Source organism: Felis catus, chromosome X, assembly GCF_018350175.1.
Source record: "Felis catus isolate Fca126 chromosome X, F.catus_Fca126_mat1.0, whole genome shotgun sequence".
Lineage (NCBI taxonomy): Eukaryota > Metazoa > Chordata > Mammalia > Carnivora > Felidae > Felis > Felis catus.
In genome coordinates this window covers 26402748-26544198 of record NC_058386.1, presented here as the reverse complement: position 1 = coordinate 26544198, position 141451 = coordinate 26402748, and the positions used below count along the sequence as shown (strand labels likewise).

Genomic DNA, 141451 nt, shown 5'->3' with positions numbered 1-141451 from the left:
TCAATCCAGTGTTCTGCCTACAGGCCATTTCCAGACTGTGATGCGGATTCCCAAGCATAGCAGGGGGGTGTTGCTAAAGAGACAGATAGTGTTCAGGAAGACGCAGACGGTCATAACTTGTGGGGCAAAGTATCAGGGAAGAGGGGGATGTGTAGAGGAATCGCTCCAAAATCAAACTTCGGGGGGCCATTGAACCTGGCGCTGTAACACTAAGTTACACGTGGATAGGGTGAAAATACTTGATGTTGGGCAAAAGAGAAATTGAAGCTATAATCTGAATAATTCCCAGAGATCACACAGGACTGAGATGTTTAAATGTTGACCAGCTAAAGAAATTTCCCGTGGAATATCCACGGCTTAAGTGCAGAGCTCAGAAGAGCATACTTTAGCAGAGAGAGTAAACTAGCCCTAGAGTAAAGGCTATTCGAAATTCACCCACATAAAACTGCAAATAAGCCTCTTGAGGATCAGAGAGAGAGAATCCCAAGCAGGCTCCACACTCAGTAGGAAGCCCAACGTGGGGCTGAATCCCACGGCTCTGGGCTCATGACCTGAGCAGAAATCAAGAGTCAGATGCTCAACTGACTCAGTTGCCCAGACGCCCCCCCGCCCCACCAACACTTTTATTTGTTTTTATTTTAATTCCAGTTAGTTCTACCCAACAGTTTCTTTAATTTACATCCAAATTAGTTAGCATGTAGTGCAACAATGATTTCAGGAGTAGATTCCTTCATGCCCCTGACCCATTTAGCCCATCCCCCCCCACACCCCCTCCCCGAAACCTCAGTTTGTTCTCTGTATTTAAGAGTCTCTTATGTTTTGTCCCCCTCCCTGTTTTTATACTATTTGTGTTTCCTTTCCCCGGTCTTCATCTGTTCTGTGTCTTAAGGTCTACATCATTGAAGTCATATGATATTTGTCTTTCTCTGACTGACTAATTTCCCTTAGCATAATACCCTCCAGTTCCATCCACGTAATTGCAAATGGCAAGATTTCATTTTTTTTTTGATGGCCAAGTAGTACTCCATTGTATATACATGCCACGTCTTCTTTATCCATTCATCCGTCCATGGACATTTGACACCCAATACTTTTTTAAAGAAAGGCAAGACCTAGCACTCCACAATGTAATAACCACAATGTTCAGCATTCGATCAAAAATGACTACAGATACAAAGAAGCAGGACAATATGATCCATAATCAGGAAAAGAAAGCAGTCGCCAGAAACAGAATCAGAAATGACAGCGATGGGGCGCCTGGGTGGCGCAGTCGGTTAAGCGTCCGACTTCAGCCAGGTCACGATCTCGCGGTCCGGGAGTTCGAGCCCCGCGTCGGGCTCTGGGCTGACAGCTCAGAGCCTGTTTCCGATTCTGTGTCTCCCTCTCTCTCTGCCCCTCCCCCGTTCATGCTCTGCCTCTCTCTGTCTCAAAAATAAATAAACGTTGGAAAAAAAAAAATTAAAAAAAAAAAAAAGTTAAAAAAAAAAAAAAAAAAAAGAAATGACAGCGATGATGGGTTTAGTGGAAAGGACTCTAAAAAGCTAGTATGGGGCACCTGACTGGCTCAACTCAGTTAAGCATGTGACTCTTGATCTCAGAATTGTGAATTCAAGTCCCATGTTGGGCATGGAGACTACTTAAAACAAATAAAAAATAAAAAGATTATAAAAAACCTTAAAAAATTAAAACAAAAGATAAAAGCACAGAAACCTTTAACAAAATAAATAAAACAGCTACTACAACTATGTTCAAGTATTTAAAGGAAAACATGAGGCTAGTGGGGAAAGAAATGAAAGACAAGACAAATAACCAAACAGAACTTCTAGAAATGAAAAGTACACTCTCTGAAAGGAAACATTGTAAGGTACGGAAAAGAAACTCAATAGGACAAAATAAGCTAAACCCATTTTACAAAAGCCCTAGGTCCTTGGAAGAGAGTACTAAGGGATTCTCACAGAATGCAACACTGAGAGACATAAAATGTATCAAAGAGAAATATATAACGATTCCTACAACTCAACAACGACAATAAACAACCCAATTCAAAAATGGGCAAAGGGCTTTATAGACATGTCCCCAAAGATACACAGATGGCCAAAAAATACAGGAAAGGATGGTCAACATCATTAGTCATTAGGAAATCAAAACTACAAGGAGATAGTACTTTACTTTGTTCATTATCAAAACACAAGCAAACAAACGAACCAACCAAACCTTGAAAATAGGTTTTGCTGAGAATGTGGAGAAATTGGAACCCTTGTGTGTTACTGGTAGGAAAGAAAAATAGTAGAGCAGTTCCTCAAAAAGCTAAATGTAGAATGATTTAACCATTCCTCTTCCGGGCGTACACTGTTAAGAAACGAAAACAGGAACTCAGATACTTGAAACTTGAAAACATTTGGCTAAGTGAAATAAGCCAGAACCAGAAAAACAATTATTGTATGATTCGACTTACATGAAGTATCTAGTATGAGGCAAATTCATAGAGACAGAAAGTAGAACGGAAGCGACCAGGAGCTGTGAGGAGGGAGTCATGGGAAGTTGTTATTTAACGGTACAGAGTTTCTGTTTGGGATGATGAAAAAGTTCTGGAAATAGGGAGTGGTGACGGTTACACAACATTAGGAATGCACTTCGTGCCACTGAATTGTACACTGAAAAGTAGTTAAAATAGTAATTTTATATTATGTGTATTTTATCACAATACAAAAGAGCAGGGATAAATAATAAAGAAATAAGAGACATGGAAAATACACTACGAAGTTCCATATATTTCTGAGAGAGAGAAGAGAGAGAAGTAGCAAAAAAAAAAAAGGCAATATTTGAAGAAATAACATTTGAGAATTTTCCTGTATTAAAAAATTGTAGGGGGGATGCCTGGATGGCTCCGTTGGTTAAATGTCTGACTTCAGCTCAGGTCATGATCTCACCATTCGTGAGTTCGAGCCCCGCGTCGGGCTCTGTGCTGACAGCTCAGAGCCTGGAGCCTGCTTCAGATTCTGTGTCTCCCTCTCTCTCTGCTCCTCCCCTGTTCATGCTTTCTCTCTCTCTCAAAAATAAACATTAAAAAAAAAAAATTAAAAAAAAAATTGGAGGGGTTGGGGCACCTGGGTGGCTCAGTCGGTTGAGCGTCTGACTTCAGCTCAGGTCATGACCTCGCACTCCGTGAGTTCGAGCCCCGCGTTAGGCTCTGTGCAGGCAGCTCGGAGCCTGGAGCCTGCTTCAGATTCTGTGTCTCCCTCTCTCTCTCCCCCTCCCCTGCTCATCTCTCTCACTCTCAAAAATGAATAAATGTTAAAAAAAAAAAATTGGAGGGGCATCTGGATGGCTCAGCAGATGGAGCATGTGACTCTTGATCTGGGGGTTGTAGGTTCAAGACCCACACTGGATGTAGAGATTACTTAAAAAACATGAAAAAAATTTTTAAGTTTGTTTATTTTGAGAGAGAGCGCACACGCAAGCAGGGGAGGGGCAGGGAGAGAATTCCAAGCAGGCCCTGTGCTACCAGCACAGAGTCCGACATAGGGCTCGAACTCACAGTGAGATCATGACCGGAGTTAAAATCAAGAGTCAGATGCTTCACCGACTGAAGCATCCAGATGCCCCGTTAAGAGAGGAGATCTTGAATGTTCTCACCACAAAAACAAAATGATAATTACGTGATGGGATGGAGGTGTTAGCTAACCCTATCGTGGTGACCATTTTGCAAAATGCAAGCATATTAAATCAACATGTTGTACACCTTAAATTTATGCAATGTTGTATGTCCATCATGTCTCAATAAAGCTGGGGGTGGGGAAAGGGGGGATAAAAGCTTTCCACATGACCTTCCAAAGATCCAATCTCTCTATTTTCAAGGTCCTTGTGATCTCTGTGACCTTCTACTAGAACTGCTGTATCCAATCAGAAGATAAAGACAGAGCATGTGGATAAGACATACCAACTCTTAACTGCCTCGTATCAGAAGTGACACATCACTCCAAATTATGCTCTCTCTCTCTGTCTCTCTCAAAAATAAATAAACATTAAAATGATTTTAAAGTAAAATAAATAAATATAATTAACAAAAAAGGGGGAAAAAACCAAAATAATTAGTTTCATACAATTCAAATAAATTCCCGGACACCTGGATGGCTCAGTCATTAAGCATCTGACTTCGGCTCAGGTCGTGATCATGAGTTTGACTCCCTCCTCCGGTGAGCACGAGTCCCATATCCCATATCCCTATCCCATATCGGGTGAACTCAAGCCCCGCTTCAGGTAACACGAGCCCCGCTTCAAGTGAGCCCTACTTCTCTCTCCCTCTCTTCCTCTCTCTACCCCCCCACCCCTCCTGGGATTCTCTCCCTCTGCCTCTCTCACTTGTGCCCTCTCTCAAAAAAAAAAAAAAAAAAAATCCCAACATGTTTATTGCTGTTATCACAGGGAGTTTGATTGATTTAGCTTGTGTTTCTCTCATTTGTTTTGCTTTTGCAGAACGTAGAAAGCTTGATTCCAAAATTGTCATGGCAGTACACAGTACCAAAACTTATTAAGCTCATTTATTTTCAGAGAGAGAGAGAGAGAGAGAGAGAGAGAGAGAGAGAGAGAGAGAAAGCGCACATGCGCACAAGCAAGCAGGGGAGGGGCAGAGAGAATCCCAAGCAGGTTCCACACTGTCAGCACAGAGCCCCAGCAGGGCTCAGCCCATGAGCCTGAGGTCATAACGTGAGCTGAAATCAAGAGTTGGACACTCGATCTACTGTGCCACCCAGGTGCCCCCACAGCCATTTTGAAGGAGACCGTCAGGGAAGGGAGATCTCCCTTATGAGATATCCCTCCTCATTATAGTTATATAAACTATGAGATTGGGACACTGGGACGGAAATAGACTCAGCAATTCCACTAATAGGAATATAGTGTAAAGGTAATAATACACAATTGGCTGCAAAGAGATGCTAAAGAATTTTCAGCATAAAAATTGCACTGTTTGTAATCGTATAAAAGCGGAAATAATCTACATGTACATCAATAGTTGAATAAATACTTTGTAGTACATGAAGAAGTAAAATGCTAATATAGTAACTTTTCAAATGACCCAGAGCTACATATATCAATGTGTAACTCTTTTTTTTTTTTTTAAAGTAGGCTCTACACCCAACACAGGTCTTGAAGTCACAAACCCCAGGTCAAGAGTTGCAGCTTGAAAACCCCAGGTCTATCGACTGAGCTGGCCGGATGTCTCAATGTGTGTAACTCTTAAAACCACACTATCAAGGGGCGCCTGGGTGGCGCAGTCGGTTGGGCGTCCGACTTCAGCCAGGTCACGATCTCGCGGTCCGTGAGTTCGAGCCCCGCGTCGGGCTCTGGGCTGATGGCTCGGAGCCTGGAGCCTGTTTCCGATTCTGTGTCTCCCTCTCTCTCTGCCCCTCCCCCGTTCATGCTCTGTCTCTCTCTGTCCCAAAAATAAATAAACGTTGAAAAAAAAAATTTAAAAAAAAAAAAAAAAAACACACTATCAATAGAAAAAAAGTTGTTGCAGCATCCATATAATAACACGTAAAGAGACTTCTTAAGATGCAAACAAAACCACATATTATATTCACATAACATATACTATATATATTATTTATGCAGATACATATGTGGAGTTATAATATTTATATTTTATATACGTATGCAATATATCTTTCTGCTAAAGAGAACATCTCGGCAAATTTGGGATAGTGGTAACCTTACGGAGGGAGAGAGGATTGGCTTTGAGGGGTCAAAACAGAGGGCTTCATCTATTCCTGAAATGTTTCATCACTTAGAATGTATCCGAAGCAAATATAGAAAAATGTTAATGTATCAATCAGGTAGAAAAGTATTTATTTTATTTTACATAACTTTGTATGCTTGCGATACTTCATAATAGAGTATTTCTAGCACCTAGCAATAGTCCGTTAACATTTTCTACCACAAACTCCCAGACATCTTTTATTATGCGTGTGGGGGGGGGGGTGAGTGTGCAAATACTTAAGCTCAGATTTTAAACAATATTGAGGGGTGTCTGGGTGGCTCAGTCAGTTAAGCATCCAACTTTGGCTCAGGTCATGATCTCAGTTTCTGTTCCCCTTGCCCTCTGCCTGCCTCTCTGTCTCTCTGTCTCTCTTTCTCAAAAATAAATAAATAAAATATTAAAGAAATATATATTAAATATTGAGTTTGTGGGCTTCATACTACTTTATTACATGTTACTTTCAGTCAATAGCGTCACGAATATTTTTGTTAATGAATATCTATTTAGAATATCTTGATGGTTTATTATATTTCATTGTACATTTGTATCATGATTTTTAACCAATCTTATATTGTCAAGTCTGATTCCAATATTTCATTTCCAGAACCTAAACTACAATAAATATTTTATTGTCTCTGTTCAATTACATGATTATATTCTTACAAGAAATTCCTTCAAGTGGAGATGATTGGATAAAAGAAATGCACTTTTGAAAGCTCCAAAATATATTGCCAAGTAGCCCTTCCGAAAGCATATCCCTTTATTTATGGATCTTTGGAATGCCTAAACCTCCCAACTGACAGAGGCTTCCAGGATTATTTCTCTATAAGCTGGTTGTCCTAAGAGAGGTGTGTTTGCTTAAATGTAGAGTTTCTCAACAGACTACCTACAATTAAAAATTGCATTTTGCTGAGTCATAGGAAATGTGACAAATCGTGAAAAAATATTGCCTATCCCCCTTGAGGCCAATGCTACCCTTTGTATTATGGGTATTTTGAACTCTGTAAAGTATACAGTTTTCTTTTACTTCAACTGGTGACTTGACTTGTCCTGAAGTCTAATTAGTCTAATTGGATGGGGAGATTAAAAGGTCAAAAAAAGTAACCCAGACCAAGAGGTTTTTTGTTCCATTGGCAATTTCCTGCTGTTTCTTGAAATTGCCCTGCGTGCCTGAGTGACAATTCTCCTTTCGTTTCTAACCACAGACCATTGAAAATTAAAATCATGTTCCAGGTTTTGGTAAATGTGGGCCTCACCCTTCCAGTTTCTGGTTTGACAAGTACTTTAAAGACGCAACAAAACAAAACAAAACCTTAACCAAGTTAATGTGGTGCCAGGTGAAATAAGATACAGAAGAAGTCACCTTGGACGATCTTATTAAAGTTAACCCTTACTACAAACTTATTACCTAAGGAATGGCTTCAGCAAAATACTAAGTTGTAAACTGAAGTAAAAAAACAAAACAAAACAAAAAAAAAACGTGTAAGTAAAGTATGTCCTTGTATGATCACTCTAGGTTAGACCTCTAGAAGCAGTAATGGACATACTTTAGAGGACGCAATGAACCTATGTTAGAACTGGTGAATAAGATTAAAGAAGCATGCTCAGATTTCAGTTGACATGCAGAAAACTTTCTTGACTCGGCTTTAATAATTCAAGGACAGCGTCCTATAATTTTATTAAGGTTTCTTAAATTGCATCCCTGGGTAAGACCTCTTTGTGTAATATCAGATCATTTTTACGGGCAATCTTCTAGTTCCAAACTACAAACCTATTGGTCTGCTTATCGCTCAATTGAAATCCTAGATCTGCTCCTACTTGACAAATTTTATGTATAAGAGTGTTCAGACGCTATGTTACACGGGCATGAATGGCTACTGATATACTCTTTCATAACTTTTGGAATCATCTGTTAAGAATAATAAGTTACGTGTCAGTTTAATTTCATTGACTCCTCCTTGCCTATTGACTGTCAGTTATGAATGGCAACTCTCTCATCTCAGTAGGGATGCCCGATTACTCATACTTACTAGGGCCCCTGCCTCAACACCACTGTAAGAATTAGGGTCTGTTCAAATGGCCTGATAGCTAAGCTGATAATTGAAACCATTTAGCCTTCATTTATTTTTGAGACAGAGTGAGACAGAGCGGGGGGGGGGGGGGGGGGAGGGGCAGAAGAGGGAGACACAGAATCCAAAGCAGGCTCCAGACTCTAGGCATCAGCACAGAGCCCGACGCGGGGCTCGAACCCACGGACCTCTAGATCATGACCTGAGCCGAAGTTGGACCCCTAATCGACTGAGCCACCCGGGGCCCCTAAGTCAATAATTTTAACTGGTGTAATACAAGTCTGCATTCTACTCCCCTCCCCTCACTTTGTATCTTGACCCTTTGTAAAAACCTAGTTTAGATAACCTAGAATCATGCCCTCTCACTTTTTCAGTCCCACTGGAGAATAGAAAGATTTGTTATCTTTGATTGCTGATGTGAGTTTGCAGCAATATCAATAGGCAATTAGTTGTAATCTAGTTATCAGAAATACTTCTTGAGATCAGTTACTCTAAAACACCATCATTTGGGGCAAATGATCCTGTATCACTATTAAGACTGGCTATTAGGGATGGCAAGTCAAAAAACATTAGCTTCACTGCAAATGAAGTTTATTTCTCTCTCATATGCTGAAGTATAGGGTTTACCTCCCACACTCCACAGTGCACACCTTACCTTGGCCTCCACCTAACTAGCCACTTTCTTCCCATCCTTCCCAATCGGCATAATGTCACCGATGCAATGAATCAACGTGATAACTCTGTGGAACCGCGTAGATCTCTTTGAACTCTGTGGTAACAGGGTATGGGGAAGTTAACATAGCCTTGTGGCAAAACGGTAAACGTATATGGGAAAGACAAGAACACATGTGCCAAATCAAGGGCTGTCTATCATGTACCTGAAACCATGTTAACCTGCTCTAATATTGACACCATGTCTGGCATGGCAACTGTGACTGGGCCTATCATGCAACAGTCCACGATCATTTTTCAGGATCCGTCCATTTTCTGCAGGGGCCAGACCACCAAATTAAAGGATTCATGAGCTCTTTCTAGGTCCTTAAGCATAGCAATAATCACCATCCCCTGGGATACTATTTTGTTTTTGAGTTACTACCTTGGCTGCTGGGGTGAGGGGGAGGGAGTATAGGGTAGAGGAGGGATGGTGTTTTATCCATTTGGCCTTCCCTGGGATGATAGCTCTCACACCCGACCAGCACCAATGTGGGGATTAAATCAACTGCAGAAGTACGTCCATCCCGATTATGCATTCAAGGACTAGGAAAATTACTAATGGGTGCATCCATAAAGAAAGTAGAGACATTGTAGAGACATTGTAAGCTAGACTTTGGCCCCCATAGGTCTAACAAGAGGCCTGATGATGTTCTGAGTCTCTCTCTGTATATCAATGTCAACTAGGAGTCTATGTCCAATCATCTTCAAAAGGTCTGCATATTTCCCTTTCCTAACTGAAGGTAGGCAAAAATAATTTTCCCTCTAGTCTTCTAGGTTGTTGGCTTAGACCCCCGCCCTGCAATAAAACACAGTTTCACAGAAGAAAAACAAATAGAAGTTTAGTAATGTGGAGGCCCCTGGCTGGCTCGGTCAGTACAGCATGCAACTCTTGATCTTGTGGGGGTGAGTTTGAGCCCCACATTGGGTGTAGAGATTACTTAACAATAAAAACTTCTTTAAAAAAAAAAAAAAGATGGGAATGTAAGCTGGTGCAGCCACTCTGGAAAACAGTATGGAGGTTCCTCAAAAAACTAAAAATAGAACTACCCTACGACCCAGCAATTGCACTACTAGACATTTATCCACGGGATACAGGGGTGCTGTTTCCAAGGGACACGTGCACCCCCATGTTTATAGCAGCACTATCCACAAGAGCCAAAGTATGGAAAGAGCCCAAATGTCCATTGGTGGATGAATGGATAAAGAAGATGTGGTATATATATACAATGGAGTATTACTCGGCAATGAAAAAGAATGAAATCTTGCCATTTGCAACTACGTGGATGGAACTGGAGGGCATTATGCTAAGTGAAATGAGTCAGTCAGAGAAAGACAACAATCCTATGACTTCACTCATATGAGGACTTTAAGAGACAAAACAGATGAACACAAGGAAAGGGAAACAAAAAGAATATAAAAACAGGGAGGGGGGCAAAACAGAAGCGACTCAAATATGGAGAACAAACTGAGGGTTCCTGGAGGGGTTGTGGGAGGGGGGATGGGCTAAAGGGGTCAGGGGCCAAGAAGGAATCTACTCCTGAAATCATTGTTGCACTAGATGCTAACTAATTTGGATGTAAATTCAAAAAAAATCAAAAATCAAACAAGGTAAAAAAAAAAAAAAAGAATACGTCTACTAACATGTATACGTCTTGTATATACGGGAGATACCGAGGAAAAGTGAGTAACTCTATTAATAGGGCCCAAACCACCACTTTGAATATCATCTTCAGTCAAAGACAAAAGATGTTGTGGGGAAAGGGACAGGTCAGTTATGGGAGGTTACCAGGAAAAGCACAGTAAACAAGGGTGTGGTTGCCATGCAAATTTAAGTCTTTGCCTTCTCCATTGATAAAGAGTTTCTAGAAATTTAGTTATTCTTTCCTTCCGGGTACAGGGAGGGAGACACCCTTCCACATGCCGACTCCCCTTATAAACGTGAATGTCGTCTATCAAAGGGTAACTTCCACGCAGTTTTCAGAGCTTTTCCTGGGTCTGCAGTTTCTTAAAAATAAACAGCCCCAAATAATCCTTAGGCCCAAGACGATATTTTGGGGTGGCAAACGCTGCTCGGCTTCGCAAGGATACGGTTACCTGAGTGAACAACAGCTGGTTCCTTCGGGAAAACACGGGGGGAATCGTAGTTGTATTTGCCTGGTGCTGTGGGTTCCTTCCACCTGGGGACCTCAAGACGCGGCCACCTCTTAATTCAATACATTCCACGACTCTTGGAGCGACCGTCTTAAGCCTTCTACGCCTCCACCTTTGCTTCCTTTGGGTTATACAGTTGCCCCCCCCACCCCCCCACCCCCGTATCCGCGGGTTTGCTTCCCGCAGTTCGTTATCAGCGGTCAACCCGCAGTCTGGAAGCAGGTGACCCCCTCCTCGGAAAGTCAGTAGTAGCCAAACGCTAGGTCACAACGCCTGTATCCCTCATGGCACCTCAGCTCCGCGGGCAGGTACCTCTTACCGTCTCGCATCATCACAAGAAAGGTTAAGTACGATACGGTAAGATATTTTCCACGAGAGGGACGGAGACCATCGTCACCTAACTTTTGTTACCGTACATGGTTACAGTTGTCCCAGTTTACCAGGAGTTGTTGCTGTTAGCCTCTCAGTGCGCCTAATTTATAAATTACATTTGACCACAGATATATGCGTAGAGGGAACGGCAAGGCATATACAGGGTTCAGAACAGTCCACGGTTTCAGGGGGTTTGGAGCAAGCGTATCCTCTGCAGATAAGGGAGGACTATTGTATATATCAAGCAGCATCCTTGCACGCCCATTGGTTTTCCCCTCGGGAGCTACAGTTTAGCCCCCGGGGAGCTGTAGTTTTATAACCATCTTCCCAATTCTCTCCTAGCTAAAGCCCCTTGGCTGCTACCCCATCCTTTCTGGTCATGATAATTGCGCTCCCATAGCTCCTGGTGGTTAAACACCACCATCTGGCCTCCATTGCTTTTGAGCCCCATTTTATCACCTCCCTTACCCATCAACAAGGCAAACTTTGTGACGGTCTCTCTGAATCAACCTTACAGTGGATGCCTCCACTAAATGTCTCACTGAGGCCGATAGCCAGCTCCCTGGCACATTTATGATGGTCTTGGTGAACGCCGTGTCCTCCGGATTTTTCCACGGGGCATGATCCACTGGTGAGTCATCTGGTCTCATATAATATATGCATTCCTGTCCGCCCACCTCCCTCAGGCTCTTGATTCCTTGCTCTATTGTTTTTTGTGACCATTTAGGCATTTCAGCTTTGCTCAGCATGGGCTACCACCCTCTCCAGGCGTCTAGAAACGGCCCTATCAGAGATTTTGGCCCACCTCCAGGGTCCTTGCCAGGGTGTCCCAAGAGAGTGCCAGCAAGTCCGTAACTCTCCCCTGTTCAGTCCTAGTTTTCAGGTCCACTGAGCAATCACCTCGAAACCCAGTCCGCTGTTTCTCCCACAGCTCTTGCTGGCACATGCTGGGCAGGTCTTGTGGTTCCACTGGGGTATGGCCCCTTTCCCCCTTTATCAAGCCCAGCTCTGCCCCAGCTGAGTTATGCTGCTGCATGATTCTAGTTATTGGCCTGACAACAAAGAGATAAAGTTGGGCAGATCCTGGGGGGGGGGGGGGGGGGGGGAGACGCTGCTGTCTCTTCGGGGAGAAGACACTGGAGATGGGGAGCATTCTAGCTCTTAAAAGGGAGGAGTGGGCCGCCTTTGAAGGCTCTCAGGGTTCCAAGGAGCCTCGTGTTGAGGAACAAAATTCAACTGAATAAATTTTAAAGATCTTAATTGGCTTTATTTAGCAATTTGTGAGTTGGGCAGCATTCAGTCTAGCGAAGAGACCAATAGAAGAGGGACAAGGAAGTTATGCTGGGCATTTGCTGATTGGTTGAAGCAGGGTCACTTTCCTCATCTGGAGCAAAGGGAAGTCTTTGGAGCCGGGTCAGCTAAAGTGTGCTGAGCAGCCTAAGTGCTGATTGGTTGACCCAGGCCTTCCTTTTCTGGGAAAGCCAAGCATAGAAATTTAGCATGGTTTTGGTGAGCACTCACGGGGCTTAGCATGAGCGACTGCAACGTGGGCCTAATCTAGTTTCTTTAACACTGGGAAGCCAAAATCTTCAGGGGCATCCGCCTACATGTCCTCATGCCATGTAGCAGAGCCCCAGGTTGCCCCAAAGAGGGCTCTGACCTTGTCATAACAGACCAGTCCCACATTCGATCAGCTTTGAAGGCCAATGAATGTAACTATTTAATCTTGAGTTTTGCCTTCAGCTTCCTTTGGCTCTCCCACTGCAGGAGATAAGAGCCTCTTTGTAAATTACCAACGAGGACTTCTGGCCTTGGCACCTGGTTTTCAATGGTTTATTGACTGCGCTCGGTTTTTCATGATCTCTCTGTAGGGGATTATAGAACTTAGCAGCAACCAGACAATTCCATTGTTCTCCTATGCATTGCCACCTCCGCCCACTCTCCCAGCCTCCACCCCCACACCTCCAGACTCTTCGATTCCGTGCACTAGCCTGAGCATTCCCCGCCAGGAGAACCTTCTCCCAAGTCACCCCCAGTGTACATTTTAGCAATCAGCCACAACGGTCCCCATGTCCTATATGCTACCCAGGATGGGGACTTCGTTGCCAGGTAGGTGGGGAGTGACGGTCACACACCTCCGCCTTCCCTGTGTCCTTACCAGCTGGGTCCGTGCAAATGCTCTGGGCAGCAAACAATGGGACCGAGCAGAGAGTGAAATGAGCGAAGAGTGAAACGTTCGTTGGAGGAGTTCAACCCGTGGGAAAAACGAAGGCAGAGGAAGCAAAATCAAGAGAGACAGGCTTTAAACTGGCTTGCAGGTCTGACCCTTGTGAAAAAAACAGAGGAGAAAGAATCGAGCAGGGACAGCTTCAGACCTTAGTGCAGATCTGATGAAGTCTCCAAAGGAGGTCTGAGCAAAGACTGCCCGTTAGCGAACACCTAGGCTCAGCAGAAATGGCCAGGCCTTTAGACCCGCATTATGCTCGGTCACTGGCTAGGGCTTGGCCCAGAAGAGCGCGACCTCACGGTTCTGTGCAGAGGCAGGTTGTGAGGGCACCGCACTTGGATGCTGTCAGCTAGGGGAAAGTTCCTTCTTGAAGGAAGGGGCGAGGGGTACATCTTGTTTGCCAGAGCAGGCAACAACGACAGAGGACCCTCCTCGTCCCCTCCGGTAATCTGAATACCTTCCATACTAAACAGGAAAGTCATAGAGACTTTTATTCTTGTAGCTTCTCTTGAAAGAGAACCGTCTCGCCTACAACCTCCACTGACAGAAAAGTAGACAAAAAGTCTAATCAGTCCCATTTATCAAGCACCTGCTTTTTTAGCTACTAAACAAGGTGCGTGGCATAAATTATCATTAACCTCTACCTTATTTATTGTCCAAGAGTAACCCTAGTCTCCAAAGATAGGCCATCCCTCGCTATTGGCAAAACTGAATAGAAAAAAGCTGCCACCTTCCCCGACTGAGGTTCAGACTCATTCTTGTCCCCTTTCTCCCACCACTTTCTTTTTTGAATTCCAAACTTGCGTGCGCCTCTGGCTGACACCTGTACCTGGTTTTATCTGTGGGTTTCTTCCACTTGGACTCCCCCCTCTTAGATTTGTTGCCCATTTTCACTCGGTTTCCCTTCCCGGCTTCCATCCCTCAGATACAGTGATCCAGGCTTTGGTCCATTTCCTGACCCATACCCTACCCTGCCACCCTCTGGTTTCTGTCCCAGTCATGCGTATAAAAGGCACTCAACTCCATCATCTGCAGGGTCATCCCTGCTTGGTCTCCATTAGCTGGGGAGGAAGAAAAAAAAATAAGATAATCAGGCAAGATAGATATTTATCATCTCAGTTTTACAGATAAAGAAACTATGAGTCCCAAACTGAATTTGGGTAATTGCTCAAAAGCCAGAATACTGTGCAGTGAGGTGTCTTAACTATTGTTAAGGCATATTATTTAAAACTTAAGAAATAAGGGGTAAAGTTGAGTTGTGTCAGGGAGCAAGAATCCCTAACCCCTTCAAGGGTCCTTCTAGTTGGACTAAGGATCAAACTGACATGAGACAGATTAACAAAAGAAAACCAAATTTAATAGTATATCCGGGGAATCCACACAGACATAGAAATTCCCAAGAAAGGCTGGCAAAATAAGGTATATATGTCATCTTGAACTAAGGAGGAAGGAGGTAGGGGTCTAGGACTTTACAGAAAAGAAATGCAATTCACAGGCCATAAGAAGAGCAAATGTTCGGGAATTAGAGGTCTGCCCTGCCATACAGATGGGTCACTCAGATAGTTTATTTCTGATAATAACCCTTATTCTGGGAAAGATCCCCAATTTGAGAAACAGATCTTTTTTTTTAATTTTTTTTAATGTTTATTTATTTTTGACAGAGAGAGAGACAGAGCATGAGTGGGGGAGAGGCAGAGAGAGAGGGAGACACAGAATCCAAAGCAGGCTCCAGGCTCGGAGCTGTCAGCACAGAGCCCGACGCGGAGCTCGAACCCACGAACCATGAGATCATGACCTGAGCTGAAGTCGGTACACTTAACCGACTGGGCCACCCAGGAACCCCTCAGAATAATCTTCGCGCCACAAAAATGAACTACTGGGACCTCATCAAAATAAAAAGCTTCTGCACAGTGAAGGAAACAATCAGCGAAACTAAAAGGCAACCGACAGAATGGGAGAAGATATTTGCAAGCAACATATCAGATAAAGGGTTAGTATCCAAAATCTGTAAAGAACTTATGAAACTCGACACCCAAAAATCAAATAATCCAGTGAAGAAATGGACAAAAGACACGAGTGGACACTTCTCCAAAGACATTCAGATGGCCAACTGACGCACGAAAAAATGCTCGACATCACTCATCATCAGGGAAATACAAATCAAAACCACATTGAGATACCACCTCACACCTGTCAGAGTGGCTAACATTTAACAACTCAGGCAACAACAGATGTTGGCCAGGATACGGAGAAAGAGAATCTCTTGTGCATTGTTGGTGGGAATGCAAACCGGTGCGGCCACTCCGGAAAACAGCATGGAGGTTCCTCAAAAAATTGAAAATAGAACTACCTTACAACCCAGCAATTGCACTACTAGGTATTTATCCAAGGGATACAGATGTGCTCTCTCGAAGGGGCACACGCACCCCAATGTTTATAGAAGCACTATCAACAACAGCCAAAGTATGGAAAGAGCCCAAATGTCCACCGATGGATGAATGGATAAAGAAGATGTGGTATATATAAACAATGGAGTATTACTTGACAATCAAAAAGAATAAAATCTTGCCATTTGCAACTACGTGGATGGAACTGGAGGGTATTATGCTAAGCAAAATTAGTCAGAGAGAGACAAACATCATATGGCTTCACTCATAGGAGGACTTTAAGATTCAAAACAGATGAACCTAAGGGAAGGGAAGCAAAAATAATATAAATACAAGGAGGAGGACAAAACATAAGAAAATATTGGGAACAACAGAGGGCTACTGGAGGGGCTGTTGGGGGGGGCGCTAAATGGATAAGGGGCATTAAGGAATCTACTTCTGAAATCAATGTGGCACTATATGCTAACTTGGATGTAAATTTTAAAAATTTTAAATTTAAAAAGAAAAAGAATAATCTGCGTGCCAAAGTGGCCTATTATGGGGTCGCCTGACCTTGGCTTCTAAAGTTGCACTTCCTGGGGCGCCTGGGTGGCGCAGTCGGTTAAGCGTCCGACTTCAGCCAGGTCACGATCTCACGGTCTGTGAGTTCGAGCCCCACGTCAGGCTCTGGGCTGATGGCTCAGAGCCTGGAGCCTGTTTCCGATTCTGTGTCTCCCTCTCTCTCTGCCCCTCCCTCGTTCATGCTCTGTCTCTCTCTGTCCCAAAAATAAATAAACGTTGAAAAAAAAAATTTTTTTTTAAGTTGCACTTCTTTTCAAAGCCATCTTGGGATGTTGACAGGGTACCCAAGGATTATTTAATTATCTAGGGGACATATATACGTGTGTAACTGCCACTTACTATTAAGGGCTCAGACTCAGAAGTTATATGGTAATTCTTCTGTCCAATAGAAAATATAGCCCCAAAGTTAGTTTCATTGCCCTTTGGACATTAGTCAGTTTTGTCTCTGACTTAGTCCATTTATTTCAAACTGCCTTTCCTAGTGGACTTTAAATATGCCAGTCCGCAAAATGCTTTTTGAGCCAGCATTACCACCTTACTGATGCCCTCATTAACAAATTGAATACAACCTTTGACATACACCCATTCTATATTTGAATGAGCACCATGTTTTTAACTTTTGAAAATCACTTTTTTTTTAATTTTTTTAATGCTTTCTTATTTATTTTTTGAAGGAGAGAGAGAGAGACAGAGCCTGAGCAGGAGAGGAGCAGAGAGAGAGAGGGAGACAGAAGTCGAAGCAGACTCGAGGCTCGATGCTGTCAGCACAGAGCCCGACGCGGGGCTCGAACCCACCAACCGTGAGATCATGACCTGAGCCGAAGTCGGACACTCAACCGACGGAGCCACCCAGGTGCCCCTGAAAATCACTTTTTGACACTATGGTGTTTGACTTCAAAGTCCTTGGTCTTTCCTGATACTGGATGACCTTTCAAGATGGGCATGCTGATATATATTGGAACAGGAATAAACTTGTGACTCCCTGAGGTTTTTGTCTAGAATTGGGACGGATAGCTTGGGCTAGTTATCTCTCCCCATGTCAAAGTTAGGCCCCCATCTTGGGCCAGGTGTTTGAGAAGAGTTTTCTTCTTGTAGAAACTTGTGGTAAAAGGGATAGCCTGGGAACATTGACCATGAGAGCGCTCTAAAAAAATTGTTTCTGAAATTTGTAAAATCTTGCAACACAGCCTATGTCATTGAAGCAGAGGCTTAAATTCTTCTTTGAGGGTCCTTTTGCATTTGGAAGCCCCGGGGATACCTAAAAGTGAAGCCAAGATCCTATTCCAGAATGGACCTTGAGGAGCTAATCTCATCTGTAAAATGTAAAAAATTGTCTTCGTTGTGGGAAGGACGACATGCTGAGAGTTTACATTGCTTTACATCAAGGTAACTATTGTTGCCCGGTAAGATGCTGTAGCCCCTTCTACTCCTAACAAATAGAAATGCTAGATAAGATATGGAAAAAAAAAATGTTTTTAAACCATAGATGAGGTCGAGAGCAAATCTGCAGGTGTCACAAGAACAAGGAATTTTAGAATCAAAGCAGTGAGAAAGAACTGAAGGCAGGAAGTTGGAGGACTGAGCCTGGAGACACAAGTCAGAGTCTGGACCGAACAGAACACTGGAATCCAGGCTAAAGGAACAAGTCAAAGGAAACCAGACCTGGGCTGTCTAAATAAAGGCGAGCACTAGGAAGGTGTTTCCATGTCCTCAGAGAGCAGACGCAGAGGATATCCACGCCGGGTGCCCGTGTCGGGCCACTGGAGAAAATAGAGCTACCTGCAAAAAACTGGAACCCCAAGCATGATCACCGCTCAGGCTGGTGAAAGTTTGCGCTACTTTAGAGTAGGAGTTTCCTCTGCTGGGAAATTTACTTGAAACTAATCTTGAATCTATGAATTTTACAAGCCCAGGGTAGAGGCAAATGTCAAGCCATCCAACTGAGAGACTTCCTCAACCCAGGGTACAGTGAGGACTCTCTTGGAAGATAATTCCTGCTGAAACTCAGCTCACGGCAAAAAAAACTACAAAGCAGATGAGGACGCTGTCTGCCCTGTATGTCTGCCTTGAGTAATGCTATTAATCAGAGAATCTATTGCAAGGAGCCACAGAGAAATCTAATAGGTATGGAGGAACTATTCTCTCCTTTTCCCTTAGTTTTATTTTTCTTAAGTTCATTCATGGATTTTGAGACAGAGTGAGCTAGCACACCAGCAGGGGAAGGGCAGGGAGAGAGGGAGAAAGAGATGATCCCAAGCAGGCTCTGCACTGTCAGAGCAGAGCCCGACGTGGGGCCAAACTCTCTTTATGCCTCGTATTAATTTTTTCTCCAGAATCTAATTTGATATTAATAAACCACTCCAGCTTTATTTATTTTTTTAAATACTTATTTAGAGAGAGAGAGAGAGCGCGCGCGCGCGAAAGGGAGGGGTGGAGAGAGAGAATCCCAAGCTGAGAGGCAAGGATTCGAGCGCAAATAATTCACTTGAACAGTACAGAAATCCCCTGGGAGGCTAGGGGGTGATGCAAGGAAGGCGAAGCAGGTAAGGTGCCTTTTTAAGCCGACTACTGGAGGGGCCACCTGCAGCTTAACCCAGGAGGCAACTCAGAGAAATGGTATAAAACAGATATCCCCGAAATTGTCCCACCCAAGGCGGGACACAGCTGGGGTATTAATAATGAGACCGAATTTACAACGGGGGATAACAATTGTGAAAATTTTGACTAAGGACTGTTCTCAGAGAGTTGATTCCCTGGCACTTCTGTCCCGCTGTACCAAGCACAATAGTTCCAGGGACGAAAACCCTTTACACACAGAGAGGCAGTTACTGGCCAGTGGGGTCAAAGAGACCATACTGAGACGATTAAGATGGGAGGGCTGTGGATGGGGCACTGAGAGTGTCAGGTCTGAGCAACTTTTGACACGTTTCTGCCTTTTCATTTTCCTTGCCTGGGTAGGTACACATTTCTAAAGTTTTTTTTTTTTTTCTCTCTGCCTCTCCTCTAGTCTAGTCCTGGGAAGCCTTTGTATGGCTTTAGGTTGTTTTGACTGATCTGGTCTTTTCCAGATCTTTCTGTGTCTACCCTGAAGCCTTCAGGGCCTTGGCTTTTGACACCCGAACCACTCAGGGTTTTGTAATCCAAAAACCGTTTCTCTCATGAATATCAGCTCAGAGACTTCAAAAGCCTATTTGGTACCACAAAAATAATTCTCCTTTCGTTCTCCTTTTGTAGGAATGGTGACAAGAGTGACTCCATCTTTGGCCCTCCATCTTGCTCATGTTCAGTCAATGACCTGTCTTGGGGCTATGTGTTCTGGGTCCCTCGGAGATCAGCGTACATAGCTTAAAAATGCCCACCAAGGCTGAGATAGGGGGAGGCTTCTTTCGGCCTCCCCTGAATCTGTTAGAGAGAACATAGTATTTCCCACTCCCAACGCACAGGTGGTGTCACAAGATCTAATTAAAAATTAGTTATCAAGGGACACCTGGGTGGCTCAGTCGGTTAAGTCTCGGACTCCGGCTCAGGTCATGATCTCGCGGTCCAGGAGTTGGAGCCCCGTGTCGGGCTCTGCGCTGTGGAGCCTGATTCTGATTCTCTGTCTCCCTCTCTCTCCGCCCCTCCCCTGCTTGCCCTCTGTCTCTCTCTCAAACGTAAATAAAAACAAAAAAAATTTAAGCCAGCTGTCAATTAGGTGCATGAGAACGCTTTGATCTCATCACAGTGCCTCTTTCTGTGTGTCCCCTTGTTCGATAAAATCTGTGAACTAGTGTCCAAACTTTGTAGACAATCACCATGCAGGTGCCGTAAACCGTCCTCCCCCCAGTGCCCTTTTGGAAAATTCTTGGGAGGGGCAATTGAGTGGCTCATTCGGTTGAATGTCCAAGTCTTGATTTCGGCTCAGGTCGTGATCTTCCGGTCCGTGAGATGGAGCGCCGCGTCAATTAAAAAAAAAAAAAAATTCTTGTGTGATAGGACTGTCTCTTTCACAGTGAGCTCCTTAGACCACCCTGGATAGTTTATGCTAACAAGATGAATCAGGGCAGAGGTAGGTTAAGACTTTAAAGACTTAACCATGTGATAGGAGGTGGGGTGGAGACTGAATTTGACCACAGATCAATCCATCACACCACCATAATTAAATCCCAATAAAAAGTCGGAACAAAGCTCGGGTGAACTTCCCAGATGGACAACAGACATGGAAGAGCGTCAACAATGCCCCGTGCGCGTTGCCGCACGTCTATGTCAGAAGGGTAAAGCATGTTGAGAAAAAGGGAAGTTTTGGATCTGGAGCACTTTGGGCCCCTCCCAGCCTGTGCCCTACGCATCTCTGACTGATTTCATTGTCTCCTTTTTCCGTGATACATGTAACTGTGGGTATAATAGGTTTTAATGGGTTCTGTGCGTCTTTCCAGGGAATTATCCAACCTGAATGTGGTTCCTCAAAATATTCGATCCAGGAATTCCACTTCTGGGTATATATCTAAAAGAAATGGCTAGGGGCGCCTGGGTGGCGCAGTGGGTTAAGCGTCCGACTTCAGCCAGGTCACGATCTCGCGGTCCGGGAGTTCGAGCCCCGCGTCAGGCTCTGGGCTGATGGCTCAGAGCCTGGAGCCTGTTTCCGATTCTGTGTCTCCCTCTCTCTCTGCCCCTCCCCCGTTCATGCTCTGTCTCTCTCTGTCCCAAAAATAAATAAACGTTGAAAAAAAAAAAAAAAAGAAATGGCTGGCTCAGTCGGTAAAGCATTGCAACTCTTGATCTCAGGGTTCTGAGTTCAAGCCCCATGTTGGGCGTGGAGCCTACTTACAAACCATTTTTAATTTAAAAGGAATAAATCACTACGTCAAAGAGCTATCTGTACCCCCATATTCACTGCAGCATTATTTACGACAGCCAAGACAAGTAAACAACCTAAGTGCACATCAGTGGATGGATGGATAAAGAAAATGTGCGCACACACACACACACACACACAATGCCCCAATAAAACTGAAAAAAAGAAAGAAAGAAAGAAAGAAAGAAAGAAAGAAAGAAAGAAAGAAAGAAAGAAAGAAAAAGGAAGGAAGGAAGGAAGGAAGGAAGGAAGGAAGGAAAGGAAGGAAGGAAGGAAGGAAGGAAGGAAGGAAGGAAGGAAGGAAGGAAGGAAAAAGAAAGAAACTCCTTGAAGTAGATGCCGGAAGTCTTGGACAGATGTGGCAGTCTGGAGTGATAAGAAAAAAGGGCTCAGAAAGAAAGGCAGATAAAATTAAACTTCCTCACAACTTGCATCCCACTGACAAATACTTGAGATAGGCAGGGCGTGACATTCCTCAAGGAATTCACAACTGCCTTAAGGTTAATGTTTTCCTAGAGGCAAATCCAGAAGCCTGTAAGTCTCCTTTAACCTATGGAAATCCTTTGGAAACTTCCTGTATCTGTGCCCCTCCCAACTTACAAGTATACAAACAATTGCTCATCACAACCCCAGTGCAACTCTTCCTGCCCCAGGGTTCTCTCCCAGTGCTTTAATAAAACCATTTTTGCACGGAAAACGTCTCAAGAATTCTGCCTTGACCCGTTCACTCCCGACCTCATATCACGTCATGGAGAACTGTACCCTTAAACTTGCAGTTTGACTAACTACATGTAGGCCACTAAACTTCATTTCATTGTACATGGTTGTTCTGTTGTCAAAGGCCGAGTTTCCCTTAAGGTACAGCGATCCCCTGCTTTTGTGCCCTGTGTGGGTCACAGAATTTGCAGAAGTGAGAACCTCCATTATCTAGTGTCTATGTCCACCTTTCACCAACCCTTTTGGGTATTTCTGCACCCCTGCCCCCGCACCGAGATTCTGCCACACCGCTGTCCTCTTTTTCTCCTTGCCATCGAAAGTACGCAGAGTTGACAGTGTTTATAATAGCCCCAGACTGGAAACAATCCAAACGGCCATCACAAGTAGAATGGATAGAGGTGCCTGGGTGGCTCAGTCAGTTCATCGTCTGACTCTTGATCTCTTCTCAGGTAATCTCCCGGTTCATGAGTTCGGTTCATGAGTTCGAGCCCCCCATGAGGCTCTGTGCTGACAGCGCGGAGCCTGCTTGGAATTCTCTCTCCCTCCCTCTCTGCCCCTACCCAACTTGTGCTCTCTCACTCCCAAAATAAATAAATAAACTGAAAAAAATTGTTTAAGCAGAATGGATTGAAAACAAGTAGAATCGTAAGTAAACTGCGGTATAGCCATCCGATGGGCTATCACACAGCGACAAAAGTGAACAAACTAAGTGACACGCCGCATGGATGAATCTCATAAACCTGCTGTTCAGTGAAGGAAACTAGTATCAATTGTAAAAACAGGTAAAACTAATCTAAATTATTTTCAGTAAGGATAATAGTTGAAGAACAGTGGAATATGCCACCCCAAAATATGTCTCTCTGGCACAAGAATTATTTTGAGGTGACGTATTTTCGAGGAAAAAGTAGACACTGGAGAAGCTCTAAAACCCAAGTAGAAGTTATTCTTTTGTGAGAAAAATTTACATTTAGAAAGATAATCTCCGTTTGCAAGGAAAGGTAGGATGACTTTCGATTGCAAGAACCTCATCAGTGGAAAAGGCAAGGCCTTAAATCTGTACCACAATCTGTGTTTTTCTGGGTAGTTTCCTTATCAGGCCTCCTCCAGCCTCCAAAGTCTTTCTTTTGTCTTTAGCTGACCTGGCTATTTAAGGTGGCATCTTCGGCCATTTTCAGGGAGTTTCACTCCCTTTTCTGGGTCGCTCCCATGTATAGAGGAGGCGTCCGTATTGTTAACCTTCTGTTTTTCTCCTGCTAATCTGCCTTTTATTACAGGTGGTCTCAGCCAAGAGCTCAGAAGGAGCTCAGAAGGGTAGAGGGAAAATTATCCCCCCTCTTCCCTTACGTGGTTATACAAGGAGGGAGGTAGTTAGTGAAAGGATGCAGAAGGGGGCTTCTAGGATTCTGGAAACATTCTCTTTCTACATCTGGATACTACTTACGTACTTCCGTGTGGGTGCACACTTGGTGAGATTTTGTAGATCTACGTACCTGGGATTTGTACATTACACGTATGTTGCATTTGAATTAGAAAGTTTACATTAACAGGATAGACGAATTAATATGGGAGAAGAATGGGTGGTACAGGTGGTGGGGATTAAAGAGTGCACCTGTCATGATGAGCCCTGGGTGACCTCTGCAATAGTTTAATCACTGTGTCGTCCGCGTTAAAACTAACAGTGCTTGCTAACTATGCTGGAATCAAAAAATTTTTAACAAGTTTACATTAATAGGTTATTCCGCTCTCCTTTTGCCCTAGGGACACGTCCCTTCAGTGAACTCAGGGTTTAGAAAAAACTCCAGGTTGGGAGGTGTGCCTCGCATAGGACTTCTGCCCAGGGTGACCAACTTATCCCGGTTTGCCTGGGACTTTCCTGGTTTTTGTACTGAGAGTTCTGCATGCCAGGAATTCCCCCTCCCCACATCCTGGGCAAACTGGGACAGCTGGTCACCCTTTCTGCCTATAAATATAATTGGAGGAAGGAATTATCAACTAAACTAACTAAAAAAAATTGACTAACTTTCTGGAATGGGGGGGGAGGGGGGAGAAGACCGTACATTAAAATCTCCAAAAATTATCCTCCCACAATGCTTGTTGTTGACTCTTCACCACAATCGACAAAACCTTTCTAGGTGACGCACTCTGTAACTTTGAAAAGTCACAAGCTACATTAACCTAAAAGCTCAAGTCACACGCACACACACAGAACCATCTGAACCTAGATCCAGAGGGAGCCATTCAGTTGGAAAGTTTACTTTTAAAAAGGTCAAGTTATTCTCCCCGAAGTTCCTGTAGACAAGTGATTTTAGAGATAGAGGCCCCTTGAGATCTAAAGGAAATGCTATTATAATATAAATAAACCTCATGCAACCCAGCTGTGACATTTGATACCAAAGAGAATATGACCGAAAACACACAGCACCACTCTGGCTTTTCTCAAACAGAAAGGGAATTGTCAGAGACAACGATAACTTGCAAGGACAAAACCCAAAACATGTGAGTTTCCATTTAGAGTATGAAGGCTAAAGATAGAGGTGGGGTGGTCGGGGTGGGCTGCAGGATAGCTAGCAAACAAATATTACGTTCAATCTCGACTGAACATGTCCAAAATGGGAAGCCAGAGAAGGAAAGACCTAGTTTAAATGAACTCCTCAGTCAATTCAGTCCCTTAAACAAAATGTTGTTCCTTTAATGTCTTTAATTTTTAATGTTTATTTATTTTAAGAGAGAGTGGGGGGAGGGCAGAGAGAGAGAGAGAGGGAGAGAGAGAATCCCAAGCAGGCTCTGCCCTGTCAGCAGGGAGCCCGATGCAAAGCTCGATCCCACAAACCAGGGGAACCACAGGATTGTGACCCGAGCCAAAACCAAGAATCAAGGTTTAACTGACTGAGCCACCCAGGCGCCTCCCTTTAATATCTTCTATTACATAGTGATTAAATGGGCTCCTACACAGCTCTGATTAAAAACACTTAATGGTTCCCTCCAAAACTGCTTTGGAGAGAGCAAATGAGTTCAAAAGGACTTCCCTACAAGGGCAGAGGGAAATGTGCACCTTCAATCCACAATTTGGAAAATGTCAGGCTTTAGATTACTTTTGGAAGTTTACGGAATAAATTCAAGAACCCTGATACTGAGTGAGGTGATCTTTAAACGGTCCACATACACATTTAGCCTTTAAAACCATCCTTTTGGGGCGCCTGGGTGGCGCAGTCAGTTAAGCGTCCGACTTCAGCCAGGTCACGATCTCGCGGTCCGTGAATTCGAGCCCCGCATCGGGCTCTGGGCTGATGACTCAGAGTCTGGAGCCTGTTTCCGATTCTGTGTCTCCCTCTCTCTCTGCCCCTCCCCCGTTCATGCTCTGTCTCTCTCTGTCCCAAAAATAAATAAATGTTGAAAAAAAAATTAAAAAAAAAATAAAACCATCCTTTTATTTTAAAGGTAATCTGTACACCCAGTGTGGGGCTCAGACCCATGATCCCAAGATCAAGAGTCACGTTCTACCAAGTGAGCCAGCCAGATGACCCTAAAACTATCCTTTTAACATAGGTGATTACCAACGTTCTTCAGGTGAATGTACTTGTTTAGGAAGAGTAAACTCTTTGAATAGCATGTTTTATAAGCATTAGCTTTTATAAAATATCTCCTTTTCAGAGGCAGTAGTTAAACTTTTGCCTTCATGACTTTTGGACAGACTATGTACTTAAACTTTGTACATGCACAGCTTAGTATTCAGCTATAGCCCTCAAAGGGATCCCTATGCAGGTTTTGGGATCTTTTCTATCTAGTCCCCTCACCCTCCAGTACTTTGTGCGGCATACACATCTCTCTTCACTGGACAGTCTTTCTGGACTTCACGGGTGAAGGGGTGCAGGATTTGCCACCCCAAAAGAAGCCTCTTCGGCGTATTGATGATTTGGGGCTGAGTATTTTTGAGAGACTTCAGACACAAGAGAATCCCTAAAAACAGAGACGTTTGCCCTTTCGGGCATTTTTGGTTTGTTTTTAAAGATTTTTAAGCAATCTCTACACCCAACGTGAGGCTCCCGAACTCACAACCCTGAGATCAAGAGTCACACAGTCCACCGACTGAGCCCTCCAGGTGCCCCAGAAGCTGCTCTTTTGTAAAAGACATTTATGTTTATGGGAAATCTGTCCCTGTGTCTCCCTCTCTGTACCAGGAAAAGAATGTCTCTAAATCTCTAGAAATAGATCAATGGAGAAGGCAAAGACTTAAAATCTGTAGAACAACCATAACCTTGTTTATGGTGCTTTCCTGGTAACCTCCCCATAACTGACTCCCCAGCCTAACATCTTTCCTTTTTTAATTAAACTGTACCCCAACCTGGGTCTTGACCTCAGGACTCCAAGATCAAGAGTCACATGCTTTACCAACGAGCCACCCAAGAGCCCCATCTTTTTTCTTTAGCTGGAGATGGTTATTTAAGGGGGTAGCTTGGGCCATTTTGGAGAGTTACTCAGTTTTCCTGGGCCTCTCCCGTCTATACAGGAGATATACATGCCATTGAAATTCTGTTTTTCTTCTGTTAATCTTTTATTATGGTGGGGGGGCAGTCTCAGTCAAGAACGTGGAAGGATAGAGGTAAAATTATTTTTCCTCACCTACATGGGCAATGATGTGCATTGAGACAGTTTGCTTGGCCTTGTGTCCCCTTAGGAAGACTCCTCTCAGCCTTTTCCACATGTGGCTAATTCTTCCCTCCAAATGGGTTCTCTGGCAAAAGCCATAGCTTAACCCAATTGCAGGGAGCACCATTCACATACATGATCCAAGGGGAGCCAGTCAACCGGAGTTGTGTGGTGTCTAAGCCCTGTCCCTCCCTCTGTTCTATTTTTGTTCACATGAAACGAGGATTGGTCATTTGTTTGCATTGCCGTTAAAGCCGTAAAAGTTTCTATGCTTTTTGGATTGTTTGCTTCATCAGTAAAAAGATTTTCAATCACAATCTCCAATATACGTAGACACCTTTATTTATAAAATATTTACATGTGGCAACACACACACACAATTTTCATTCAGTTTCAAACATAAACTACGTATGTATAGAACTTCAGATAATTTTTGAGATTATCACACTGCATGAAAACCAAGATCCAAATATGCTATCTACAGGAAATGCACTTCGATTTTAAAAATGCATATAGGTTAAAAGTCAAAGCATGGGAAACTATATACCATGCTAACATTAATCAAAATAAAGCTGGAGGGGCACCTGGGTGCAAGCATCTGAATCTTGGTTTCAGCTCAGGTCATGATCTCACGGAATTCTCTCTCTCCCCCTCTGCCCCTCTCCCCTGCTCAAACATGTGCACGCACTGTCTCTCAAAATACATATATGTACATACCCCTCTCAATAATTAATAGAACAAGTAAACAGAAAATCAGCAAGTACGTGGAGAGGTGAACTTACCAACTCCTATGACCTCATTAACATTTATAAAATATTCCCTCCACCGAGAGCAGAATATGCAATCTTGTCAAGTATATGTGGAATATTTACCAAGATAAATCACAGTGTGGGCCATGAAGCAAGTCTCAATAAATTAAAGATTCAAATTATGCAAAGTGTTATAGGACCACAATGGAATTAAATTAGAAATCAAACAGAAAGATCTCTGGAAAATTCCCAAATAACACAACTCTGAATAGTCCATAGACAAAGAAGAAATCAAGAAAAATTAGATAAGTGTTCTGAACTGTATGAAAATGGAACAGGACATATTAAAATTTGCTGGATGTACCTTAAACAGTGCTTAGAGGGAAGAAGGTTCTGGCAAAAGAAGAAAAGTCTGAACTCAACGGCCTCAATTTCCATGATTAGCTGGGAAGTTAAAGGACTGTAACAAGCCATTTGTACAGAGATTCATTCTCTGTATATGAATTCTCTTCCCCTGGATTCTTTTTCGAGATTCTTATTTTTGGCCTCTTTTAGTGACCAAAGAGGACAGAGGCCACACCTCTTCTATCACTGCCCTCTTGGCTAGGAAGAAGCCCCTCCACCACTGCTTCCATCCCCTTAGAAGCCTAGATTCAGGCTCTGGAGAAAGAACACACGGAAAAAGCGACGTTCTAGTCCAGGCAAAAACAGTGCTCACTCCGCACTAGTGATATAATCTACATCCCCTGGGCCAAGATGTCCACACAGAGGTTTGGGGACCAAAGCACTGCGGAGTGTATACTAATCTGCTTGGGCTGCCTTAAAAAAACACCAAAGGCTGGGTGATTTAAAAAGCAGAAATATATTTGCTCACAATTTTGGTGGGAAGTCCAAGATCAAGGTACCCGCCAACTCAGTTCCTGGTGAGGTCTCTTCTTGATTGCAGATGGCCAAATTGTATGTCCTCACACAGCCTTTCCTCAGTGCATATGCACAGAGCCCAAAAGAGCTCTTACTTCTCGCCCTGATAAAGCCACCAATTCCATCATGAGGGCCTCCCTCTCATGACCTCACCTAACCCAACATCCTCTCAAAGGTCCTGTCTCCAAAAACCATCACATTAGGGCTTCAATATATGAATGGGAGGGAGGCACAAATCTTCAGCCCCTAATAGAGTTCCTACTAAATAGCTCTCCCAGGAATCCATAATGTGGCAGGTTGCTTGGGGAGAACAATGGAACTTGGGTTCCAATTATCATTATTTTCTTCTAGAAGACCCAGCAAATATTATACATCCTTTCGGACACTTGAAGACGAAACAAGTCCTCTATTAACTCAGGGCACATAATGAAATTACATCAGTACAATATCCTTAACAAAAAGAACGAGAGATATGCTGCAGAAGGGGGTTGAGCGGCCGAGAGAGAACTGCAGAACAGCTGGATGCCAGGAACAAAAGAAGGCCTTCTAACCCACCGTGACCTTGATTGTCAAAGACCTTCGGGTCTTGGCTCTACCAATCATCAGCCCCGGGGACCTTGGACAAGTTACATCTTGGAAGCTCAATTTCCACATTTGTAAAATGAGAACAGTAATAAAAACCACTCTCAACTTTGTTGTGAGACCGGGAGACTCTAGGAAGAACACTTGAAAATCTGTATTTCGCGGGGCACCTGGGTGGCTCAGTCGGTTAAGCGTCCGACTTCGGCTCAGGTCATGATCTCACGGTCTGAGTTCGAGCCCCATGTCGGGCTCTGTGCTGACAGCTCAGAGCCTGGAGCCTGGTTCCGATTCTGTGTCTCCCTCTCTCTCTGACCCTCCCCCGTTCATGCTCTGTCTCTCTGTGTCTCAAAAATAAATATTTTAAAAAATTTTTTCTTAAAAGAAAATATTTATTTCAATACTATGTTGCCAATCATTTGGGTCAATGTCTTCTCGGCCATTATCTTCCACCAGAGGCACATCTGAAACACTGTCGTATCACATAATTGTGTTCCCACACTTTGTGCCCCTCTTCCTCTCTCCTGGTATGAATATTTAGAGACATCAAATTGAGGTTAAATATCTTCTCACCCAGTCTGAATGCTTTCATGAATTTTAATAGTCTGAATTATGTAATGCCACCATGCCTTCTCCTTGTAAGGAATCGCAAAGATCCAGCTCTATTCAACTACTTTGGTTGAAGATTTTCCAGTGTACTTTAGCATTATGAAAAAGGAAAACCCATTAATTTATTAAACCCAATAGCTATTTATTGAGGGCCCACCAAGTGCTGCTCTATGTGCCAGCTGTATCGCAGGGAACAAAATAGATCAACCCCCTTACATTTCACACCAGCATAAACAACTATAATGATACAAACTTCTCAGAGTCTCTTGACTTGGTTCAGAACTTCTGTTTAGAACGGCCACCGTCTCCATTCCCAGATAAAATTGGTATTTAATTTGTATTTTGACAGTGCAAACTAATGAAGCTATCTTTAGTGTTAGAGATGAAGGCATCTAGAGTAGATTTATTAGATGAAATGAACATCCAGAAAATGACATCTAAAGAAAATGAACATGCTGGGAAGAGGAAGAAAAATCTCTTTGTGACAATCATTCATTTTTCATTCTCTTTAAAGGTTTACTTTACATTTTAAGAAGGGAGGAAACATCATGAAGCATTTAGAATATATTACAAGCTACAGATCCGCATGAAATATACCTAAAAGAGAATAAAAGAATTTCAGAAGTATCTTAAGCAATATGACAACCATGTCGAAAAATTAGAACAGTACCTGGGTTTTCTCAACTTTGGTTTTTAAAGTCGCTGTGTAGCTGTTTTACCAGGCTTTCAAAGTCAAGTTTTTGACAGGCCCCAGAAAATCAGCCTCATTGTGAGTTATAACATAATCTTTGAGCGTTTATATCAATCAGACCAAAACTAGCTGCAGCTTTGGGGGGTGAGGGCATGGGGTGAGGCTGTCTGGGTTGGTTTTTTTTTTTTTTTTTTCTTTTTTCCCAGAGTGAGTCCTCTGACACTGTACGATATGGCAATCTGAGGGAGCCAGTTTTCTATTTCACTGGCCCCATGCCTCCTACAAGTTGCTGACTCACTTGATGGAGTGGAATTAAGAACCTGTCTGAATCAATAGGCACTTGTGGCAAAGGGCTAGTTCTCCCCCCAACATCCATGTTCTCTTTCTTCTAAGGAAAAAGAAATTTTAGCTAGGCACAGCAATAACAAAGGTCAGCAAGATCTTGGAAAGCAGCTCACAGGCCTCAGAAGAATAGCATTGGGATAAGTAAGAAACACTTACAAGGTTGAACAGCTTCCGTCCCCTACATCTTGCTACTTGTAGGAAAATCCTACCAGAGGGAAGGGACCCAGTCAGAGCTAGGCAGACCCCGGGGGGGCAAACCGCCACCACTAGCTGCACAGGTGTGGAACTGGGGTGGCTGTGGGAGGGCACCCAGGGGTGCAGGGCATAGGAGAGAGCCTTGGGCAGTTGCGCATCTCGGTCAAGTTCCTGGGGTCTGTGAGCCCTTCAACCCCTGGACCCTGCAGCTTCCTGCCTCCTTCCTCTGGAGGAGTTCGTGGCCAAGACAGACTCTTGCTGCCCTGAGGCTGACCCCCTGGGATGGGTTTTTTCTGGATGTAATTGACAAGCAGCAAATAGACCAGAAGCCTATTAAATGTTAGCGTCTGAAAGCCAAAGAAACCAAGCGCAGGGTCTGCAAATGCCTGTGATGATTAGATCCTGCACAGGAAAGGAAAAATCATTTTCCCTTTATCCTTTTAGGTTCTTGGCCGAGACCCCCCCTCCCCCACTAATAAAATACAGATTAATAGGATAAGAACAAACAGAAGTTTGATGACATACATACCTCCTGTCTACACGGCAGAGACCCAGGAAGATGGATTAACTCCCAGAAATGGCTGCAGCCATCCTTTAAATACCAGTTTCAGCAAAAGACAAACTATGTTGGGGGTGGGGAGTCAGTGATGGGAGGCCAGCAGGCAAAGCACGGTAAACAAGGGCGTAGTTGTTATGCAGATTTAAATCCCTGCCTTTTCCATTGAGGACAGTTTCTAGAGACTTAAGAGTTCACCGCCAGTTCCCGGTAAAAGAGGGAGACACCCTCACACATGCAGATTCCCCTTATACCTGGAACTGTCTCTTACCAAAGGGTAACTTCTACTTCGTTTTCGGAGCTTCTCCTGTGTCTGCAGTGTCTTAAAAATAATCACCCCCAAATAATCCTTATGCCAAAGCGGTATGCTTTGGGGTGGCAAATTCTGCTCACCTTCAAGCAGTGTTCGGACCCCCAAACTGCTCACCAAAGAACAGACAGCGAAAACTGATCAATCCCCAAGAAAGGCCCACTGCAAATGTGGCCATGATAATCAATGGAAATGAACCTTCTGGAGGGCCATAGAGGACAGTGGACAAGGGCTTTCTTTAAGGGAGCAGAGCTAAGGGCGATCAGATGAGCTAACTAAGGAGTTTGACCCAAGGCTAGGACAAGGAGCTTTTGCATTTCCAAGCCAGTCGCACTCAATAACTGCCCTGAACCTGATGTGGGGAACAAAGGCAAGAAGGAAGTGGCAGACAGTTAAATTTCCTTGTAACCTGCAGCCCATCGGCAAATACTTGAGGCAGACAAAGGCAAACGTTTCTCCAGGAACTCCTACCGTCTTAATGTGAATGCTTTGCTAGAGGGAAAAAAAAAAAAAAAAGCTTAGCTTGATAATAGCTAGGCCTCCAGTATCTGGTGAATCTTCTTTAACATAAGAAAATCCCTTTGGAAACTTCCCCTCGACTTCATCTCTCCCAACTCCCAAGAATATAAGTCTCACCTCCTGGTCCCAGGGCAGCCCTTCCAGCCCACAGGTCCCGTCCTGGTGGCTTTAAAAAAGATCAACTTTTTTGCACCAAAGACATCTCAAGAATTCTTTCTTGGCCTGCGGCTTCGAACCCCACCCATCACTCCAAAAATCCCCTCAAATTGATGACTGCTGGGGGTTTCTACCTCTCTCTTTCCAGCATCACTGTTTCTGTTGTTACCTTGCCCCTGATCCACCAGTATGCTGTGGATGGACACACTGCTTGTCTTATTTTTTACAGATCGCAGCATCACAAGAAGATACATTTGAACCTAACACAGGGGATCACACATTCCTCAGAGATCCTGAACATCGAAATGTATGTAGTGTAGGCAAGGAAAAATAATTCTCTCTCTACTCTCCTAGATTCTCGGCTGAGACCCGCCTCCAACCCATCATAAAAGGGAGATTAACAGGAGAAAAACAAACAAGTTTAAAAACATGTGTATCTCCCGTACACCTGGGAGAGACCCAGGAAAACTGAGTGAGTCCCTGAAACGGCCCAAGCCACCCCCTTAAATACCTTCAGATAAAGATAAAAGAAAGGCATTAGGGGAGAAGGGAGCCATTTATGGCAAGTGAGGAGGAAAAACCCAGCAAACAAGGATGAGGTTGTCACAGCTGAAGTCTCAGGTTTCAGTTATCCTCCTCTCCCGGGTACTAGGGAGAGAGGCTTACAGATGGAGATTTCCTTTATAAATGTAAATGTCTCTTACAAAAGAGTAACTTCTACTGGGTTTCAGAGCTTCTCCTGTGTCTGGGGTTTCTTAAAACTAACTAGCTCTCAAGATGGTCCATGTAACGAGGAGGAATATTTTTAGGGTGCCATAGTCTGCCCCCCCTTTAGTAGAAATGGGATTGTACTGGTGAGTCTGCAATGGGCATGTTCTGTGTGTGGGAAGAAGGGTACACAGAGATGTTCGTGTGTCCAGAAAATCAGAATGCCAGAGGCCACCGGTTTCCCCCCAAATCTGTTTGCCCCCTCCTCTGATCGTAATATAATTTTGAGCTGAGTACGTCGCCTCTCAAATACGAACTTCATTTCTCAGTCTTGTTTGTCATTAGATGCGGTCATGAAACTAAGCTCTGGCCAATGAGATGTGAGCAGCGGGTTGTGGGCAACTTCCAGGTGATGCCCTTAAAGGGAGGACACAGGTCCTTCCCTCTTCTGCTTCCCATTAGTTGGAAGATGGAGGCTGTAGAGAGCCATCTGGGGTCAGGAGACTGTGGCAGCACTTTATAGATGGCAGAACAAGATAGAAGGAATCTGGTTTTCTGATATTATAACGTACCGCCCTGGCCTAGACTTGTACAGAAGAGATGTTACTTCTCTGTTATACATAGTCAAACTTATCAAATTACTAATATGCTAATATACTAATATGCTAATATATCATAATCCAGCTCTAGAAACCCAGAATGGAGTCTTTTTCAGCTTTGTGAAACAAGGACAACTTTTGTAGCTTCAAGCAACTTGAAATGTAACATGTGACAAAGAATTCCCAGCTATACCATGTTAAGAAGTCATTCAAAAAAAGTTTTTTGAGAAGTCACGCGAATTTATAAGAAAGACACCTAAACCCCGTAGTTACGAGAATGAACAGTCAACCGAGTCTTGAGGAAATACACACGGGAAAGGAAAGTCACATAGAAAACGTTTATCCTATATAGACATCAAACAAATGAAAATTCAACTAATCTACAGATTTCATGTTGTACCTAGTACTTGTATTAGCTAGGGTTTATTGAGGACTTCTTTCACGCTAGGTACTGTGCTACGTGCGTTAGATCATTTAATCTCCACGACATTTTATATATGAAGAGCTCACACTTGAAGAGTTTAAGCAACTCACCCAAGGTCACATAATTAGGAAATGTTTAGAGCAGGATTTCAAAGCCAGGCATGTCTGACATTAGAGTCAGTACCTCAACCACTAAACTATATTGTCTCCATGCCAAAAGAACATTTATAATGATGACAACGTACAATACCCGGCAAGACTAGCAAAGTAGTTTACTCATTCAATACTGTCCAATTTGCTCTCAGACACCCTACCGCCCTGCTCGTGCTCTGTTCTGTATCATAGGAAACCAAAGTTCCCCGACTCCTTTATTCTCTGACTGCTGGGTCATTTTGCCCGGTGGACAATATCTGCAGAAGACTGGAGAGTGAGAACCAAGACTTCAAAGGACTTTTCCCCCTGTCTCTGCTGCTTGTAGCATTTCTTCCATGAACCCAGCACTGCTAGACCAAACCTCCCTTGAAGGTTCAAGCTACTATTGGACAGTTCTGACCGGACACACCTAGCTGTGGTTCTAGCTCCCCTTCCGCTGGCCCTGGTTTCTGAGCTTTGGCAATACTACTCCATCCACGTGGCCGTCCAGCCCTCGGGGGTGGCTGCATCTTTCTGCTGCTGCCGATCTTTGAGCTCATTTACCATTGACTTTTCAGCTTCTCCATTGCTTGTAAAGTCACTTTCCTATTTTATTTTCCTTCTGTCAAAAGTACTAGAGTGATCTTTGTGGGGTTTTGCTGGAACCTGACCTAATATACAGACAACACACACCTTTCGGGAATAAGAGCAATCTTGATGACGGATCATACATGTTGACCCAGTTTCCTGCCCTTAAAAATGTAGCCCAGGGGCGCCAGGGTGGCTCAGTCGGTTGCGTGTCTGACTTCGGCTCGGGTCACGATCTCACCGTTCGTGGGTTCGAGCCCCGCGTCGGGCTCTGTGCTGACAGCTCAGAGACTGGAGCCTGCTTCGGGTTCTGTGTCTCCCTCTCTCTCTGCCCCTCCCCTGCTCACACTTTGTCTCTCTCTCAAAAATAAATAAAGATTTTTTTTTAAAGTAGCCTAAAGAAATAATTTCATAGAAACAGTAACAAAAATGTGCTCACAGATGTCCATTTCAGCATTATTTATAATGGCAGAACCCTGGAAACCACCTAAATGTTCAATATGAGGAAAATGGACTAAAAAATTGGAATCTGTAACACAATGGAATAATATGCAGCCATTATAATCATTGCATCAGTCAGCTTTTGCCACATTATGCCACAGTAACAGATGATTCCCAGATGTCTAATTTATCGCAGGTTTCTCACTCAGGTACCTACTCTGGGCAGGGTAGCTGCAGCTCTGTTTAACCCCAGGTCCCAGTTGGAAGGACCAGCCTCATGTTGGTCTCCGGGCAGGAGAAAAAAAAGCAAGGACGGGGTAATAGAATAGCTTTTAAAGCATAAGCTCAAATGTGGAACATGGCATTTCTGCTCAAATCCCACTCTCCAAAGCAAGTCATAATGACGAAGCTTAATATCAACGAGGCAGGGACCCTCCAGTTCAGCTCAGGTCACGATCTCACGGTTCATGGGTTCGAGCCCCACGTTGGGCTCCGTGCTGAGAGCTCCAAGCCTGCTTCAGATTCTCCGTCTCCCTGTCTCTCTCTGTCCCTCCCCGCCCTCTCTTTCCCTCGAAAATAAATAAATAAACATTTAAAAAAATACAGCAAGGCAGATACTGCTCCTACATGGAGGCCCGCCAGGAACTGGCTCCGTAGAAAAAGACCCAGAGGGGGCGCCTGGGTGGCGCAGTCGGTTAAGCGTCCGACTTCAGCCAGGTCACGATCTCGCGGTCCGGGAGTTCAAGCCCCACGTCAGGCTCTGGGCTGATGGCTCGGAGCCTGGAGCCTGTTTCCGATTCTGTGTCTCCCTCTCTCTCTGCCCCTCCCCCGTTCATGCTCTGTCTCTCTCTGTCCCAAAAATAAATAAACGTTGAAAAAAAAAAATTTTTTTTTAAAAAAAGAAAAAGACCCAGAGGACGGGGGCAACAAATACGTTTGAACAATAAACTAATCTACGACGATAATGAAGGCTATGAAGAAAAATGGAAAATGTTTAACATAATAAGCAAAATTTACAAAAACGTTTTACATACCCTATTAGGGTACGGTCTGCTAGCTGTCCATCACAATCCATTCTAACCTGTTTTCTGGGCATATGGAGTTGGATGTAATCATATGATTAAGTTTTTTTTTTTTTAATTTTTTAATGTGTCTTTCTTTCTTTCTTTCTTTCTTTCTTGGAGAGAGGGAGAGAGAGTGTGAGCAGGGGAGGGGCAGAGAGAAGAAGACACAGAATCTGAAGCAGGCTCCAGGCTCCGAGCTGTCAGCACAGAGCCCGTTGCGGGGCTCGAACTCAGGAACCGTGAGATCCTCACCTGAGCCGAAGTTGGACGCTCAACCGGGTGAGCCACCCAGGTGCCCCCAGATGACTAAATTCTAATCAACGACACTATCTGCCTGGAAGCGTCATCGGAGTACATAGGTTATGAGTTCTGTCCCGTAGGACTACCCTTCCTGCCTTTAGATACCAATCACAGGTCCACGTTGTCATCTGTGCTTCTGACCAACCAGCTATAGATCAGAGGTTGCTACAACTCCCATCTCCAGTTCAATTAATTTGCTAGAGTCACTCACAGAATTTAGGAAAACAGTTTACTTACTGGATTACCAGGTTGTTATAAAAGGCTCTAACTCAGGAACAGCCAGACGGCAGAGCTGTGTAGGGTCCTCTGTGTCCAGCATCCCGCACAGGCTCCCACCCAACCTGGGTGTTCAGTACATTTCTGCTGAAAAAGGAAAGAGCTCACTTGTCACCTGGTTATTGTCACCCCCATTTTAGAGGTGAGGAGCCCCGGGGGGGGGGTGGGGCCGCTCCCCCCTCAACACCACAGTCGGCCATCATTGAAGACAAGTTCGAGCTTCTCCTGGAATCTCCCCCTGGGTGTGGGGAGGGGCTGGCCGCACCCCCTCGGCACCCCAAACCTGGGTGTGGGGAAGAGGCATGGGTGGAGCTTCTATGCCCTCTCTGGAATGCAACTCATGGGGCACCTCCACAGATTCACCAACCTGGAGGTTCTCTAAGCCTGTCTTTTGGGGTTTTGGGGAGGGTTCATTAAATAGACATGATTGATGACATTATTGGTCACTGGAGGCACCTGGGTGGCTCAGTTGGTTAAGCATCTGTCTTCGGCTCAGGTCATGATCTCACAGTTTGTGAGTTCAAGCCCCACTTTGGGTGTAGCAGAAGCCCCGCCTCAGGGGAGCCCCAGTTCTTTCTCTCTCCCCCTCTCTCCCTTTGCCCCTCTCTCACTTGCTTTCATTCTCTCTCTAAAAAAAAAAAAAAAAAAAAAAAAAAACTTTGGCCATTGATGATTAATTCAACCTCCAGCCCCTCTCTCCTCCCCAGAGTTTTGGGGGTGGGGTTGAAAGTACCCTTTATTTATTTATTTATTTATTTTTTTTTTGAAAGTACCCTTTAATCACGAGGTCGGTTCCCTTGGCAACCAGCTCCTATCCTTAGGGGTTTTCCAAAAGTTACCTTTATACACAGACTCAGGTGTGGTTGAAAGGAGCTTGTTATGAATAACAAAAGGCACTTTTATAGCTCTTATCACTTAGGAATTCCAAGGGTTTTAGATCTTTATGCCAGGAATGGGGACCGAGACCAAATATGTATTTCTTATCATAAATCAAAATATAAGGAGGATCTAGTCACATGCATCCTGATTTATCATCTCCTGGCTGTTACCCCCCACATCTCTAGACTCATGACAGTGGGTCAGAAAATTATAGAATCAGAAGTTTAAAAAGAATTCCTGTGATGTCACTACTCTCTGATTGGGAGGATGAGATTTGAGAATAAACAGGATACCAAAGAGAGAAGTTTTAGAGACTATACATAAATTTTCCCCTGGTAAAATTGAAATAATAATAAACTTTAATTTTGAGTATTTATTTTTTCACTTATGATAACTGAACATATATTTAATCGTTACATTTCTTAAAGTTTATTTATTTATTTTGAGAAAGTGTAAGTGGGGGGAGGAGCAGAGAGAGAGGGAGAGAGGATCCCAAGCAGGCTCCGCGCTATCAGCGCAGAGCCCAACTGTGGGGCTCGAACCCAGGAACTGTGAGATCATGACCTGAGCCAACATCCAGAGTCGGGCGCTTAACCAACTGAGCCACCCAGGTGCCCTGTTTATTCATTTTCATGATGAGTTTACACAAGACCTCCTTGGGAACACTCTCCCCAGACAATCATCTCTTTCCCATAACTTTTCCCACTCCCCACTATGCCAAACACTTCCATTTAACCATGGTTTCTAGAACATCAAATGTATAAATTATAGCTTCATTTGTTTCATTCTATTATGCTCATTTGTTTCTGTGACATTTTTCTCCAATAGACCTTGAAGCCAAGGACTTTGTCTTAGTCATCTCTGTAGCCTCAGAATCTGGCTTGATAAATATATGTGGAACAATGAATAAATTCTTAAGACGTGAGCAAATGACACTTGCTGTTTCTGGTGTTCCTGGCAGAGAGCTTATTGCATTTGGGAAGGAAAGGATCAAAGTCCCATATTGACTGGTCCAGTTACCTATTACCTTAGGCAATTCTCTTAACCTCAATTTTCATTTTCAATTTTCTTTGTACTTCTCCATCTGTGCTACCAAGGGCAGTCTGGCCCAAAATGTGCTACTCTGGCATATTGATTATTTTGAATTGAAGTCAGGGTGCCTGGTTGGCTCAGTTGGTAGAGCATGTGACTCTTGATCTCAGGGTCCTGAGTTTGAGGACCACGTTGGGTACACAGATCACTTTGAAATATTTGGAAAAAAAAATTATGAATTGAAGTTACTTAAGAAGCAACCAATGCATGGGAATGCAAGCTGGTGCACCCACTCTGGAACACAGTATGGAGGTTCCTCAAAAAACTAAAAATAGAACTGCCCTACGACCCAGCAATTACACTACTAGGCATTTATCCATGGGATACACGTGTGCTGTTTCGAAGGGACACGTGCACTCCCATGTTTATAGCAGCACTAGCAACAATCCCAAGTATGGAAAGAACCCAAATGTCCATCGGTGGATGAATGTGGTATATATACACAATGGAGTATTACTCGGCAATCAAAAAGAATGAAATCTTGTCATTTGCAACCACGTGGATGGAACTGGAGGGCATTATGCTCAGTGAAATGAGTCAGTCAGAGAAAGACAACAATCCTATGACTTCACTCATACGAGGACTTTAAGAGTCAAAACAGATGAACACAAGGGAAGGGAAACCCAAATAATATAAAAAGAGGGAGGGGGACACAACAGAAGAGACTCATAAATATGGAGAACAAACGGAGGGTTCCTGGAGGGGGTGTGGGAGGGGGGATGGGCTAAATGGGTCAGGGGCCAAGAAGGAATCTACTCCTGAAATCATTGTTGCACTATATGCTACCTAATTTGGATGTAAATTTTAAAAAATTAAAAATAAAATTAAAAATAAATAAAAAAATAAAAAGAAACAACCAGTGCAAGAACACCCTGACCTTTGCTGCCAGAGAGCAGAAAATAAATTTCCCATGAGAAAGGAACCCTCCCTGTACCAGGAGGTAAAGAGACAACCTTATCACCAGAGATAGGGAATTCACAGCCAAGAAGGCTGTCTAAAGGAACTCTGTTACTTTTTCAAAAAAAAAAAAAAAAAATTTTTTTTAATGTTTATTTATTTTTGAGATGGAAAGAGACAGAGCACAGAGCAGGAGCAGGGGAGGAGCAGAGAGAGAGGGAGACACAGAATCCAAAGCGGGCTCCAGGCTCTGAGCTGTCATCACAGAGACTGATGTGGGGCTCGAACTCACAGACCAGGAGATCATGACCTGAGCCAAAGTCAGATGCTCAACCGACTGAGCCACCCGGGCATCCCAGGAACTGTGTTACTTTTACTCATATTCTACCCCAGCCCAAAATCTGTTTAGAATTCCTTACGAATTGAACCTCACAAACATAAGTTTTCTTTGTCCTGTCAATTTCTCACAAAGTTATTGTTTTCTTGTTTAAAAAGCATAAAACTGGGGCCACCTGGCTGGCTCAGTCTGAAGAGCATGTGACTCTTGATCTCAGGGTCCGGTGTTTGAGCCCCACGTGAGGTGCAAGATTACTTAAATAAATAAAACTTTTTAAAAAAATGTATTAAAAATTGCCTGCCTTGTTCATTCTTTTTAGGTCTCAATTTTATTATTCGTCCTCGATGTACACATCATTAAACATTTTTTTCCCCCGTTAATCCGTCTCATGTATTCTTAAGCCAGCTAGAAGAATTTTGAAGGTTAGAATAAAATGATTCCTCCCCTCCACATGTTTACTATGAAAAGGCAATTCTGTGCTTCAGAAAGACCTCAAGACCATCTGGGGAAAACAGTGACTAAAACAGAAGCCATTTTTTATATGTATTGAGGGGTTGGCTCTAGTCTTCCCAAGAGCAAGGAAGATTCTCAGGTACAATATTTTATAAAGTATATTAATCCAGAAATCATCAACTTTTTTGGTGAGGAGGGGTTTAAATCTTGCCTCTGCCCAAAGTCACTGTGTCGCTTGAGTTCTCCAGGTTTGCTTCCTTTTGTAGAGTTACTTGTAATTTAACAGATGCTCATGGAGCACTTAGTCTTGAGCACTTACATGTTGAGACCCAAAAATACTCGGAAAAGATAGAATTCATTTTATTAACACAGAATATAAGTATTTGCAGTCAACTGGCCTTCCCCATCTCAACGATGGTCTTGCGTGTTCCACCCATTCATTTCTTATGCTCATTCTTTCGTGGTCTATCAGTTTAGAATCTTTTGCTTGCAAACAAGGGAAAGTTGATCTTCAGCGGGCTTACGCAGAAAGGAAAACGTATTGATCCGTCTAACTGAATGGCATAGGGGATAGGGCTGGTTTTAAGTACTGTGTGATACAAGAGTTCAAATTGTATCCCCCAGACCTACTTCCTTTCTGTCTCTCTCTTCACCTCTCAAGTCACTTCTTTTGGGTTGTTACCCTTCCGTAGTTCCGGACAGGAGTTCCGTCCGTAGTCATGAGATGGGCGTTGTAGCTCCCCACCTTCCATCCTCTAGAAGAAGTAGGAAAGTCTTCCCCAGATGCCTCAGCAAAAGCCTCACAGCGGCATCAGGGTTGCTCTGCCTAAGTCATGTGCCACCCCCGAAAGGTGGTGGCCAAAGGATTATGAGGCTCTGATTGGTCAGAAGTGAATCATATGATGACCCTTCGAGCTGGAGGTGGAGGAACTTCATTAGAGGCACACGCACTAATAAAAGGGAGTAGTCTCTTCCATCCCTCACCACGGGAAACCTGGGACAATTATTAGAAGGGTTTGCAAGTGCTTGACAATAAAACCAACTCAGTCAAATACACATGGGTTTACTGTACAGACGGCGTAGATTGGCTTCTCTCGAGAGACGTCTTGAGATGATACCTGAGGGCGGGAGGTTCAGTGAGAAACTCTCTTAGAAAATACACCAGTGAGGAAGGCAAAACAAAAGGGGACGGGGGAGACACTGATCCGCGACGACGATGCAACCAAGACCTCAGCCTACCTCACGTGGAGCTCTGAAGCTGGAATGGTCTTTCAGAGTTGTCCCAAATGAGTGAAAGGTTGCCAGGCCTTTGCATTTCTACATCAGCCAGTCATTGGCCCGTGGGCCACCCACCGGGAAAGCGCGTAACTTTTGCGCCGCAGATCCCTGAAGCAAAGGCAATTCCCGGTGAGCTACACGGATGTCACTTGTCACGGAAGTCACAGCCCCAGAGACTTGGGGATAGGCGCATGGCTCTGAAGAGGGGATCTCAGTGGAGCACTACAGTGTCCACTATAAATGCTGTCTACCATTGCTATGATCTTAGGTCACTCTATATGCACTTTTCCTAATTTCCCTCCTCACTCATTCTCTTCTGCCTGCGTGGCCAAAAATGGTATTTAACGCTCCTGTCTTCTCCTACCACTGTTACCTGCCACCCACCGTATCTGTGCAAATCTACCTTGCTGGCTCGTTAGAGAAGAGATTTAAAAAAAAAAAATTTTTTTTTTAATGTTTATTTATTTTTGAGACAGAGAGAGACAGAGCATGAATGGGGGAGGGTCAGAGAGAGAGGGAGACACAGAATCCAAAGCAGGCTCCAGGCTCCGAGCCACCAGCCCAGAGCCCGACGCGGGGCTCGAACTCACGGACCGCGAGATCGTGACCTGAGCCGAAGTCCGACGCTTACCGGACTGAGCCACCCAGGCGCCCCAGAGAAGAGATTTTTATTTATTTACTTACTTATTTTATTTTATTTCATTTTTTTTTCTTAATGTTTATTTTTGAGAGAGAGAGAGAGAACGAGTGGGGGAGGGACAGAGAGAGAGAGAGAGAGAGAGAGAGAGAGAGAGAGGAGGCTCAGAATCTAAGCAGGTTCCAGGCTCTGAGCTGTCAGCACAGGGCCTGACCTGGGGCTTGAACTCACAAACCGTGAGATCGTGAGTTGAACCAGAGTCAGATGCTCCACCGAATGAGCCACCCAGGCGCCCCTTATTTTAAACTACTTTTTTTTTTTTTAAGTAATCTCTATGGCCAACACAGAGCTGGAACTCACAACCCCAGAGATCAAGAGTTGCATGCTCTACTGACTGAGTCAGCCAGGCCCCCCCACAGAGATTTTTAAAAGAAATCTATCTGTGATTCCCTCAACTTGAGAGTGAAGCAAGGTGGGCAACTGTCAGCCTGTGCGTTAGGATTCTCTCAGAGCATTGTGGAGATTATCTAGCATCAAGGAAAGATAGATTGAGAGTCACAGTGAATTTATTTAGAAGTAAATACCGAGTGTATTTTCTATTTGAAATGGACTCTTTTGGAAAAGGAATTAGAGCTTACTTTGTACTGGTCAAAAGAACTATACCCTTAAATGTTTTTATTCCTAGTGTCATTATTTTTTTGAGGGGAGGCAGACAGAGAGGGAATCTTTTTTTTTCTCACTTTATTGTTTTTAAATGTCCTTTTAAATGTTTCTTCATTTATTTTTGAGAGAGAGAGCGAGATTGAGCGTGAGTGTAGGGGAGGGGCAGAGAGAGAGAGAGGGAGAGAGAGAACCCCTAACAGGTTTTGCGCTGTCACTACAGAGTCCGACGTGGGGCTCCAAACCACCAACTATGAGATCGTGACCTGGGCTGAGATGAAGGGTCAGACGCCTAACCAACCGAGCCATCCAGGTCCCTATTCCTAGTATTAATTAACCTTTGACTTTAAACAAGAAAAGGATGTTGAGCCTATTTGAATTAAGCTACATTAAGACAAGTAGGTTTCCACTCCTGAGATGACAGCCTTGGTAGAGATGAGCCAGCAGGGAGTGGGCCATTGGATGGGGGCATAGGTGGTTAGGAATGGGGACTAGCAAGCAAAGGGATGGATGTGAAAGGGTTGATCCTGGTCAACAGCCGGCATTGCAGAGATGGGTGTATTCTGTCCATCCAGTTCAGGAGATGGCCTGAGACCAATCCTATTTGTCTGGCCTGTTCTAAAAAGAGTTCTAGTGAGTATAGATGAGTCATGTTCCAGAAAGAGCACTAACCCATTATCCATCACCAGATCACAACTCCCAAGTCAGAGAATGCTGAAACATGAGACAATGAGCATGTCCTGCCCTGGAATCAGGGGTGAAAAGGTGCTGGGGCTGAGCAACTGGTAACTTTTCCTTCTCGCTCCTTTGCACTTAATTCCTAACTTCATTTTTCCTCTTCAAATGTCTTGGTATAAGAGGCTGAATTCTATTGTTCCTTGCGGTTCTGACAGGAGCAATTAGAATCGGTTGCCTTTGCTTCTTCCAGCAAGGTCAGGAGGCGCCTCGACACACTCATTATTTATGGTACTGGCCAGTACAGGGCAAGTGCTAGGTGAAGTTTAGGCGGGAAGCAAAATAGGAGATAGAACACAGGGAGCCATTTAGGTTATGAGCAACCTCTTTCCCATTGAGAATCACCAAATCGCAAGGCAAAAACCAATCAGGGGGTCCACACAGGAGTGAAAATTAACATAATCTCGATAGAATATTTTCGTACAAAGAGCACACTTGTCTGAAAGTGATTCTGACAAATTATGATGCTGGTTTGCAGGCAAAAAGCTAACTGGAACCAGAGATCTGCCCTTCTCCCAGAGAGATAGGCTGCACTCAAGCTTAGCTTCCCATGGGACCTCTTCCTCTCACAGGCGACTGAGACATCCCATTGACCTTAAGGTCCCAGAGAATTCCTATAAATAGCAGGTACCCCAAATCCAGATTGCCTGGCACCAAGCTGTCCAAACAGTCCATCACCAACAAGGTTCGTCATAGGCTTGCTCTATGAGAAGGGATCTTGCCGATGGAACCCAGGCTCACCTTTCAGGTCCAACAGGGACTCCCTCTCACTAAGGCTCATTTGGCTGCTACCGGCCCAACCCCCACCTGCAGAAACCAGCACTGAGGCACAGCATGGCAGCATCCTCAAGGAGACCAGACGGCCACTTGGGCACATAATTACTTTGGATCGATTCCACGTGGGGTGTGTGTGACTACGGGGCAGGAATTCATTCTCTTCAGGACTGATTCACACTCCAGTTATGAGTTTGCCTTTCCCATCCGCAGTTCCCCCAGCAGTGCTACCGTTGAAGAGTCCATGAAATGGCCATCCATTGACATGGTATCCCATGCAGTGTTGCTTAAAACCGACGGACCGCGTTACCGCAAAGGAGCTGCGCCTGACCGTGAGAATCCGTGGTCTCGTCATATACTTCACCACTCAGAGGCAGACGGGTTGACGAAATGGCCCATCACAGGCCCAACTCCCTTTTTAGCTCTTCGTACATGTGCTGCCAGAGCGAGCACAAGCAACCTTTTAGCTTTTAGGCTGTACCCTGTGGAGTGGGGCAAGTTGGTGAGAGGCTCTTGTCACCATGAGTTACCCTGGGTGAGACCAGCCTAAGAGCAGCCCAGCTGCGGCCAGTCTAAATTGCTGACCGCTGGGGCGCCTGCCTGGCTCAGACGGTGGAGTGTGTGACTCTTGACGTTGGAGTTGTAAGTTCAGGGTCCAGAGTCCTCACCGTTGCACTATGGAAGTTCAAGCCCTACGTTGGGTGTAGAGATTACCAAAAAAAAAAGAACCAATCCTTGAATTGCTGACCTACTGTATAACGTGCAAATCAAATGGTTATTAGTTTAGACTATTATGTTTTTTGGAAAGGTGTGTTATGTGGCGATAGATTATTAACACAAATGAGGCGAAAAATATCTGCAACGGTACATAGAGGTATCTGACACAGCTGAAGAAAATACCTGCTATAACCCGAACACTTCCTCCAGCTGACATACGAGAAGTCTCGAAGGAAGATTTTCGGTAGTTCTCACCTCTCAGGAATTATTGTCGATTTTCTCTTCCCCTGGAGAAGGCAAAGCCAAAGGGAGGGGGGCCTCTCGGAAGAGCTGAGTCAGGAGGGTCTTAAAGATGTGTCACGCTGCGGCTGCTTGATTGAACGGTAGCTATTTGAGAAATTTAGGGGAGAGGCGGAGACTTTCAGCGAGAGCTGGCCACATGTCCTTGGAGTTTAGACACCAGAGTCACCACAGACACCGCTGCCTGCCTTGGGCCAGAAGAGTTCTAAAGACAGGAAGCTTGCGGGTGCAGCAGTGACGGGGTGGCCTGGCTGTTACTTAGCGTGGCAAGGATATGCACGTTTCCTTTGGATCACGTGATGGTCCCAGAATGCAAAAAAGCTTGAGCCTCCCGCTTGTGCCCTGCCAAAGGCCCTGCTGAGGGGTGAGGGGATCCTGGCAGTGAGACGTCGTGGGTATCCCATAAAGGGAGTTTATATCAAAGAACTAGGCCGTGAGGCGGGTGCTGAAGAATCACACTCACCTCCTAAGAGAGCCAGCATTTGGGTGCCGGCCACACCGAAGACACGGACAACCAAGAGAGGACTTTCAGCAACATCAAAAAGTAAGAGACCAGGGATTGAGGAGAGAGAGGCCTGACAGAGGGAAGAACGCCATATGGGCCCTAGGATGTACTATCAAATCTTCCCAGTGGGAGCCTAAGAAGAACCAAAAGCAATCAAGAGATAGAGTCAATTTGGCCATCTGCTGTGTCCGGAGAGGACAAAAGCATCTTGTGACTGTAACCTGTAAAGCAGGAAATTGGCTGTCTCCGTTCCCGCCATCTTCACGCTTGGAGGAGAAGAAACTCCTAGTTAGAAAAATGGGGAAGGAGAAGTAGAAGCCTAAGGAACAGAAAGAGGATTATACTCGCTTCTTTGACTTTAAGCCCCTCACTGGGGGCAGGACCCAACTGGGAGAGAGGACAAGACATAACTTTAAATTTTTTTTTTTTAACGTTAATTTATTTTTGAGACAGAGAGAGACAGAGCATGAACGGGGGAGGGGCAGAGAGAGAGGGAGACACAGAATCGGAAGCAGGCTCCAGGCTCTGAGCCATCAGCCCAGAGCCCGACGCGGGGCTCGAACCCACGGACCGCGAGATTGTGACCTGGCTGAAGTCGGACGCTCAACCGACTGCGCCACCCAGGCGCCCCAATAACTTTAGATCAAGTTCTGAGATTTGACTATTTTAGGGGGCCGCTCGTTCCCCACTGTCCCCCCCCCTCCCTCCGGCAACCCACCAACCTTTTTTCTAGAGGCATGGCATTTTTAGCTCAGGTATAAGACTGCTTAAAATAAGAACACACTTCTCGGTCTCCCTTGCGGGTAAATACATTAATGTGAATAAGTTCGGGCTGACAGGCTGTGACCATAAATGATGTTACCAACTTCTGGGTTGTACCCTTCAAGGAAATGGGTAGATCTTCCCCTTCCCGATGACTGGAATGTGATGCGGTGCTGAGCCACTCTGGACCAAACATGCTAGGTCAGCACCATAGGGATGGTGGAGCAAGAAGACAAAAGAAAAAGAAGAAGAAGAAGAAGAAGAAGAAGAAGAAGAAGAAGAAGAAGAAGAAAAGAAACTTCCGCTCACTCTGCGGAACAGAGCTGCTGTTAGTACTCTGCTTCTGCCGTGTAATAAGCAAAAGTCTCAGCGGCATACCACACTGCACATTTATTTCTCACTCATGGCTTTGTGAGCGGGCTCCCAAGGGCAGCTTTGTTCGGTACGAAACCCTGAACTCAAAGCAAGTTTTCTATCCGTGTTTGAACACGAGGGTGCCCACTACGTGGGGAGGGAGACAGGAGCGAACGGCTCCCTTTTGGGCCACATCCAGCTTCTAAAATGACTCTCAACACCAGAGTTGCTCTGCTGCTGGCTGTGGGTCAAGTCCAGCTCCACTCTAGTGTCTTTTTCAGATCCAGGTCAGAGGGAAAGATTGGGACTCTTAGGACACCGGCAGTTCCTTCCCATAGCAGCGGTTGGATCCAGTTTGCAGTTTTCCCCACAAGGGCAGACACAGCATCTTGAGCCCCCATCAGAGACACCAGCACCGGTAGGTGCGCTTCCCTCCTCAGTGGTCTGAATTTCAGCTCCACGCAGCCCCTTCTCTAAATATTTAAATTGTAATAATCCCAACGTCTCCCCTTGGTTGGTCCCCCTGGCTCTCAGCAGAGTGGCTGTTAGGCCACTGTAGCACAGTTGCTATCTCCGTCGTGTATTAAGCTCTCCTCTTGCATTTTCAGTTACCTAATTATCACTTTTTTATATTAAATTCTGTTAAAATAATCGGGTGGCTTGTTCCCTGACATTACCCTGATCCAATGGACTAAATCCCACGCCTGTTAAGACTGCCCTCAAAGAATTTTCTCTTTTGATGCATGTCATGATACCCTGCTCCCAGGACCTGTCACTCCTCTCGGTACCTATTTTTGTTACAGAATTCACTGTGCTGAACTGTCATCATTGTTTTTTTCTCATCCATCGCTATCCCAGGCCAATAGCTCCCTGAGGTCAGAGCACGTCTCCGTGTCTTCAGTCCCTGGCACGCAGGAAACTCTGAACATACGTTTGAATCAACGAATAAATGAATGAGAGAGAAAAAATAAAACAGGAGCAGAAGCAGTTAAGTGTATGCCATTTGGAAGGCTCACGTAGCGCCAAAATGAAAGAGAAAGTTATTTGGTAATGTGAGAAACTGGACGGCTGTGGCTTCCAGCAGCGAACGCTGCTCCGAGCACACAGCGAGCTCTCAAAACAAGAAAAAGAAAAAAGAAAAAAGAAAAAAAAAACACCACAACGGGAATCGGACAACAGGATGAAAGGGCAGCTGAGACTTTCCAAAGAATACTTGGTGACTGGGAGAGAAGGGAGAAGGAAAGGGTTGGGACTCGTGGGGACGCCAAATTGGCCGTTCAGGCTCTGGAGGGAGGACCCGGTCTTAAGGGACACCTCCCACTTCCCAATCAGTCCTGCCCAACCCTTTCCCGGGTTTCATTTCTGGTTCCTCCGCCCACCCTTTCTCCGCCCCTTGCCTCTGGGAGGAAACAGGTAAAACACGGAGAACTGGGTCTTACTTCAGGAGCCGTTCTGAGCATGCGTCTCTCCCCGTTCCGCGCAGCCGCAATAACTTCCGCTGTAACCGGTACCGCCCATTTTCGCTTTGGAGGAGCGTTTGCTCTGAGGGCAGCTGAGGCTGCCCTAATTGACCACCTTTCCTGTGGGCCCCCGCTCTCCAGGCACTGTAGGAGAAGTCTCGCGAGATCGCCTTCGGCAGTCCCCGGCGGCGCCATCTTTGTGCCTGGCGAGCGACGGCACCCGACGAGAGTCCTGAAGCCGGCGGTTCGCTTGCCAAGCTCTCGCTGAGGCCGGATCCAGGAAATACGAGGCGGGCCTCGGTGGGAGGGACGCACGGAGGGAGGAGGGAGGGAAGGAAAGGGGGCGGCGGCGGCGGCGGCGGCGGCTCTCACCAGACCGGGCCCCGCACGGCGCGCACCCGAGGGGGGTCGGGCGGGGAGGCGGCGCCAGCCCGGACCCCCCCGCGGGAGCAGGCGGCGGGCGAGAAGGCGAGGCAGCGGCAGCAGCAGACAGGGAGCAGCGGCTGCCGGGTGAGTGTCCCCAAGAAGGGCCCGGCACCTGTCCCAGTCGGGGCGTCGGGGGTGGCCCCTGGGTCGTCTCGGTGACCCAGCGCCCGGGCGCTAGGTGTGCGCTCGAATGCGGGCGTCCCGGGGGCTCGGCTCGGCCTGGGGTTGCGGCGGACACCGGGAATTGCGGGGCTGCTGGAGGTCTGCGCAGGGCCTGGCGCGCCCGCCCCAGACGCCCTGGGAGGCCGAGGAGAGAGGGAGTGGCCGGGGGCCTTGCTTGGCCTTCGCCCCCCAAGCAGAGGGGATGATGTCCTTCCTCGCCGCACCCTGGACATTGCGGAGAGTGAACGTCGGTGGACGGGCTTCAAGCCCCAGCAAGGCGTTTGCCGAGGAGGACTAATCAGCATCAAGGTTGAGTCTCTTGAGGCTATTGAGAGATGTGGGGGAAGGTTAGTAGTAATAGTAATTGTTCTAAACGGGGGGTTGCAATTGGTGGCAGGTGTGGAGTAAGGCGAAAACCTGGTGTCCGTTTTTTGTTTTGTTTTGTTTTAAAAAACAAAGATCGCACCAACAGTCCTCTGAGGTCCGACAACAGATTAGTTATTCCCGGTTGGAGTTGTGTAGTTTAGTCTTGTGTGCCAGCTCATTAAAAAGGGCGTAAGAAACAGGAATTGGGACGTTGGGATGAGGGATAAGGTGGGTTATCAAGTAGGCTGCATATAAAGTCAAAAGTTCATAAGTGTTGATAAAAAGCATTTTTGTCTTTACGGAAATTTAATTTATTTAAATTGCTTAAGAATACTTGTCACCTTTGGTCCAGACGGGTTGTCAGTTCCATGTGTTCTTCAGTGACGTTTGTCAATCCGACAATAATTTTGGCATGCGATCTATTTAGTTCTGGTTTGTGAAAGAACAAGAATGAATGAGAAAGAAGAACAATTTGACAAAGTTAGCTTCTTCTCCTCACTTTCTCATTTTAGAAGAATAAAGGGATTTATTGTTTTCTTTGCCTTCTAAACGTTTTGCAGTCGTACACCAGAACGTTTGTGGGAAGAAACAAACGTGTCAATCAAGAAAAGGCTTTTGAGATGAGAGGTTAGCTTTTAACAGTATTATTAAAGGCATCGTCACCCATGGTAAATTTTGTGATGATGTGAAGAATGCAAGCAAATCCACGTACACATTTTCAAGCAGTGTCACATAGGAAGTTTTTCAACTTTAGTCCCCTAGCCCCATTTGCTTACCACTGGCTTAATCAAAGGAAAAGACTTCCGTGAAGATAAATATTAAATATATGAGTTTCATCTTTATATTGGACAGAACAGAATAATTTATGTTCTGTCACTCTGAATTTTCTTTCACGTGTTGATTTGACACAGCCTTCTCAGTTACGTATATTTTTCATTGGCATATTCTGTGCAGCGTGTGTTGCAGCTAAGGAAGCTGGTATTTTGTATATTCAGGCACTGGGTTTGGTGGGTTACCTATAGCTCTCCTGTGCAGGTAACATTATGCCTGTTGTACATATAACCGCACTAACCTCCCGTATTCTTCAGTAATTTTCCTCAGGAGGTTATATAGCTGGAAAATTGCAGACCTAGAGCCCACATTCATGTGTGTCTGATTTTAGAATGTGGGCTTTTTCTACTATACCCTGCAGAAGTGTGTGTGCTAAGTGATAAAAATTTCATGAAATGGAAATTTTTGTTACAAAGAAACCTTTCAGTTCTGTCGGTAATCTTGAAAGATTTCAGTGCTCTTGGTTGAAGATAATCTCAAGGTTTTGGGTTTTTTTTTTTCCCTTCTTTTCAGACGTGTTCATTTTCTAGCCAGAGGTAACATTTTAACAGAAGTCTGCTGATTAGTAAGGATTCCCAGTAGCCGGTAGTGACCTATGTGAAATTCAGATGTTTTCAGTAACTTTGCCTCTAGTTTCAGCATGCCAGAATACTTCAAAGATCAAATATTTCGTTTATTCTGGTCCTGCATAGTTTTTCAAATTACATTACTAAAATAAAATACCAACTATTTCTAGGGTTTGAATTTGCTTTATCATAGCTTGGAGGTATATACACACACGCACCCACCCACCTACCTTCTCCAACAAGTGGAGTATCTGATAACAGGCGCTGTTTTTCTTCTCTTTAATTTAGTCCAGAGGTTTTGGGGGTTTTTTTGTTTGTTTTTTAAAAAAATTTTTTAATGTTTATTTTTGAGACGGAGAGAGACACAGCATGAACGGGGGAGGGGCAGAGAGAGAGGGAGACACAGAATCTGAAGCAGGCTCCAGACTCTGAGCCATCAGCCCAGAGCCCGACGCGGGGCTCGAACTCACGGACCGCGAGATCCTGACCTGAGCCGAAGTCGGACGCTTAACCGACTGAGCCACCCAGGCGCCCCAGTCCAGAGGTTTTGGATCCACTTTGTCGTTTGCAGAAAATGTGGCAGCTATTCTGGGATCCAGTATGATCTTCTGTGGGGCTAAGGGGTGAAAAACCTTCCCGGTTCCCAAGCAGTATCTGAGATGTCGGTGAAACAGCAGGAACATCTTGCCAGTGCATGGCCGATGGTCATTTTTGTCCTCTGATGGTCTCTGTTCTTGCATCTTTGATGTGCTGCTGAGTTTGCCTCCTGGCCATTATCTCTGCTCAGGAGAGATTTCAACTGGAAGGGGAGCAGCTAAAATAACACGGGGGAAGGAGGATGCGAAGTGTCTGGCACTCATCCTCCAGCAGGTCATTTCGTTAGGTTTACCTCTTAATTATCCCTGGTGGGGAGTCGTGGGAATTTGATTATGGAGTTTGGGATTTACGGGGCCGTCCTTTAAGAAGTAACTTGTTTGGGGGGACCTGCGGTTAAGTAGCCTTGTCTGATGGAAACGTGGGCATTAGAGGCTGGTGGTAGAGTCTGAAGTCCTGTGCTCCTCAGGATGCATCTGTGTGTATGGGTTTGGAGCTTTGCTTGAAATAGTAACTTTCAGTCCTGCCAGGCAGTGTTTGGTCTGAATGAGCAAGTTTTTCATTATAGTTATACTCCCAAGAAAGAGTTAACTATCCTTCCTTATTTGTGAAGGTAATTACTCATGATATTTGGGCTATTGGGGTGAAAAAATTGACAAATGATAAAGTAACTGAATGCTCACTCAGTAAACAAAAAAGCTTTTTCTGAAATGATTTATAGTGCCACTGTACAAAAAAAAAAAGCACCAGGAAATTATCTCATATGTATTTCGAAGTATATTTTCATATCTTCCACATAATAAACCTCAATCTATTACTATGGCCACAAATACTTGTTTATTTAAAAGTGAAATGGACCTGATGAAATACTGGAAACTGTCAAAATGAATTAATCCTAAATATTTGAGAACGGTGATTATAGTTTAATTCGTTGGCAATTCTATTGACTTATTTGGCCCTCCTCCACCATCCCACTTCCTGTGCCAAATTTCCCTAGGTTCCTTCCTCTCTTTTTACTACTAGTTGTTCCTGCTGGTACCTGGGAGCCCTTAGCCCCCTTGGTTCTAATTGTCCCTGAAGTCGTTGGCAGAGTGCATGCTGACAAGGAGGAAAACAAAACTCCCCTAGGTCCACTCCCCTTCTCCGAATCCCTGTGCTCTATGGGATCAAGAAGGACCTGGACAAGACCCCTTAGCGAACCTCCTCCATCCTTTATTGAAAAGGAGAGTGAGAGTAGCCAGAGTGAGAGGGGCAGTGTCAAGATCTTTGCCACCGTTTCTCTTTTTCTTTTCCTTCCCTCTCTTAAGCATGAAGAAGGAAGGTTTGTGAAAGCTCATCTGCTCCAGGAGTGGGCCCTGCTCTCTTGTCCTCTTCTGTCACCCACCCTGACCCTCACACTTTTCTCTTGCCCCTTTTTGCTGCCATCCCGCCCTTCATCCTGCTCTCCCGAGTAGGTCCTCCCTTCCATATCCCAGGATCTCCTCCCGCCGCAGCTCTGCCTTTTTGTCCTAACTCGGAAGCCTCGTGCACTGCCAACTGCCATCTTCCCTGCCTTTTCTCCTGCTCTGCCTTGATTGTGGAAGCCTGGGCCTGTGGTCCTGGGGCGGGGGGGTGAAGAATTGGTTGCTACTGGAGGGCTGAGTGGGGCAGGAGTAGTTGGTTTTATTCTAAAGGCGATTGCAAAATGAGTTTTCCCAGAGAAGCGTTGCCCGTGCAGGTTTGGTATTTTATTATACTTCGGTAACCTTATGGGTGTTTTAGTTTTTGTGGACTGGTTTGGAATCCTGCCACAAAGACCTTTGTTTGCTGGGAAGTCAAGTTCTGAGATTCAAGTAGATGATTTAGGAAATCCGTGTGTGCTCTAGAAGTTGTTGGGGGTTGCGTGCTTTTTGTTAATTACTCAGTGGGATGGTATGGAGCACACCTTTTCGCTGTCCACATTAGATGTGTTGTGCAGATCAGGTGGCTCTTCTGGGAGATAAACAGATAGCCTTTTTAGATGTTCAATGAAGCAGTTTTGAATTCAAGCACATGTTTTGAAATACAGTTGTTCAGTCTATCCCAGGTTAATATTTGTTCTCAAAGCAGATGTTACAGTGTTGTGGAAAGAACAGAGTTTTGCTTTGTCATAAAAGCCGTATCTTGTTCCCACTATCTCTTGTTGCTGTTTTGAAACTTTTCAAGGGTATTTGAACTGTAGCAGTTATTTTAGACCCGTTTACTTAATGGTAAACCGGGACTGTGTTTGTTTTACCTGAAGGTTTTAAAATAAAGTTTTATTAGTCTGTTGTTGGAGTTCCATGCCGTTACCACTGTTTGCAGTGTTCGGACAAGTGAGGGATTTCGAAGTGTTAAAAGCAAAGCAGAATACATTTTAAATTTGTTCTGTATAAATGTGTTCAGTCTTGGCTTGGTTGAAAGATGTATTTCTACTGAAAGGCAAGATAGGTCTCTTTCTCTCTCTCTCTCTTTTTTTTAAATCTCCAAATCACTCTTGTTTTAAAAATGGAGTAAGCACCCTTTATTTCAGAGTTTGCCAGATTATTTAATTATACCCAGAGCGCAGTGGTTAAAAACATCTCTGGGGTAAAATGCTCGAATGTTCAAATCTTACTTTTGACACTAGCTCTGTGATCTTAGGCAAGTTGCTTAATCACTGACCTGTTTCCTCATTTTTGAAATTGGGGTAGTGTAATATTTACCTCACAGGGTTTTTGTGAGGATGAAATGAGCCAGACAGAGGATGTATCGTGCATATTTACAACATAACTAGCAATGGTAAAGACTCAAGAAGAGTCAGTTTTTCGTAGTACACGGTCATCCTCATTGTCGCTACTGCTATTACTAACTTCTGAGGTGAGACCCCTTCTGTGCTGGATGTGTGTGTCTGTGTGTGTGTGTGAGTGAGGGAGAGGGAGAGAGAGAGAAAGAAAACATTTGTGTATTTGGTAGTAATTTTTAAAAATTATTTATAAAGTTAAAAAAATTTTTTTTAATGTTCATTTATTTTTGAGAGAGAGAGACAGTGTGAGCAGGGGAGGGGCAGAGAGAGAGGGAGACGGAATCGGAAGCGGGCTCCGGGCTCGGAGCTGTCAGCACGGAGCTGACGCGGGGCTCGAACTCACAAACCATGAGATCATGACCTGAGCCAAGGCCGGACGCCCAACAGACTGAGCCACCCAGGCGCCCTTTATTTGTTTCTTTTAGTGGGAGAGAGAGCGCGTGAGTATGGGAGAAGGGCAGAGGCAGAGAGAGAGAGAATCTTAAGCAGGCTCCATGCTCAGTGTGCAGCCTGACGCAGCTCTGGATCCCCTGTCCCTGGGGTCCCATGAGACTTGAGCTGAAGTCAAGAGTCGGATGCTCAACCAACTGAGCCACCCAGGCGCCCCTGGGTAGTCCTTTTTAGCGCAAAGCTGATGGAGGGGGGCGGGGAGAGCAGCATATTAACTGCTGGATACATCCAAAATTGGCTGTAGTGTAGGAAATGCGTAAAATATTGAGCTAATTTCTTTCAGTAACACCATTCCTATTATGTTAAGTATAAGAAACTGTGCCGCCTTGATATATGAGCAAAACTGGATTGTGTGAGTAACTGCAGTGTCTTTTATTAAAATTCATTTAATTATCTCGGCATCTATAAGGCCAAATTCTGTGTGGAGGGAGCCTGTTTCTAAATGGTCCATTTATAGGACTATTTTTTTGCAATTCATCACCATTTTCTCACAGAGATAATGTCACGTAAGGCCTTCAGATTCCCAGGCCAGTCCCACATATCTGAATTTGAAGACTGATAGTGGTATACAAACTAACTTCTTTGTATAACAGTGTCTCAACAAGAGTCTGCATCGAGTGCAGGAGGTATTGTAAGATTATGAATACAATCTTGAAGATGGGATGGGGGAGTCACATTCCTTCAGGATCCTAGCAAGGACTCCCAAGTCGTGGGCAGAGGGCTTGCTTCTCTAGTGGATGCAGAGGACGGGGTGAGTAGTGGGACCTAGTCTCTAGAAGGCCGAACTTTTTTCCTGGTGTGGGTCTTCAAAAGGCTGCTTAGTATAGCGGTTGCCCTCAAACCTCTGTTCCTTCACTTACAGAACTTCTCTCATCTGTAGATTGTACTTATTAGTACTGTACTGCCTACCTTATAGGTTCTTGGGAGGGTTCGGCGTGGTAATATATATAAAGCACTTAAAATACCAGCTAGCCCATAGGCCAGTGCACAAGTAATGTTACACGTATATTTATTATTAAGTGTTACTGTGTTACAGCCTCTAAAATACCCCTCTCTGCTTGGCTGTCCACTGCCTCTGTCTTCTATACTTAAATAGTATTGTTCCCCCTTTCCACCGAGAAATGGTTTCATAGCTTTTCATTTTCATACCTGCCTAACGTAAGCATCTTTTTTTTTCTTTGAAGCTTTTCCAGGCTTTATCTAGTAATATTGGAAAAATAGGTAACACTTTTTTAAAAAGTCTTTTTTCATAAATGTGCCCATCTCACCTGTTTAGGCCTTGTGAAGATACTGACTGGACATTTTGATTGTTTTAGAATTGATGTAAAATGTCTCAACTTTTAGTAGTTTTTGCTGTCAAAATTTTCTTTTTCAGTAAGCTTTTTATTTTGAAATAACTTTAGATTTGCGGAAAAGTTGCAAAGACGGTACAGAGTTTCCATATACCCTTCACCCAGGTATACGGAATCATGGTATATTTGTCAAAACTAAAGACATTAACATTGGTACATTTCTATCAACTAAACTGCAATTTTATTTGATTTCATTAGCTTTTCCAGTAATGTCCTTCTTCTGTGCCAGGATCCAATCCAGGATACCATGTTGCATTAGTTGTTAAGTCATTAGAAATTTTTTTTTTTTAATGTTTATTTTTGAGAGAGAGAACCCACGAACTGCGAGATACGACCTGAACCGAAGCCGGAAGCTCAACCGACTGAGCCACCCAGGCTCCCCAATTGTTAAGTGATTTTTTTTTTCTTTTTCTTTTTTTTTTTTTTTTTTTACATTTATTTATTTTTCAAGAGACATAGAGAGACAGAGCCACCCAGGCACCCCTGTTAAGTCACTTTTAATGTTTGTATTTATATCATTAAGACCTCCCATTTCTTCAGTGAATAAGTGTCTGTGGCCCTAAAACCAGGTTGTGTATTAAGTTTTCTGCAGATCTTCGGAAGGCCAGGCGTTTCCCTGGGGATTGCAAGTGTAGGGATACATCTTGGTGCTGAACTTTATAGTTTGAAATAAAAAGAGAGTGTCCTATGATAGTGAAAAGAATGCTATGGAGATAGAGTGGAGACCAAAGCATGTATAGAATTTAAAAATATGTTTTTACAGGACTAAATGGGTTGTTGTATGCATACACTTTTGATGGAGTTAGCTTCACAATGACAAGCCATTCTTTTCCAGCTGATAAAGTTGGGGTGCCTCGGTGGTTCATTTGGTTCAGCGTCCAACTCTTGAATTTGGCTCATCATCCCAAGGTGGTAGGATCGAACCCCATGTCAGGATCCTGGTTGAAATTCTCTCTCTCTCTCTCTCTCTCTCTCTCTCTCTCTTTCTCTTTCTCTTTCTCTTTCTCTCTCTCTTTCTTTCTCTATTTCTCTGCCCCTCCCTGCTCATGTTCTCTCTCTCTCTGTAAAATAAAAAAAATTTAAAAATGTTAAAGTTACATAGAAAGCATACTTTCTTCATATTGGATATAGAAGGTAACTGGAATGAATTGTAGAAGTTAATTTTTTAAAACTGATTTAATAAGAAAATTAATATTAAGTTAGTACAAAAATTTATTGTCACAGATTTAGCACTTTTTTTTTTTTTTTCCACTGTGTACGGATTTCAGGTTATGATCATTATTGGTTCTTTTGGTCTTTTTCAGGGACACTTTATGCTATAGGTGCCATTGTCATTCTAAATGACGACGCATGCCACACAGAGTTATTTCGTGTAAACAGAAAGTTATCGGTTGGTTGCACATCGTGAACTTTACTTTTAAAAAGTCTTATCTTTTCTGCTCCAGAAATAGCTTTTGGCTATAAGTCTTGGATGGCACAGAAATTAATTTTGAGTTGGTAACACTTGGCTGAAAATGTTTAAATTGAATATAGCCTTATTGAGGGACACTGCCAGTAAACAAATTCTCTTGCTGGGTGGCAGTCCTCTAGAACTTAAATTGGGAGAGTGATGAACTTAATTAAATAACTTTGTTTTTACTTAGGGAGAGCTGTTTCTGACCTTGGACAAATCGCCCGACTCAAAGGAGTTTGTTTTCTTCATTTATAAAATTAGATTTGACTATAGGTGTGAGTCTGTTAGTTGATTTCTAACATTTCAAAGACCTTCTTACTTAATAAAAATATCAAGTGGCTTGTCTTAGATCTGTATGAACCAATACTACTCACTAAGTCTAGATACAAATCAATTTACCTTTTTGGATTGGAGTAGTATCAAACCAATTTTACTGTAAGTTTGAGAGTTCCTAGCTGGTTTGGCACCTCTGTGAATACTTTTTGCTAGTTAGCATGTTGTCTGATACCTGCTTTTGAAGTTCTTGTTAGTTATTTGATTTCTTTGCCCTGAAGCAGTGAACTTCAGACTTTTTTACTCCCCCATCCTTTAACAGATTTTGAAAAATAAGTACTCCTTCATACTTAAAAAAGAACTTATTAAAAGTTCACTAAATGTGCAGAAAGCATATGTCAGTGGTAAACAGCTCAGTGAATTTTTACCAAGCACACTTTTGTCCCAGATCAAGAAAGTGAACATTATCAGTCATGTAGAAGCTCCTCTGTGTGCCTGTCTGATCACTTACTACCCCACACCCCCAGTCATTTCCCTGACCTTTTTTTTTTTTTTTTAAATAACCGGAAGTTTGTACCTTTTACTTTCCTTCACCATTTTCCTGACATTTAACATCATATAGTTTTGCCTACTTTTGTGCTTCATATAAATGGAATCCTAGTATACTCTTGGGCAACATTATGAATGTGGGACTTATTTATATATTGTGTATAGTTGTGTACTGTATCAGAGAGTGTGATAAGATTGGTTTTATTTCTTCTTTAAACTTATGATAGAACTGAGTCCTGAAGCCATTTAGACCTAGAGTTTGCTTTGTCAGAAAGGTTTTAAGTACAGATTGAATTTTTAAAGTAGTAGTAGTATACTTCAGGGTTTTTTTGTTTTTTTGTTTTTTTTTAATTGAGGTATAAACATAACCTATAACATACCAGTTATTTATTTATTTAAAAAAGTTAATGTTTACTTTGGAGAGAGAGAGAGACAGAGACAGAGACATTGCATGAGTGGGGGAGGTGCAGAGAGAGGGAGACCTAGAATCCGAAGCAGGCTCCAGGCTCTGAGCTGTCAGCTGAGAGCCCAGTGTGGGGCTTGAACTCACGAACCCTGAGAACATGACCTGCGCCAAAGTCAGACGCTTAACCGACTGAGCCATCCAGGCGCCCCGTATAACATACCAGTTTAGTTCCAGGCCCACAACACAATGATTCCATATTTGTATATATTGCAAAATGTTCACCACAATAAGTTTAGCTAACATCTGTCACCGTACATAGTTATTACTCTAATTTTTTTTCTTTTGATGAAGACTTTTTTTCAAAACTCTTTATTTATTTTTGAGAGAGAGAGACTGACTGAGGCCACAGGTAGGGGAGGTGCAGAGTGAGAGGGAGACACGGAATCTGAAGCAGGCTCCAGGCTCCGAGCTGTCAGCACAGAGCCAGATGCGGGGCTCAAACCCACAAACCATGAGATAATGACCCGAATTGAAGTGGACATTGTAACTCACTGAGCCACCCAGGTGCTCCACTTTTGATGAAGACTTTTCAGATTTACAGTCTTAGTAACTTTCACGTGTACACTACTGTATTATTAACTATCGTTGCCATGATGTACATTACATCCCCACGACTCATTTATTTTATAACTGGAATTTTGTACCTTTAACCTCCTTCATCCATTTGCCTACCTCTACTTGCTGTATGTGGCAGCCTCTATTCTAATCTGTTCTCTGTATCACTGAGTTTTGTTTTTTTTTTTAAGATTTTACATATAAGTGAGATCATATGGTATTTTACTTTCTTTCTTGGCTATTGTAAATAATGCTGCAGTGAATACAGGAGTTAGTGTTTTTTCTATTTTTGGGTAAATACCCAGAAGTGGAATTGCTGGATCATATGATAGTTCTATTTTTAAGTTATTGAGAAACCTCCAACCTCTTTTCCATAGTGGCTGCTCCATTTGCATTCCCACCAACAGTAGATAGGGTTCCATTTTCTCCACATCCTTGCCAGCACTTGTTATTTTTTGGGTTTTTTTTTTTGATATTAGCCATTCTTTTTTTATTTTTTAATGTTTATTTATTCAGTATTTATTTTGAAAAAAATTTTTTTAACATTTATTTATTTTTGAGAGTGAGAGAGACAGCCTGAGCGGGGGAGGGTCAGAGAGAGGGAGACACAGAATCTGAAGCAGGCTCCGGGCTCTGAGCTGTCAGCGCAGAGCCCGACGCAGGGCTTGAACTCAGGAACCGTGAGATCATGACCTGAGTCAAAGTCAGATGCCCAACCGACTGAGCCACCCAGGCGCCTCTATTTAGTATTTATTTTGAAAAAGAAAGAGAGAGAGAGAGAGAGAGAGAGAGAGAGAGAGAGAGAGAGAGAATCCCAAGCAGGCTCTGCGCTGTCAGCACCCAGAGCCTGACATGGGACTTGATCTCATGAACCACAAGATCATCACCTGAGCCAAAATCAAGAGTTGGATGCTTAACCAACTGAGCCACCCAGACACCCCAACATTAGGCATTGTGACAGGTGTGAGATATTATCTCATTGTGGGTTTTTTTTTCCATTTTTTTCTTTTTTTGAAGTAACCTCTGTGCCCAATGTGGGTATCAAACTCATGACCCTGAGATCAAGAGCCATGTGCTCTACCAACTGAGCCAACTTGGTACTCCTCATTGTGCTTTTGATTTGCATTTCCTTGATCATTAGTGATGTTGAGCATCTTTTCATGTAGCTTTTGGCCATCTGCATGCCTTGTTTAGAAAACTGACTATTCAGAACTTCTGCCCATTTTTAAATTAGGTTGTTTGTTTTTTTACTGTTGAGTTGTAGGAGTTCTTCTCAGAGATCTGATTTGCAAATATTTTCTCCCTTTCAGTAGGTTGTCTTTTCATTTTTGTTGATGATTTCCTTTGCTCTGCAGCAGCCTTTTAGTTAGGTGTAGTCCCGCTTGTTTGCTTTGCTTTTTGTTGCCTTTGCTTTTGGAGCCAGATTGAGAAAAATCATCACCAAGACTGATGTCAAGCTTATTACTGCCTATGTTCTCTTCTAGAAGTTTTATGGTTTTGTGTGTTATATGTTCAAGTCTTTAATCGATTTTGAGTTCATTTTTGCATATGGGGTAAGATAGTGATCCAGTTTCATTCTTTGCCTGTAGCTGTCCAGTTTTCCTGACAGACGTTATATTTTTAAAATTTTTTTAAAAGTGTTTATTTTTGAGAGAGAGAGAGAGAGAGAGAGAGAGAGAGAGACAGAGACAGAGCATGAGCGGGGGAGGGACAGAGAGAGACAGAGACACAGAATGTGAAGCAGTCTCCAGGCTCTGAGCTGTTAGCGCAGAGCCCGACGTGGAGCTCAAACTCACTAACCGTGGGATCATGACCTGAGCTGAAGTTGGACACTTAACTGACTGAGCCACCCAGGTGCCCCATTCTTTTTTCTTTTCTTAATTTTTTTTTTTCATATTTGTTTATTTTTGAGAGAGAGAGACAGAGTGTGAGTGGGGAAGGGGCAGAGAGAGGGAGACAGAATCTGAAGCAACCTGCCAAGAGATTATCAAAGAGACTCTCCTTCCTTCCCTGTGTGTTCTTGGCTCCCTTGTCATAAATTAATTGACCATATATGCTTCAGTTTATTTCTCAGCTGTCTATTCTGTTCTCTTGGTCTGTGTGTTTGTTTTTATGCCAATACCATACGGTTTTGGTGATTATAGCTTTGTAATATAGCTTGAAATCCTGGAGTTTGATGCCTTCAGCCTTGTTCCTTTTTCTCAAGATTGCTTTGGCCATTTTGGGGTCCTTTTGAGGTCAGTCCTACACATTTTAGGATTGTTCTATTTGTATGAAAACTGCCATTGGTATTTTGATAGGGATTGCATTGACTCTGTAGATTGCTTTGGATGGTTATGGACATTTTCACAATATTCTTCCGATCTATGAGCGTGGAAGATCTTCCCGTTTATTTGTGTCTTCCCTTTCTTTCATCAGTGTCTTACAGTTTTCAGTGTACAGGCAGGTCTTTCACCTCTTTAAATTTTTTCCTACATATTTTATTCTTTTTGATGTAATTGTAAATCGGATTGTTTTCTTAATTTCTCTTATAGTTTGTTATTAGTTAATAGAAATGCAACAGATTTCCGTGTATTGATTTTGTTTTCTGCAAGTACTGAATTCGTTCGTTAGTTCTAACAGTTTTTTGGTGGAGTCTTTAGGGTTTTCTCCATATAATATCGTGTCATCTGCAGATAGTGACAAGTTTTTACTTTTTCCTTAACAATTTGAATGCTTTTTATTTTTTTCTTGCTTAATTGCTCTGCTAAGATTTCTGATACTATGTTGAATCAAAGTGGTGAGGGTGGGCATCTTGTGTTGTTCCTGATCTTAGAGGAGAAGCTTTGAGCTATTTACCGTTGGAGTATGATATTAGCTGAGAGCTTGTCATACATGTCCTTTGTTATATTGAGGTGTGTTCCCTTTATACCCACTTTGTTCAGAGTTTTTATCATAAAAGGATGTTAAATTTTTTTTTTTGCACCTATTGGGATGATTATATGATTTTTATCCTTTATTTTCTTAATGTGATATATAACGTTGGTTTATTTGCATTCTTGTGTGCCTGGAATAAATCCCATTGATTCTGGTGTATGGTCTTTTTCACGTATTGTTGAATTTGGTTTGTTAATATTTTGTTGAGGATTTTGCATCTATGTTCATCAATGATACTGGCTTATAGTTTTATTCAGTTGTGGTGTCCTTGTCTAGTTTTGGTATCAGAATAATGCTGGCCTTGTAAATGAGTCTGGAAGTGTTCTATTTTTGGGGGGAAGAGTTTGAGAATGATTGGTGTTCTTTGAATGGTAGAATTCGCTAGTGTCACTGTCCTGGCGTTTTGCTCATTGGGAGGTTTTTGATTATCAATTCAATCTTCCTAGTAATTGTTCCACTTATTCTTTCATGATTCAGTCTGACAAGGTTGCATGTTTCTAGGAATTTATCCATTTCGTCTAGGTTTTTCAGGTTGTTTGCATGTAATTGTTCATTGTAGTCTCTTATGATCCTTTGTATTTCTGTGGTATCTGTTGTAATGTATTCTTTGATTTCTATTTTTATGTATTTGAGCCCTCTTTTTGTTGTTGAGTCTAGCTAACGGTTCTCTATTTTTTTTCGCAGAACCAGCTCTTAGTTTTATTGATCTTTACTGTTGTTTCTTTTGTCTTTATTTCATGTGTTTCTGGTTTGTTCTTTGTTATCCTTCATTGTCCTGAGTCTGCACTTGCCCTCACCCTGTCCCAGTTCCTTGAGATATGTTAAGCTGTTTGAGAGCTTCCTTTTTTCTTTTCTTTTCTTTTCTTTTCTTTTCTTTTCTTTTCTTTTCTTTTCTTTTCTTTTCCTTTTCTTTTCTTTTCTTTTCTTTTCTATTCTTTTTTCTTTTCCTTTCCTTTCTTTTCTTTTGTTTTCTTTTCTCTTTTTTAAAAATATATATAGGTATTTGTTGCTTTGAACTTTTCTGTTAGAACTGCTTTTGCTGCATTGCATAAATCTTGGTATATTGTATTTTACATTTTCATTTGACTCGGTACTTTTTTAAAAAGTTTTTATTTAAATTCTAGTTAACATACACTGTAGTATTAATTTCAGGTGTACAATATAGGTCACTGCTTCCATGCGTCACCTGATGCTCATCACAAGTGCCCTGCTTAATCCCCACCACCAATTTCACCCATCCTTCCATCCACCTCCCCTCTGGTAATCATCAGTTTGTTCTCTATAATTAAGAGTCTGTTTCTTGGTTTGCCTCTCTCTCTTCTTTTTTTTCCTTTGCTCATTTGTTTCTTAAATTCCACATGAGTGAAATCATAAGCTGTTTGTCTTTCTCTGATTTATTTAGCTTAGCATAATATTCTCTAGCTCCACCCATGTCGTTGCAAATGGCAAGATTTCATTCTTTTTTTTTTTTTTTTTTTTTTTATGGCTGAGTAATATTTCATTATATATTCCAGGAACTTCCATACTATTTTCCAGGGTGGCTGTCTGGTTTCCATTCCCACCAACAGTGCAAGAGGGTTCCCCTTTCTTTTCATTCTTGCCAACACCTGTTGTTTCTTGTATTGTTGAGTTTAGCCATTCTGACAGGTGTGAAGTGATACGTCATTGTAGTTTTAATTTGCATTTCTCTGATGATCAGTCATGTTGAGCATCTTTTCATGTGTCTTTTGACATCTGTATGTCTACTTTGGAAAAATGTGTATTCGTGTCTTCTGCCTGTTTTTTAATTGGATTATTCGTTTTTGAGGGTTTTTTTTTTTTTTTTAATGTTTGAGAGAGAGTGCGAGACTGAGCATGAGCAGGGGAGGGGGCAGAGAGAGGGGGAGAGAGAAAATCCCAAGCAGGCTCTGTGCATTCAGTTCAGAGCCCAGCACGGGGCTCCATCCCAGGACCTGTGAGATTATGACCTGAGCTGAGATTAAGAGTCAGACAATCAACTGACTGAGCCACCCAGTTGCCCCTTGAGTATTGAGGGTTTTTTTGTTTTTGTTTTTTCAGTTTATTTTGAGAGAGCACATGCATCTGGGTGAAGGGCAGAGAGAGAGAGAATCCCAAGCAGGCTCCGCACCACCAGTGCAGAGCCTGAAATGGGGCTCAAACCCTCAGACCGTGAGATCATGACCTGAGCTGAAACCAAGAGTTGGACATTTAACCAACCGAGCCACCCAAGTGTTCCAGATGTTGAGTTTTATAAGTTATATTTTGGATACTAACCCTTTATCAGGTACATCATTTGCAAATGTTTTCTCCCATTCAGTAGGTTGCCTTTTAGTTTTATTGTTTTCTTTGCTGTGCAGAAGTTTTTGTTTTGATACAGTCACCAGAATTGTCTTTGGCTTTTGTTTCCCTTCCTCAGACATATCTAGAAAGAAGTTAACTGTGGCTGATGTCAAAGAAGTTACTGCTTGTGTTCTTTTCTAGGATTTTTGTTGTTTCAGGTCTCATGTTTAGGTTTTTTATCCATTTTGAATTCATTTTTGTGTATGGTGTCAGAAAGTGGTCTAGTTTCATTCTTCTGCCTGTTGCTGTCCACTTTTCCCACCACCATTTGTTGGAGAGACTGTCTTATTCCCATTGGGTATTCTTTCTTGTTTTGTTGAAGACTAATTGTATAATTGGGGGTTCATTTCTGGGTTTTCTATTCTGTTACATGGATCTATGTGTCTGTTTTGTGTCAGTACCATACTGACTTGACTACAGCTTTGTAATACAGCTTGAAGTCCGGAGTTGTGACGCCTCTAGCTTTGCTTTGCTTTTTGAACATTGCTTTGGCAATTTGGGGTCTTTTGTGATTCCATACAAATTTTAGGGTGGGTTGTTCTAGCTCTGTGAAAAATGCTGGTGGTAATTTTGGTAGGGATTGCATTAAATGTGTAGATAGCTGTCTCATGGTATTTTTTTTTTCTCTTTTGAGTTCTTTGTTGACACATTACTTCAGTATTTGTGAATTTGCTGTTTTTGTTATTGCAGTTGGTTTCTAGTTTCATACAATTGTAGTTGGGAAAAGATGCTGAATATGGCTTTATTTCTTCTTATAACCATTTGGTAAATCTCATATTTATTAAAATTTGTTTTAGCTGAAGGTCCAAATGTATTGGCATTACGGTTATTCTCTTTTATCATTTAATGTGTACGGATGGCTTAGTGATAAAACTCCCTTTTATTTTTTATTTTTTTTAAATAGATTTGAGCGTACAATGTAGTGGTTTTTAATACATTCACACAGTTGTCCACCATTATCATAAGCAATTTTAGAACATTAGCATTCATTCCCTATTATCTCCCAGCCCCTTCCCTCCTCATCAGTCCTAGGTAATTACAAATCTTTTTTGCCCCCTATAGATTTGTTTCTTCTGAAATCTTCATATAAGTGGACTCATACAATATGTGCTACTTTGTGACCGGCTTCTTTCACTGAGCATAATGCTAAGTTTCATCTGTATTGTAGCATGTGTCAGTTTTATATTTTTATTGCGAGAAAATAGTACACTGGGTGGATATATCATTTTATTCATTCATCAGTTGATGGACATTTGGGTGGTTTTTACTTTTTGGCCATCATGAATAATGCTGTTATGAACATTCATGTACAAGTTTTTGTCCAAATGTATATTTTCATCTCTCGGGTATTTTTCATTCTTAGTACTGAGTAAGTGTATCTTTTCCTGCTTTTTAAAAATAATTTGCATGGGGAGGTTTAGCAATTAATAGTAATTTTCCCCCAAAAAACCACTATATTTTATTAATATTTGCTTTTATGTGCACTATTTCCTTTTACTTCTTTAGGGTTTATTTTGCTTTTCTTACTGCTTAACAGTGGTAGTTAGGTATTAATTCGCAACCTCATTTCCAACACAGGGATTTAAAACTATCATTTCATGTTCAAGTATTGCTCTACCTGAATCCCATAATTTTTGATAGGTAATATTTTCATTATTTCACATCATTTTCTAATTTCCATTGCAGTTTCTTCTTTGATCAGTGAGTTATTGAAAACTGTACTTCTTGGACCGTATGGGTGGCTCAGTCAGTTAAGCATCTGACCCTTGATTTCAGCTCAGGTCATGATTTCACAGTTTGTGAGATCAAGCCCTGTGTTGGGTTCTGTGCTGTCAGCGCAGAGCCTGCTTGCAATTCTGTTTTTTTCTCTCTCTACCCCTTCCCCACATGCGTTCTCTCTCTCAAAATAAATAAATATTTTTTAAAAATATTTCTTAAATTCTAGTAATAATGAGAATTTTCTAAGTATCCATATTTTGTAATTGGTTTCTGGCTTTATCACATTTTCCTTAGATAACTTCTTTTTTTTTTTTTTTTTTTAACGTTTATTTATTTTTGAGACAGAGAGAGACAGAGCATGAACGTGGGAGGGTCAGAGAGAGGGAGACACAGAATCAGAAACAGGCTCCATGCTCCGAGCTGTCAGCACAGAGCCCGACGCGGGGCTCGAACTCACGGACCGGGAGATCATGACCCGAGCCGAAGTCGGCCGCCTAACCGACTGAGCCACCCAGGCGCCCCTAGATAACTTCTGTTGAATGATTTTAGTCTGAGTTTTCTAAAGCTTTTATGGTCATCGTGGTCATTTTCTGTAAATATGTAAGTGCTTGACAAGCATACATTCTGCAGCTCTTAGATTATGTGCACCTTGGTGAAGTTTGCTAGTTGTGTTGATCTGTATCAGTACAGATTTTTTGTCCTTATTCTTTTAACTACTGAGAGATCTTTAAATCTCCCACTATGATAGTGACCTATGTCTATTTCTCCTAGTAATTCTATTTTACCTGTATATATAATTTGAGACCATGTTATCAATTGCATACAAATTTAGTTTGTACTTTTGCTCTGGTGAATTAAACATTTTATCATTTAAAAAAAATTTTTTTTTAACATTTATTTATTTTTGAGACACAGAGAGACACAGCATGAGCAGGGAAGGGGCAGAGAGAGAGGGAGACACAGAAGCGGAAGCAGGCTCCAGGCTCCGAGCTGTCAGCACAGAGCCCGACGCGGGGCTCGAACTCACGAACTGTGAGATCGTGACCTGAGCTGAAGTTGGACGCTTAACCGACTGAGCCACCCAGGCGCCCCAACACTTTATCATTTTTGAAGTGACTCTTTTAACTATAGGGATGCTTTTTCTTTGATGTCTGTTTGGTGTCTGAAACTAATTTAGCTGTTCCATCTTTATTGTGGCTCATGTTTGCATGATGTATTTTTCTTTCCTTTTCCTTTTAATCTTTTTGTGTTATATTTTAGATGACTCTTGAAAACAACCTCTATTTGTAGGGATTTTTTTAAATCCAGTCTGATAATCTTTATTTCTTTTCTTTTTTTTTTTTGAACATTTAATTGATTCACATTTAATATGATTACTGTTATTTTGAGATTACTTCTAGCATTTCTGAACATTCCAGTTTACCTGTTCTGTATTTCTTTTCTCTTCTGTTATTTTTGTATCAGTTTTTCCATTATTGGTTCAAATACCACATATTTATTTTAATTCTTTTTGTGATTACCCCAGCATGTACAGCATGTGTATTTGATTTATCAAAGTCTAGTGTTAAGTGATACTTTCACTTTCCTCTTGGTTGAAGCAAGAACATTAAAACTCCTTAGTTCCATTTAACCACCTCCTGACATACATGCTTTGTCCTGTAATTTCATTTTCTGTAAATTTTTTTTTTACAAAAGGCATACATATTTAATATACATAATGAGTTTGGAGTTAAGTTTCTATGTGCATTTTAAACTCCACAAGACAGTATTTTATACAGTGTTCCATTAGATTTTAAACCCATTTCCTTAACAGTTCCATGGTTCTTCATTCTTTTCTGCATCTCTGAGCTTCCAATTTGGATCAGTTTTCTTTTGCTTTGTGATTTCTGAGTGGGGTTTGCTGGAAGTGAACTTTGTTTTTATTTGAGAATATACTTCGTTTCCATTTCTTTAATGTTTATTTGTTTTGATGGGGGGCGGGGTGGTGCAGAGAGAGAAAGAGCAAGAATCCCCACGAGGCTCTGCACAGTCAGCACAGGGCCTGATGCAGGGCTGGAACCCACACACTGTGAGATCATGACTGGAGCCGAAATCAAGAGTTGAACACAACGGACTGAGCCACCTAGGAGCCCCTTCATTTCCATTTTTGGTGGATATTTTCTCTGCCCTGGAATACTAGGTTGGCAGTTTTTCTTTCTGCTCCTTACAGATTGTTTTATTAGCTTTGATTTATATTGTTGCAAACTAAGCTATCTTGGGGTGCCTGGGTGGCTCAGTTGGTTAAGCTCAGGTCATGATCTCATGGCTTATGAGTTTGAGCCCCGCGTTGGGCTATGTACTGACAGCTCAGAGCCTGGAGCCTGCTTCGGATTCTGTGTCCCTCTCTTGTTCTGCCCCTCCGCTGCTCACATGCGCACATGCTCTCTCTCTCTCTCTGAAAAATAAACATTAAAAAAAAAAAAAAGGAAAGAAAGTAATTCCCCCCACCCCACCCCACACGACAGTTTTAAGTGTTTCTTTGTTGATTGTCTGCTAGGAATTCATCGAGAATCTTAAATTTGTGGTTTGACATTATTCATCATTATTCGAAAATTTTAGCTATATATTGCTTGCGCCCCATACTACCTCTTCTGGATTCCAGTTAACTGTGTTGTGTGGTGGACCTTCTACGGTATCTTCATGTTACCCTCTCTTCATTCTGAGCTTTTTTCCCAGCAGTCTATCCTTTGAGGTACTGTCTCCACTGTCTGATTTACTCTCTCACTGACTGTTAAACCTCTTTCTTGAATTCTTAATTTTAGTTTTTGTATTTTTCAGTAACTTTTTGCTTCTTTTAAAAATCGATTATGTCACTTACTATGGTTTTTTAGTTGCTTACTGAGATTAAATTGTAATTTAAAATTTTGTTTGAAAAAAAATTTTTTCTGTTTGGTAATTCCAGTATCTGGAGTTCCTGTGAATCTCTTTTTGTTGTTTGCTCTTTCTATGGCTTTTGATCCTGTTTTCTTGTCTCCTCAAGTGCTCTGTTGTCTTTAATTGTATGCTGGGCATTGGATTTGAAGAGCTATTTGACAAATTATTTGTGACCAGGGATGATATCTTCCAGAAAGGATTTATTTTTGTGGCATCTGCTTGAGGGAATCCAGGATTACTTAGCCTAATCTCTGTCAAGATTTTTCTGGGCCAACCAGATGACTCAAAGCCAGAGTGCATTCAGTGTATGGACTGATTCATTTCTGGTTCATCCTTACTTCTAAGGTGCTGATCTTCAGGTTCCTAACCTGAAGCTGGGGGGAGGATTTTCCTTTTGTCCCTTAAAGCCTGTCAGGCTGTCCGATGCAGTTTAGCTTCTGGTTTCTTTCGAATTGTTGGGGTCACCTCAGAATTTTCTGGTCCTCTAATCCATCTGAAAGCACTATCCTGTTGGCTCTTCAGTCCTTTAAGATAGTCGTTTCTTACATTTTGTGCAGCTCTGTTTATAGGTCTTCAGCAGGCAGGTTGGTTCAAATCCCCTAATGTGCTGTAACTGAGAGAGGAAGTCCTGTTGGCTCTTCATGGCAGAGTACGCTTTGGACGTGTTTCTCTAAGACTTCAGACTCAGCCGCTAGTTCTCTTTAAGTTTTGTTTTACGGAATTGTACTCACTTGGCTAGTTTTGTAGATTTGTGTTAAAAGTTTATATTCTGTGTCTATGCGTGTGTATAAATCTAAATAAAATTATAACAATACTCAGCAGCATTTTAAGTCTCTTCAACCTTAGGCAGTTTCTAGATCCTGACAATGGACAGATTTGTTGTATTTTAAGTTTCAGCTAAAAATAGTGTCTGGAGGGGGGCACCTGGGTGACTCGGTAGGTAGGTTGAGTGTCCGACTTCGGCTCAGGTCACGGTCTCACGGTCTGTGGGTTCGAGCCCCGTGTCGGGCTCTGTGCTGACAGCTCAGAGCCTGGAGCCTACTTCCGAGGTTGTGTCTCCCTCTCTCTCTGCCCCTCCCCTGCTCGCGCTCTGTCTTTCCTCTTTCTCTCTCTGAACAATAAATAAACATTAAAAAATATATATTTACTTTGAGAGAGAGACAGAGCGTGAGCAGAGGAGGGGCAGAGAGAGGGGAGACACAGAATCGGAAGCAGGCTCCGGGCCCCGAGCTGTCAGCACGGAACCTGACATGGGGCTCAAACTCAGGGGCCTTCGAGGTGTGAGATTGTGACCTGAGCCGAAGTCGGCTGCTTAACCGACTGAGCCACCCAGGTGCCCCTCAAAATAAATATTAAAAAAAAAAAATAGTGTCTGGAGTTACTCTTGGAACATGAAATCCCTCTTAATGGCTATTGGGTGGCACAGTATCAGCTAATTTTTTCTGTCACGTAAAAGAAAGCTTTCCCAGCCGTGCTTGTACCATCATTACATCTGTCATAGTTGCCCTGTTTGTAGGTATAATACATATCTGTCCTTTTGAAATAGGAAACACGGATATATTTCTGCTGAGATTCCTCTTTGCTGTCCTGTGAGAGCTCTCAGACAGCCTTGGGAACGAATGTGGTTCTTTACAGGTGAGAACCATTTTCCTTCTTCGTGTAATTTCCACAGGAGCCTTGTGAGGTGCGATGGTTAGGCAGTTTTAAGCAAAAAAATAGGAAACAAAGCCTAAGGGAAGTTAAGTGACTTGTTGTGGCCCCACACCTGGCTAATGGCATGTGTTCTTTGTCTGGGACCACTTGGGCATTTTTTTACCTCTTGTGACCAGTTAACTAACACTTGCCTATGCATACTCACTGATGTCCCAGTTTTGTCATGTTCTGCTTTCTTCTTCCTGTAAACTAAATGATACAGTGACTTCGTGACTCATGTCCTAAAGATTGGGACAATGGGGAGATTACTCCTTCATATCCCCTCCTCAGTAGCCCCCCCCCCCCCCCCCCCATTTCTAGTTCATGATTCCACTGGCTCTGGAATTGGCCAACTCCTCTGTCCTTTTGGAAAGCTTGCTTTGTCACTAGTCCTTTTTCATCCCCACGTGTACCATCAGTCTCTTTCCCCTGTCTTTAGACGTGCCTCCGTTTTTCCAGTTCCAAAAAAGATACCTCTTTTCTTTCCAACACATTTGCCATCCTTGTCATTCATATGGCTAAACTGAAACCCTCTAACTCCCTTACTGGGTATCTTCTGTAAGGCTTCTTTTCCTTCTGAAATCACCCTTGATGAAGATCCTAGCCAAAATCTTGTTTGCTCTGATCATCTGAATCTTTGGGAGAACAAAAAGCTTTTCTGCCTTGGACCCGTTTTGCAGTCAGTGCGTCACCAGAAATATGGTGGTGCTTCTGCTTCTACATGGTGCCTACATTCCACATGCCGTGTCCTTGTTACGGTAACTTTGAACAGTTATGTAGGTCTATGAAGGTCAAATGCCCTTGTTTACTGGGAGTAGTCAGTCAGTATGGTGTTCAGTTACTACGGATTTCAGCGTATGAGGATGTGGCCTCCTCACATTCAGTATTACTCCATTTTCTTTCAAGAACTAGTTACTTTTAATCCCTGAGGATTCTTTTCTCGGAAGTTCATTCATTAGTGCCCCCTCTTGTCCCACTGACAAACCTGTCGTGCTTTAAACTATTGATAGAACTGCTACTGCTACCGGTGCTGTTATCTCTTGAATATCCTCATCAGAGTATTGGCATTCTTTCCTTTTCTTTTTTAAATCCTGTATCTTTTCTCTTGTCTGCTTTGGTTATTTTTCTTCAGTAAACTTGCTTTACCTCAACCGGGATATGGAGTATGTTGTTTTTTTACTAGCGCAAGTGAAAGCTTTAAAACAGGGTATGGGTGCCATAGTCTTGCTTCATTGCTTATTGCAGAGCCTTGCATATAATAATTCAGTAAGTGCTTAAATTAACATGTTTAATATTAGAATCAATTATAAGTGTTAATATTGATAATTATAATTACTAACAGGATTATTAAGTTGATACTTAAATATAATGGTGTTGGCTTTTTAAGGGTTTTATCTCAGGACTGCCTTAAGAACCCTTGCATTAGTTTTATATCTCTAGCTTCTTATTCTACAGTCTCTTTACTAAATAATGAAAATGATCTTTTAAATATTAATTTGAGTTCATTGATGTTTTCTCCTTAAAGGATTCTGTAGTGACTATTAAGTGCTTTTATTTTTACTTTTTTATTTGTGAACATTTCCAAATGTCTCTTTCGCTGAGAATTTATACCATGTCCGAGACATTGTTTTATTCCTAAATATGTCTATAAAACGACACGTTGTTCTGTATGACCGCAATGCAGTAGCATACACAACACACCTGATAAGGATGTCTTTTTTGTTTTTAACTACTTATTTTGAAAGGGAGAGCTTGCACCTGCATGCACTCCTGAGTGGGAGAGGGACAGAGAGAGAGAAAGAGAGAGAATCCCAAGCTGGCTCGCCTGTTAGTGCATAGCCTGACTCGGGGCTCTATCCCAGGATCCGTGAGAACAGGACCCGAGCTGACACCAAGTCAGATAGATGCTCAGCCGACTGAGCCAGCCAGGTGCCCCAATAATGATTTCTTAATAGCTCATACCATACTTAGTCCATGTTCAAGTTTCCCCAGTTCCCTAACAAGTGTTTTTGTATAGTTTGATTTGTCAGAGGGCTCCGGTGATAACCTCCTGATCCCTTCATGAAGCCCCACTTTTTACCTAATTCTTTTACCATCTACCGATTACCACTGCAAGGATTATTTAATTAAAATTTTCAAAAGTGAGGGGTGCCTGGCTGGTTGAGCGTGAGACTTTTGATCGTGGGGTCGTGAATTCGAGTTCCACATTGGGGCTAGAGTTTACTTAAAAATAAAAAAAGTTACAAAATTGTGATTGTGCTAATTTGCTCGCTTCTGCCATTATTAGCTGAAATCTTTCTCTGTGGGAGAATTTTTCCCTCATTCACTAGGGCTCCTTGGTTAACCTGCAATATCTAGTCAGTTCTTGAGTTGTTAATATTGCCTGTTGGGGAACTGAAGACTGTTTTCTTCTCCTTTTTTAAAATGAAGTTTAATTAGTGTATAACATTATGTTAGTTTCAGGTGTATAACATTGATTCAGCAATTCTGTACGTTACTCTGTGCTCACCGCAAGTATAGTCACCATCTGTCACCAAAGAACATTATCACAATAGTACTGGTTCTATTGCCTGCATTACTTTTTATTTCAGTGATTTATTTGTTTTACAATTAGAAGATTGCACATCTTAATCCCCTTTGTTTCACCCATTTCCCCACCCACCTCCCTTGTGGCAACCAGCAGTTTGTTCTCTTTATTTAAGAGTGCTTTATTGTTTGTTTTGCTTTTTAGATTCCATATGTAAGTGAAATCCTATGGTATTTGTCTTTCTTGGACTTATTTCACTTAGTAAAATACCTTCTAGGTCCCCATCCATGTTGTTTCAAATGGTAGGATACCTTTTTTTTTTTTTTTTTTATGTTTGAGTAGTATTCCACACACACACACACACACACACACACACACACACACACACACACACACACCATATCTTCTCCATTCATTCATCTCTGGATGGACACTTGGGTTGCTTCCATATCTTGGCTATTATAAATCATGCTGCAGTAAACATAAGGGTGCATATCTTTTTGGATTAGTGTTTTCAATTTTCTTTGGGTAAGTACCTGGTAGTGGAATTACTGTATTGTATACTATTTTTAGTTTTAATTTTTGGGGGGAGACTCCATACCGCTTTCCACAGTGGCTATGCCTGTTTACATTTCCACCAACAGTTCATGAAGTTTCCTTTTTCTCCACATCCTTGCCAGCTTTTGTTATTTCTTGTCTGTCTGTCTGTCTGTCTCTCTCTCTTTTTTGAGAGCACCTGCGCTCTTTAGCAAGGGAGGGGCAGAGGGAGAGGGAGACAGAGAATCTTAACCAGGCTCCACATCAGCCCGGATCCTGATGTGAAGCTTGATCTCACCACCATGAGGTCATGACCTGACTGACCTGAAATCCAGAGTCAGATGCTTAACTGACGAATCCACCCAGGCACCCCTTGTCTTTTTGATAATAGCCTTTCTGGTAGGTGTGAAATGGTATCTCATTGTTATTTTGCTTTGCATTTCCCTGATAATTGAGCATCTTTTCATGTGTCTGTTGGCCATTTGTATGTCATCTTTGGAAAAATGTCCATTTAGGTCTTCTGCCCATTTTTTAATTGGATTATTACTTTTTTTTATGTTTGTTTGTTTGTTTTTTGAGAGACAGAGCATGAGCGGGGGAGGGGCAGAGGGAGAGGGAGTTACAGATTCCGAAATAGGCTCCAGGCTCTGAGCTGTGAGCACAGAGCCCAATGTGGGGCTCGAACTCACGAACCGCGAGATCATGACCTGAGCTGAAGTCGGATGTTTGAGCCATCCAGGTGCCCCTCAGATGGTTTTTTTGGTGTTCAGTTTTAGTTCTTTATGTATTTTGGATATTAGCCCCTTATCAGTTAATATCATTTGCGGATAACTTTTTCCATTCAGTAGGTTGCCTTTTCATTTTGTTGATGCTTTTCTTTTTTGGCAAAAGCTTTTCATTTTGGTGTAGTCCCGGTAGTTTAGTTTTGCTTTTGTTTCCCTTGTCTGAGAGACATATCTAGAAACATGTTGCTAAGGCTGATGCCAAAGAAATTACTGCCTATGTTTTCTTCTAGGAGTTTTATATTTTCAGGTCTCACACTTTGGTCTTTAATCCCTTTTGAATTTATTTTGGTGTATGGTGTAAGAAAGAGGTCCAGTGTCACTGTTTTACATGTAGCTGTCCAGTTTTCCCAGTACTGTTTAATTGAAGAGACTGTCCTTTCCCCATCGTATAGCCTCCCTTGTCTCCTTTCTCATACATTAATTGGCTTTTTAAGTGTGGATTTATTTCTGTGCTCTCTGTTTCTTTGATCTATGTGTCTCTTTTTGTACCAGTACTATACTGTTTTGATTACTACATCTTTATAATATATCTTGAAATCTGGGATTGTAATACCTCCAGCTTTGTTCTTTCTCAAGATTGTTTTGGCTATTCAAGGTCTTTTGTGGTTCCATATAGATTTTAGTAGTATTCTAGTTTTGTGAAAAATGCTCTTGGTATTTTCATAGGGATTGCATTGAATGTGGAGAACCCTTTGGGTAGTATGGATATTTTAGCAATGCTAATTATTATAATCCATGAGCATGAAGTATCCTTCCATTTGTGTCATCTTGAGTTTCTTTCATCGGTGTTTTGAAATTTTTTAAAAAAAAAAATTTTTTTTTTTCAACGTTTATTTATTTTTGGGACAGAGAGAGACAGAGCATGAACGGGGGAGGGGCAGAGAGAGAGGGAGACACAGAATCAGAAACAGGCTCCAGGCTCCAAGCCATCAGCCCAGAGCCTGATGCGGGGCTCGAACTCACGGACCGCGAGATCGTGACCTGGCTGAAGTCAGACGCTTAACCGACTGCGCCACCCAGGCGCCCCTTTCATCGGTGTTTTAGAGTGTTCAGAGTACAGATATTTCACCTTCTTGGTTAGGTTTGTTCCTAGGTTTTTTTTTCTCTCTGATGCAATTGTTAATGGAATTGTTTTCTTAATTTCTCTTTCTGCTACTTCATTATTAGTGTAGAGAAATGCAACAGATTTCTGTGTACTTTATAGACTGCAATTTATTAAGTTCGTTTATCAATTCTGTTGTTTTTTTTTGGTGGAGTCTTTAGGGTTTTCTCTATATAGCCCTCTGTCATCTGCAAATCGTGAGTTTTACTTCTTCCCTACCAATTCGTTGCCTTTTTTTTTTTTTTTTTTTCTTGTCTGGTTGCTCTGACTAGGGCTTCCAGTTCTATGTTGAGCAAAAGTGTTCAGTATGGACATCCTTGTCTTATTTCTGATCTTGGAGGAAAAGCTCTCACTTTTTTTACCACTCACTATGCTGTTGTGGGCTTTTCTTATACGGTCTTTATTATGTTGAGGTATGTTCTCTTTAAACCTACTTTGTTGGGAGTTTTTTTGTGAATGGATGTTGTACTCTGTCACATGCTTTTTTTTTTTTTTATATCTCTTGACATGATCATAAAGATTTTTATTCTTTCTCTTGATACTGTGATGTATCACATTAAATTGTAAATATTGTACCATCCTTGCATCCCTGGAATATGATTTTTTTTTTTTTTTTAGTGTAATGTTGACCTTGGTTTGCTCATACTTTGTTAAGGATTTTTACATCTTTTTGCTCTTGAGAGAGGGTGCAACTGAGTGAGGGGCAGAGATGTACTGGTGTTTTGTTCCAGATTTTTTCTTGTAATTGATTTCTGGTTTCATATTATTTTGGTCAGAAGAGATAGTTGATGTGTTTTCACTTTTCTTGAATTTACTAAGACTTGTTTTATGGCCTAACGTGATTTATTCTGGAAAACGTTCCGTGTGCACTTGAAAAGACTGTGTATTTCATTGTTTTTGGATAGAATGTTCTGTATATCTGTTAGGTCCATCTGGTTTAGCGTGTCATTTAAAGCCACTCTCCTTTTAATTTTCTGTCTGAATGATCTGTCCATTGATGTATGTGGGTATTAAACTCCCCTACTGTTATTGTATTACTGTTAGTTTCTACTTTTGTGTCTGTTAATAATTGGTTTACATATTTTGGTGTTTCTGTGTTGGGTGCATAGATATGTACAATTGTTATATCATCTTGTATTGTTCCCTTTATCTTTATGTAGTGTCTTTTTTTGTCTTTTGCTACAGTCTTTGTTTTAAAATCTGTTTTGTCTGGTATAAGTATTGCTACCCTGGCTCTTCTTTTCACTTCTATTTGTATGATAGATGCTTTTCCATTCTTTCACTTTTATTCTGCATGTGCCTTTAGTTCTGAAGTTAGTCTCTTGTAAGACCATATGTGGATGGTCTTGTTCTTTGCTTTATTTTTTAAACACGTTTTATTTATTTTTGAGAGAGAGAGAGAGAGAGAGAGAGAGAGAGAGAGAGAGACAATGAGTGGGGGGAGGGGCAGAGAGACCCGGGGACAGAGGGTCCAAAGGGAGCTCTGCACTGACAGCAGAGAGCCTGATGTGGAGCTTAAACTCATGAAATGTGAGATCATGGCCTGAGCTGAAGTCGGAGGTGCAGCTGACTAAGCCGCTCAGGTGCTTCTGGTCTTGTTTTTTTTTTTTTTTTTATTCAAGTTACCCTATATCTTTTTTTTTTCTTTTGCCAGAATGCAGAACTTGATCATTCACTGTTTTCAACAACAAAAAAACCACAAGTGGATACACTTAGAAACATGGGTAGCATCTCCCTCACTGGCAGGCAGGTTGGGGAAGGTAGGCAAGAACGGTAGGTCTAGGGTATTCTTTGCCCGGCTGAAGTGGAACCCCAGGGAAAGGGTCAGGTTTCCTCCCTGCAGGTGTGGACCCTGAGACTTTCTCATTCAGGGAAACCCAGGACAGCAGGTGACATAGCAAGCTGAGCAGCCAGGGGGCCGGGCCTGGGGGAAGGTGGCTAGAGTAGTCCTTTGCTGACATCACCGGGGGAGCGTCATGGGCTGAGAGTTCTGCAGATAGGACATCACCGTGGCAGAGATGGGACAGCATGGCTGCTCATCATCCGTGCACTGTCCTCAGAGCTCTAGGCGTTGGCCACGCCGATGAACGGGCAGAAGATGGTGACCCAGGCGTACCACTGCATCTTGGGCACGAGGCTGCACGTGCTGAAGATAATGCCGAACAGGTTCATGTAGGCCGGCGTCAGGTCCTCCAAGGCCGGGTTACACTGGTTCTGTGGGGGATTGTACCCCGGCACTTTGTTCAGCCCCTGTGGGTCCAGCATACTGTTAGTAGATACCCACCCTGTATCTTTTTATTGGAGCTTTAGTCCATTTACATTTAAAGTAATTATTGATCGGTATGTATTGTTTCCTCTGTATCTAAGACTATTATTTCACTGAGGCTTATGATCAAATACTTTTTTTTCTGTATTTTTGAATGACGTGTGATTTTGTGAGTTGGGTTATGGGAAGGGCCTCCCAGTCTTCAGTGAGCATTTTGAATTCTATTGAGAAGATAGAGCAGGTGACAAAAAGCCATATACCCCCTTTGCTGTTGGGCTTTGCAGTGTGGGTGTGGTACTCCTTTGGGGGTTTGGAAATTTAAAAAATGCCTTTACTTTACCAGAGAGTAAATTAGATTCGGTATGGAGTCATTTAAATTTTAAGACCTCTGGCTCTTAAAGAGCCTGAAACTCATTACATTTTAATGACTAGTATGAATGGGGAGCTGCAGGGACCCCCGATAGTTTGCCGGGGATGCAAGTAAAGTTCCTCTTGCTTGCTTTTTAAAAAAATTTTAGGGGCGCCTGGGTGGCTCAGTCGGTTGAGCATCCGACTTCAGCTCAGGTCACGATCTCACGGTCAGTGAGTTTGAGCCCCGCGTCGGGCTCTGGGCTGATAGCTCGGAGCCTGGAGCCTGCTTCCGATTCTGTGTCTCCCTCTCTCTCTGCCCCTCCCCCGTTCATGCTCTGTCTCTCTCTGTCCCAAAAATAAATAAACGTTAAAAAAAAAAAACAACAACAACTTAAAAAAATTTTTTTTAATTTTTTAAATTTATGGTTATTTGTTTTGAGTGAGTGAGTGAGAGAGAGAGGAGAGAGAGAGAGAGAGAGAGAGAGAGAGAGAGAGAGAGAGAGAGAGAGAGAATCCCAAGCAGACTCCTCACTGTCAGCACAGGGCCTGATGCAGGGCTCGAAATCATGAACTGTGAGATCATGACCTGAGTTGTAACCAAGAGCCAGCCGCTTAAGTGCCTGAGCTCCCCAGGCGTCCCCCAGCCTCACTAGCTTTCTGTGAAGACGGAAACCTCAGAGGAGCTGTGGCTGTCCTCCCTGCTGTTGCTGGCTCTCCCTTAGGCACTAGACGTGACTTAGTGGGAAGAGGGGCAGGGTGGCTGATGCAGTCAGGTGAACTTTCTGTTGGTATTGATTGAATGTAAACGTATTCCCTGAAATTTCAGGCAGTAAAGGAGTACAAACACTGCTTTCTGTTTCGTGACCTTTGATTTATCTACTATCATTTGCTCAGGCTGTCTTTAAACCTTTTATAATTGAAACCTCTTTGGTCTTCAGTTTTTTCAGGGTAGTGTCTGCAGCCTTTTCTCAAGCGTTTCACCGTGAATTGTTGTGTGTCAAACTGGACAAGGCATCTTAGTTGAAGTTTCAGCAATCGAAAACTGAGAGGTAAGGAGTGTATATCTATCTTCATTTTCGGTAGTTACTAGGGCCAAAAACCGTTCCGAAATCTAATCTGTACTGCTGTTAACACGTATTTACCCCATGCCCTCCCTCTCACCCCTTTGGGCATGGAAGAGCAAGGATGGAAAAATAAAAGATGGCCGGGAAACTTGACGTGTTTGGATTTCGGCCCTAAATCAGGCCCCTGAGAAGGTCTTTGTACATGCAATTTGTTACTAGAAAGCTCATCAGCAAAGGGAAGGGTAACTTAGCATATGGTTTTGAACTAAAGGGGCAAATCCTACCCGGGTCGCAGACTCTCGGTGACTGTGGCTGGAGCTCGTGGAGTTTCAAAGACCTGCCCTGCAGAGTAATTGAGTGTGCTGTGTGCACATGCCCATCTTTCACCTGCCTAGCTTTTGTGGTAATTGTTCTTTTCCGTCCATGCTCAATAACGGAGTTGTGGAGGTGATAAATCTCGTATAATGAACATGCACGGGTATAATTTTTTTATATGGTTTTGTAGTTCTTTGAGCCACTGGTAGATCCGTTTCAAGAAAGACTGAATAATAATATCAGCTTTGATTTCTACCTAGTTTTTCCACATGACAGAAACTTTGCCACTCTTACAAAACATCTCTTTCCTAGTATAATAACGTGTGTGGCTGTGTGTGTGAATTAAGCGCCGGCCAAGATGTTGTGAGGCCGGTTGTGTGATTTTAGCTTTTTAGCAAGTTTTTAAAATCCCTGCAGCTTTCAGTCATCTTCTATAAAACAAGGACATTATACTGAGGCTGGATTCAGGGTTTCTCACCTTTGGCACTATTGACGTTTGAGGCCAGGTAATTTGTTGTCGGGAGCTGTCTGTGGCCTGTAGGATGGTGAGCAGTATCCTTGGCTTCTGCCTACAAAATGCCAGAAGCGTCCCTCCCCAGTATGACAACTTAAATTGTCTCCGCACATTTCCAAATGTGCCTTTTGGGGCAAAAGCATCCCCACTTGGGAACCACTGGGTTACGCGACATCTAGAGTTCCTTCCAAGTTTGTATTTCTATTGTTTTTATTTCAAAAAATTCCTATTCTTTGCAGCCTAGTTTAAATGTCATCTCTTCCATGAAGCTTTTTCCTTGTCTTACCTTGTTTCTTTATATGACTTAACCCCTCTCCTATAACTGTCACTGTGTTTCTTTGAGGGCATCGGTCTTTTGTACCTCTAACCTGACTGCTCAGATCTTATTAAATGAATGAACAATGGATTCGGGAGGATCATCAGGTTTGACATTGTTAAAGAAATGATTATAAATGATATTTTTGTTCATCTTTCATACCCTTCCAGTATGAAGTTCCCACGATTTGTGATCTTGAATTTCTGGGTTTAGGGAACGGGTTACTTTTTTTTTTTTTTTAAATGTTTGTTTATTTTTGAGAGAGAGAGAGATAGCACGAGTGGGGGAGGGGCAGAAAGTGCAAAGGAATCACAGAATCTGAAACAGGTTCCAGGCTTCGAGCTGTCAGCACAGAGCCTGACTCAGGGCTCACACTCGGGAAGGGCTAGATCATGACCTGAGCCGAATTCGGACACTCAACCGACTTCCCACCCAGGCGCCCCAGGAAACTGATTACTTTTTTTAATCTTTTTTTTTTAATGTTTATTTATTGATTTTGAGAGTGTGTGCGTGCTCTTGCAGGGAAGGGGCTGGGGGTGGGAGGGGGAGAGAGAAAGAGAAAGAGAATGCATCCTGAGCAGGCTCGCCTCTGTCAACACATGGCCAAGAAGGGGCTCAATCCCATGAACCCGAGCTGAGATCAAGAGTCGGATGCGTAACCGACTGAGCCGCCCGGGCTCACCTTTTTTTTTTATTTTTATTTTTTTAATATTTTTTTTTAACATTTATTTATTTTTGAGACAGAGAGAGACAGAGCATGAATGGGGGAGGGGCAGAGAGAGAAGGAGACACAGAATCGGAAGCAGGCTCCAGGCTCTGAGCCATCAGCCCAGAGCCTGACGCGGGGCTCGAACTCACGGACCGCAAGATCGTGACCTGGCTGAAGTCGGACGCTTAACCGACTGCGCCACCCAGGCGCCCCCCGGGCTCACCTTTGAAAAATCTTTTTAGGAGGCAGGAACCCTCCAGTAGTACGTGAGGGAGCCACACAGAACCCATTGAGGCTGCATTTGAGAAAGACAAAGTCACACAGAAATTCGTAACATCAAGAGTTGTTTCAGCTTTCATATGCACACGTGTCTCAACTCCACGCCGAGTTGCTGCCATCTCTTCTCTCTCTCCCTCTCTGCTCTACCCCGCTGGTGTGTGCATGTGCTCTCAAAATAAACCTTTAAAACATTAAGAAAATCGTCATCTGTTGAGATAAAAGTAAAATAGAAAGGTAGTAAATGTTTGTTGTTTTTTTACGTAGCCTAGAATACCTCACCATGTTCTAAGTATTTCTCATAACGACCCCCAGTGGGGGTGGGGGGGAGGAAAACAACACAACACATTTTAATCATGATCTAATAATACATACCTACACCTCATACAAGACTTTTGAATCCAGATTTACCATTACTGTGTATCAAGCACTCTGCTATTTTCTGTGACTTTTTTTTTCTTTCATACTTACCATCACCCAATAAATGTATTATACGTTTCACTGATAGGCTACAACCTACCTTTTGAAAAAGTGTGCTAAGTAATCTGTTTAAGTTACAAAATGTGGAGATGATCTGCCTCTGGCATGTGTTACTAGTCACTTGTCCTGTCTCTCTTTTTAAATAATGTTATTTGAGACTTTGAGACTAGAGACCTTGGAGGGAGGGCCGGCAGGCCGAGAGAGCGGCACCTGGCTCTGGCCCTGAGCCCAAGCCCGTGGGACGGGAGGCGGCCCAGCTGCGGCCTCGGTCTCTGCTCCAAGCCCCACCAGCATGGCTGGTGGGACCCTGCGGGCTAAGACCTGGAGCTGGGCCAAGGATGACCTCACGAAGGTGATGGTGACCGTGGAGAAAGTCTGGAGATGGGAGGAGTGCTGGGTCAACTGTAGGCCACACTTCCCTTTGTATCTTCAAGTTGGGTGCCAGTGGTGGATCTCCAGGAGGGGGAGCGACAGAGGGCAGGTGGTGGGGACAGAGAGATTCCGAGCCCTGGAGTGGTGGGGTAGGGGCGCCAGTCCCTTAGGGTGGCCCCCTCATCCTGCTGTGTCTCAGTGATGAAAACAGTAACCACAGTTTCCATTCGGAGACCTCCCTGCAAAAGGGCACTGAGTCCGGCCCATGGGACACCCCCCAGCCCAGCCTCCCCGTGGCTCCTGCCCCCACCACTTGAAGTGGCCCCAGAGCATGCTCAGCCCCCATGGCTGTGCCAAGAGACAGATCCTGGGGGCCTAACTGCAGGCGACACCCATGCACTCCCATTGCTGACCAAGGAGGATCCTGTTGGAGAATTGCTAGAGGCTGAGCACTGCCCCCCCCCAGCTTACCCTGTTCCAGAATTGCTAGAGTCTGAACAACCCCCCCCCCCCCCCCCCCCCGGCCAGCTTACCCTGTCTTTGAGTCAGTGCCACCTGTCCCCAGGGCAGCCCTGGGTGACACAGACACTCATAGGGCATCCCCTACCCCAAGCACATCTGCCCAAATGCCCCCAAGCCCTGAGAAGCTGGCCTGTCCTATTGACCAGGAGCCCTTTGGCTTTTTACAAATAAAGACCTCTTTGTTTAAAAAACCAAAAACAAAAAATTTAAAACACCTCAACCAGAGCAAATTAGATTTCCAATTAATTTAAAATCCTGTATTTAATCATTTACACTATTTAGTGTGCATAAGGCACTGTAACTAAAAGAGCATGTTTGATTTTTCTTCTCAAGATTTACAGTGCTGAACCCTAGAGGGCGATGAAAAGTTAACACACATTATTTCAGGTGCAGATAGGGGTGATGCACACTGAACTTGTTGGGCAGTTAGGAAGGGGAGAGAGCTATGGTGATTAAGGTTGAGAAAGTTCACGTGAATGTGGGGTGGATTTTGTGTTCTATCAGGTTTGAAAAAGCCATTACATATGGAAGAAGCAGCGTTCATGTAGGTGCCTGGGATTTGTGCTCCTACTTGAAGTTCATTTTTGGGGTAATGTTTAAGATAAAGGAATTGAGAAATTAAAAAACAAGAAAAATGTGGTTACATTAATTTTTTTTTTTTTTGAGAGACAGAGCACGAGTGGGTGAGGGGCAGAGAGAGAGGGAGACACAGAATCCGAGGCAGGCATCAGGCTCTGAGCTGTCAGCACAGAGCCCGACATGGGGCTCGAACCCACGAACCATGAGATCATGACCTGAGCTGAAGTCGGATACTTAACCCACTGAGCCACCCAGGTGCCCCAGAAGAATATGGTTAAGTTCTAAAAATATACAGTATAAACAGGGTGTGGTATTTTAGCTCTCCTGTGGTCATAAAATGAGGTTCAGTCAGGAGATTAAGTAGAGACTTGTATCCATGATACCTCTTATAGAACCCAGTGTTTACCCCCAAATGGTAAAGTTAACATTGGATTATCAGGTTTACTGGGATGAAGATACAGTAGCCCCCCTTTTATCCACAGGGAACATGTTCCAAGTCCCCCAATGGATGCTTGAAACCATGGATAGTACAGAACTCTATGTAAATTATGTTTTTTTCTGTACATATCTATGATAAAGTTTATGAAGTAGACACAGGAAGAGATTAGCTATAATAAATGAGAACATTTATGACAATGTACCATAATAAAAGTTATGTGAATGTGGCATCTTAAAATATTTGATTGTATTCATCCCTATTTTTGTGATGATGTGAGATGATTAAATGCCTACGTGATGAGCTACAGTGAGATGAAAGGCGTAGACGTTGTGACATAGTGTTGGGCTGCTGTTGACCTTCTCATGGTAAGTTGGAAGGTGAATCATCTGCTTCTGGACTGCAGTTGACCATGGGTAACTGAAACCGCAGGAAATGAAACCATGTGTGAGAGGGGACTACTGTAGTTTCTGAATGATGGGGAGAGAGAATGCTCATCTGTCAAAAGAAGCCTGTAAGGTTACTCTTCTTTGTATAAATTGCCCTTTGGGGAACAGAAATAGTTTGTATTATAGTCCACATTAAAAAAAATTGTTTAAAGTTTATTTGTGGTGAGGGAGAGAGAGCAGCGGAAGGTGGGAAGGGAGGGAGAGAGAATTTGAAGCAGGCTCTGCACTGTCAGCTCAGAGCCTGACCCGGGACTCAAACTCACAAACCGTGAGATCGTGACCTGAGCTGAGATCAAGAGTTGGACGCTCAACCGACTGAGCCACTCGGGTGCCCCTGTAGTCCACATATTTTATGAAGGTATTTACTATTTTGACCATACAGTTTAAAGTTTCATACATAGCTTGTGAGGTCTGGGCTTCCTCCTATCTTCTGTGGTGAATGGGGGGTCAGGGTGGTAAGTCACAGCCAGGCGTGCTACAAAAGCCTTAAGAAAACAAGTGGTGGATTATTTTCTTGTTTTCCTGAACTGCTGCTCTCTTGGAATAACGTAGAATTAATGTGGGAGAGATTTGTGACCTGACAAAAAGGACAGTGATTCAGCCTGTGAGGATACTTGGGAAAGAACCACCTGGCTTCAGAGTGTGGTCTGGCATCCCGTCTGCTGTCACCTTAAGGCCCCAGAAGGCTGTGGGGGTCTGTCGTTTTTCCATGCTGAGTTGGGAAGTCGGCACAAGGATAACTGTCTCCTCGTTTCGTCACCTTTACAGACTACTGAAAAGAAGGTGCTTTTCGAGCTGGAGATGTGAATAAGACTGCCGTGCCAGAGCTTATAAATCATCTTCAGGTAAATTTTGTTTAATTAAGTAGAGTTTTGGTTTTGTACGGTTTTAATTTTACAGAAAAACGGAGACGGTGATACACAGAGTTCCTGTCTACTCAGCCCCCGGTTTCTTCTAATTAATGAATAGATTACATTAGCAGCGGTACATCTATTACAGTTAATTAACCAATATTGAAACATTGTTATTAACTCCACAGTTTATTCAGATTTCTCTGGTTTTTATCTAATGTGTTTTTTCTGTTTTAGGGTCCCCCCCCCCCGGGACACCACATCACGTGTGGTCACCATGTCTCCTTAGGCTCCCCTTGCTGTGACAGTTTCTCAGACTTTCACTGTTTTGATGACCTTGTCAGTTTTGAAGAGAACCGATCAGGTATTTTGTAGAATATCTTTTAGTCAGGATTTGTCTCCTGTTCTTCTCATTATTTAGATTGGTGTTGTGGGTTTGGGGGAGGAAGACCACAGAGGTAAAGTGCCATTCTTCTATTCTTAGCACATCAGGAGTGTCTGCTTCAACATGATTTGTCACTGTTCATGTTCACTTTGGTCACCTGGCTAAGGTTTATGTCAGGGTTCTCCACTGTAGTGTTACTTTTCTTTCTTTTTTTTAAATTCTTTCCCGCACTGTGTTGTTTGGAACGAAGTCACCCTGTGTTCCCCGCTTGAGTGGGAAGTTATGGTCCATCTCCTGAGGGTGTTCTACATAAATTATTGGGAAGTCTTCTGCATGGAAGATTGTCCCCTCTCCCCCATTTAGTTGTTCATTTAGTCACTTATTTATATCAGTATGGGTTCATGGATAATTATTTTATACTTTGGATCATAATCCATTTCTACTTTATTTTGTTTTAACTTTTTCTAGCTTTGGCCATTGATGAACTCTTTTGGATGGTCCCTGTGTCACTTTAACATGCCTCCACGGTGATGGTGGGGGAGGGGTTGTGCCTTTTGAGCACTTCATAAGTTTCTACCATTATAACATACTCCGGGCTTATCCTGCGTATCTCCCTTCCACTTCTAGAATCAGCCATTTCTCCACAAAGCCCTGGTTCCTTTTATTAGAGAATGCTATTAGAAATCGAGATCTGATGGGGCGCCTGGGTGGTTCAGTCAGTTGAGTGACTGACTTCAGCTCAGGTCATGATCTCATGGTGTGTGAGTTCGAGCCCCACATCGGGCTCTGTGCTGACAGCTCGGAGGCTGGAGGCTGCTTCGGATTCTGTCTCTCCCTCTCTGCCCCTCCCCCGCTAGTCGCACGTGCTCTCTGTCTCTCTCTCTGAAAGAACAAACAAACATTAAAAAAAAAATAAAGATCTGAGTACTAGATGTGCTCATTGCCTTTTCGGGGTGTTGGTGCTTCTGGACTCTGCTAGCTGAAATCCCACGTATAGACTATATATTTATGTATGTCTATAAACGTTTCTTTATGTCTGTTTTTATATATCTGTGTTAGTATTAAGCTGTTAAGCTAAACATGAGTTGCTACTGATGTCTCCAACCTAATCCATTACTACATGGATCATACTAGTCTTCTCCTGTTGCTTGTCTGTGACCTCCCACTTCTAACAGTAAGACCTGGCTCCCAACGTTCACCATCCATGTACTTAATTGTTCTCTCCTAGTATACGTGTATAGATGTATATCAGTTTTGTTAACCTCTACCCCCGTAAGAAACAACTTTATCAACTAGAGTACAGTGCTTATGTACAGTTCCTCTTGCCTTGACTTTACTCTTAGAGGTGCCACTCATTTCCAACGCTATTTAGGTCAGCACCTTTCCCCTCTACCACCTGCAGTGATATTGTTTCATACATTTGTAATACAGTTAGGTTACATCATATGGTCTCTGTTCCTTCCTGGGATCCCTTGACCTGTTTTAAAATTTGCATGCTTTAAGGTTCACTCTTTGTGTTATCAGGTTCTGTGGGTTTTGACAAGTGCATAAATGTCACGTATCTACCATTAGAGTATTATACAGAATAATTTCACCACCCTTAAAATTGTCTCTGCTTCGCTTGTGAACCCTTCCTTCCCACAGACCTCTGGCATTCACTGATCTTTTTACTGACTCTGTAGTTTTGTCTTTCCCAGAATGTTCTTGAGATATTTTTAAAGTCATTTTATGAAGGAAATCTCTGATTTTTCTAACCTAGATACTGTTTTTTTTTTCCTATAACCAACTCAGTATTCCTAAACGAACAAAATATTTCTAATAAGAATCAAGGCTTTCCCATTTCTTTTTTCATATACCACTGCGTAACATCATTTCATTTTAGTTTTTAATATCCTGCTTCTTTGGGGCACTTGGCTGTCTTAGTTGGTGGAGAGTGCGGTTCTTGATTTTGGGATCATGAGTTCAGGCCCCATGTTGGGCGTATAGCTTACTTAAAAAAACAAATAATTATACCCTACTCTTTGGTTACCAGACTCAGAATTGGGAGGAGATCCCAAGTACCTTCGTTTGTATTTTTGTTGAGGAGGCTGGTGGGGGAAGGCAGGAGTGACATGTATGATAGATCCTGTACAGGGGACAGCTGGCAAACAGATGTTCACTTGCAAGGAGGTGTTAAGTTCAGTTAAAAGGGAATCTGCTTCTTTTTGCATCTGGGGGACTATATTTAACATGAAAATGCTCTTGATTCTTTTAATATGAATATTATATTGATCCATCATATATATTTTTTGAGAATAGAATATGAGATAGATGCAGTGAAAATGTGACTATTTCAAAACGTTTTTCCCTATAATCAGAATCCTGTGACACGATTATCATATAAGTTATTTGGAAGGCCTCATGTAGGGGAAATACCAACTACCATGTTCCTGTCCCTCCCTTGTTAATTGGTTACACCTTTACATACATGCATGAAAAGTCCTGAAATTGGAACCCTTACCTGTACCAGTAAAAGATGCTTTGTTATGTTTCACTGTTCAGGCCACTTCTTGTTGCTGTTTACCTCAAAGAATTTATCTACTACAAAAAACTCTTCCATTTTATTTTTTTCATTTTATTTTTTTTTTCAACTTTTTTTTTTTTTTTTTTTTTTAATTTATTTTTGGGACAGAGAGAAACAGAGCATGAACGGGGGAGGGGCAGAGAGAGAGGGAGACACAGCATCGGAAACAGACTCCAGGCTCCGAGCCATCAGCCCAGAGCCTGACGCGGGGCTCGAACTCACAGACCGCGAGATCGTGACCTGGCTGAAGTCGGACGCTTAACCGACTGCGCCACCCAGGCACCCCTTCATTTTATTTTTAATTTTTTAAAATTTACATCCAAATTAGTTAGCATATAGTGCAACAATAATTTCAGGAGGAGATTCCTTCGTGCCCCTGACCCATTTAGCCCATCCCCCCTCCCACAACCCCTCCAGGAACCCTCAGTTTGTTCTCCATATTTATGAGTCTCTTCTGTTTTGTCCCCCTCCCTGTTTTTATATTATTTTTGTCTTCCTTCCCTTATGTTCATCTGAAAAAACTCTTCTACTTTATAATCAGGTTTTGGTTTGAACTTTAAACTGTCTTGGGGCACCTGGGTGGCTCAGTTGGTTAAGCGGCTGACTTCGGCTCCGGTCATGATCTTGCAGTCTGTAGTTCGAGCCCTGCGTTGGGCTCTGTGCTGACAGCTCAGAGCCTGGAGCCTGCTTTGGATTCTGTGTCTGGCCCCCCCCCCCCCCCCCCGCCCCTCCCCTACTCGTGCTCTGTCTCGCTCTGTCTCTCAAAAATAAACACATGTTAAAAATAAATAAACAAACAAACAAACTGTCTTTAAGAGTTTTGACATCATCAGGGTCGCCTGGGTGGCTCAGTCGGTTGAGCGTCCGACTTCAGCTGAGGTCATGATCTCACACTCCTTGAGTTCAAGCCCCGCGTCGGGCTCTGCGCTGACAGCTCAGAGCCTGGAGCCTGCTTCAGATTCTGTGTCTCCCCCTCTCTCTGCCCCTCCCCTGCTTATGCTCTGTCTCTCTCTCAAAAAGCAATAAAAACATTTTAAAAAACTAAAAAAAAAAAAGAGTTTTGACATCATCAGAGTTTTGACATCGTTGTGTTAACCACATACCCAGAAATAAAGGAAATTTTAAGTCCTAATTGACTTGAGGTGGAAGGAAAATGATGTTTAAGTTTGTATCCTAGCTTTGCTGCTTATTAACTATGTGAGTACAGGCAAATTATTTACCCTCTCTGAACCTCATATTTCCTCGTTTTCAAATTTGTGGGTGATATCATGGCCTCTCCCGTGGGATAAGGGGGATTAAATGAGACAAAGCACTTAGCACAGTGCCTGGTACATACATAGGGCTCAGTAAGTATCATCTAAAGCCAAAACCTCCGAAGCAGCAAGAAATGGATGAAAGTTCCAAAGTCTTATACTAGTATACGTATTTTTGTTCACTGGTTATTAGCTGGGCCAGACTAATCAGAAAAATGAATGATGCCTTTACTTATAAGTCCTCCCAAGACCAGGCTAACTTTTCTTCAATCCTCCGAAGTTGTCATGTCACCAAACTTAACATGCTAGCAGTAGGTGTCAGCCTGAGATGCTTTTGCCTTTCTAAAAAAGCCTGGGGTGTTTCTGGCAATTTCGCAAGAGGGGCCAGGATGCTAACCACCTTATGATACACCAGATAGGCTTGCATGATGAAGAATTCTTGTGCCACATTACTGTATCAGCAGCCTACTGTTGAGACACAGTAGGCTTGGACTTCCACAGTACTGGCTTTGCACCTTTTATGGAACACATTGCGGGTAACAGCAAAGTCGGGCCTCTGACTTGGGGACGCCCTAGGGAGCGTGCAGAGTAGGCAGGCTGGAAAGTATGTGTCTCTTCCATGCTGCACTTTTAGCCACTTGATACTGTTCCAGCTTCTCATTTTTTCTGAGGAAAGCTGGATAGCCAGATTGTTATGTAAAATTTCTCTATGTGAAAGTGTGTTTGGGGCACCTGGCTGGCTCGGTCGGTGGAACATGACACTCTTGATCTCGGGGTTGTGGGTTTGAGCCCCATGTTGAATGTAGAGATTACTTAAAGAAATAAAACATCTTTTTTAAAAAATACGACTCAACTTTTTTTTTTTTGCTTTTTTTCTTTAACACTTTTGAGGTCAGACCAGGCAGATCAGCGGGCTGGATTGGCCTACAGACCATTGGTTTGTAACCTCTGCTATAATTATTTTAGGAAGTGAGCTAAAATGTGGCAGAAGTAAACACTCAGACCCGGAAACGCACTACCGTGCGTACTTGCTGATCTCAGAGAAGGCTGTGGACACAAAGCACTAGGTGTGAGCTCATTTTCTAGAGTGTGGAGAACGGCAGCATCAGAGCCGAGCTCTGGGGGAGCTTTCCCGCCGGGAGGAATAATTCTGTTGGGAGAAATCCCAGTAGCTGCTTTTGGAGGAACAGAACCCACTGCGCCTTGGTGCCGACGTTCCTGAATGCAGGGGGCAGGGTAGCCTCCCCACTGAAGGAAACCTCAGAGTGATTCCACTGCTAAGCATAGCGTCAGAGCCCAGCCCCCGACCCCACCTCCACCCTGCCCTCAGAAATTTGGAGTCCCGGCAAAGCCGACAGACAAGAAAGGCTTCCCGTTGCAGAACCTCTTGGTTTATCTGGCTTTGGAACCCTGGGACGATCGTGGGGTTATGCCTCCAGTGTTTCTTTTTTGATCTAGGGTTACCGCCTACACAGTTCCACAGTCCACAGCTGTGGCCATCTGTGCTTTAGTGGGTGGTGGTGGGGTTTCAATGGTGTCCCAGGAGTTAGGTCACAGCCTAGCCTAGCCAGTACAGTTCACATACTGCCGGAGTCCTCTGGTTGGTTTCAGATCATCACTCACCACTTTCGAATTGTATAAAGAGTAGCAGCCCATTAAAGTGTTGTTAAGAAACAAAGTCCGTATGTATTTTGCATGGTCGTTGCACATGTTGATAATATATGGACAAGAATAGATGGTGTGTTTTGATGAGCGTCATATTGAAATCTGTAACATGCTATATGGCAGTGTTTCATTTTAGTTGCGTTCTGTGGGATTAAATGCAAAAATGTAGTGTAGTGCTTCACTTTGTTTTTTAGGAAAAGAGGCTCCTCTTACTGGCTAGAATATTTTCTGTTGGTAAACTATCTGTTTTAGCCTCCCAGTGAGCAGAAAGGAAATTGTTTTTTTTTTTTTTAAAGACGTCTTGTAACATTTTCTAATTATCAGGAAATTACTAAATTTGAGAGTGCTGTATATTATGAAACGCTTAATGATCCGTGTCAGTCAGTGCTTACTAACTGTGAATGAGTGTTTGTATAGGGCAGAGTGTTGTCCAGTGTTCAGATTATGTACATAATCCCTTTAAGCGCAGACGTTTTTTACCAGTTTAGGCTCATCTTTGTGAAAAGCAGGTCTACTGTTAATTATCTTTTCCGGTGGTAGCCATCTTTGTGGGTATGTAAGTTCTTGGCTTTGATTTGAAAGATGCCTTTCAGTGTTTTTTTCCAAGGCGAGTACAGTAATTGTAACCTTTAAAAAAGGGCCAGTTTTTTCCTTTTAGCTCTGCTTCTCGTGTGTCCCAAAACAGCTTCTTTATATCAGGATTCTTTCCTCCCCTCCCAGCCCTACCCCCCACACCGATAACCACCTAATTGGTTGATAAGCTGGTGGGGTTTCTTGTTTTTTGTTTTCCCGGTCAAAGGCGCTCATCCTCACCCTGCTGGCAGTGTCCTTGATACCTGCCCCTGGGGAGGACACAGCCTTTGGAGAAGGCAGGCTTGGATTTGAGTCGTGATTCTGCCATAGGCCCGTCCTTTGAGTTTGTTTTCTTACTTGTAGACTCCAGATCATCAGAGCTGCCTTTTAGGGCACACGGGTTCCGTCTTTGGTGTCCGACAGCAGTAGCCGTGAAATGAACGGGAACTTTGGCTTCCGTAGCGCCTGAGGTTCTAAAGGCGGACGGAGCCGGTGGGGAGCCGGCGGCCCCAGAGACGAGAAGAGGAGCGAACCCAAGCCCTTCCCACCCGGAGCCTCTTTGTTTTGGGGGACCCTTGGCTTCTTTATCACAAAAAGTCAACTGTATTATCCTTACGTTTTAAACCCTTGAAATTAGGGTTGAGAAGTGAGTAAAACTGGTTTTTGGAGCCACTGGGACAGCTTGAGTTAAGCTTTTGGGTGCTTCAAGAGAAAGCTCTTTAGCGATGACAGTTAAGTAGCCATCAGGTGTTCAGAATGTGGTTAGCCCCTCGAGTATCGAAGTATCATTTCCTGTGGGAAAGTTGTCATTATCTCTGTAAATCAAAGCAGATCTGATTACTAAAGTCATTCCTACCTTTAAATTCAGTGAATTCTACTTTTCTTTTCTATTTGACCTTACAGAGACTCATTGAACACCTAGTCTCTGCCAGGCCCTGTCCCTAATTGATTGATTGTCTACCGTCAGAGGAGATACTGAATTCTAGAATCAAAGAGTTGTACCTGGTAGCCTTTTATTTATTTATGTTAGAAAGAGAACATAAGCAGGGGGAGGGGCAGAGGGGGAGAGAGGCCAGGGGTGGGTGGGGGTGCGGTGGGGGGAGAATCTTAAGCAGCTTCCATGCTCATTGCAGAGCCCCACACGGGGCTCAATCCCATGACCCTGGGATCGTGACCTGAGGTGAAATCAAGAGTCAGATGCTTAGCCGACTGAGCCCCACAGGCGCTTCCATGTTAGTCTTTTAATCGAATGAAAATCGCAAAGCCTTAGAGGTGTGCTGTCTAGTAAGGTAGCCGCCGGTAACCGGCGGTAACTGCTGAGCACTTGAAATGCGGCCGTTCCGAACTGTGATATGCTGTTAGTATAAATTACACACTGGAGTTCAAGGACTTAGTTTGAGAGAAATAAGTAAAATAGCTCATCAGTGATTTCTATATTGATCATATGTAAAAACAGTACTATTTCTGGTGTATCCGGTTTAATAAAATCTATTAAAATGTCACCTGTTTGTTTTCCTTCACATGGCTACTAGAACACTTAACTTGCATTATATTTTTATTAGACACTGCTGTCTTACAGCCTCAGTGATTGGGCAGAGTTAACTCATCTAGTTAGGACTCCTGTGGCTAGTGCAAATTACAGATTATCTTACTGTGAAAAAGGCAAACAATGTTTGTTTTGATCACAATGGTAGGTAATTCAAACAGGTTTGAATTAACACCCAGGACTTTGAAATGTTTATTTTAAATTAAGCCTAGGTTGTTAATCTGGGGGAATAGCTTAGCATTTCAAATTTGAGATATTTTAAAAGTGAAAAGCTAGAAATACATACCCACTGATGGAGTGACTTAACCTATTTTTCCTTTTTCCTAAGCATTGACAGATTGTTCTACATCAGTGGTCCCCGAGGGCCCCAGTATTTTATTGGGGGTGTGTGCAGGAGGTAGGGGGCAAGAGTCATCTCTATGTGTAGATTGGTTTGCTACATACAGTAAGAGTGACTCTTCGTTATTTAACAGACATTTGAGCAAGTACTCCGTCAGGCTGTGGGAGTGCGTGGGCGAACAAGGCACAGCCCCTGAATACAACTACAGACTTTCTGTCTGTTGTTCTGTTTTGTTTTCACTTTTTATTTGGAAATGATTCCAAAAGTACAGCGGTTGCAAGAATAAAAATTAAGCAAAGAAGACTTTATATCCTTTGTCCATATTCACCTATCATTAACATTCGTCCTTGTTTGCTTTATTTGTTCCCTCTCTCTGTGCGTGTGTGTTTGTGTACATGCGTGTGTGTACACATACATGGTGTACGGATTCTTCCTGAATCGTTTGAGAGTAAGTTGTCATGCCCTTTACCCCTAAATATTTCTTTGTCTAATTCCTAAAACTCATCATCTGTCATCTCCATTTCAATTTTGTCAACAGATTGTTTTCTAACACTTTCCCCACCTCATATGGGATCCAGTGTAGGATCAGTTATTAGATCTAGTTGTCATGTACTCTGTCTCCTTTAATCTGTGATACTTGTCTTGCCTTTTTCTTTTATGACATTGAAATTTTTCAGATGACATCCTCACCCTGTCCCCACCCCTCTTTTTTTTTTTTTTTTTTAAATAATAGAACATTTGTCATTCTGTGTTTGTCTATTTCTTCATGACTATTTTCAGGTTCTGCATTCCCGACGGGAATAGTATAGCATAGAAACCATATTACTCTGTTTTCTCAGGGTCACATCTGGAAGTGCCCACTGTCTGTCTTTCCCTCATTGATGTTAATTTTGACGACCCAGGCATGACATTGTTTGATTTGTCTACCACATAATTTTTACCCCTTGAAACTAATAAGCAGGTCTTTGGGGGAGATATTTTAAGACCATTCATGCATCCTACTCTTCATCCAAATTTCCTCCAAGATGTAGCATCCATTGATGATTTTTGCTTGAAGCGGTCTCTAGTGTGTTGTCTGCAAAATGATTGTTTAGGTCTTACCACTCCTTGCGTGTTTACCAGTTGGATTCTACTGTAAACAAAAGCCCTCCCTTCTCCACTTATGTATGTGTGTATTTAATACTGATAGCGACTCATGGGTTTCTCTTTTCTACAGGCCTGTAATTCATTACTGTCCTTAATTATTTGGGTACTCCGATTGTCACAGGTTTGGCCAACGGGTGCCTCTTCAACCTGGCTCCCAGGTCCTTATGACAAGCTCCCATCATTTTCTGAGTACTTCCCCACTTTGGCATAACAACACGTTCCAGGTAGAGCTACAGTTTTATATGAGAGTCCTTTAGATACACAGGCAGCTTCAGTATAATGTGTTTGGTGCGTCCATGAAGATAAGCCCAACCTGCTGTGGCAGCATAATGGAGGGTCCTCTAGCACAGCGTAGTGGAGGAGAGGCCTGGCAGCAGGACTCGGGAGGAGGTTGTCCGTAGAAGCCTCCTTAGAAGGAGCACCATCAGTACCAATATGGACAGGATCGTTGTGGCTCCGAGAAACCGTGCGTGTGTGTGGTAGGGGGAGGACGATACGAAAACATCTACGGCAGGTGGATGATCATAGTCTAATGCCTGAAGAGAAGGTGGCACAGGATCACACCCGGCTCTGCTCTGTTGGGGCGCAGAGTGGAGGGGACATGCTCAGTGCGGCATCTTGTAAAACCAATACTCTGGCCATGATGTGGAGGGACGAAGGCAAGATCGCAGGTGAGGGCACAGCAGGAAGTTGCAGCTATAATGCCGATGACCACAATATTCAGAAATGCCTTGAATAATAGTAACTAATGCCTTCTGACTTATTAATGTTTGACGTAGGAATTTGATGACAGCTCTACCATTCTTTCCATTTTATAGGTGAAGTTTCCAAGGCATACGAGTTGAGTATATTTCGTAGAGACTAACAAATTGCAGAACTGGGGTAGAAAGCCTGACCACTTCATTTCACACTCTAGTTGGTCGTACAAGAATGGGAAGTCAGGGATCACAGTCGGGTTTCTAGTATCATTAACTGACTCCATGGTGGTGACATTCATGGACAGAACAGAGAGCATTTGAGGAAGGGTTGTGGTGAAGGTTTCCTTTTTGAACATATTGACAATTATCTTTGGGCGTATCCAGATGGTGCTCTGGAGTAGGCACTTGGCTGTATGCGTCTGGAGTCTCGGAGAGAGCATGATGTTCAAGATCCCAGTTTGGAAATGATCAGCCTTTAAATGTTATTGAAAGCTTACTAGTAGATGTGATCGCTGTTTAAAAGGATGTAGGGGCGTCTGGGTGGCTTAGTCGGTTAAGCGTGTGACTCTTTATCTCTGCTCAGCTCATGATCTCACAGTTCGTGGGTTCGAGCCCCTCTTTGGGCTCTGCGTTGATGGCACGGAGCCTGCTTGGCATTCTGTTTCTCCTTCTCTCTGCCCCTCCCCGGCTTGTGCTCGTGTTCTCTCTCTTTCTCTCCCAAAATAAATAAACTTAAAAAAAAAAAAAAAAGAATGTAGAATGAAAAGAGGAAGCAGCTTAGGGCAAAAACCTGGAACCTTAATGGGACAAAAGAGGTGGGAAGAAACCAGGCTAGGATATTGTCACAGAGGCTTAAAAAAAAGCAGCGGCAATCAGTACTGTCAGATGCTACAGAGGTCAAGGGTGCATAGGGACCAGCAAGTGTATCTTCTGGATTTAGCATCAGGGAGATGATGGCATGTCAGTGGAACAGTGACAAGAGCTAGATAAAAGCAGACTAAGGAATGAATTGCAGGGAGCAAAAGAGTACAGGGTCGACAGAAAGCCCATCTGGGTACCTATTGTAATCCCCAACTTGTCAGTATTTCTTCATGTTAATTAGACCTCTTCCATGTGGTGGTTGGGAGTTATTAAAACAGTAACTAATAACTCTTTTTTTACCTGTGGCTAGGCAGAGTCTGATACATAGGGGCTTTGTGGCCACTTTGTAGACAAAAAGAACGTACGTAACTCTTGACAGCCTTGGCTTGGAAGGAAGAAGAGAGCAAGCTAGATGTCCAGTAGAAGCCGACAGATTGCAAGCAAAATGAAATACCCTGCCTGTAATTAACATCACGTTTGAGATTACAGGATGGTTGTTTTTCGGGTATCTACTTAGTTATAAATGAGCAAAAGTAATTGAGTAGTTGCCTTAAACATTTGTATTTCTTCATTTGTTTTTAAAGATTCATTCACTTCTTTAAAAACATTTTCTTTCACTGAAGACTTACCATGTCACATTAGTTTCAGGTGTACAACAGTGATAGAACAATTACATACATTAGGAGTGTTTACTACGATAAGTGTAGCTACCATTTGTCATGATACAACGTTACTGTAGTATTACCGACTGTATTTCCTATGCTGGACTTTTTATCCCCGTGGCTTGCTTACTTTATTTATTTATTTATTTATTTATTTAAAAAAAATTTTTTTTTGACATTTATTTATTTTTGGGACAGAGAGAGACAGAGCATGAACGGGGGAGGGGCAGAGAGAGAGGGAGACACAGAATCAGAAACAGGCTCCAGGCTCTGAGCCATCAGCCCAGAGCCCGACGCGGGGCTCGAACTCACGGACCGCGAGATCGTGACCTGGCTGAAGTCGGACGCTTAACCGACTGCGCCACCCAGGCGCCCCTATTTTTTAAGTTTGTTTATTGTGAGAGAAAGAATGAGAGAGCACATGCACGTGAGCACGGGAGGGGCAGACAGAGAGGGAGAGCGAATCCCAAGCAGGTCCCACGCTGTTATCACAGAGTCCACCATGGGGCTCAGTCCCAGAAACCCTGAGATCATGACCTGAGCCAAAATGAAGAAGAGTTGGACGCATAACCAACTGAGCCACCCAAGCTGCCCTGACTTAGTTATTTTATAACGGGATGTTGGTACCTCTTAATCCCCTTCATGTGTTTTGCCCATCCCCTTCCCCCTCTGGCAGCTACCGGTTCTGTTGTGTTTCGGAGTCTGTTTCCGTTTTCTTGCTTGCTTATTTATTTGTTTTGGGTTTTTTTAATTCCACATGTAAGTGAAATCATATGGTATAGGTCTTTCTCCGAATGGTTTATTTCACTTAGCATAATGCCTTCTAGGTCCGTGTTGTTGTAAATGACGAGATTTTACTATTTTTTTTTTTATGGCTGAGTCATATTCCACTGTGCACATACACCACATGTTCTTGAGCCTTCAGCTGTCAGTGGACACTTGGGTAGTTTCTGTACCTTGGCTATTGTAGATAATGCTGCACTAAGAATAGGGGTGCATATAACTTTTCAAATCAGGGTTTTCATTTTCTTCAGGTAAATACCCAGCAGTGGAATCACTGGATTGGATGGTATTTATATTTTGAGTTTTTTGAGGAATCTCCATAGTGTTTTCCAGAGTGGCCGCACCAATTTACATTCTCATCAGTAGTGTACGAGGGCTTCTTTTTCTCCGCGTCCTTGCCAATACTTATTTGCCTTTTTGATATTAGACATTTGACTAGAGTGAGGTGATAATTCATTCCGATTTTGATTTGCATTTTCCTGACGACCATTGATGTTGAGCTTCTTTCCACGTGTCGGTTGGCCATTCATATGTCTCTGCAAAAATGCCTATTCGGGTCTTCTGCCCATGTCTTAATCAGAATGTTTGGGTTTGTTTGTTTGTTTGTTTTGGTGTTGTATGAGTTCTTTATATATTTTAGATATTAGCCCCTTACGAGATACATCATTGGCAAATATTTTTTTCCCCTTCAGTGGGTTGTCTTTGTTTTGTTGATGGTTTATTTTGCTGTGTACAGGCTTTTTACTTTGATGTGGTCCCCATAGTTCATTTTCTCTTTTTTCTCTTGTCTAAGGAGACATATCAAGAAAAGTGTTGCTAAGGCCAAAGTATAAGGCATAACTGCCTATGTTTTCTTTTACAAGTTTTATACTTTCAGCTCTCACGTTGAGGTCTTTAATCTATTTTGAGTTTATTTTTGTATGTGATGTAAGAAAGTGGTCCAGTTTCATTCTTATGCTTGTAGTTCTCCAGTTTTGCTTTTTTAGCACTGTTTATTGAAGAGACTTTTTCCCCATGGTATATGCTTGCTTCCTTTATTGTAGATTAATCTGTTTCATTGATCTCTGTGTCTGTTTTTGTGCCAGTACCGTACTGTTTTGATTACTAGACTTTTGTAGTATAGCTTGAAATCTGCGATTGTGATAGCTCCAGGTGTATTCTTCTTTCTCATGAGCCTTTCGTGGTTCCATACAAATTTTAGGATTATTTGTTTAGTTGTGTGAAAAATGTTGTTGGTATTTATGTATTTATTTTTGTTATTTTAGAGACAGCACAAGTGAGAAGGGCAGAGAGGGAGAGAATCAGAGAGGGAGAAAATCCCACGAGGCGGGGGAGAGAGAGAGAGAAGCGGGTCTCACTCGAAGCACGGTTCCTGTCTTTACCCGAAGTGGGGCTCGAGCTCACATGAAGTGGGTGGTGCACAAGCCCCCATAAACTGTGAGATCGTGACCTGAGCCAAAGTCAGATACTTAAGAGTGAGCCAGCTGGGTGCCTTGCTGTGGGTATTTTGATAGAATTTGCAGTGATCCTGTAGATTGCTTGGGGTAGTGTGGACATTTTAACAGTATTCATTGTATAACTTTATGAGCATGGTGTTATCTTTCCATTCGTTGGCATCATCTTCATTTTATTTCATTAATGTCTTACAGTTTTCTGAGTTACAGGTCTTTCATCTCCTTGGTTAAGTTTATTTCTAGGTATTTCCTTCTTTTTTGAGGCACTTGTAAATGGGCTTTTCTTTCTCTGCTTTTTTATTAGTATATTAAAGTGCAACAGATTTCTGTATATTTTATATCCTGTAACGTGACTGAATTCATTTATTCTAATAATTTTTTGGTGTCCTGTGTGCGTTTTTTTTTTAAATTTTTTTTTTAACGTTTATTTATTTTTGAGACAGAGAGAGACAGAGCATGAACAGGGGAGGGTCAGAGAGAGGGAGGGAGACACAGAGTCTGAAACAGGCTCCAGGCTCTGAGCTGTCAGCACAGAGCCCGACGCGGGGCTCGAACTCACGAACCGCAGGATCATGACCTGAGCCGAAGTCAGACGCTCAACCGACTGAGCCACCCAGGCGCCCCATTGTGCATTTTTTCTATATGGCATCATGTCATCTGTGAATAGTGACAGTTTTATTTCTTCCTTACCACTTTGGATGCTTCTTATTTGTACTGTCTAATTGCTGCAACCAGGACTTCCAGTCTGTGTTGAGTAAAAGTGGTGAGAGTGGACATCCTTGTCTTGTTCTTGATCTTTGTGGAAAAACTCTCACTTTTTCACCATTGAGTGTGCTGTTAGCTGTGGGTTTTTCATAGATGGCCTTTATTATGTTGAGTTATGCTCCCTCTGAGCCCACTTTGTTGAGAGTTTTTATCATGAGTGTCTATTGAATTTTGTCATCTATTTTTTTCTGCAGCTATTAGGATGATCATATACTTTTTTTTTTTTTTTAACGTTTATTTATTTTTGAGAGAGAGAGACAGAGTGCAATCAGGGGAAGGGCAGAGAGAGGGAGACACAGAATCCGAAGCAGGCTCCAGGCTGAGCTGTCAGCACAGAGCCCGACGTGGGGCTTGAACTCATGGACTGTGAGATGATGACCTGAGCTGAAGTCAGGTGCTTAACCAACTGAGCCACCCAGGCGCCCCATAGGATGATCATATACTTTTTATCTTTCATTCTGTTAATGTGTGTCACGTTCATTTGTTGTTGGATCTTGAACCATCCTCACATCCCTGGAATAGACCCCCGTTGATTGTGGTAAATGACTTTTTCAATGTATAGAATTTGGTTTGCTCATATTTTGTTGAGTTCTGTGTCTGTATTTATCAGGGATACTGCTCTGTAATTTTCTTTTTTAAATTTTAATTTAAAAGAATTTTTTATATTCGTATTTGAACGAGAGAGAGAGGGAGACATAATGTGAGCAGAGGAGGGGCAGAGAGAGAGGGAGACAAAGAATCTGAGGCAGGCCCCCGGCTCTGAGCTGTCAGCACAGAGCCCGACACAGGGCTCGAACCCACAAGCCATGAGATCATGACCTGAGCCAAAGTCAGTTGTTCAACCAACTGAGCCACTCAGGCGCCCCTTAATTTTTTTTTTTTTTTTAATACAGTTGATACATTTATTGTTTCTGAGAGAGAGAAAGAGAGCACAAGCTGGGAATGGGCAGAGAGGGAAAAGGAGACACAGAATCCAAAGCGGTCCAGGCTCTGAGCTCTCAGCACAGAGTCCAACGTGGGGCTCAACCTCATGAACCGCGAGATCATGACCCGAGCTGAAGTAGGACGCTTAACCAACTGAGCCACCCCGGTGCCCCTTCTTTTCCTTTTTTTTCAAGCTTATTTATTTAGTGTGTGTGTGTGTGTGTGTGTGTGTGTGTGTGTGTGTGTGAGAGAGAGAGAGAGAGAGAGAGAGAGAGACAGAGCGAGCGAGAATGCGAGCGAGCGGGACAGGGGCAGAGAGAGAAGGAGAGAGAGTAGCTCAAGCAGGCTCTGCACTGTCAGGGCAGTGCCCAATGCTGGGCTCGAACTCAAGAACCGTGAGATCATGACCTGAGCCAAGGTTGGACGCTTCACTGACTGAGCCACCCAGGTGCCCCTGTAATTTTATTATAGTGTCTTCATCTGGTTTTGATATCACATTAATGCTTCTTTCATAGAATGAATGTGGAAGTTTTCCTTCTTTTTTTTTTTTTTGCATACTTTGAGGTTAGGTATTAAGTTTTTTGTTTTCAATTATCTATTTTTTTTTTTTAATTTTATTTAAGTCCAAGTAGTTAACATATAGGTATTCAGTCTTTAAATGTTTGGTAGAATTTACCTGTGCAGCCATATGGTGGTGGACTTTTGTTTTGGGAGAGTTTTTTGATTATTGATTTAGTTTTGTTACTAGTAATCACTCTGTTCAAATGTTCTATTCTTCCTGATCCATTCTTGGAAGCTTTTTGGTTTGGGGAATTTATCCATCTCTCCTGGGATGTCCTGTTTCTTGGCATATCATTTATGGTAGTAGTTTCTCACAAGCCTTTGTATTTTTGTGGTGTCTGTTATTTCTCTTCTTTGATTTCTGATTTTATGTACTTGTGTCCTTTTTTTTTTTTTTTAATGAGTCTGGCTAAACGTCTATCGGTTTTTTTTTTTTCTTTTCAAAGAACCAGCTCTTGGTTTTACTGATTCTTTCCTATTGAGTTTTAGCCTCTACTTCCTTTATTTCCACTCTGTTTATTACTGTGTTTACCTTCTAGTAACTCTGGGCTTTGTTCTTATTTTTTCTAGTTCCTTTAGGTGTAGAGATTTTTCTTGTTCGTTGAGGTAGGCCTGTTTCACTATGAACTTCCCTCTTAGAAGAAGTGCTTTTGCTGCGTCACAAGGATTTTGAACTGTTGTGTTTTCATTTTCATTAGTCTGTAGGTATTTTTAAATTTCCTCTTTCATGTCCTTGATGCATTGATTATTAGCATATTTTTTTTAGCTTCTGTATGGTCATGTTTCTCTATTTTTTGTTGTTGCTGTTGTTACTGATTTCTAGTTCCATATCATTGTCATTAGAAAATATGTTTGAGGGGCGCCTGGGTGGCTTAGTCAGTTGAGCATCTGACTTCGGCTCCCATCATGACCTCACGGTTCATGAGTTCGAGCCCCACGGCGGGCTCTGTGCTAACAGCCCGGAGCCTGCTTGGGATTCTGTGTCTCCCTGTCTCTCTGCCCCTCACTTGCTTGTGCTCTGTCCCTCTCTCTCAAAAATAAACAAACACTAAAAAATTTTTAAAAAAAGGAAAAGAAAATATGTTGGATATAACTTCAGGCTTCTTAACTTTATTGAGAATTGATTTGTGGCCTAAAATGTGATATCTTAGAGAATGTTCCATGTGCACTTGAGATGAATTACGTATTCTTCTGTTTTGGGATAGAATGTTCTGTATATGTTTGCTCCATCTGGTCTAATGTGTCATGCAAAGCCAGTGTATCTTCATTGATTTTCTGTGTCAGTGATCTATCCATTGATGTAAGCGGGATATTAAAATGTCCTACCGTTATTGTAGTACTCACAGTTTCTCCCTTTTTGTTTGTGTTGTGTATTTAGGTGCCCTAATGTTGGGTGTATATTTACAATTGTAATAATCTCTTGTTGGATTGATCCCTCTATTATTACATAATGTCCTTCTTTTCCTTTTGTTTCAGTCTTTGTTTTAACGTCTGTTATGTCCAATAGAAGTATTAGAAGTATTGCTACCCAAGCTTTTTCTTTTTCTCTCTCTCATCTGTATGGAATGTTTTCCATCTCTTCACTTTCAGTCTGTATGTGTCTTCTTGTCTGAAGTTAAGTCTCTTATAGGCAGCATAGAGATGGGTGTCAATTTTAATGGATTCAATCACCTTGTGGCTTTTGATCAGAATATTTAGACCATTCATATTTAAAGTAGTTATTGATAGGTATGTATTTATTGTCATTTTGTTAATTTTTTTGATTGCTTTTGTAGTTCTCTTGTTTCTTTATTCTCTTGCTCTCTTCCCTTGTGATTGGTAACTTTCTTTAATACTATGCTTGGATTCCTTTCTTTTTTTTTTTTTTTTAATTTTTTTTTTTTCAACATTTATTTATTTTTGGGACAGAGAGAGACAGAGCACGAACGGGGGAGGGGCAGAGAGAGAGGGAGACACAGAATCGGAAACAGGCTCCAGGCTCTGAGCCATCAGCCCAGAGCCTGACGCGGGGCTCGAACTCACGGACTGTGAGATCGTGACCTGGCTGAAGTCGGACGCTTAACCGACTGCGCCACCCAGGCGCCCCGGATTCCTTTCTTTTTAGTTTTTTTTTTTGTGTGTGTGTATCTATTACAGGTTTTTGTGTTGTGGTTACCAAAAGGTTCATATAGAACAGGAATCCTAAGTATATAGCAGTCTATGTGAAGTTGATGGTTGCTTCAGTTCTAATACTTCCTAAAAGCACTGCATTTTACTTTCCTATCTTTTCTGTGCATTTTATATCTTTTTATTTTGTTAATCCCTTAATTTTTTAGATACAAATAATTTTACTCCTGTTAGCTTTTAACCTCCATACTAGCATTGTAAGTCGTTGATGTACTATATGTTTGCCTTTACCCTTGAAAGTTTTCCTTTCATAATTTTCTTAACTCTGGGTCTTGGCTAAGACCCTTTAACATTTCTTGTAAGGCTGGTTCACTCGTGGTAAGAGAGGTCAAAGTGGTAAACTCCTTTAACTTGTTTGGGAAATTCTGTCTCTCCTTTTATTTTGAGTGATAACCTTGTATTGTAGACTGCTGGTTGTAAGTTTTTTCCTTTCAGCAGTTTGAATATATCTTGTCCCTGTCTTTTGATCTGCAGAATTTCTGCTGAAAAAATCAGCTGATACCCCACAGGTTTTTTGTTGTTGTACCTAATTGGTACGTTCATAATTGGTTTCCTCGTTGCTTTTACGATTTTTCTCTGTTTAATCTTTGACATTTTATGTTTTAAAATGTTTTTCGTGTTTATTTTTGAGAGAGAGAGTGTGAGCAGGAGAAGAGCAGAGAGAGAGGGAGACGCAGAATCCGAAGTAGGCTCCAGGCTCTGAGCTGTGATCACAGAGCTGGATGTGGGGCTCGAACTCACGGCGTGATCGTGACCTGAGCTGAAGTCAGACACTCAACCGACTGAGCCACCCAGGCACCCCTAATCTTTGACATTTTAATTATTATGTGTTTTGGTATGGACCTTTTTGGGTTTATCTTGTTTGGGGCTCTCTGATTCCTGGACCCGGATGTCTATTTCCTTCCCTGGGTTAGAGAAGTGTTCAGGTATTGTTTCTTTATGTAAGTTTTATGCCCCTTTCTCTTTTGGCTCCTTCTGAGAATCCCTATAATGCAAATGTTAATATGCTTGATTTTGTCACAGAGGTCCCTTAACCCTCTTCATTTTTGAAAATTCCTTTTTTTTTTTTTTTTTTTTTTTTTGATCCTCAGTTTTGAATGTTTTCTCTTACCCTGTTTTCTGGATTGCTGATCTCTTCTTCTGCATCCTCTAATCTCCTGTTGATTACCTGTAGTGTATTTTTTGTTTCAGTTATTCAGTCTTTCATGTTTTTAAAAATATTTTTCTTGAAGTTTTTAGTTCATCTATTCTCTCAAGTCTAGTGAGCAACTTTATGATCGTTACTTTGAAATTTCTGTCAGGTAGATTGCTTATCTCATTTTGATTTCGTTATTTTCTTGAAACTTTGTCTTAATTTTGTTTGTATATTCCTCTGCTCCCTTTTTTCTTGGATTTTCTGTGCTTATTTCTTATGAATTAGGCGGAACAGCTCCCTCTGCCGGTCTTGAAGGAGTGGCCCTGTGTAGGTACATCCTCTGTGCAGACTGTGTGTTCCACGCACGTTTGGCTGGCTGGCTGGCTGGAGCGGTAGTGCGCGTGGTCTGTGGGTCCCGGGGCACTCTGCGCCACGGCTGCCCCTGTGGGCGATGCCGGTGTGGAGGGAGAGGCGTCAGGCAGCTTTGCACTTAGCCCCCTTGGTGAGTGCTTTGCACTTAGCCCCCACTTAGCCCCCTTTTTCCGTAGCGGAAAAAGGCCTGGCGTGCCCCGGTGTGCGCCCCACGGGGGCTGCCCTGTTTGGATGGCTGGAGGTGGTATGCGTTTGGGGGCCGGGACTAGCCAAAGTGGCAGGGCAGCGAGAACACCCGGACCTTGCTCTTGGGTGGACTCCCAAGGTGGAGAGGGGAGGTAAACAGTGGAGATCACCAGCATTTCCAACCCCTGGGAGAGTTCCAGTAGTTACCCCACTGTTGGTTGGACCTTCTGGAGTTAATAAGTGGTTTTTCTTCACTTCTCGTCTAGTGACCTTTTAAACTGCAGCTTATTTTCTGTGCCCCAGGCAGTTGAATCTATGCATCAGTCTATCAGTGATGTCACTACCGCATCCTGTAACATCGGGGTGGAGTTGCCCTTGGTAGCGTGCATCTGTCTCTCTCGCCGTTCTGATTGAGGTTTCTCTGGCCTTTATTGTGCGTAAGGTGTTCAGTCAGCCTTCGGTTCTTGTGGAGGAATTGATCTATATGTAGGTGTAAATGTAGTGTGTCAATGGGAGGAGATGAGTTCAGGGTCTGCCTGTAGGGCTTTGGATCTTGGACCGATGCAAACATTTTTAATTTTTAAAACATTGATTGTAGTTGTCTACATTGTCCCCAAGTAATGCTATAATTTAAAGTTTTGGGGCTTATTTGCAAGAAATAGAAGATTTGGTGTGGAATGACCCTCCCTTATGTGTGTGGTTTAGATACGTATCTTATAATCATGGTTTCCATGCCTCTTATCAAAATGCACGTGTTTACTTCTTATTCTTAAAAATATTTGACTACGTAGTGAGTGAACACAGCAGAAATATTACGAGATTGTATGGTGTATTCTTCATTGTTCCCGTTAAAAAAATGGGAGATATGTACAGTTTACCCTTGAACAACACAGGTTAAAACTGTATGGGTCTACTTATATGCAGATTTTAAAAAATTATTTATTTATTTTTTTATTTAAAGATTTTAAGTAATCTCCACACCCAACATGGGGCTTGAACTCAAAGCCCCGCCATCCAGGAGTTGCATGCTCTACCAACTGAGCCAGCCAGGTGCCCTTGTATGCGGATTTTAAAAAATAAATATAGTCCAGGGGTGCCTGGGTGGCTCAGGCAGTTTAGCGTCCAACTTCGGCTCAGGTTATGATCTCACAGTTTGTGGGTTCGGGCCCCGCATCGTGCTGTCTCCTGACAGCTCAGAGCCTGGAGCCTGCTTCGGATTCCGTGTCTCCCTCTCTCTCTGCTGCTTACCCGCTCTCTCTCTCACTCGCTCTCTCTCTCTCTCTCTCTGAAAAGTAAATAAACATTAAAAGAAATTTGTTTTAAATACAGTACGGTGCTGTAAATGTATTTTTTCTTCCTTGTGATTTTCTTTTAAAAAAATTTTTTTTAATGATTATTTATTTTTGAGACAGAGACAGAGCATGAATGGGGGAGGGTCAGAGAGAGAGGGAGACACAGAATCCGAAACAGGCTCCAGGCTCTGAGCTGTCAGCACAGAGCGCGACGCGGGGCCTGAACTCACTGACCGTGAGATCATGACCTGAGCCGAAGTCAGCCGCTTAACCGACTGAGCCACCCAGGTGCCCCAGTTCCTTGTGATTTTCTTAACATTTTTTTCTTGAATTTACTTTTGTAAGAATACCGTATATAATACATCATTTAATATGCAAAATATGTGTTAATCAACTGTGTACATTATCAGTAAGGTCAGTAGTAGGCTATTAGTAGTTAAGTTATTGGCGAGTCAAAAGTTATATGTGGATTTTCGACTACACGGGTTGGTGCCCCTGATCCCCCTGTCACTCAAAGGTCAGCTGTATTAAAAAGTGTACTGGCTTATTGATCCTTGACCGTGCCAGTTAATTTATGATTTCATTATTATTTCACTCCTTGCCTTGTTTATATGAGTGCTTAATTTGAGTAGTGCCAGTGAGATTAGATGTTAATTTTCTACACTCAAATTGTAATCTCAAATCCTTCCATTTTAGCCTTTCTGCTGGTGGCATCAGAAGTAGGTGAAAGCCTACCTAGTTAGGTCTGGCTCATGCTGGGCCACTAGCATCATCTTTAAAAACAAAGGAGTCTACATTTTCATTTTTGTTTGCTAAGTTACTTCCTTTAGACATTGGGTTTCCTTTACTCACACTTGAAATTCAAACCTTTTGGCCTCAAAATACAAGCAGAATGTAAGGCAGACAGGACAAGTAAGCTTTGTGGTGTTATCAAGTCCTTGTTTTCAGACATTTGAAATGATTACTCTGCTTTAGAGGAGTGATGTAATAGCCCTTGGTAAAACATAAGTGATTATATTGAAGTAGCATTTCTCAAGGCTAGAAAAACTTGGTTGCCAACTAATAATCTGTAGTTTAAACTAGCTGCTGCAGTTTTTTTTTTTTTTAAGCATTAAAATGAAACTGAAGTTTGGGGATGCAGTTTGGCTTTTTTTGTTTCGAAACCGGTGATTGGCTATATTACATCAGAAAAGTCTGGCTGAGTTGAACTCAATTTTATAACTTTGGAATCAAATGTGCTCATGTTGGGTCTTTCCATTTTAACATATTGGTCATTTCTTTTTGATTAAAGTGAAATATGTACTTAAATGCAACCATAGTTTCATTTCTTTTACCTTTTTATCGAAGTATTGTTGACACACAATGTTACATGAGTTTTAGGTGTATAGCACAGTGATTAACTTTGATTTCTTTCAATAGAAAATGACTGCGGTGTTGGAAGATCATTACTATTGGAAGGCCGGTTAGCATCAATTTCCTAACAGATACTTGACCACCATTTGTCCTGGCATGGCGCAAGGCAGTCCACAGCTTGATATGCAGGTTCTCCATGACCTCCGACAACGTTTCCCGGAGATTCCAGAGGGCGTTGTGTCTCAATGCATGTTACAGGTAGATTACCCAGCAACGATAGTGATGTTAAGCTACGTTTCTCCTTATTAGGGCTGGCTTTGTGTTGTAGTGACTAGAAGTCAGTTCACCTTTCTTGTGTGTGTGGAGGAGGGCAGTGGGAAGCATTCAGAGCAGGATTTCTCAACCTTGGTGCTATCGACATTTTGGGTGGGTAGTCTTTGTTGTGGGGCCCTGCCTGGTACTTCGTAGGCCATTGAGCAGCATTCTTGGTCTCTACCACTAGATGATGATAGTATTCCTGCAGTTGTGACAACTCAAAATGTCTCCACACATTGATAAAGGCCTCATAGGAGGCAAAACCTACCCCATTAAGAACCCGTTAAGAAAAGAGTAAAGGCATGTAGCAAAAGGAAAAATGATTCGGTTCACAATTTGCCTTCTTACATATTGGAGTTTGTTTTATCAGTCCCCAAATTCTTATATTTGAATTTTGAATCTCAGAGTTATCATTTTAACTTTGAGCCAATGTTTAAAGGTCTATGGAGAGTCCTGTCCCTTTCTTAGTGTTTTTCTCGTTAATAAATGCTTACTAAGATGCAGTTTTAAGTATAAGGCCACTTTCTCTAGTTTAACCATAGTCCTTTGGTTTTGTTGTCTTATATTAAAATAAATCTTTCATATTGGATAAACTATGTTTTCCCATTCAAGGGACAACAGAGAAACAGGCCTGATACTCTCGCCCTGTTGAATTTTGCATCATCCTCCACAGGATCTTGGTGTGTTTTGGGTTATAGAATTTCCCTTTTTGGTTTACGTTTGGGTCTACACTACTATCCTGTTGCCCACTGGTCTTTGTCACACGCAGTCAGTTCAAATCGTACCTTACTGCGTAATATGCCAACACTACCTAATTGCAGTGTGAATGGCTCAGGATATCACCTAAGCCTATATACAGTTGAGGTTAATTGCCAGTAGGGACTCACAGAATCATTGTGGCAAAAGTGGTGCTTCATGGCCCTTTTACTGGGTCTAGACCTTTGTGTTGTGATTTTTGTATTATAGCTTGCCTTTGTTTTTTCTAGCACACATTCCCAGTCTGTCTTTCTGTTGTCTATTTTAGCCCCATTTTGGTCTCTGGTAGAGTAAAGGTGCTTCCCACTGGAATGAAATCAAGCAAGAGTGAGGCTTCTAGTTAAAACCGTTTCCAAGCAATCACCTTCCTTACCTGTCCTAACCAGCTCCCCCCAGCTCTGACTTTGTTTTTTCAAATTTAATTTTTCCCATTATCACCTGTATTTTTTCATGGCTTAGTGTCTTTATCACGCTTTCTAAACTGAAGGAATGGACTTTAAATTCAAGTTAATGATCATTTGTTATTACTTTACATTGACCCAAGTCTTTCTCTTCTTTGTTCCTTTGGGATTAATATAGTTTATTGGTAGAGAGACTTACCAGTTACTGGCTCTGGAAAGTTTTTCTGTTTACATTTAAAGACTCAGTAGTTTACATTTAATATACAAGTCTTAAAGTCTCTCTGAGCTGTCCTCTCAATTTACAATCACTTTAGGAATATGCTTTTTTGCCTCAGTCTTTTCAAAACCTTTTATGTGTTTTCTTAATTATTTTTATGTCTTTATCCAACTAAATACTTTTGATTTATTCTTCATATTGACTGGTATATTTTATATCCATGTTTTTCTTTGAAGGTAGTCAGCAGGTTAAATATGACATTTCATTCTGGTGGTTTTATTTTAAAAATGCTTTCATAAAAATAATACTTAAATATCTGTATTTTTGGTTTACATTTTTTCTTGATAAGAAAATTGACTTACCTTGTCACTGTAGACACGCATTTGAACAGGCTAGCAAGTCAGCCTTGTATCATTTTGAATTTGGGTCCTCTTGTGAGGATACTATTTTACTTAGGCTGCCTAATTCACTGTAGAAAACACGAAATTTCAACAGTATTGAGACAAATGTCAAATAGTGAAGTACCCACGACTGCTTTAGGTTTCATATAAAACTGTCTAGTTTTTGTTCTCCTTTTAATCCAATTGCAGAGATACTTTATTTTCACTTTTCATATTCTTTTCTCTCAGATATCGGTCAGTAACATTTTCTAGTTGGCAATCGATTTGAATCCTTTGGATCCAAATTTGCTAAATATCTAGCTTTTCTTCCTTGATCGTATCAGAGTGATTTTCAAGCAGGATAAGAAAAAGGCCAGACTGTGAGTTTTAATAATTTTCTTCTTAAATTTCAACAATTACTTTTTTCTCTGGCTCAGAATTTTAGTATCAGAAGCTTTATGTAAGGAAAAAGATACCAGTTGTGTATGGAGTTTTGATAAACCCAATTCTTTACATTTCTGAGAATTCATTTTATGAAGGTTTGCTTAACTGAATCTGCGTTTACTTCCCCTGAAGCCTTAGAACAATTTGCTTTTGGCCCAACATCCTCCCCCTTGAAATGACTGTGTTACAGTGGAAGCAGCCGTGGGAGGCAAGAAACCAAGAATCTCAAACTGGCTCCCCGTGAATTAGTCGAGTGCTTGTTGTCAAGCCGTGTAACTCCGCGGGCATTTCTTTCCTCATGTGGCAATGAGTTGAAATAGATGAACCCAGAAGTTATTCCAGTGGCAAAATTATAGCACTCAATGTTCTGTTTTGGGTTTAACCTTATGTGCTTCTTAGCAGAAGTAAAAGTGTTTCCTTTCATTTTTCTATAAAATGTGCTTTTTCCTAAAATAGGTAGTAGTACACACATATGTATGTGCATATCTGTGTGTATATTTCTGAACTACAAAGTCCCAGTAATTGACACACTTTATTATTGTGAAGGCAATAAATAACACGGTGCTTGAGGCTAATAAAATAGTTGAGATTTTTGTATTTTAACGGAAAACTACCTTACAGTATTTTAAATCAAAAAAGGAATCCTTCATTAGAATGATTATTGTTGAGTGGAGTGTCTAAAATGTCACTTTGCTATTATCATCTGTGAGTATGTGCCTAACTCAAAAAATTGAAACCCTCCACAGATGTTGAAGGTTTACCAAGCAACCAACCTTTCAGTGGGTAAAAAATTTTGAGACTCTGGGAGTGTGAGTCAATTTCATTAAGGCAGTTGAGACCTGGTTTCCTGTTAAAATTTACCCTAACTTTGGCAAAGTCGTGGAACCATAGTTCAAAAAGTGTATTTGTTTTTTACTGATTTGTTTAGCTTACTCTTTCATAATGATAACTGAAGTGATGTAGGGATAAATTTGGTTAAAAAAGACTGCTTTAGAGTTTCATTGTTTTGACTCCAGGAATTTATTATAATTTTTCTCCTTCTGTAGTTTCAGTGCTTTTTGAAAACTAAAGCATGGTTGTTTTCATGTTTTTCAGTTTAAATATTAATGACGAGTATTACTTTAACTTGTATTTCAGAGCGGTTGTGGTGAGTCCAAGATTAGCCCAACATTTTAGTTTGTTGAGATGCAACAAACATAAAATGAGCCCTGGACTTGGAGTCAGCAACCTGGGAGTTGAGTCACAAAGTTCATTGGCGGGTTCCTGACATTTCTGTAGCAGTCGTGGTAGTAATAGTCCTGTGAGCTTCCGGTCTGTGGAACCAGATGAATTGTTTGGGATCTCCTGGTCAGAAAAGATGACCGCGAAGCTTTGTCTGCTGAAAGTACCATTCTCTAGGACAGTTGTATTTGCGTAACCGGCAAAGTTTCACTTCCGCTATTAAGATTTGTTAATTTTGCCAATGTTACTGTCTTTTTCCCCTAGAACAACAACAATCTTGAAGCCTGTTGCCGAGCCCTTTCCCAGGAGAGTAGCAAATACTTATATATGGAATACCATAGTCCAGAGGACAACAGGATGAATCGAAATCGCCTTTTGCATATTAATCTGGGTATCCATTCTCCTAGTAGCTACCACCCAGCAGATGGAGCCCAACTTAACGGTGGTCGAACACTGGTACACAGCTCAAGCGATGGACATATTGACCCACAGCATGCGGCGAGTAAACAGCTGATCTGCTTAGTTCAGGAACCACACTCGGCTCCAGCTGTTGTGGCTGCTGCTCCGAACTACAATCCCTTTTTCATGAATGAACAGAACAGAAGTGCAGCTACTCCTCCTTCACAGCCACCTCAACAGCCATCTTCCATGCAAACAGGAATGAATCCATCTGCTATGCAAGGGCCTTCACCACCACCCCCTCCTCCTCCTTCGTACATGCACATACCTCGGTATAGTACCAATCCCATTACTGTTACGGTATCCCAGAACCTCCCTTCCGGACAGACTGTACCAAGAGCTTTACAAATCCTGCCACAGATTCCAAGCAATCTCTATGGGCCTCCTGGTTCTATTTATATTAGACAGACATCTCAGAGTTCATCAGGGAGACAAACTCCTCAGAGTACGCCGTGGCAGTCCTCCCCCCAGGGCCCGGTGCCTCATTACAGCCAGCGTCCTTTACCCGTTTATCCCCATCAACAGAACTATCAGCCTTCTCAGTATTCTCCCAAACAGCAGCAGATTCCTCAACCTGCTTACCATTCACCGCCTCCTTCTCAGTGTCCTTCACCCTTCAGCTCTCCGCAACATCAAGTGCAGCCTTCCCAGTTGGGCCATCCAGGTTCCCATGTCTTTATGCCACCTAGTCCTTCCACCACTCCACCCCATCCGTATCAACAAGGACCTCCTAGCTATCAGAAACAGGGGAGCCATTCGGTCGCCTATCTCCCATACACACCGTCCAGCTTACCCAAAGGATCCATGAAGAAGATAGAAATCACAGTTGAACCCTCTCAGAGACCTGGGACAGCCATGAACAGGAGTCCTTCACCTATCAGTAATCAGCCGTCTCCACGTAATCAGCACTCACTGTACACAGCCACCACGCCACCTTCAAGTTCCCCTTCAAGAGGCATATCCGGGCAGCCAAAACCTCCATTTAGTGTTAATCCTGTGTATATTACGTATACACAGCCAACTGGACCTTCATGTGTTCCATCACCATCTCCTCGAATGATACCAAACCCAACTACAGTTTTTAAAATTACCGTAGGTCGAGCAACGACTGAAAATCTTTTAAATTTAGTGGACCAAGAAGAACGTTCTGCAGCCCCAGAACCGATTCAGCCCATTTCAGTGATACCTGGTTCTGGGGGAGAAAAGGGAAGCCATAAATACCAGAGGAGTTCTAGTTCTGGATCAGATGACTATGCCTATACACAAGGTAATTTCATTTAGCCCTACTATGAAATTTCATCTTTGTGGTGAGGTGGCAGTCTCCTGTTGAAAAAAAAAAAAAAAAAAAAAAAACATTTCTTGGCTGTTTAATGTTTTTAATGTTTTCATTTATTTTTTGAGAGAGAAAGAGCACCAGTGGGGGAGGGGCAGAGAGAGGGGGAGACCCAGAATCCAAAGCAGGCTCCAGGCTCCCAGCTGTCAGCACAGAGCCCGATGCGGGGCTTGACCTCATGAACCTCACAAACTGCGAGATCATGACCTGAGCTGAAGTCGGATGCTGAACCGACTGATCCACCCAGGCGCCCCCGTATTAGCTGTTTAGTTTTATTTAAATGTTTAGTGTTGATTAAATATTGGGCAGTAGCATAGCTGTCAAGAATAGGGTTATTGCTTTCAGAGTTCTCTGTTTTAAAATATGAACACGTAGGCATGATAATGGTGACCTTATAAGGCTGTTTTTTAGGAAGAACGTGCATTGGGACAAAAATACAGACAAGCGAAATCGATATTGTCAGAAAACAAACTACAGAGTAGGAAAAAGAGGGTGGGCTGTAGTTGATCAAAGTCAAAGAATTTGTGTCTGTTTTAGAGAATGGCCTGGAGCGTGTAATATTTATAAGCACTGTCTACTTACAAGTGGGACTGGTGATGAAGAACGTTGTTGGATTAGTTAATAGCCTAACTAAAGAAAAAGACGACAGGATTTTTTAAGTCTATTCAGATTTCAAGCTAGCTGAGAATTTATTCTTTCAGTATGTGAGGCGGATAGTAATTACAATTGTAATTAAATATGCCTGGTAGTGAACCTGTTTCAAACCCACGCAGGCATAGTTAAAAACACAGTCTTAGGGACACGAAGGACAGCAGAGCCAGCGGGACCTACAGCGGGTGTCATTTTGGTACGAGAGCCAAATTCAGGCAGATCTGGGAAAGGTAAGACAGCATTAGCAAGACACAAGAGTAAATGCCCGCTCAGGTTGAGGACAGGGTTCCTTTGGAGTATTTTACGCGTCGGCAGTGCATGGAGAACTTTCCCAGTCACTGGTTCACTGTTCCTCTCTGCGATGACTCTGTCTGTAACACTGTAGCCTTGCTGTTACATCAGCGAGCAAGGATGGAGAGGTTAGCAAAGCAGTTGAAACTCGAGAAAGAGGAGCTCGAGCGCTTGAAGGCCGAAGTTAACGGTATGGAGCATGACCTGATGCAGAGACGGCTCCGAAGGGTCAGCTGTACCACGGCGATTCCCACGGTAAGTCCTCGGTGGCCGTGTGTGGATGGGAAGGTGGGGATGGTGGCTGTCCAGGTCACTCGTTTCTCTTGCAGGTTCCCTTCCCTGCAGGGGCTTTGTGCTTTTTAAACGATGGGCAAGGGACTGTGGCCTTCAGTAGCTCTCATCAAACTAATGCGATGCTTGTATTTTTTTTCACCTGTATGAGTTCCATAGATTCATCCGTATTTTCAAATAACTGACATTTCTAATCAAGGTATGGCATCTCATTAACCGTAAGTTTTTGTCAAAGTAGGAAAGTGCACCCTACTAAGTATTTTGTCATTTGTTCTCATGTGTCCATTTTTTCTTTGAAGCATGTATTATACATATAAATTGCAAAGGTTTAGAAGTTACTTATTTAAGCACATTGATTCAAATGACTTAGAACGCTCTCGATATGAATCTGGGAAAGTGTTGACTATAGAGTATTTCCAGGCAGAGAAGTGTTGTTAAGTGTAAATAACCGTAGCAACTAAGATAGCAGTATTGACCGCAGTCCTAACAGTCACTGCTCTCACGCAAAGAGGTAGACGGTATGTTTTTAACATGTTTAGCACTGCTGATGAGTTCTAAAAAACGTTAAGCAACCTGGAAAGTCTTGAAACCAGCCTCCTAAAATCTTGTGACAACACAAGCTTGCTGTGATCCGATCTGTCACTTCACCTCTGAACGTTCATCTGTGCAGCAGGCCGTTTTTAGTTGATGAGTGCGGTCCTGTGCTGGGTGCTTAGCGCATACCCGCCAGCGAGACGAGTAGATCTGTCAACAGATAATTCTAACCCAGTGGGGTCAGTGCTGGTTACACTCGCGGGTGATGAGACAACTCCCCCGGCCCCTCGTCTGTGTGTGTGCTCTGTGCACTTCTGCCTTCCCGTATCCTCTTCTGGAGCTCTAAACGGGTAAGTCCTGCGTCTTCTTCAGGGCTTCACCTTAAACTTGGCTTCTTTCCATAGGACCGTTCCTTCTTTTCCCCACGTGTCAAAACTGAGGGAGGTTTCTGAGCATTTCCAAGTTTAGAGAAGTAGCCGGCATGTTGGGCCTCTTGCAGACAGTATGCGGCTCTGCCTCTGTAGACAAGTTTTTAATGGAGAATTGTGGCTTCTCAGGAAATCTGGGAACTCCGGAAATTATATGCAGTTTCATAACGTGTTTTTATATGGAAGCAGGTCCCTGGTTTCCATCTGATTTTCCTACGGTGAATAGAGGGAAGGGGAAAAGGCCAAAGACCTACTCCTCAGGGAGGGCATTTGCTAAGGGAAGAGACCACTGAGCTAACAAAGGGGTGAAGTTATGACACGCAGACTTTCAGGAGGTAGCACATACAGGTCTCACTCGTAAGGTGAGGTTTCTGGAGTGTTAACAGGTTAATGTGCATCCGTCTGGTGGGGCATAGATGTTGAGGCTGAGGTGTTTGAAGATTATTCTGCTGGTCCTGGGGAAACCGGTGGAATTTGCCAGAAAGAAATTATTGATAAACAGGTATATTTAGTACTTGAAAGGAATTTAGTCAGTATTAGAATTTCAAAGAATAGTGTTATAAGTAAGAAGGGAGGATTTTACTTCAAATGCTTAGAAAATTATAAAGCTGTCTTTAAATAAAAGGTGATAAATTCTTCATTTTTTTCCTCCACTCAAAATCTTCATTGAATTCTGTGACTAGGGAGGTATTGAAGAATATAACCCAAATGAGAATCTACCCTGGTGGTTGGGCACTTTGCAGTCTTTTAGGTACTTATGGAGCATAAACAGATTTTCTTAGCATAAAAGGCATTTTCCCTCACCTAACCGTGGGCCCTGTGTTTACTGACCTATGGCTGTTGGATAATTCCTGCTAAGTAATTGAGAGTATTTGAGAGACGAGAAATTTAAGCGTGTGATCCCCTTCCGTGTGTGCTGCCAGCCCTAGAATAAAAGGAGGGACTATTAACAATGCATGGGCGAGGGACAGTTCTAGCTGGATGTTCAGACAGTGGCTCTTTCTTCACTGTGAACTTTCTTATCTGTGATACCTGTGAATACCTATCTCTTGGGATTTTTGTTAGGATTAAATAATACATAGTAATGAATTTATGTAGTGCCCAGCAAATAGTGAATAGTCTTATAAGTGTTAGTTGGACAACACTGGAAAAACACACAGATCAGAACCATTTTGCAAAACTGTAGCTTTAGGAACATGTTTAACATACGGGTATGTTACAGAGGAAATGAATCCAGAAATAAAGCATTTAGTCAGAATTCCCTGTTGTTGATGGAGGCTCACTTGAGGCACCAGGACATAGTTCACAGAGTGTGCACGTAGGCTCTGGAGGCAGAATAGTTTTGGCAATCACTGGCTCTTCTGTGCATTTGATTTTCCCTATCTGTAAAAGGGAATTACATTTTAATATTGTCAAGACAAAGACAATATATGTAAAAGTGTTTGGCATGGAGTGAAGTGCTCAGTAAATGGCTGTCCTTGTCCCACTCACATGTGGGATTACAGAAAAGAGAATCGTTTTGCGGGGTTTTTGTGTGTGCTCCTAAGCTCCTATCTCTACCTTCAAGTTTGCAAATCAACTTCTTAACAAGCAGTGCATTAAAAAAGAAACGTGTGTACCTCGGGAGCCTGAAACGCACATTGGTTACCAGCTACAGGTTGCAGTTGTAGAATTTAGAGAAAGAGTGAAATGATCTAAGGAGGGCACAAGTGCAAGATGGCCTCAATCTGTTCTTTGCAAAGCATTGTGTTTTTGTGTGAGAGAAAAGAGAATCGGAAGGGTCGGCCAGCTAAATGGTAGGGATATTAAGTACTTTGAGAGTTTTGCGATAGAAATGTTAGCTTTTTGCTGTTAGGGTTTAAAGATGAGACAGTTTCATGGTGGAGGGGAAAATGCAAGTTAAACCTTGAAGGATAAATAAGGTTTCATTAAGCAGAGAGCTGCCAGTTCTCCCTCACCCAAGTGTTTCCTCTCCTTCATCTTGTTCTAAGCGGGTTTTTGGACTAACTGACATTTTACAGCCCCAGGTGCATAATGAGGGCCAAGCCACCAAACAACAGTGGTCGTCAGCCTTGCTCTCTGTGATAACAACTTCTTCAAGCGCTCAGTTGACTTAAGGTATTTCTGCCACCTTCTGAAAAAACGCTTAGAATTTTTGACTTTGTCAGATCTTTTACAAGAACTCTAAATTACACACAGCCAATCTTGAAAGTCCTCCTCGAAAATACAGTGCACTTGTTTACAAATGGTACTGACTTTTCAGAAATAGCTCCCCCACCCCTTGGTTTCATCAGAAGCTATGAAAAAGGACCTAAGAATCTTACAGGGAAGTTATTTCTTTAGGGAATTCTGGTGGTTCTCCTGTCTTTGGAAATGATCCTGTTGACTAGAGCTGCTGGTATTCTTACAAGGAAATGTGCTCGTAGCCTCTGGACTATCAAGTGTATTCTAGTATTTCCATACTTACTTATGTAGCTTCACCATTTAGGACCATTGTGTCTGAAACACCCCCCTTCCTCCTGCACCTTCATAGGAAGATTCAACTTGTTTCGGTACTTGACTTTCCGGGTAAGATTCTACAAAGAATGAGTTTTTTTTTTACATACTCCGAGCACTGATCCAAGGGCTTTATCTTCAGTGAAAATGCCCACGTATATTTTAAACTCTTGATATTGCCTCGTAGACAAGGTATAAGCATTTTATGTGGTAATGTCCCATGTTTTGCAGATAGGAAAGAGGCAGTCGTTAATAAATATTTCTGAATGACTTTCGTGTTCCCATAGCAGTGTAAGGAATTGTAGCTCTTATTATATTGTGTTCTATCCCTTATTTTAAAGGTTTCATACTCGTGAATTTAAGGGGCAGTCCCAGTTATTCCGAGAACACCTCCAGTGTGAGAGCTTGTATTATTGTAAATGGAGAGCCTTTTTGCTCATTTTTCTTGACTCTTATATTAACATGGTGTGTAGAAAAATACAGGTTTTTAACAACTTCTGTCCTAACAGATATTCATCTTTTACCGTATATAGCTCAAAGCACATTAGTAACTGAGTTAATATCTGGGCTGTGGTGAACGCTTTAGTCCCTATGCCTCTGGAATTTAAAACCTCAATTATTTTTTTCCTGTATATATGTAAAGAACCTTAGAAGGTCAGAGGAAGTCAAGTCTTCCAGAAAAGTTGACCTGAAGAATAGAGCATTCTTTACATTTGTCTCATGTATGCCCCCTATACGCCTAAGGGGGGAGTCGGTTGGGCTGGAAGTCAATGAAGAAGGAAAGGAAGTTGGAGGCAGAGTGGAGCCCACTTGTTTGATGTAGGAGAAAAAGTGTGTTTAAATCCTGGTTCTACCACTTCCTTTCTTTGATAACCTCGGAAAAGTTTTAGGTCTTCTTGGGGCATCGCCTTCCTCATTTATAAACTGGCGATGCTTGCCCTGGAAGATGGTGGTGAGGAACGAGTAAGAAACCTCTGGTGAACAGTGTCTGACACTCCACATGAATTTAACTTAGTACTGTTGTCATTTCTACAAGCCTGGACGAGACTACAATCGTGGACATTGCTTGTTTTCCAGATTGGTCCTCATAGCTTCCCTTACCATGCTCTGTGATTACAATGCACGTTTTGTGTTTATGTGGCCATACTGATGTCCCCATTTTACCTGCCTGTTCCTTTCAGCGTTTAGGACTTCTTCAGCGTGCCCTCTTTTGGACTAAGGCCATATTCTTGGTAATAACCAGTCAGAACGATTAACGTGAATAGCAGTTCTTAAATGTTGGGCTTGATAATGACTTTCCCACAATTGCTATTTTGGGTCCTTTCTTACTAGCCTGAGGAAATGACAAGATTGAGAAGCATGAACAGACAACTCCAGATAAATGTTGACTGTACACTGAAAGAAGTTGACCTCCTTCAATCTAGAGGTATAGACTTGATTATTTGGTAAACCATAAGTAATAGTGTGGTGTGTTAAGCTGCTTAAATAGCCATCATTTTGGTTTTACAGATTTAAGAGACAGTTTTTATCCATTATAATCCTGGTAAAGAGATCCCTCTGCTCCATGGCCATACCTTTGGGGGATCCAAGATAGTTTTACTTGGGCAGTTTCATCATTAAGTTCTTATCGTTTAGACTGTTCCGTGTTGTTACTCTGCGTTTCTCCTGTTTGAGTCCTTTACTGTGAATATTTTATATTGATGGGTCTTAATTATAAGACTTACTAGATTGATGTGTTACTCATCGAAAGTATCTGTAAAAATCGGGAATCATGTATCCGACTATCTGATTCCTCAGTTTTAAAAGAAATTCCATGTCCTTTTTGTGTATCCATCACATGAAAACATCCAGCTACGTTTTATACTTTCTGGATTTTGAGGTTCTTTTCTGGTTTGGCTCTTTTATAGAATTGTATTACGGTAGAAGCTCTCTTAACTGACTCTCTTGTACCCAGCTCCCCGGGCCGGAGGTGTTCATTCCCCCCACGAGATACCTGCTCCGAGTCCGCAGCCGCTGCGCACTCCTGAGCGGGAGGCCACACACCGGCCTGTGCCTGTCCTGTTGCTTGTAGCAGTTGAACGGTCTGCTCCGCGGGCGTTAGTCGTGCCCTTTCCCTCGCCTGTATATGCCATTTCCTGTATTTCTCTATTCTTTCTTGAGCTCACATGAACGCAGGAGGATCTGCTCTTCCTATAAAAAAACCAAAGGCAGATCACTAAAAAAAGAAAAAAGGCAGGAGGAGGTCTGCGAGCTAGTTACGGGTGAAAACTGCCCAGGGTTAAGGGGATAAGTCATAAAAACCTCAGAGGGTTCTCTTCCATTACTCAAAATAAGACAGAATTGTAGATTCAGCGTTCGGCGCAGTAGCCTGCCGCCTCTTTTGGTGGTTCTGGTGGCACACGGTCACACTCTGTTGTTGACATGGGGTTTGGGGCTGCTTTTGTGCTTCTGCAGCACAGGTGAGGGCTGCCTCCAGACTGTCACGGGTCCGCCAAGCCTGACACGTTTATTCCCCGGACCTTACGCGAGAAAGAGTTGGCCCATTCCCCTGGGGGACCTTAGAGGTGTACAGTTTATGGAAGAAGGACCATAGAAAACTTTTTAGTCAACACACACTAAAGTCTTGTGCCAACATGGAAGGTGACAAGTCATTTTTCTTACGACGTCTGATTCAGCCCCTCCCCTTTTACCACCACTTCCTTAATTATGGCAGCTAAGAGAGCTTCTACTATATTTTAAGAGTATTATAATAACGTACCCTGTTGCCATGTTTAGGCAAGATGTAAAAGATAGGGAACAGTCTGAATAGAAGCAAATTTGAATGTGAAAGGTGCACAGTCTGGTCCCCTACCCTTCACTTTTCCCCCAAAGGTAATCCTAGAGACTCCTTGCTTTAAGCACTGGAAGAATTGCTGTGCGTGGTGTGGGGGGTGGATACTAAGTATTGTCACTGTTTTGAAAGACTACATCCATGTTTTTTGCTTGGGTGTTTTTTTGAAGCAGAACAAGGAACACTCAAACGGTTGGTTGGGACATTTGTAGTAAGCCTTATGAGACCTCGAAATTAAAACATCGGCTGTAACTTAATTGAGGAAATACATAGGCAGCATCTTACAGCATTGTGGCTTTCATTTGTCTTCCAAATGCAAAAACGCATTTGTGATAAAACCTGCAAGGGAAAGCACTATTAAGGTTTTAGAAGCAAAGAGCTGGGTTTTTGGTCTTCATTGGGCCACACACAGCTCTTTTTGGTGCTGAAGTGTTTCTAAATCCCCTTTCATAAGGGGTCCAGATATATCCATTTTATACTGAATGCTACTCTTCCATACTCCGGAAAAACTTTAATGTTGGAAAACTTTCGTGGGGGCAAAATAATGTCTAGACATCAAGACATCCAATATATTTGAATTGTCAGTACCCTACAGCATTCTCTGTACCTCATAAGCAGGAGTAGTTTTGAACCTTCATTGGAAATGCGCAGAACGAGCAGATTACGGTGATAGGTCTGCAGAAGTCGCAGCGGGACCCAAAGCTGACAGTGGATCACAACCCACCTTGGAGGACTCATGGCAGGAGGTGGGGCTGAAATAGACACTAGGCCAGGGAGTGAACATCCTGAGAGAGTTGAAAATTTTGTAGCAAGACAAAATTCTCAGGGATTGTCGTCTTTATCACTCTGAAATTGGCACCTCATTATCTTGGATAAATCTGTAGGCACCATTCAGTATTCTCCTTTTCTTCAAGATAAGAAAACTGTGAGCCGCTGCTACGGTAACTTGATTCCTCTTTGTAAATTTCTGTTTCACTTCTTCCACAGTTTACTTTATCATGGGTAACTTGTTAAGGTAAACCCTGAATGGCATGAAAGATACCTTCTTTCTTACGGTTTGTTCATTAAAATCAAGAGTAACGCAAAATAGTTCAGCCATCCTTTTTCCTCATTGACCTCCCCTACGTGTGTCACATACATAATCCTCCTGCAAGAGAGTAGCTTTGCAGTTAGAAAAATACCCCTTCAGGTGATGGTTTGTTGATCAACACTGATGGGGTAGTTTGCTTGGGTCTTTTCTCACAGTGATCAGGAAAACATTTTCAGTGGAAAGAGGATAGGAGTTTTGAACCCTGGAAAAGTTTCCCTTCTTACATATTTTATTTCTATATATTCTTTGACAAAAAAGCCAAATACGAACAAGAGCCCTAAATGCATATGGTGATTTTATTTTCTTTATAGGAAACTTTGATCCAAAAGCCATGAATAATTTTTATGACAACATAGAACCTGGCCCAGTTGTACCACCCAAGCCATCTAAAAAAGGTGAGTAGGGAAATGCCACAAACAGAGAAATAAGTATCAGAATGTTTAGCTGAAGAAATTTCCGTTAGCGAGATTAACTTTTCAGCACAAAAAAAGTTACCATAGTGATACTCCTGTGCCACGTGTCCCCCATCTTTTAATTTCTCAAAGGCACTACAAATTAGTGACTCCTGGAATTGTTGTCAAAGGTAATTAAGTGGGATATACCATTTAATTTTTTTAAGTGAAACAATATATAGCTAACATTGTAAAATGACTTACCTCTGTCCTAACTGCAATCCTAAACTCTAGGATCCTAGTTTAGATCCTAACTGTAATCCTTCTTCTAAAATAATGAGAACTTGAAAGGTCTTACCTGAGAATGCAAAGTTTGAGTTGTAGATCTAAGCCTCTTAAGTTAGGGATGAGGTGTTTCATTTATTTTTTAATGAGAGCTCGAGTGAGGAAGGGGCAGAAAGAGGAGCTGAAGCAGACTCCACACGGACAGGCTTGAGGCCACAGATCCCAAGACCATGACCTCAGCTGAAGTCAGATGCTGAAGCTACTGAGCCAAGCAGGCGCCCCTAATTTTTTTTTTCCATATTTACTTTTGAGAGAGGGAGAGAGCCAGTCCGAAGCAGGCTCCGTGCTGTTAGTGCAGAGCCCGACCTGGGGCTTCCACCCACAAACTGTCAGATCATGACCTGGCCCAGAATCCATCGCTCAACTGACTGAGCCCCCCAGGCACCCTGAGATTGCCTTTTTTTAAATGACCAGTAGAATATTTACAAATCTTGTTAGACTCCCTACTCAGGAGGTAATGTATAAATTCTGTGCTTGATTTTAGTTGAATAGCTTTCTATGTATGTATGTAGTGGATGACTACCAAGTATCAGGTTTGGCACTGTGACAACATTCTATACAGTTTCAAGTTGAAAGTCACTGAGTTACATTTTTAATCTAAATGGATAAAGTCATCAATGATATATATGGGTCTCTTTAAACTCAGTGTTGCCTGAGTATCTACTAAAGAAGTCTTACCTATTGGTAATCCAACAGACTTCAGTTAATTGATTCAAGGGCTGTTATCAAAGAATCACCCTATGTAACAGAATGCATTGACAAGTTGTTAATCTGGAAATAGCGACCAAGTTGGTGAGCAGTGTGTCCACCACGAGCCATCTCCGGTATGGTCTGAAGGGCCCACCGTAAATAACAGAGACACTCCTTATCGCTTGGGGAAATTTCAAGATTTTAGTGTTTATCTCCCGGGAGCTGGGCATTAAAGCTCTACCTCTCTTTAAAAAAAAAACAAGAAGAAGTTGGCCTTTCTTAATTCATTATGTATGTATGTTGATTCATTTTTGAAAGAGAGAGAGCACAAGCCGGGGTGGGCGGACACAGAATCGGGAGCAGGCTCCCAGCTGTCAGCACAGAGCCCGACGCGCGGCTGGAACTCATAAACCGTGATGTCATGAGCGGAGCCGAAGTTGGATGCTCAACCGACTGAGCCACCCAGGCGCCCCTACCTTCCTTAATTTACTTTTTCATGTGAATTTATTTTTAAGAAAGAGACAGACGAGGGGCAGAGGGAGACACAGAATCAAAGCAGGCTCTGAGCTGTCAGCACAGATCCAGATGTGGGGCTCAAACCACGAACTGTGAGATCATGACCTAAGCCAAAATCGGATGCTTAACCCACTGCGCCACCCATGCATGCCAGGGAAGGCCAAATTCTTTGAGCAGTGTTTAGAAGGAAATTTGGGAAGACACACTCAAGCCATGAAGATTAATGATCAGTTACCTAAAATTCCACCTTTAGGAAAGAATAAAGTCAAGGAGATTGAAAGGTAAATATAGAAAAAACACAAATTATCAAAATAGTAAGAGAAATAATGGTTATCCATTAACATAATAAGGGAATGTGATCAACATCTTTATGCCAGTAAACTCAGAACTTGATATGAAATGGACACATCTACCAAAACTGACAACAAGAGGATACAGGATATATTAATAGCTGTCTATTAAAGAATTTGAATCCATTAACTCTATACCCAGATGGTTTCATTGGTACTTGAATTCTGTCAAACATTTAAGGAAAAGATACTACCAACTGTATGCAAATTTTTTGAGAAAATAGATGAGGAAAGATAGCTTCTCAGTTTTTTGTTTGTTTTGGGTGTCATCAGCAGAGCCTTGATTCCAAAACCTGATAAAGGTATTATCTACTCACCACCCCCCACACCCCTAGAAAAAAACCAGAATTACACATCAATACCCCCTCCAGAATTTAAAGCAAAAAAAAAAAAATCGTAATTTTCACAATATGTAGAAAGGATAATGGATCGTGACCAAGTTTCTTTTAGCTCAGGAATGTGCTATCAGTAAAGGAGAAAAAGTTCATGCTCCTTTTTACTAGATATAGGAAAAGCATCTGACAGAAGTCAGCCCCTATTCCAGCTATAAGGAGACTAAAACACAACTATTAGAACTAATAAGTGCCTTTAACAAGGTCTTGGGATGGAAGGTGAATCTACAAGAACCCTATTTTTATGTACCAGCAAACAAGTCAAAAATGAGAAATGAATTCAACACCAGTGATAGACATTGAAAACGACAAAACATTGCCAGAAGAAATTAGGGTAATACACCATGTCTGCAGTTAAATCACAAGTGGGAAACTTATTCTTCCCCTAGTCATTTGTACTTATACCCATTTTAACTGTACTGGGCAAAAGTAACAAACTGATTCTGAAATTCATACCTTATTGCCTAAGACATAGAATACTCAAAACAATCTCTAAAAAGAATGTAATTGGAAGTCTTAGCCCTAACTTATTTCAGGACTTAATATAAAGCTATAGTCATCGTAGTATGTTAATGGCATAGGGATAAAAAGTAGATAGAGAATAACGGAGAGCCCAGATCGAAACCCTCACTTACACTGCCAGATTTTGACAAAAGCACCAAAGCAGTGATGGGAGAAAGGGAAGTCTTTCCAGCAACTAATTCAAGAACCTGGTTAACCATATGGAAAAATAACCCAGTTTTGATCCTTACCTCTTACTATACACAGAAATCTAAGATGGGTCATACATAATGTAAGTGTCAGTGCTAAATTACAGAGATTCCAGAACAAAACCTAACATATACTTGCAACTTGGGTTTAGCTAAGAATTTTGAGCAACACAGCAAGAATAGTTGGTACACTGGCCTTCGTTCAAGTTGAACATTTCTGCTTGTCAAGACGCACTGTGAAGAAAGTGAAAAGGCAAGCCATGGACTGGGAGGAAATATTGAAAACATACCTGGTTAAAAAAAAAAAGTGGTATCTAGAATGTATTGAGAACCTCTATAGCACAGTAGTAACAAGACAAGCCATGGGCATCTATCTGGGTGGCTCAGTTGCTTAAGCATCTGATTTTGGCTCAGGTCATGATCTCACAGTTTGTGAGTTCAAGCCCTGCATCCGGCTCTCTGCTGTCAGCATAGAGCCTGCTTGGGATCCTCTGTCTCTCTCCTCCTCCCCCACGTGCTCAGGCACACGCGCACATACTCTCTCTCAAAAATAAGCGTTGGGAACAAAAACTTAAAAGGCAATCCAGTTTTACGAAGATCAAAACATTTGCATCAACACTTCACAAACATATATAAATGGCCTAGTAAACACATGAAAACGCTCAACTTGAATAGACATTAAGAAAATGCAAATTCAAATCCTTAGATCCCTAAAGAACCAGGTCTAAAACATTAATGAGAATGTAGAGCGATCAGAATTCTGACATTTCTGGTAAAAGTTAAAGATGGGGTGACCATTTCTTGTAAAAGCACACCTTGATTCACCTGCCCTGTAGCCCATCAACTCTACTTCTAAAAATTTATCGAACGGAATTTAAAACCATGTCCACAAAGTGGCTTGTAGTAGAAGATTCATAGCGAATGTGTTCAAATTGAGCAAACACTGGGAACAGCCCAAGTGGCCCTCAGCAGGTGAGTGGATAAACCGACTGTGCTGTATTCACATGAGGGAATACTAGTCAGCAACACAAATCAACTCTTTTCACACACCACGTGCAGGAACCTAAGCAACATAATGCTGAAAGAAATAAAGCAAATCCAAAAGAATACATACTGTATGATTCTGTTTACATGCTGCAATTCATACACTAAATTCGTTTATATTAAAAAACAGAACAGCTTTGGTCTCTGGGAGTGGAGGTTGGGGATTACCTGGGAAAAGGCATGGGAGGATTTTATGGGCTAATGGTAATGTCTTGATAGGGATTCGGATTATTGAGGTGTATATGCAATTTTCAAAAGTACTCAGATGGCACGCTTACGGTATGTGTATTGCACTAAGTTTTACCTTAAACACGCACCAAGAAATGAGGAAAATGTCTTGACGTCACGTGGTAGGTCAGCTGCCAGGAGCCCGAAGAGTGTTCTAGCAGTGGTCGAATCGGTGTTGCAGACAGGTCATTGTGCCTCTGCCTTGGAGACCAACAGCATATACTTGAGGTGGGAAGCTCCTGTTTTGCTGGACTACTCAGCCAGGACTATCGTTAGGATGCCGTAATATCCAGCTTCATGTGACTCTAAGTACCTTTACTAAGGCGGCTGTATTCCTTGCAGCTTTGAGTAGTCCTCACAGCGAGCTGTAATTAAATTCCAACTGCAGTCAACTTCTAAAGTATGTATCCAATAGTCAGTAGGTATATGGATCATTTAGATAGATGCTTGATGCTCCCTGACGCTTACCCCAAGTGGCTTATCCTAGTCTACATACGTTTTTTCTGTTAACGTTTATTTATTTTTGAGATAGAGAGGGACAGAGTGCGAATAGGGGAGGGGCAGAGAGAGAGAGGCAGACACAGAATCCAAAACAGGTTCCAGACTCTGAGCTGTCAGCAGAGCCCTACGCGGGGCTCGAACTCACGGACCGTGAGATCATGACCCCAGCCGAAGTCGGACGCTTAAATCCAGGCGCCCCTACATACGGTTTTAATACAAAGTAGATTAGAAAACGAACATCCTCACTAGAAATGAATTTCTACTTGAGAAATCCGATTGAGCTTTCATTAGATATACTGTTGGCGAGAACATACAATGGCACTAGTATAATAGTGTCCTGTTATGTACCCTACCTTGTAGTTTTTAAACTTACTAAAAAAAAACAAAAGGTGAACCCTGTGTTTATTTTGAGAGAGAGAGCACACACACGCACACCTGGGGGAGAGGCAGAGCGAGGAGACAGTTGTAATGAAATGTGATGGATAGCACGGAGCCTGACTCAGGGCTCGATCTCAGGAACCATGAGATCATGACCTAAGCTGAAATCAAAAGCTGTTTGGTTTTCTCTATGAAGTCAGGGGTGTTGTCTTCTAAGCGTTCACATTTCAAAAACTAAATTGGCCTCTTCTCAAAAACATTTATGTACTTTAAGGTAGATTTTCTTGCAGTGCCACTTAAGATAAAATATAAATAACTGACAGAATTGGTTTATTGGCTAAAATAAATGTCTTGGCATTCTTACATGTATAAATCCAAGTGGAATATGGATGTTTATCTGAATAGTAAGTATGATAATAAAAAGAGAATGAGGGGCGCCTGGGTGTCTCAGTCTGTTAAGCATCCGACTTCTGCTCAGGTCATGAGTTTGCGGTTCGTGGCTTCGAGCCCAGCATCGGGCTCTGTGCTGACAGCTCAGGGCCTGGAGCCTGCCTTTGGATTCTGTGTCTCCCTGTCTCTGCCCCTGCCCTGGTCACAGTCTGTCTCTCTCCGGGGGCCAGGAGGGGCGGGGGGGGGGGTGGTGGGCGGGAAGGGAAGGAAGGGAAGGAAGAAAAAGAAACCTAAGGAAAAAGAAGGAGACCAAGAACCCTTTTTGGACTGAACTTTGTAGTGAAGCAATTCCATGTCCATGTAAGTTTCTCAGCTGCCTTCGAAAGTCCTCCCCAACCTTTCATTGGTAACACAGCCGTGAGAGCACTGACCTTGTCATCCCATGATTTGAGCCCTGGTCCTGCTTATTGCGGCCACCTGACCTTGTTCAGGTCTAGTCTGTGCACCGGAGAGGCGATCAGTCCAAATCCTCATTAGTTTATGTATTTTACATGGCGATCCTAAGAGTCTATGAGAGTAGTAAGCATATGACACTATAAAAGTGCTTTAGAAGCTTAAGAAATAGAAGTTTATAGTATTCTTTGGAGCCTAAGGAGACCATTTAGTCTGCTTTTGTTTACCCTGATAGTGGAGTAAATACCTAGGCACCAGGCTTAGGATTCAGGGGCAGTAATTTCCAAAGGTGGATCATACTAGGGGATTGCCTGTGGGCTCAGAACTAATCAGAAAATGCCAAGATCCTTCTTTGGTTTCTACGGGCAGATAACACAAAGGACTGCTTACGGATAAGGTGTGCATTCACAGAAACAGTGTTCTAGCAAGGGATGCCTGCAGTCCGTACTGCTCTCAGTTGGTGCTGATTTTTCAATCACTGCTCTTCTTATTAATTATGAAGTACTGTAGCTTACTGTTATTACTGTAATGGATTCTTCGGCTAGCCTTACAGATCATGTGCTTTCAACCCATGATTTTCTAAGAACTGTTGCTTAATCAGGCTGTTGGCTCAAGTATCACCTCCCAAATTTTGCCTTCACGTTGACCTTTAATTCCTGTCACCGAGTTTACATCAGGAAAGTGGCGAAGTGGTGAAATGACACATTTACTCCAGGTAATTGTAGAGGCTGGAAAAGCTCCAAAGAGCCACGGTTCTACATAGGTTGTCGAAGCAGTATGAAATCGGGCACGCACCCTGACCTGAGCGCGGACGCTGACATGAAGTCATAGGGTAGCTATTCAAGTGTGCGTGTCCCATGACAGATCCTTGGGAGCCTGTCCACTCTTCTCATGAACGGCTTTAATCCCTTTCCTACTGGCTTTGCTTCTTTTCATGCAGACTCATCAGACCCTTGCACAATTGAGAGGAAAGCCCGGAGAATTAGCGTGACCTCCAAAGTACAGGCAGACGTCCATGACACCCAGGCAGCAGCTGCAGATGGTTTGTACCTGTGTGTCCGGAGTTTGTGCACAACGTCCAAACACACGTGTTCACCCACGTAGAGTTACCACAAGGAAAGGCCTTTTTTTTTTCCTTTTAGAAAATTATTCTCTCCCAGTGCCTGGCTGGCTCAGGCCATGGAGCATGTGACTCTTGACCTCAGGGTTGGCAGCGTGACCCCCACATTGCATGTAGAGATTCTTAATAAAAAAATTAAAACTCATCTTCTCTGATGAGTTTCTAAGGCTGCGCTGCCCAATAAAAATACAACACAAGCTAGATATATTCAATTTCCTACGTTAAAAAGTGAAATTAGATTATTTAGTATGTACAACATAATATTTCAGTAGCAAGTCCACAAATTATGAAATATTTCATGTTATTTCAAACAGTCTTTGTAATCTGGCGTGTTTTTTTTGTTTTTTTATTGATTTTGAGCGCGCACGAGTGGGGGAGGGGCAGAGAGAGAGGATCCCAAGCAGGTCTCCACACCGTCATTGCGGAGCTTGGAGCCTGAGCCCGTCACGGGGCTTGAACTGACAAACTGTGACTTTGTGACCTGAGCCAAAATCCAGAGTCGGATGCTTAACTGACTGAGCCACCCAGGTGCTGCCGTCTGGTGTACGTTTGGCAGTAAGAGCACATCGAAGTGGCCGCTTTTTAAGTGGCTAGTAGTCCACCACATTGGATGGATTGCTTGAATAGCATCTACAAAGCAAGGCCAAGTAATTAATTAAAAAAATGACTTCTTGGGGCTGCTGGGTGACTCACAGTTGGCTAAGCATCTGACTAGTTCGTGAGTTCGAGCCCCACGTCGGGCTCTGTGCTGACAGCTCGGAGCCTGCTTCGGATTCTGTGTCTCCCTCTCTGTCTCGGCCCCTTCCCACCTCTCATTCTGTCTCTCTCTCAAAAATAAAGGTTAAAAAGATTTTTTTAAAAATAACTTTTTGAGGGCCGCTGAGTGGCTCTGTCGGTTACGTGTCTGACTTTGTCTCAGGTCATGATGTCACAGTTTTGGAGTTAGAGCCCCTTATGGGGCTTTCTGCTGTCAGTGTGGAGCTTGCTTTGGATCCTTTGCCCCTCCCCCAGTTGCTCACATGCATGTGCTCTCGCTCTCTCATAAATTTTTTTTTTTTCAACGTTTATTTTTGGGACAGAGAGAGAGAGCATGAATGGGGGAGGGGCAGAGAGAGAGAGGGAGACACAGAATCAGAAACAGGCTCCAGGCTCCGAGCCATCAGCCCAGAGCCCGACGCGGGGCTCGAACTCACGGACCGCGAGATCGTGACCTGGCTGAAGTCAGACGCTTAACCGACTGCGCCACCTAGGCGCTCCATCTCATAAATATTTAAAAAAGCTTTTTTAAATTACTTTTTTATAACCCCTCACTGCAGTTTTCTCCTGCTTCTTGAATTTTACCTTGGGATTCAGTTGAAATAAGGGTTCTAAAAGTATTGTATATATATGAGTTTATGCAAGTATTTTACTTGACTATTACAGAAGTAGGGGAAAAATCCCAGCCTAAGAACCAAACATGAAACTACCTTGTACTTTATTTTAGTTAAAAAAAAAAAAAAAAAATCCTCTTTTACCATTGGCTTATTTCCCATTAGGGAAAAATGAGTTTTTCTCTTTGGGTAGAAGTTATTTACCAATTTTGAAGTTTTTACTAGCGTCCTTTTAGGCAATTTGTTTCCTATATTCTAATGAGTGTATTATAAACAGTAATGATTTGATTTGTGTGATTTGTGAAGATGGTTATTTGTATGGAAGTTTGGCCTCTTCAAATTAAACTTTAAAAAAAACCTCCTGGGCTGATGGCTCGGAGCCTGGAGCCTGTTTCCGATTCTGTGTCTCCCTCTCTCTCTCTGCCCCTCCCCCGTTCATGCTGTGTCTCTCTCTGTCCCAAAAATAAATAAACGTTGAAAAAAAACCTGCTTATTTCTAAATGGGTTAATCTCTACGTGCAATGTGGGGCTTGAACTCAGGACCCCGAGATCAAGAGTCACATGCTCTTCTGACAGAGCCAGCCAGGCACCCCTAAAAATAATTAGTCTTAAAGGAAAAGCCTATTCAGTTCTCTTTTTAAGTTTTTATTTTCTAGGAGGCTTGAAAGATTTTGCTTCTTACACAGGCCATAGAAAGAAACGATTTCACAACTGTAAATCAAATGAAAACAGACATCTAAAATGTCTTTTGGGTTTTAGATGCTTCTATTTCAGCAGTACTTCCTTGGGATGAAATGCACAGTGTCTTACCAATAGTAATTCTGAATTAGGTGCCTTTTAACTATTTTGGTAAGTCAGTTGAGAGTGATTTATTCCAAATTCAGTCATGGTGGTCCTGAAGGGGAGAATATGGCACCATAAAATAGGCCATTTTGGGCGTCAAGATTTATTGTGAGAAACTGCAAAGGCAGGAGAAGCTCTGACGACAGAATAGAAGTTGCCCTTTTGTCAGGAACAGTTACATGTACACTTACCACTCCCCCTCACTCGTTCGTTCATTCATTCATTCATTCCATTCATTGATTCATTCTCAAGTTAGTTAACATACAGTGTAGTTTTGGCTTTGGTAGAGCCTAGTGTTTCATCTCTTACATACAACACCCATTGCTCGTCTCGAAGAGTGCCCTCCCCCCCATTTACACCGCCCCCCCCCAACAACCCTCAGCTTGTTCTCTGTATTTAAGAGTCTCTTAACCATTGGCCTCCTCTCTGTTTTTATCTTTTCTTTTTCTTCCCCTTTGTTCGTCTGTTTTTTCTCAAATTCCACACATGCATGAGGGTGACCTTTATAAAGGCAGTCTCCACTTAGAGGAGTCTCCTTGTCTGTACCCGAGAGAGCCTTATGACTGAATCAAAAGAATGGTTATCAGTGGAGAAAGGACGGGACTCACGCCTAGGGAATAGACCCCTATTTCCCGTGCTTGTCAGATAACCTCCTTTAACAGGCTTCCCCTGCCCTCCCTCTACCGTTTTGCTTGGTCTTCAGCTGAAGATGATATTTAAACAGCCTCTTGGCCCCCTTTGGGGAGTTAGTTTTCCTCGGTCTCTGCCCTGATATGTGAGGTACACATGTTGATGAACTTTGTTTTTTGCTTGTCTTTTTTTTTTTTACCTGGGGTGGATGGGTCTCCGTCAAGAACTCAGAAAGATAAAGGGAAAGTTATTTTTTCTTTTCCTACAGTGTTCAACAAGAGAAGCCCCAAGTAGGTTGACGAACCCAGTGGTTTTCTGTTCTCTTGTCAAGCTAACAGCTCCTTCTTGGGTGAACCTGAGCTCTACTATGACCATTGGAAGGTTCGGGTCTGAAACTCAGTCCTCTCTACCTGTTGGGGAATGAATGTTCACTGTAGCCATTTGTCAGGAAAGGCACGTTGCTACCACCAAGTCAGGTCATTAATTTCCAAAAGAATATACACTTAACCCCAAATGGTGGCTGATTAAAGCCTTTCATCTTAGTTTGTTACCTGCTTAGGAAGGCTGCTGACTTTAGATCTTCACCTCCTTTCCAGTTCACAGTGAGGATTTGGACTGTTTTACAGGTAGATTTTTCCCAGCCTCCTGAGTTGCTCCGGATTCCAGGGTCAGTTCCGTCTAGAGGTCTCTAGCCTCCTGCTCCCAGATACCACGTTCAGTAGGGATGTTCCTCAAAAAGCAGAATTTCCAGAGTAACTGTACAAGACAAAAGCCGTTTTGAACACAAGGCCAGAGGGAGTGAGGCCCTAAGAGGAATCTAAGTTTCAAGTGTTTATAAAGAAAATCCTGAGGACCAACCAAGGGTTGCCAGCATTTTATATGGCCAGATAGACTGCCCCCCCTTTTTTTTTTTGAGAAAGCAAGCACTCACGCCAGTGGGAGAGGGGCAGAGAGAAAGGGGGGGCGGGAAGAGAGAGAGAGAATCCCAAGCAGGCTCTACACTGTCAGCACAGAGCCCAGTGAGGGGGGGGGGGGGGCGCTTGAACTCAAGAATCGTGACTCATGACCTGAGCCGAAATAAGAGTCTCACGCTTAACTGACCGGGCCACCCAGGCACCCTCAGATATGTCCATTTTGAAAAACTATATCTGAAGGAAATTATAATGCCAAAGAGGTAGGAAAGAAGCTAAGGATCAAAAATCATCTTATTTTGAATGAGTTTAGCTTTTATGAAAACCTGTGGAGTCTCTCTTTTTACCATTCTGATTAAAACTCTGCATGCGTACTGTGAGGCTGAAGGTCTCATGGGAGGAGGCCAGCGTAGCAGAGGTTGATGAGAGTTTGGCTGGTACTGGGGGACGTCAGGGCAAACTGAAGGAGATGGTAAGAATCTCCCATGTTCTGTGAGATTTCTCGTTTGGTTCACTTGGCTGCCATGTAGCCTAACTGCTGTTAGGATCATGAATGAGGAAGGTCATATGTACTGGGCTTCTGTTTATCTTTTTCTGAAAGCAAAAAAGTCAATTATGTTGAACAAAGTAGAATTTGTCTCATAAACCCGTTGAGCTGCCTGTGTCTAGTTGCTCCGTATACCAGCTGGCTTTCACAGGAGGTCGAGTAGCAAACTGTGCCCCGCCCCCCTTGTTTTCTCGTAGTGTTTCAGCTTAGATTATACCTGGCAATGTTCAGTCTGTTTTCTCTCTTCATCCTAACTTCCCTCAGAGCATCCATCCGGCTCCAAGCAGAGTCCTCGGACACAGCCCCGAGACGAGGACTACGAAGGGGCTCCGTGGAATTGTGACAGCTGCACCTTCCTGAACCACCCCGCCCTCAACCGCTGTGAGCAGTGCGAGATGCCGCGGTACACTTGAACTCCGATGGGTCCGCGTCATTTCGAGAGTGAAACTTGGAGCCCCCGCTCGAAGAAAAGAAAACCTCGGGAAGCTGTTCATCTGCCCAGCCTTTCCTTGGCAGATTCCACGGGGGGAGGAGGAAGGACCCTGGAGCTGGTTGTGCTCACTAAAGGAAAAATGGGGAGTTCTCTTTGGTGGGGTTTTTTTTGGTGGGGTTTTTTTTTTTTTCTTTTTTCTTTTTTTTTTTTCCTTTCTTTACTCATTGCAGAGTGAGAGAGAAAGGGATACTTGAAACCGGGAAAGGATTCACTCCTGAAAGAATGTACACAGAGAGGGCAAGCGCTCTTCTGTGGAATCCCAATTGTTAAAGTTACTGCTGAGTAGCCCTTACTTTATAAACTAGAACTTTCAGTCATGGTGTGACCTGTTACAGTTTATCAGACAAACTGTGAATTCCCAGAGCAGACTCACCTGGTCACAGCTCTCTGGAAAACCCAGGTTCCCCATGCTTCTTCCCGGTGTTTCCTAGTAAAGAGAAGAACAGGAAAAAGCACCCACAACTTTTTTTTTGGGGGGGGGGGGCTAAGTAATAAGGGTATTTTTAATTGCTGCTTTTTTCAGAGGTAATTTCAAACACACAACGATAGTTCAAAATGTGATTTGTAACTGTCAGGAATGAGGCACATCATGCCCTTTGTTCCAGAGTACAATCAGAGGTGAGAAGATCCCTGTTGCTTGTACAGTAATTCATCAAGCTAAATCAACACTGGTAACTAAGACCTAATTATGCCACGATAGATACAATTTTTATGTTACTGCATGCTTTTATTAGGCCATTGGCTTTAAAAATAACAAGTCCTTACCAAGAACAATTTTATGAATGACCTTCTCATAAAACTGCGCTTTGCCAATAGCACAGTGAATGTATGCCAAATGTAAATCCATTCCAGAATCCATTTGGAAATCTTGAGCTCAGCTGCGGTTCTGTAAGAAATGTGTGCAGTCCATAGGGCCTTTTTTTTTTCCTCCTTCCAATTTTGTGATGAATTCATGATGTTTACAGCACAGTGTTTTGTGCCACAATCCTAACTTAGCTGAAAAAAAAAAATCACTATTAGCTGTTCAGTACAGATTTATTTGCACATGTTAATAAACCAGCGTGAGGGAAATTACAGTTGGCCGATGTCATCAAGTTGCATACTGTGTTACTTGGGAGGAGGAGAAGGCTGGTGAAGAAATGAGATTAGAGAGAGGTGAGCGCAAAGGACTTGACAACTCAGAGCTGTTTAAAGTTAACAGGGTGTATTCAGAGGTAATAATGAGTTTGTTCGGGTAGCTCAGGTGATACTAAAGCACTCCTTATTTGTGAAGCCAAAACTTTAGGGTATGAGTAACTGAAGAGAGAGAAAACCATGTGGCCCCCTAGGGTGCACCACTGGAAGACTGTTCATAGGACGTTTCTTTAAGGTCTCCGTCATTTGAATTTCCTTCCTAGCTTAGAATTGGATTTTGCAATCTTCCCATCATTTGGGTGAATGTAAACGGCAATACGATCAGTAGGGCTTTGAATCCCGAAGGATGTTACCTGAGGCTCAGATTTTAGGAGTAGCCACCCTCGCATGCCACGTGCCCCCCTGTACACACGCGCGTGCACGCGCACACACACCCACACTCTTGAAGCTGTCATTGTATTGTAAGGTACCAGGGGTGTCGGGCAGACCTGGAAACACCAGCTGTCCCTAAATGCACAATGAAACCAAAGGCGTCATAACCCATCGCCATTCTCCTTCAAAATCATCATTTCACCCTCTACCCACCGCGTTGCCAACGTCTCGTATGTGGAAAATTCCCAAAATATCCACTCGTCTCGCCAAGTACGCGTGGCTCTGTGATTACACCGCTAAGACATCCCTCACTCGACTGCGGCAAGACTGTGAAAAGAACGGAGAGAAAGCAGATGGGCTTCAAAGCGTCGACCTGAAAATCGCCTTCTTTCAAAGCTTCTGTGACACTGGTGTCTGTCCGTCTCCAGCAGCCGTCTCTCAGTCCTACTCTTGTGTAATATGCCAATGCCTTTGCCTTTGTATGGTTTCCTATCTCTTCAGTGACGATCCACCCCGCTTGGTATTAAATAACAACTTAGGGGGAAAATCTATATCCTGCTTGGTGTTCTAGCTCGAGGTTTACCAGTATTCTTTTCTTAGATACGCTCAAGCGGCAGCAGTTAACTGGGCGCCTGTTCGTTCAGAACGAAAGTAGCATGTCTGGAAACAGTCGGATGCCGTATTAAAACCACGTAGGTGACTTTACAACTATTGCATGAACACACATCCGGGTTAATAAGCTGTCGTCATACGGTAGATGCATGGTTCCAGTCCTTTGGTGATCTATCTAGTCGATCGTTGTTTGCCCCTGCCAGGAAAAAGGAGAAGAAACCAGTCTCTGGGATAGGTGTAGACGGTGGGGTAGGAGGCACCAGAGATGGCTTTTCAAGAAGTTCCGTATGTGTTCATTTCTGGTTGGGCCCAAGTTTCGTAGGCCAAGGTAGGCTGCATTCAGTTTTTAAAGGAAGCAAAATTGTTTGCCACGGACACGTTTGAGCTCCTTAACTGTGTCCGCTCTCTAGACTTCTTGCCTCTGACCACTTTGAAGGAGGACTCGGTCAACTTTCAAGGTGCCTTTTGGAAAGGCCGTCCCGGTCAGACTGAAGCGCGTGCCCAGTCGGCCGGCGGGACGGCGGACGCCGGGCCGCACCTGTCCGCCTCGGCCCGCCGCTCTTCGCGTAGGCCGGGGTGCGGCTGGTTGCTAGCGAAACGTCTTTTTTCTTAAAACGTGTCTAGTTTGATGTATCTGGTAACACATAGACCTGACTATACGTTTTACACTATTTCATGGTTTTGTAAACTGGGTTTTTAGAAAGCACACGTGCTGTTTTGTTCCAAGTACATTGTCCCTTAACGTGTGGAGTAGGTCTTAAGAGTTTAAAGTGGTAATAGAGGAGCCAGAAACTTCCTAAGCATTGTAAAATGTTTGCATTGATAATGACCTTGTATGGGAGAGCAAAGAGGCAGGGGGTTTTAAACAGAAGAACTGCGTCGTAGGAAAGGTAGTTTTAGACGAGGAAAAGGAGGGGGGCAAAGTGTCGCTCATTTGTTTATTTCCCTGAATGAAGTGGGAAGTGTGATAGGCAGTTTAATTTTTAAGGAGCTGGTCTCAGTTTTAGTACTTTTTAATTATTAAAAAAATATCGTTTCCTTCAATTTTGTCATCGTCTTGTCCCGATGATCTAGGGTTCATATCCAACTTTCTGTGGCAACTCAGTTTTCTATAGTATTTTAAAAGGTAACTGTAATGTCTTTGACAGTATAAACAAAAAAGCAAGAATGTAAGGCATAAAAAAATTGTCCTTGGAAAACATCGGTCATGTATCCTGGAATGTGAAGATGTCCCTTCGTAGTTAAAGGGTATATTGGTATATCAGTCGAGCAAGAACCATGACCACTGAAATGTTACTATAAAAAAAAAAAAAATCAATAAATTGGGCACTGTCTGTTGCACCACTACTGTATCTTTTTGAAAGAATTGACAGAATTTTCTTAGCGTGAAAGTTAATTCTGATGATGTTTTCACATTCACTAGACCTGCCTTTTTTTTCTTTATTATTTGCATCCCCAAATATTTAATACAAGTAGAATTTTGCATGGCTTGGGCATTCAGAGATTAATAGGATGATGACTCGATTTTAGTTTCTAAAGCCATGAAAAGTTGCTTTGAGACTGAACAATTCTGAATTCTTATTTATAATGAGACCCAATGTCCATGGTTCCCTACTGTAAAAGAATTGATCAGTTTCTTCATTGAAACAGCAAGAACCTATGAAATCTTGTAAATACCATGTTTCTTTTAGGTTTCCGTGTATGCTGTGAATCATTATTTTGAGGTGAAATTGTACAAAGGCATTTTAAAAGGCTATGCATGCATCGTACTTCCAAACAGTACATATTGGGAAAGTCAAAGATTCCTGCAAAATAAATTAATAAACTAAAAGCAAACACTACGTTCTGCTTCTTTTCTGTGTAGTTAGAAATGATTTACAGTATACAGTATCACACTCGACTGAAATAGGCTGTTGCAAAACCTCCTCTTCCGATTCCTCCGTTAATACCTGTAGTAATGTTAGATTTCGTTATTTTTAGAAATTGGGTAGAAGTATATAAAAACCAACTTTATTTTAATCAAGTGGAATATGTTAGGAACTTACATTTTGCATTCTACTTCAATATATTACTTGCAAGATCCAGATTAAACAAACTTACTTACCATTCCGTAGCTACAGTGGACCCTTGAACGTTAGGGGTTTGATCTGCACAGGTCCTCTTACATGTGGGTTTGTGTCCTACGTCCAGCACAGTATTGCCCATGTGTTTTGTCTTCCTTATGATTTTCCTGTTGTTTCTTTTAGTCTAGCTTACTTTAACAATATAGTATATAATATATATGCAAAAGATGCAGTAAATGACTTACCATCTGTAAGGTTTCCAGTCAACAATCCACTATTAGTTTAAGTTTTGGGAGCCTCCAAAGTTACCCACAGGATTTACAACCGTGCAGGACATCCATGCCCCCATGTTGTGCAACGGTCAGCGATAGCTTTTCAGAGGTCAGCAGTCACAGAGGACGTGACCCTCCTCGTGCTAGAGTCTGTAGTCAACCTTCCCACGTCTACACAGAAATCAGCACGGATCAATTCTAATCTTTTCAGTAAGCCTATCTGAAAAAGTTTCTACTACGTTCTTTCAATATATGAAAATGTGTAAACCTACCCAAATACAGAAGAACTGTAGAATCATCCTTCATTTTGCTCATTACCCAGCTTCAACATTATCCCTATAAAAAGCAATTTTATTTCATCTGTATTCTTATCCCTCTACCCCCAGGTTATTTTGAATCCTATCCCAGGCATCGTAGCAATTCGTCTGTAAATACACGTTATTTTTTTAAGTTTATTGATTTTGAGAAAGACATTGGGGGCGGGTCAGAGAACAAGGAACGGAGAAAATCCCAAGCAGGCTGCACGCCGTCAGCGAGGAGCCTGACCCAGGGCTCGATCCCACCAACTCCGAGATCATAACCCGAGCAGAATGCCAAGAGTCGGATGCTTAATCGACTTAGCCACCCAGGCACCCCTGTAAATTTTTTTTTTTTTAACAGAAGCACCATATACTCCTATCATGTCTGACAAAATATTATCAAATATCCAGTGTTAAGTTTTCCAAGGAGCCTCACAATGGTTTTTTCAACAAGCATATTTAAATTAGGGCTTATGTAGAATACTTGAAATTGTCTTTTACATCTTGAGTCTGCATACGTGTTTTGTCTGCATATCTGAAATCGTAAGGAAACTTTCTGTCAACTATGTAGTTACCTTCCCACCACATCTTCCAGTACAGTAATGCATAGAAAGAACAACAAAGTTAACTTTAAAAGCAGCATATAAACTATTTTTTTATCCCCCTTTCTCATGATTTCCCACAGCACAGGTTGTCCCTTTTAAATAATGGATTTAGTGGGGTGCCTAGGTGGCTCAGTTACGTGTCCGATTTCGGCTCAGGTCATGATCTCGAGGTTTGTGAGTTCGAGCCCCACATCGGGCTGTCAACACGGAGCCCGCTTCAGCTCTTCTGTCCCCCCCTTCTCTCTACCCCTCCCTCACTGGTTCGTTCTCTCTCCTCTTTCTCTCAAGCTTTAATAAATAATGGATTTGTTGTGAAAGAGAAAATTACTTCAAATCTGTTAACAACACTGATTCCTTACGGTGCTTGTTTTTGGAATGAAGAGGCATCTGTGAGAATTACACTGTAATCCCACTCTTGGTGCAAGCCTCTCCGGGTATGGGGGAGCTTGGTTTCCCACACAGAAGGGACACGGGGCACCTGGTGTCGGTCTCCCCTCTGCATGCCTCCAAGGACTTCTACTTAACCTGGCCTTTTGGCCATTTCCTAGGACACTGCCCCGGTCACGTTTTGTGATAGGGGTTTCGTAGGGTTTAATAAAGGTATATAAATGCGTGGATGATATTCTGATTCACCAGTTCCAGGGTCTCCCATCAGGCAGACCACCTCCCCTTTTTCCGCCTCTTAAAGGGTGACGGCTCGCCTTTGACCGCCTTTTCCTGACCTTCTGCTGGTTCAGAAATACAGAATGTTGGGGGGAAATCGGGTCCTTTTTCCACAGCCTCGCTTCCTCCAGTTTTGCATTGTGGTTTGCCAACCAAGTGCGCATTATTCTCTATTACTGTGCTTGGCGTTCACTGACCTGTGTGTGCATGTACCCTCCTGGGGACACAGGTTGTTTTGGGTAGTACGGTGCCTCTGTTCAAGAACCACGAACACAGCCTTTTTAAAAGCCCATCCTCCAATTTTGATTTCTTTTAAATCGCCAAGAATGGCCTGCCACCTTCCGTTTATTCGAAAAAAAGATCTTTATTTGAACGGCGTTTCGGGTTGGGAGGGGAAAATTGGGTGAAGCATACCGAAATCGCTTCCATTCCCTGTACGCTTTGACAAGGAATCAAATGGTCACACGGGGCAGCGGAACGACCTTAAGATGACAATTTGAGTGGTTCTGCCCACCTTCTAAAGTAGGTAATGAAAACGTCTTTAACGGCTGAAGAATGGGGAAGGGTTGTCGGGGTCAGAAATGGCAGGCACAGATGGGGACACGCTGAAGGTGGTAAGCCATGAGTATGAGCCAGCCCACAATTCCGGTCACAGATGAAAGCCATCGAGGAAAAGTGGCAAAGCAGGGCCGGGGGATTCCCCAGTAGAACCTGTGCAGACCCCCAAACCCTGGGCAGCACACAAATGGGAGAATGCTTGTGCTGGACAGGAAGCACGGAGACAGCAGCTTTTGTCTTTCCCTCACTTGCGGCATGGCTCATTCGAGAAGCCAAGGCCCCTGGGTGGCTCAGTCGGTTAAGCGTCTGGCTCTTGGCATCGGCTCAGGCGATGATCTCGTGCTCGTGAGATCAAGCCCCTTGTCAGGCTCTGTGCTGACAGTGTAGAGACTGCTTGGGATTCTCTCTCCCTCTCTCTGCCTTTCCCGGGCTCACACGCTCGCTCTCAAAATA

General features: G+C 42.7%; 1 protein-coding gene and 2 pseudogenes across 8 annotated transcripts; 2 read left to right on the top strand and 1 right to left on the bottom strand.

Annotated features, from left to right (window-relative positions):
• The first annotated feature begins 48819 nt into the window (after window positions 1-48819).
• On the top strand, window positions 48820-138379 carry TAB3 (TGF-beta activated kinase 1 (MAP3K7) binding protein 3). 8 transcript variants are annotated; one of them, XM_023249430.2, is made up of 11 exons: window positions 48820-48951; window positions 79353-79463; window positions 85215-85291; window positions 85535-85661; window positions 108047-108238; window positions 111979-113440; window positions 114543-114703; window positions 119530-119623; window positions 122429-122512; window positions 129447-129548; window positions 134192-138379. In XM_023249430.2, exons 5-11 carry the CDS (start codon window positions 108137-108139, stop codon window positions 134338-134340), a joined length of 2154 nt encoding a protein of 717 aa, XP_023105198.1. In that variant the 5' UTR covers window positions 48820-48951; window positions 79353-79463; window positions 85215-85291; window positions 85535-85661; window positions 108047-108136; the 3' UTR covers window positions 134341-138379. The 8 variants fall into 8 exon arrangements, 6 of the variants coding, with proteins under 6 accessions (XP_023105198.1, XP_023105199.1, XP_023105200.1 ...); XM_019823716.3 differs by lacking the exon at window positions 48820-48951 and adding an exon at window positions 48999-49376; XM_045051324.1 differs by lacking the exon at window positions 48820-48951 and adding an exon at window positions 70701-70789.
• Window positions 77758-80482, bottom strand: LOC123383272 (annotated as a pseudogene).
• Window positions 81464-83103, top strand: LOC109496469 (annotated as a pseudogene).
• Window positions 138380-141451: the final 3072 nt, after the last annotated feature.

Bases quoted from the DNA above. Each gene is read 5' to 3' on its own strand.
- TAB3 (XM_023249431.2), top strand. From the start codon at position 108,137: ATGGCGCAAGGCAGTCCACAGCTTGATATGCAGGTTCTCCATGACCTC. The intron at 114,704-119,529 runs GTAAGTCCTCGG...CTTTCTTACTAG, and splicing joins GTACCACGGCGATTCCCACG to CCTGAGGAAATGACAAGATT. The intron at 122,513-129,446 runs GTGAGTAGGGAA...CTTTTCATGCAG, and splicing joins ACCCAAGCCATCTAAAAAAG to ACTCATCAGACCCTTGCACA.